Here is a 144,179-nt window from a genome sequence, read left to right on the forward strand (position 1 = left end):
GTTTGCACTAGGTATGTTCTATTAGTGGCACTACTACGGGCTTAGATGGGGCCATGCTACACTTGCTAAAATCCATCACTATTCACACTTGACAACGGCAAGGTGAATGCACTGTGTTCCTTGGGATTGACTTTGGGCTCCTCTTGCGCAGCTTAGGTGGAAGGCAAAGAAGGCTCCTTTCCAGGGGGGCCCAAGCCGTTAGATCATAGTCAACATTGCAATGTGTTTGCTTTTTGAGCTTTGCATTAGTGGGCTACACTTTGCTGACCAATGAGAGTCCAATGATCATGGTTAAGGATGTTGAAATGCATGGATCTAGAGCATGGCTATCGCAAATGAAACACAAAGACAATGTTCATGATGACATACATTAGAGAGACCAACTGTTACACAAGTGAATTAGGTTCCAAGATGGAAGCTTGGACTCATAAACATAGACTTGAGTATGACACTCACTATGACTGAAGTGACAAAGTACAATAGTATTCCATCAATGAATGATAATAAAGTACATCACTTTATATGCTCATGATGGTTCCCTTTTTCTCCACTATGCTTATGGGATATCAGGATTCATGTATTTCAGGTGTCCTCTCTAGTAAACTATTTGAGTCACCCTATTGTGCCATACAAAGAGGCTCTCACATGGGTGTGATTTCTTAACTCTCAACACCCCTCCTCAATCATAATCTTGAAAAAGGCACTAAGTGTACAGAGGCTATCATGAGTAGAACCTTGCTAAGTCTGGGTATGCCACAAACATGGTGATCATCTAGAGGAGGCTATCGCAGAAAAGGCTAAGTGTGGGTACCAAAAACATGGCTAGCATCTAGGGGTATTGAGATATCGAGCTCCACTCGTGATATGCCAGGGTGACCGTTGTGCATTTATGTCACCGACTTGTCAGTTGTAGATGCGGTTGGTACACCGCCCATGAATAATAGCTAGATGACAGCTATCCTTATCTACTCTAGTTCGTGGCTCAGTTAGTATGCCACCTTAGTTAGTTGTCTTTGGTTTGAGACCCATATATAGGGTTCTTCTATTTCTTTGTATGTGTTCTTTTTTTTTGGCTTACACAACTAAGAAGAGGAAAACTTTTTTCAGCCTCCACCCTTGTGTGTATTCCCCCATTGTGCAAGCAAGAAAGCTACAAGTGAGACTCCTTCCTTCTCTCCCACAATCTTGACATGGAATCAGAGCCTTGTTCGTGGTAAGGAGCTCAAGAAAGCAAGCCAAGCTCGCGGTGTTCTGGTAAGAGGAGCAGTGTTGCTTTCATTTTCTATTTTGGGAGCAAGTCTCTACAGGCAGCACAGCTGGAAAGTGCAGGAGTGCATTGTCTCAGGTTGAGACACCCTTCGCGGTGAAGCAAGAGGGCAGTATATGCTGCGGGAAAGGGCTTTAGCACCTTGGCGACCCTGTTTTTTTTATTTGAGGCCATTTCGGGGCTTGTTTTGGAGGCGGAAGTTTTCTGTACGCACTCAGGAAAAGGCCGAGTTTTATACTGTGCAACCACTGTTCTACAGGTCAGTGAAAAGTTACTGTAGAAATTGCATCGTATGCCTGTGCACAGAGACATTGGGAGTTACAGAATCATCCTTGTTGCCTATTGATGCAAAATTGTCACTAGGAAGTGACTGTGTGGTAAAATACCACTTTCGTCAGTTTTGCAGATTAGCCCTTGTGAGGCTGAAGCTGTGTTCTTTGCAGTGACAGAACTTTTTGCAGTATTCTGTAATGGCGTCTGATTCTCTCTCACAGATTGTCACTGAAAAGCTTGACAAGAACAACTTCCAAGCATGGAAGTTTAGAATGACGAATTTCCTTATGGGAAAAGGATATTGGGAATTTGTTGCAGGAAATGAAGAAGAACCACTTCTTCCTGATGTTTCCAATCAACAACAAATGCAGGCATTTAAAGCATGGCATGAGAGAGCCAGGAAAGTTATGTATTGGCTGTCTATCAGTATTTCAGACTCTATGATTGTGCATATTTAGGATGCAAGTACGCCAAAGGAGGCATGGGATACTTTGTCAAAAATGTATAGCACAAATACGCAAGCCAGGAAAATGCAACTCAAGCAAGAGTTGCATAATGTGCAAAGAGAAAGTATGAGCATCAATGACTACCACATGAAGGTGAAGAAGATTGCAGATGCACTTGCTTCCATTGGGTCGCCAGTGGAAGATGATGATTTAGTTTCTGTGACCTTGAATGGTCTAGGAAAGGATTATGCACAATTTCGAACATCCATTTCCGTCCGTGAAAGATTTCCTGATTTTGAGGAGTTGATTGCTCTTCTAATTTCTGAGGAGCAGAGAAATGGTGGTGCATCTTCTTCAGGAGGAACTTCAAAAGAAACTGTCTTCTACTCAAATGTTGGAAGAGGTAGAGGCAAAGGTAGAGTAGGCCGATCTGGAGGCCGTGGTAGAAATCAGAATATGCAACCAACTCAAGAAAACCAGTCCTATGGAGGAGGATGTGGTAACTCTAGAGGCAGGGGGAGCCAAAGAGGTCGTGGTGGATGGCAAAGAGGGCAAAATGCAAACAACAATGTTAAATGCTACTACTGTGGTAAAATGGGTCATATGGCTAAAGACTGCTATAAAAAGCAGAATGACATCATGAATGGAAAACTGCAACAAGGAAATTATGCATCTTCTAGTAGACAAGGTGATGACAGAAATGAGCATTTGTTTATGGTGCAGCACATGAACAATTCTGTGACAAGTGTAGAAGAAAGCAACGATGTATGGTATGTTGACTCAGGTGCATCAAACCACATGACAGGTCATGCAGAATGGATGGAGGATGCAAGGAAAATGGAAAAACCAGGATTTGTGGAGACTGGTGATGATACTGCACATCTTATTGTGCAGATTGGAAAAATTCCCTTGTGTATGCAGAATGGGAAAAAGAAATACATGTCCGATGTATTTCATGTCCCGAATATCACCAAGAATCTGGTTTCTGTTGGTCAAATGGTTGAGCAGGGCTTGCAGGTCAGATTCAATCCTCATGGATACTTTGTTGAGGATATGAAAAATAAAGGTCGCTTGATAGCAAAAGGAAAGAAGAAGGGCAGAATGTTTACGTTGGATGCAGACATGTCTGAATTGAGTGCAGTAATGTTTGCACATGGGACCGGTGTAGTTGCAGATATTGATATCTAGCATAAACACATTGGTCATGTTAATGTACAGCGACTTAAATCAATGCAGGCCCAAAATATTGTTGCAGGATTTCCTAAATTCAAGGTTGCAGAAATGCATAAGGTATGTGAAGCTTGCCAATTTGGAAAACAGGCAAGGAAACCATTTCCTAGACATGTTCAAGAGAGTGAGAAGCCATTGGAATTAATCCACTCTGATGTGTGGACTACTAAAGCTGCATCTCTTGGAGGCTGTCATTATTTTGTCACTTTTATTGATGACTATAGCAGAAAAGTTTGGGTGTATTTTATGAAAAAGAAAAGTGAAGTTTTTGGGCATTTCAAAACTCTTAAAGCTATGGTTGAAAAAGAAACAGGCCTGCAAATAAAACGCCTAAGGTCAGATGGAGGGGGAGAGTACCTCTCAAATGAGTTTGCAAGGTTCTTGCAGGAGCATGGCATAAAGCAGCAATATTCATGTAGTCATACCCCACAACAAAATGGAATTGCAGAAAGGAAAAACAGGCATATTGGAGAGGTATCTCGTGCCATGCTCAATGAAAAAGACCTACCAGATTTTTATTAGGTTGAAGCAGTTGCTACAGCAGTCTATATAATGAACAGGACTCCCACAGCAGCAATACATGGGATGACTCCAGAGGAGAGGTATACTGGTAGGAAACCAAATATTTCTCATTTGAAAATTTTTGGTTGCATTGCCTATGTACATGTGCCAAATGAGTTGAGATCCAAGTTAGATCCAAAAGCTGAGAAGTGCATCTTTATTGGTTATTCTCTGCTGCAAAAAGGGTATAGATGCTATAACCCTTCTACTCGTAAGTTTACAGTGATGAGCAGAGATGTTGTTTTTTATGAGATGAGTAGCTAGTATAAACCAATAAATGTGATTGATGATGTAGATGCACAAAATGGTAATGCTGCATAGAATTCACAGCAGCAGTCACAAAATATTAGTGGACCTGGAGTGTCCTCTAGCAGTGGTTCACATTCTTCGCCATGGACAGGAAGATTGAGATCAGGAGAATCTTCTCAAAGCAATGCAGATAGTGGTATGTGTCAAGATTGTGGGAGAGAAGGAAGGAGTCTCGCTTGAAGCTTTCTTGCTTGCACAATGGGGGAAGACACACAAGGGTGGAGGCTGAAAACAGTTTTCCTCTTCTTAGTTGTGTAAGCCAAAAGAACTCTAGTACAAAGAAATAGAAGAACCCTATATATGGGTCTCAAACCAAACTCAACTAACTAAGGTGGCATACTAACTGAGCCACGAACTAGAGTAGATAAGGATAGCTATCATGTAGCTATTATTCATGGGCGGTGTACCAACCGCGTCTGCAACTGACAAGTCGGTGACATAAATACGCAACGGTCACCCTGGCGTATCACGAGTGGAGCTCGATATCTCAACAGTATGCAGGTTTCACAAAAAGGAAAAGAGAAGGTAGATCAGCCCATGTTTGATGTGAATGTAGGTCACTCTTATGTGGATGGTGAATCCAGTGGCTCAGAACAGAGCATTGATGATGAGTTGGGTATCCCCTCTATTGTTATACCTGGAGTAAGGAAGACTAGGGATGTTTTGAGAGCACTTGGAAGTGAACCTACTTTGCACAGGTCTACCACAGCTAGGTATCCTGTGGATAGGCTGAAATATGATGAATTTACAGCCATTCACTATGCATATATGGTCAAAGTGATACAGGAACCAGAACCCACTTCTTTTGAGAAAGCCATTTGAAAAGAAAAATGGGAGAAAGCCATGGATGAAAAAATGGATGCCTTGGAAGCAAATGCTACATGGGAGTTGGTACCTTTGCCTAAAGGTAAGAATGCAATTGGATGTAAGTGGGTTTATAAGGTGAAGCACAATGCAGATAGTTATGTGAATAGATATAAGGCAAGATTAGTAGTCAAGGGGTATGCACAAACTTATGGCATTCATTATGAAGAAACATTCAGCCCGGTTGCAGGATGGCAACCGTAAGAGCAATCATTGCTATGGCTGCATCAAAGGAATGGTCTTTACATCAAATGGATGTAAAGAATGCCTTCTTGCATGGTGATTTGCAAGAAGAGGTATATATGGAGCAGCCACCAGGTTATGTGCATGCTGTTCATCCTGAGTTTGTTTGTAGGTTGAAGAAAGCATTGTATGGCTTGAAGCAAGCACCTAGAGCATGGTCTGACAAGATAGGACAGTATCTTGTCACTATTGGCTTTGAGATTTCCAAGGCAGATTTCTCACTTTATGTGAGAAAAACAGAGAAAGGTATTATGCTACTTGTCATTTATGTTGATGATTTGATTATGACAGGTGACAGTGGTGAAGATATCCTTCATGTGAAAATGCTATTGAAGCAAAAGTTTGAGATGAAGGATTTGGGAGAGCTGCGTTATTTCTTGGGCATTGAGGTGATTAAATCACCAAGTGGGGTACAGCTCTTGCAGAGGCAATATGGATTGGACATGCTGTCCAAATATGGGATGATAGGCTGTAAGCCTATTTCAGTTCCTTTGGAGCAGAATGTGAAGTTGAACACAGATGCAGGTGAGCTTCTGGAAGACCCTACTATGTACAGACGCATAGTAGGAAGTTTGATTTATATGACTATTACCAGGCCAGATTTGAGCTATGTTGTTGGATTGGTAAGTCAGTTTATGTAGGCTCCAAGGAAACCGCATTTGGATGCGGCTAGACGCGTACTCAGGTATGTGAAGTCCACATTACAATATGGACTATTTTATGAGACTGGGGTTCAGATACAGCTGCATGGATACACTGATGCTGATTGGGCTGGTAGTATTTCTGATAGACGATCTACCACTGGATATGTGTTCTCTTTTGGGAGTGTTGCAATCACTTGGAGCAGCGAGAAACAGCCTACAGTTGCCTTGTCGAGCACAGAGGCCGAGTACAGGGGTGCAGCAATGGCTGCATGTGAGGTAGCTTGGTTGCATAAGCTACTTTATGATATGCATCAGCTTACAAATGGGCTGGTTGTCATTTATTGTGACAACATGAGTAGTATACACTTGGCAAATAACCCAGTCTATCATGCTAGAACAAAGCACATTGAGGTGCATTATCACTATGTGCAGGAGAGGGTTTTACTAGGTCTTATTGATCTAGTTTATGTCAGTTTTTCGTGTCACAAGGCCACTTCTCGTGGTTCGATCCTTGAGAAACAAAATCTTTTCATGTTCCAAGAGTTGCTCTGTTTGTTCAACTTCTGGGGGATCTTCAGTAATGGGTTCCTTTGGTTCTGGTCCTATGTAAGGTTTTAGCAAACTTACATGAAAAGCATTGTGTATTTTCCAATGAGTAGGAAGCTCAAGTTGATAAGAAACTTCATTTATTTTCTCAACCACTTTGAAGGGTCCAAAGTATCTACTGGAGAGCTTTGGAAAAGATGAATTTTGACCAGAACCTTGTTTGAGCCTGCTTTTATCAAACTTTAGCAAGACATATTGACCTTTTTCAAAAGCCAAAGGTCTTCTTCATTTATCTGCTTGCTTCTTTTGTTGCTCTTGGGCAACTTTGATAGTGGCTCGAACTTGATCCATTGTTGAAATCTGAAGCAAACTCATCAACAGCAAAAATCTTATCTTTAGTGCGAATAATTGGAGGAGGAATCACTTTACCCTGTACTATTTCATTTGGAGCTTTCCATGTGGATGAGTCCACTGTATTGTTGTAAGCAAACTCCAATAATGGAAGATATTTCTCCCATTGTGACTTATGTTCACTAACATAAGCTTTCAATATATCCAAAAGAGTGAGATTCATCACCTCTGTTTGGCCGTCAATTTGAGGATGAAAAGCTGAGGAGAACTTTAAAGTGGTTCCCAAATTCTCAAATAAAGCATGCCAAAAGTTACTTGTGAATTTGGAGTCTCTATCTGAAATGATCTCAGAAGGCATACCATGTAATCTGAAGATATGTTGAATGAAAGGTCTTGCAGCTTGTGTGGATTTCAATGTTTTATGACATGGAATAAAATGTGATTGTTTGTTGAATCTATCAATTATGACCCAAATCATATCATGACCTTGAGTTTTCTTGGAATACCTGAGATGAAATCCATTGTGATAGATTCCCATGGATCTTTGGCCACTGGAAGAGTTTGCAACAATCCTGGAATCTTCTGCCTATCATATTTGGATTTTTGGCATACCAGACAAGCCTCAATGAAGTTATGTGTATCTCTTCGTAATGTTGGCCAATAAAAGTAGCGCTCAATTGCACTTAGAGTGGCTGCCCTCCCTGTATGCCCTGCATAAGGGGGTTCATGACTTTCTTTAAGCACCTTTTGTCGAACAAGAAGAGTGACACAAAGGTGATTGTTCATGAAAAGGTAACCGTCTTTGATGGAATAATCTGGATGAGAACCTCCTTGCTGTAAATTTGACCAAGTTGCTGCAAAATCAGTATCTTCATCATAAGTATTCTTCATCGTTTGAAAATCTTCATGATGAGCCACTGTAATAGTTGCAATGCAAGGCACTCTAGAAAGTGCATCAGCAACTACATTTTGTTTCCCTAGAGTGTACATAATTTGAAAATGAAACATAGACAAGAAATTTTCCCATCTTGCATGTTTCTCCTGCAAATGCTTTTGAGTCTTGAAATACTTCAAGCTTTAATGATCAGTTTTAATAAGGAATTCATTGCCTAAAAGATAATGTTTCCATATCTTTAAAGCATGAACCACCGCTAAGAGCTCCTTTTCATAAATGTCATACCTTTTCTCCACATCATTTAGACGGCGTCTTTCAAAGGCTATGGCATGGCCTTCTTGATTTAGCATTGCACCAATACAATCACCGCAAGCATCTGCTTCCACCACAAATGGTTTTACCAAATCTAGAATGATAAGAACAGCTCCAGAAGTAAGAGCTGTTTTCAGCCTTGTGAAGGTTGCCTTCTCTTTTTCCTTAAAGAGATCTTCTTCTTTGTAAGGTCATGAAGTGGAGAAGCCATATGTGCAAAATGCTTGATCAAGCGGTGGTAATAAGAGCATAAGCCAAGAAACGATCGCATCTCATGTACATCATGAAGATGAGGCCATTCTTGGATTATCCTGATCTTTTCAAGATCCATCTGAATCCCTTCAGAAGAGATGACATGCCCAAGGTAATTTATTTTATGCATGAAAAATTCTCTTGTTACCATTTACCAAGAGTTGATTTTGTTGTAGTAATTATAGAACAATTTCCAAGTGTTGATGATGCTCCTCTTCATTCTTGCTAAAGACAAGAATATCATCAAAGAAAGTACCGACATATTGTCGATGCTCTCTAAAGATGTGCTCCATCATTCGATTAAAGGTGGCTGGTGCATTGGTTAATCCGAAAGGAACCACCAAGAATTCATAAAGACCGTATGAAGTGTAGAAAGCAGTTTTGTGTACATCTTGTGGTATTACCCTAATTTGATGATAACCACTCTTTAGATCAATGCGGATGAAAACCTTTGAGCCTCCTAGACGATCCAAAATGTCGTCAATTCTGGGAATAGGAAACCGATTCTTCACATTGAGTTTGTTGAGGGCTCGATAATCAATGCACATCCTGAATGTGCCATCTTTCTTTTGAACAAGAAGAACCGGTGAACAAAATGGTGAGCTACTTGGCCTAATTAGCCCACGGTTGAGTGGATCTTTGACTTGCTTTCTGATTTCTTCTTGTTGAGGATGGCTCACACGGTATGGTGCTATATTAGGAGGAGAACTACCCGGAATAATATCAATATGATGGTCTTCTGGCCTTTCTAGGGGAAGCTGATAAGGAAGATCTTCCGAAAAACAATCTTTATACTTTTCCAAGAGCTGAAGTCACTCTTGGTTTTCAGCATTCATATTATCTTTTACATCAATGACATAAAGCAAACAACATTGAACACAATCCTTAATTGCTCTAGAGACTTGCATATGGCTTACCATAGGTATGGTGTCTCCAGAAACTCCAGCTTGGATCTCGTACTTCTTGCCTTTGTTGGTGAGTTCTACCTTCTTTTTCTGAGAGAAGATGGGTGAATCTACTCTATGATTCCAGGGCATGCCAAGAATCACATCGCAACCATCAAGGTTTCCGATACAGAAGGTATCTTCATCACTGTATCCTTGAATTTGAAACTTGAGCTTGCCAATGTAGGGTATCACAGTCTTCACTGTGTCACCTTCATCAGCATTTAAAGCTTGGCTAACTTCTGTCGGAGTGTCCATCTCTTCATTCTTTAATCCAAGCTCTTTAGCTAATTGCAAGGAAATGATATTTTTCATTCGCCCCAAGATCTATCAAGAATAGTGCTTGCTTACCTTGCAACTGTCCCCAAGCTTTTAATAATTTGCGCGTCTCTGGAGTGTGAGTTGTGTTTGCAACTACATCACTGATAGCATTGATTTTCACTGGCGACTTAGGCTTGTTGTCAGAAACCTTGCTTTGTCCCTTGTTTGGACATTGCTTCGCTATGTGGCCTGTTTGTCCACATTTAAAGCACTTCCCTTCTTTAATGAAGCGTTGCTTTTCTTCTTCGGAAAGTTATTTTGCTTGTGGGTATAGATTAGAGCAAAATTGAGGAGCATTAGGAGGTGCATAGGGCTTCATCTTCTTTTGATTTGATGGCTGCTTTTGCCGCTGTTTTTGTCCTTCATTTGGGGCTGAATACTCCTCATCATCAGCTACTCTCTTCTTATCATTCTTTTGGAATGATTTATTGCCATTGTGCTCCATTTCCCATGTCTCAGCATGGTCAATGAGTTCCCTGAGACTAGAACAATGATAATGATTAAGAGCAGTACGAAGTTTAAAATGCAAACCTCCTTGAAACTTCCTAAGCTTTTTCGAACTGCTGATCTTCTTGAAATGTTGGACCTTCAAAAGTAGCTCCCAAAATCTCTTAGTATAGTCACCAAGTGACTCATTTTTCCTTTGCCAAAGCTGATCCCATTCGATTTTTACATCTCTTTTGAAATGAATAGGAAGAAATTGGCTTTGTATCATGCGAACAAAGGACCGCCATGATTTTGGGGCAGCATGATCATATTCCAACCCCGTCCACCAAGTATGGGCTAAGTCGGTTAAATGTAAAGCTGCAAACTTAATCTTTTCTTTTTCTTTATACTTGTCACAACCATACAAAATTTGACATTGCCAAATAAACTTCAGAAGAAGATCAGGATTTCGGGAACCATCATACATACTGAACTTGATCTTCTTTTCAAGTTGAGATAGTGACTTAATCTTCTTCTTCTTCTTATGCCTTCGTCCATGCCCGGATCTTGAGGTTGAAGATGATGAAGTGCTTGATGGGGATGAAGATGGAGACGAGGGTGAAGAATGTCAATGCCTTTGACGATGATGAGGTCTTCCACGAGAAGGGTGTGACTCTTCGTTACTAGAAGAGGGTTCATCACAGTAGGTGCCAGATGACTTTGAAGAAGAGGATGAGCTTCAACACAATCTCTTTCTTTGTCTTGAAGTAGAATGGGACTGCCTCTTAGAAGTAGTTGGACTTCTTGATCGGCTCCTTTCATTGGTATGGCTTTGTCTCCTTGAAGCAGATGGGCTTCTTTCCTTGAATTCTCTGGGATTCTCAACTTTTTCTAGTTTGAGAAGTTGGTCATGAATTTGCTGATTCTCCTCTCTAAGACTTTGAATGGCTTGAAGGATAGCATTCAACTGATCCATTGAGACTCTTAAGAAAAAAAATATGCTCAAGCACTCAATGCAAGGGCTGAAAACAAACAAACTTATAATTGTAAGCACTACCAGTGTTGGGGTGAGGACCAAGCCAAAGCTCTGATACCACTGTAAACGCCCCGAACAACGTAGTATGCTTAACAATTATGATATTCGCTTGTTTTCGAGATTTAATATAAAAGAGAATGAACACTTAAAGCTAAAAATGAAAATTACTCACAAAATTACAACCATAAAAATGTAAAAGTAATGGAGACAAGATTGAGGGTTGAAGATGGGCAACCCCCCTCCCCCCCCCCCGAAGGAATGTATTTCTGCTCAACCCAAGTCCCTTAGGGAAGAGCTCAGTTACAATCAGCCTGAGAGTGAGGAGAAGTAATTCTCACTCTCACAAGATCATGCAAAGATGTACAAACACACATGCATTATCTATTATGCAATGATAAGAACTGATTTCTTTACAGTATGAGAGAAGAAAGAGGGGAAATCAGCCTTTCTCCATCGTTGATCAGCAGTACATGGATAGGGCTTGCTTCTTGTTGCTAAAATGGAAGAAAGAGCTCTAGAAGGAGGTGCTGTAATGAATTTACAGGCTTGCTGTCCTGTAAAACAGGAGTGATAGAAGAGGGAATATGGAGGAATTTGATAATGGAGAAGTGGGGGATGATGATGGGGATGGATGGAGCCAATTTCTGGCTATCTATGGGGTGTTGTACATGAGTTTACAGCAAAGAAAAATGATGTTGAATGAAGAAAAACGAGCTCTTATTTATAGGAGAGGGAAGAGCTAGTACAAAAGGGGAAAGTGGAGTAGCACAAGACAAGTGTCCAGCCACATGTCATGAGATGTGACAAGTGGTGGAACACTTGGAAACTTGTGTGACAAGTGTCTTGACACTTGTCTCTTCTCTATGGCCTTCCTTTTTGGGTTGAATACTGTCAAGAATAGAAACAACCAATTTTAGTAAGCACAGTCAGAGTACAGAACTTACTATTTTTAGAATGACATCCCTATTTTTTAGGACTAGCATTTTTAGGCTAATTCGAGGCTTCTAAAATTTAGAGACCTCCTAAAATTTAGAGATCTCCTAAAATTTAGGAACCCCCCAATATGGGTGTCATATGAAAGCTTTTTCCGTGTACATCGCAAAAACGGTATCAGAATCTTCATGTGACTTTCCTATGCAAAGAAATGTGCATTTCAAGCTTTCAGCCCACACATACACATTATACAAGCATTTCATGATCATGCCATCTTGTTGATTGTAACTGTCTGTTCTAGTGGATCTAGCCCACACTTCAAGGCATCAATCCTTTCTATGTGCGATTCTAACCCTGATATGCATGAGTTCTAGTCACAGGCGCCCAATCGGGCCATATAGGTGGAAGTGTGAACTATCTTTTCACTAACCCACCACGTGGGTCCACCATAACCTGTGACCACTCATCAGTGGCCAGCTCCAATGCACTTTTCTTTATATCTAATTAGTGCAAAGGAAATAAATTTAATAAATCATTATATAGACAAATTAATGAAAAAGGATACAAATTCTGTTTCTATAGAGTTGTGACATAGTTTGGGGTCATCGATCTTCCTTCAATGAATCCAGGTTCTTTTTCTCCTTGATTTGATATTGGGACAGTAGATCAGAGTGGCAGTGGGTTGTTCTAGGTGGCAGGAGAGAGAAAGTGATGAGATTTTTGAGCTTGATGAAGTTTAGCTATGGTTTAGCTATGGCTTCATGGATTAGGGTTTTGACCCAGTCCTGGTTTTTTCTGATTGTGGGAGCTATACTTGATCATTTTGAAAAAAATTTATATGAGGATGAAGCTTACGTCAAGGACTATCATTGCCCTATGATGACGACTGAAATTGTGATGCGTAGAGATGGATCAAAGCATTGGATCAACATGGGCGCATATTTTGACAGCGTGATGAATCTTGAGCAATGCTGAAGCATAGAATGACCAATCTCGCAACATGATGTGCCACAGAGAAGCATCTGATGTTGAGGAAGATTTTCCTAGAAGACATCATGATGAATGATAGCCTGTAGTGTGAGATCCATAAGCTCCAAGATGCCTAGGTATTGCCTGTTGAGATATTGAGCTCCACTTGTGATATGCCAAGGTGACCATTGTGCATTTATGTCACCGACTTGTCAATTGCTGATGCGGTTGGTACACCGCCCATGAATAATAGCTAGATGACATCTATCCTTATCTACTCTAGTTCGTGGCTCAGTTAGTATGCCACCTTAGTTAGTTGAGTTTGGTTTGAGACCCATATATAGGGTTCTTCTATTTCTATGTACTAGAGTTCCTTTTGGCTTACACAACTAAGAAGAGGAAAACTGTTTTCAGCCTCCACCCTTGTGTGTATTCCCCCATTGTGCAAGCAAGAAAGCTACAAGTGAGACTCCTTCCTTCTCTCCCACAATCTTGACATGGTATCAGAGCCTTGTTCGTGGTAAGGAGCTCAAGAAAGTAAGCCAAGTTTGCGGTGTTCTGGTAAGAGGACCAATGTTGCTTTCGTTTTTCTGTTCTGGGAGCAAGTCTCTGCAGGTACCACAGCCGAAAAGTGCAAGAGTGCATTGTCTCAGATTGAGACGCCCTTCGCGGTGTGGTAAGAGGGCAGTATATGCTACAGGTCAGGATTTTAGCCCTCATTGCTCTTTTTTTTTTATTTGAGGCCATTTCGGGGCCTGTTTTGGAGGCAGAAGTTTTCTACACATACTTAGGAAAAGGCCCTGTTTTATGCTGTGCGACCACTGTTCTATAGGTCGGTGAAAAGTTACCATAGAAATTACATCGTATGCTTGTGTACAGAGACATTGGGAGTTACAGAATCATCCTTGTTTCCTGTTTATGCAAAATCGTCACTAGGAAGTGATTGTGTGGTCAAATACCACTTTCGCCAGTTTTGCAGATTTGCCCTTGTGAGGGTGAAGCTGTGTTTTTTGCAGTGACAGAATTTTTTGCAGTATTCTGTAATGGCGTCTGATTCTCTTTCACAGATTGTAACTGAAAAGCTTGAAAAGAACAACTTCCAAGCATGGAAGTTTAGAATGACGAATTTCCTTATGGGAAAAGGATATTGGGAATTTGTTGCAGGAAATGAAGAAGAACCACTTCTTCCTGATGTTTCCAATCAACAACAAATGCAGGCATTTAAAGCATGGCATGAGAGAGCCAGGAAAGTTATGTATTGGCTGTCTATCAGTATTTCAGACTCTATGATTGTGCATATTTAGGATGCAAGTACGCCAAAGGAGGCATGGGATACTTTGTCAAAAATGTATAGCACAAATACGCAAGCCAGGAAAATGCAACTCAAGCAAGAGTTGCATAATGTGCAAAGAGAAAGTATGAGCATCAATGACTACCACATGAAGGTGAAGAAGATTGCAGATGCACTTGCTTCCATTGGGTCGCCAGTGGAAGATGATGATTTAGTTTCTGTGACCTTGAATGGTCTAGGAAAGGATTATGCACAGTTTCGGACATCCATTTCAGTTCGTGAAAGATTTCCTTATTTTGAGGAGTTGATTGCTCTTCTAATTTCTGAGGAGCAGAGAAATGGTGGTGCATCTTCTTCAGGAGGAACTTCAAAAGAAACTGTCTTCTACTCAAATGCTGGTAGAGGTAGAGGCAGAGGTAGAGGAGGCCGATCTAGAGGCCGTGGTAGAAATCAGAATATGCAGCAGACTCAAGAAAACCAATCCTATGGAGGAGGACGTGGTAACTCTAGAGGCAGAGGGAGCCAAAGAGGTCGTGGTGGATGGCAAAGAGGCCAAAATGCAAACAACAATGTTAAATGCTACTACTGTGGTAAAATGGGTCATATGGCTGAAGACTGCTATAAAAAAGCAGAATGACATCATGAATGGGAAATTGCAACAAGGAAATTATGCATCTTCTAGTAGACAGGGTGATGACAGAAATGAGCATTTGTTTATGGTGCAGCACATGAACAATTCTGTGACAAGTGCAGAAGAAAGCAACGAAGTGTGGTATGTTGACTCAGGTGCATCAAACCACATGACAGGTCATGCAGAATGGATGCAGGATGCAAGAAAAATGGAAAAACCAGGATTTGTGGAGACTGGTGATGATACTGCACATCCTATTGTGCAGATTGGAAAATTTCCTTTGTCTATGCAGGATGGGAAAAAGAAATACCTGTCAGATGTATTTCATGTCCCGAATATCACCAAGAATCTGGTTTCTATTGGTCAAATGGTTGATCAGGGCTTACATGTCAGATTTAATCCTTGTAGATATTTATATCTGCCATAAACGCATTGGTCATGTTAATGTACAGCGACTTAAATCAATGCAGGCCCAAAATATTGTTGAAGGATTGCGTAAATTCAAGGTTGCAGAAATGCATAAGGTATGTGAAGCCTGTCAGTTTGGAAAACAGGCAAGGAAACCATTTCGTAGATATGTTCAAGAGAGTAAGAAGCCATTGGAATTAATCCACTCTGAGTGTGGACTACTAAAGCTGCATCTCTTGGACGCTGTCATTATTTTGTCATTTTTATTGATGACTATAGCAGAAAAGTTTGGGTGTATTTTATGAAAAAGAAAAGTGAAGTTTTTGGGCATTTCAAAACTCTTAAAGCTATGGTTGAAAAAGAAACAGGCCTGCAAATAAAATGCCTAAGGTCAGATGGAGGGGGAGAGTACCTCTTAAATGAGTTTGCAAGGTTCCTGCAAGAGCATGGCATAAAGCAGCAATATTCATGCAGTCATACCCCACAACAAAATGGAAACAAAATGGAATTGCAGAAAGGAAAAATAGGCATATTGGAGAGGTATCTCGTGCCATGCTCAATGAAAAAGACCTGCCAAATTTTTATTGGGCTGAGGCACTTGCTACAGTAGTCTACATAATGAACAGGACTCCCATTGCAGCAATACATGGGATGACTCCAGAGGAGAGGTATACTGGTAGAAAACCAGATATTTCTCATTTGAAAATTTTTGGTTGCATTGCTTATGTTCATGTGCCAGATGAGTTGAGATCCAAGTTGGATCCAAAAGCTGAGAAGTGCATCTTTATCGGTTACTCTTTGCCAGAAAGGGTATAGATTCTACAACCCTTCTACTCGTAAGTTTACAGTGAGCAAAGATGTTGTTTTTGATGATATGAGTAGCTGGTATAAACCAGTAAATGTGATTGATAATGTAGATGCACAAAATAGTAATGCTACACAGAATTCATAGCAGCAGTCACAAGATATTAGTGGACCTGGAGCGTCCTCTAGCAGTGGTTCACATTCTTCGCCATGGACAGGCAGATTGAGATCAGGAGAACCTTCTTAAAGCAATGCAGATAGTGGTATGCATGTATCATGAAAAGGAAAAGAGAAGGTAGATCAGCCCATGTTTGATGTGAATGCAGGTCACTCTTATGTGGATGGTGAATCCAGTGGCTCAAAACAGAGCATTGATGATGAGTTGGGTATTCCTTCTATTGTTACACTTGGAGTAAGGAAGACCGGGGATGTTTTGAGAGCACCTAGAAGTGAGCCTACTTTGCGTAGGTCTACCAGAGCTAGGTATCCTGTGGATAGGCTAAAATATGATGGATTTACAGCCATTCACTATGCATATATAGTCAAAGTGATACAGGAACCAGAACCCACTTCTTTTGAGCAAGCCATGGGAAAAGAAAAATGGAAGAAACCCATGGATGAAGAAATGGATGCCTTGGAAGAAAATGCTACATGGGAGTCGGTACCTTTGCCTAAAGGTAAGAATGCAATTGGCTGTAAGTGGGTTTATAAGGTGAAGCACAATGCAGATGGTTCTGTGAACAGATACAAGGCAAGATTAGTAGTCAAGGGGTATGCACAAACATATGGCATTGACTATGAAGAAACATTCAGTCCGGTTGCAAGGATGGCAACCGTAAGATCAGTCATTGCTATGGCTGCATCAAAGGGATGGTCTCTACATCAGATGGATGTAAAGAATGCCTTCTTGCATGGTGATTTGCAAGAAGAGGTCTATATGGAGCAGCCACCAGGTTATGTGCATGTTGTTCATCCTGAGTTTGTTTGCAAGTTCAAGAAAGCGTTGTATGGCTTGAAGCAAGCACCTAGAGCATGGTCTGACAAGATAGGACAGTATCTTGTCATTATTGGCTTTTAGATTTCCAAGGCAGATTTCTCACTTTATGTGAGAAAAACAGAGAAAGATATTATGCTGCTTGTCATTTATGTTGATGATTTGATTATGACAGGTGATAGTGATGAAGATATCCTTCATGTGAAAATGCTATTGAAGAAAAAGTTTGAGATGAAGGATTTGGGAGAGCTGTGTTATTTCTTGGGCATTGAGGTGATTAGATCACCAAGTGGGATATGGCTCTTGCAGAGGCAGTATGGATTGGACATGCTATCCAAGTATGGGATGATAGGCTGTAAGCCTATTTCAGTTCCTTTGGAGCAAAATATGAAGTTGAGCACAGATGCAGGTGAGCTTCTCGAAAACCCTACTATGTACAGACGCATAGTAGGAAGTTTGATTTATATGACTATTACCAGGCCAGATTTGAGCTATGCTGTTGGATTGGTAAGTCAGTTTATGCAGGCTCCAAGGAAACCACATTTGGATGCGGCTAAACGCATACTCAGATATGTGAAGTCCACATTGCAGTATGGACTATTTTATGAGACTAGGGTTCAGATACAGTTGCATGGATACACTGATGCTGATTGGGCTGGTAGTATTTCTGATAGACGATCTACCAGTGGATATGTGTTCTCTTTTGGGAGTGTTGCAGTCACTTGGAGCAGCAAGAAAGAGCCTACAGATGTGAGGTAGCTTGGTTGCATAAGCTACTTTATGATATGCATCAACCTACAGATGGGCCAGTTGTCATTTATTGTGACAACATGAGTAGTATACACTTAGCAAATAACCCAGTCTATCATGCTAGAACAAAGCACATTGAGGTGCATTATCACTATGTGCGAGAGAGGGTTTTACTAGGTCTTATTGATCTAGTTTATGTTAGCACAGAGGATCAGGTAGCTGACATATTCACGAAGGCATTGGGCACAGGGAAGCTGCCCAAGTTCATAGACCTACTTGATGTGCAGGAATTGGGATTGAGCTCGAGGGGGAGTGTTGAGATATCGAGCTCCACTTGTGATATGCCAGGGTGACCGTTGTGCATTTATGTCATCAACTTGTAAGTTTGCTGATGCGGTTGGTACATCGCCCATGAATAATAGCTAGATGACAGCTATCCTTATCTACTCTAGTTCATGGCTCAGTTAGTATGCCACCTTAGTTAGTTGAGTTTGGTTTGAGACCCATATATAGGGTTCTTCTATTTCTATGTACTAGAGTTCCTCTTGGTTTACACAACTAAGAAGAGGAAAATTGTTTTCAGCCTCCACCCTTGTGTGTATTCCCCCAATGTGCAAGCAAGAAAGCTACAAGTGAGACTCCTTCCTTCTCTCCCACAATCTTGACATTGCCTGGCTATGGAGGCCATAGAACAGAACCTGAGAAAATTGGCAATGCTGAGTAGAGGATGGGGCAATGTCAAGTTTTGAGATGATATGAGAAGCTAAAAGTAGCAGGGGAACACTTCTCCAGAAGGAATCTTGGTAAGATTTGGCATGTGGAGTGAGATACAAGAGCTTCAAGCCGACAAGGTGCAACTGGCTATGGCAACCATGAAGGCAAGCTTGAAGGTGGAGATGAAAAGTGAGTTCATAGGCTGAGACTGAGCTGAGTAGAGATGGACCAGAGGTGAAGAGATACTAAAATGAGCTAAACCATGCTCAACTGCACTCTGATACCATGTTAAAATGCGTAGGATCTGGAGCATGAAAGATGCTAAAGCTATGGAGGTTGAAAGAGGAAGATGAGACTCATGAAGACATTGACCTTGACAAAGACAAATTGTCACACAACTGAATTAGGTTCCAAGATTGAGATTTGGACTCATAAACACAATCTTGTGTATTGATAGTGACAATACACTTTACTGTAAAGAAAAGAGTACTATCATTGCATTAGAAAAAGAGTGCAAGTACAATGCTTTATAGGGATTGAGTGGTGGCATTTTCTCCTACTGTACATATGGGATTCTGGTCCTGAGTCCTCATTACTCCTCACAAAGGGACTGCAGTAGGTGTGATTGCAAATATCTCAACAGGTTATACGACCAGAGACAGACACATTTTGGGTAGTGAGCTAGTACAGATGCAATGCTAGAGCATATGTTGAGCAATGCCACACTATGATATTCCAAGAAGAATAGCCTTTAGCTGAGGAAGAAATATCTTGAAGGATTTGTGATGAGATATGGCTTCTATGAAGAGAACCAAGAGCTCAAAGGAGGTAGGGTGCATGTGGCTATGGTAGACCTGAAGATAAACCGAAGATAAAAGTGGAAGATGAGATGTTGAGCAATTACTAATCTGACCAGAGATGGAGAGGGACTAGAGGAGTAGAGAGAAGAACTAAGTTGAGCTTAGCCATGCTCACCATGGCTCTGATACCATGTTGAAATGCGTGGATCTAGAGCATGGCTATGGCATATGAAACACAAAGACAATGTTCATGATGACATAGATTAGAGAGACCAATTGTTACTCTAGTGAATTAGGTTCTAGGATGGAAGCTTAGACTCATAAACACAATCTTGAGTATGACCCTTACTATGACTAAAGTGACAAAGTACTATAGTATTCCATCATTGAATGATAAGAAGGTACATCACTTTATAGGCTCATGATGGTTCCCTTTTTCTCCACTATGCTTATGGGATTCATGCATCCTGTATTTCAAGCATCCTCTCTAGTAAACTATTTGAGTCTTGCCCTATGTCTCCATACAAAGAGGCTGTCACATGGCTGTGATTACTTAACTCTCAACAAAGGATGTTGAAGTTAGTTCCCTCATCATAGGTGCATCAAAGGTGTGTGTTTTTTGAGTAATGAATGTGATTTGAAAATAAGTAGGTTCCAGTTCTTTCTCGTCCATATCCTCGATTTCTGTGATGGTGGCTACTCTCACGTTGATAGGTGGTTGTAGCATTGGTGGCTCATGCAATGGATGAGTTGGAGGGTAGAACTTCTTGAGGTGATTGCCATTAAAGAAGCCCATGCCCTCTCTCTCTAAGGTCTTGAGCTCTACATTGCTGGTTTTGACTAATGTTGTGGACTTTGAAAGGCCCTAATCCTTTGAATTTCATCTTCTACTTATGACCCTTCACTGAGTATAGAAACACTAGGTTGCCTTGCTTTTGAAGTCATGCTATTCGACATGCTTGTCAAACCAACTCTTGCATCTTGCCTTCTCACATATTAGTGCATGAGTAGCTAAAAGTCGTGTCTTGAAGAGACGTTCTAGCTCCACTAGGTGTTTCATCCATGCCTCCTTTCCATCCCATCTCTCTTGCATTGCTACTCTCAAGCTAGGAACAAAAAACTCTACTAGAAGGATAGTTTTGGTCTAATAGGTCACTTGAAGGGTGTTTGCCTAATGGTTGCTATCTTATAAGTTGTCCTATAGACCCACAGTGTTTCCATGAGCTTATTGTCCCAATTGCTACTATGCAAGGCAGAGATTTCTTTAGTTAGCACATTCACTAGGATCTTGTCATGGATTCCACTTAACATTAACTTGAGAGTGGTACAATGATAATATCCTATGGATGATCAAGAAGGTAAAAAAGTAGGTGGGTAATTGCTTCATTAATGAAGTGAGTGCCTTGGTCACTAACTAGTTCAATGGGGCAACTAAATCATGATATTACCTACTCTCAAAGGAACTTAGTCGTAGTCCTAGCATCCTTCTTCCTGGTGGCAAGCTTCAACCCATTTTGTGAGGTAATCTGTTGCTACAATGATGTACTTGGCTTGGGAGTACCATGCTACAGGGTTGATTGGCCCAATGAAGTCAATATCCCATTTTTTAAAGGGTTGTCATGCTATGATGTCACTCCATCTTATCTTTATGAATAGGGACCTTAGTCCTTTGGCACTTGTCATAATGCTTGACAAATTTCGTAGCATTGTGGAATAGGGTGGGTCACCATAGTTGAGATTGTAGCACCTTGTGGGGGTTGTAGTATCTCCACTAAAGTGTCCTCCAACAATTCCACCATGTACTTCAATCAACACATCATGCATTTCGAGCTCACATATGCATCTCTGCAATATGCCATCCTATCATGACCTATAGAGCTGGTTGGCGCTCAATTGAAAGGGTTGAATCTTAAGGATGAGGCACCTTAGCCTAGTCTTCTCAATAAGTCTTTCAGGAAATCCATGCTCTGGGATCTGCACTATGTCATATGCCTAATAAAGTGTTAAACCAACTCTAAATAAGTCCTTTTCATTGCACATGCTAAAAAGGTGTGCATTGAGTAGGTCATCTACAATGCCCTGTCCAACGGCTTCTCCTATGGATATGCGGGACGACATGTAGTCTACCATCTAATGTTGCTTGCCCTTGCATACAAACACAAATAAGTCAAACTCTAAAAGTAGAAGCAACCATCAAGCTATGTGTCTTGTAGCACAAGGTTTGTTCACAAGATAAAGCAAGGCTTGATGGTCAATAAAGAAGGTGAAGGATGTAGCCAAAAGATAATGCTAAAATTTCTTCATAGCAAACACCATGGCTAGGTCTTCTATCTCTGTCATGGAGTAATTCATCTCAGTATCCATGAGTTATCTGCTAGCAAATCTCACTGGATAGTCAAGGTTATGTTCTCTAAGGGCCGGCATAGAACAGCTCCCATAGCAAACTTTGATGCATCAATATGCACATGGAATGTTATGTTCCAATCTGGGATTTGTAAGATTAGTGCTATGGTAAGAGCCTTTTTCAATTCCTCATAAGCACATTGGCACTCCTCACTCCACTTGAATATAATCATTAACTTGTAAAGTGGTCTAGCAATCAATGAATAGTTGAGAACGAAGCGTCAATAGTACCCTATGTGTCTCAGGAAGCACTAAACTCTCCTACAATTTGTTGGGGCTAGCAAGTCGATAATGGCCCTGATCTTGTAGAACTCAATGGAAATGCCATTCTTGGACACCACATGCCCTAAGATACATCCGTGCTTCACCTGAAACTAGCACTTTAAGGGGTTCAAAGAGAGACTACATAATCTACACTTTTCAAAGACTGCGCGAAGCTTGTCTAGGTGTTCCTCCCAGCTAGAGTGTATGCATAGATCGTCAATGAATAACTCTAGATCTTGCTTGAGCATGTCCTTGAAGATGGCACACATTAGACATTGAAAGGTAGTAGGCACATTTGTCAGCCCAAATGGCATGACTATGTAAGCAAATACGCCCCATTTCAGGGTGAATAATGTCTTATGTCTATCATTAGGGTGTACCTGAACCTGGTTATAACCTAAGAATCCATCCAAGAAATTGTAGGCTTCTTTTCCTTCTACTCTCTCTAGCATGTGCTCTGTGTAGGGAAACAGGTAATTGTCTCTCTTAGTCGCTACATTGACTTTCTTGTAGTTCACACACACTTGGATCTATAATTTTTTTTCAAGTCGATCACAACCTAGTCCATGTGATCATTCTCGTAAATGAATCTGACCTTTAATAGTTTATTGATATCTTCCTTCTCGATGTGAGCATGCTTTAGATTCATTGGGTACTATCACTATTTCAATGGGATTGCATCAAGAGTCATTGGGAAATTATGTGTTATGACTCTTGGATCGACTCCCTTGAGTTTGTATAAGGACCAAGAAAATACATCTATGTACTCTCATAAGAGAGCAACGAGGTTAGCCTCCTCTTGCTCAGTCAAGTCGTTAACTATAAGAATAGATCAAGGCTTTTCCCCTTTCCCTGCTAAGTTGACCTCCTTGACCTTAGCAGGCCCTTCAGTTAGTTCACTTGCCTGTCCATGTCTCTTTGCTCCTAACAAGATCACTACCCTGTCTCATTTTTTGAATTTAGTTAAGCACTTTGGTAGGTCTTGGGTTTCTTTTGCTATTTAGCTTTTTCAGTCCCTTTGGTTGTCCTCTCTTTTCCTTCTTCAACTATCTATGCCATAGATGGTTGGTGGACCAGCAAGTCCCCTTTGGTGTGTTTTGTCTTAGGTGGTCATGGTATCTCTAGGTCACTCTTAGAGATTACTTCTAAATCGAAGTTTAACTCACAAACCTTGCTAGAGGAAATATTTTTCCTTGTTGGTCATAGCTCTGAGGTTGATTTTGTTCTAAGGAGAGGTGTGACACTTGGCTGGACCAATCCTACTTACTTATTGCCTATCTTGCCTAAGTGATCCAACCAAGTGTGATCGCATTCTATTCTGAAGGCTCCCTTCTTGATTCTAAAGGTGTTGACTTTACATGGCTTGGAGTCCACTCTTATTTGTTCAATCACTTAGCCATCTATGTCGTACTCTATCATATCGGCCTCTTCTTCACTTTCCTAGTTCGTGGAGTAGTAGTCTTCATACTCGTTGTTTGAATCACTACATTTTAGGTGGCCATCGTTGTCTAGGCTTCTATTCTCATCCGTTGACTAATGCCTATTTGTACATCAGGTTTAGGTCATGCACTTTAGTCTATCAACATTTCGGTTTGTCCATGAGGTCTTGAAGTGGCTTAAGATGGTAGATGGGTGACTAGCTAGCTCCCTTGTCAAATACTCAAGGGTCCCCTGGAGCTCAAGTCTATTAGATGGGATGTGGAAAGGAGTAGGTGTTGGTTGTTTGCTAGGGATTTCGGCCATCATACAAAGTGGCATTGATGGTAGGGTTTTTCCCTTTTGGTAAGCTGAGATGCGATGGCTTTATGGGACTCACTAGCTATCCTTGTAGCCTACTTATAATCCTCTTCATCGTCAGAGAATAGCAAGTCAATGGTGGCTAGCACATGCATCCAATCTCGCTCATTCTCAAGGCAAGGGATATACTTCATTAGTGGTCCGTAAGAGTTCCTAGCTTGTGAGTCTCCCTTCAAGATAGAGAAGATGGCATCTAAGTCAACCGGCATGGTCTTCCAAGTATCCATCTCAACTCTTCCTGCCTCCAATCTATTACATATGAATATCAGACTGTTACACCATTTTTTAATTATTTGTGTGTTCTACATCCAGGGTCAGTGACCTAGCCAAATATTGTAGTCTACTCCCTTCATAATTATGAAGTTCACTAAGAATTGGACACCTGTTATTTTTAAGGGCTAGTCCTTCAATACCCCAAATGATTTAACTCTCATTCCATTAGCCAATGTGATATTAAACCTTGTTTTCTCCATTGACGGGTTACCCCAAGCCTCCAAGACTACATGGCTAAGCACATTGACTCCCATTCCTATGTCTACAATCACCTTTCTTGTGACGTCTCCTAATGCTACCACTGGTAGGACTGCATGCATCTCTATGCCCTCCCAGAAAGCATTGACATGCAAGGACTTAGGCAGCATTGAGTTCAGTATTAGGCTAGATATTCTGAGTGGCTGTGTCTTTTTCATGCAAGTCAGCTTCTCTTGACTCATTAGATCCTTCCATCCACTGCTTTAACTCTTGCCATGATGAGGGGCTTTGCCTAAGCAGATCCCCCATTGGCAAAGTTATAGGAGCCGATATCAATGTTGTAAGTAGACTACTAGCCACTTGCCTTTTGTCATGCCCTATACTATTTTGCCACTAATCTTGGGTAATATGCCTACCTATGGCGTCTAAGCCTTGTCTTCATGGTGTTGTATGAGGTGTAGATAATCTCTTGATTCCATACGTGTCAGTGAGTAAGGCGTGCTCACACTGGAGAGTTCATTAATCTCATCTTCTAGGATGGGTTCGGTGTTACAACCCGAGAAAGGCCCTAAAAAAGTTAGAAAAATGGAAGGTAGCCCAAGGTGGCAACCCAAGGCGAGAAAAGTGGAAAATAAAGGCAAGCTAGGAAAAGTGTAGGAAAAGCCTTAATACAAAAGGAAGTGCACAATAATGAGTGCATCAAATATTCTAGAAAAGAAAGTGTTGGACGCATTGTATTTCATTTTGTAAAAGAGCTCTAGGCTCCCTCTTGTGCAATTTGTAAATATAGATGGGCACAGGTGAAGGAACCATGAATAGAGGAAAGAAAAAAAGAAGAAGACCTTGGCCAAAACGGCTGGTCATGTAAAAAGAAATTGGTTCCCAAAGAGAAGGAGGGCATGTATAAAAGGCAAAAAGGGAATGGAGAAGATCATTCTTGTGTGTGGCCAAAACTAGCTCTCCTCTTCTCTTCTTGTTCTTGTTCTTGCTTGCTTGAGCTTGTGTTTGAGAGAGGGAGTGAGTGTGTGAGGGGGAGGAACCATAGTGGAGAAGCTCTCCATGTTCTCCTCTCTTCTTCTTCTTCTTCTTCTTCTTCTCTTCTGTTCTCATATCTTGCACATGGCAATGGAGCATGGAATTTGGAGCTTGAGGATTAAGCATGCTTGAGATTGCATCTTGGATCGTGGATTTACCGGAGTGCTTGAGGGAGAAGGCAACTCAATTGAGCATGGAGGTAAGCTCACTACATGCGTAGGTGTGAGAGTGCATAAGACTATGAGAGAGGTGGCCATTACACTTGGATTGAAATGCTTGAAGCAATAAGTGGTCTATGGGTCTTGGTGGTCAAGGAAGAAGCTCACACATTTTGATTTCGTTACCAAGAACAATGGACTCAAGCTTTGAGTGCTTGTGTTCTTCAAATTGAGTGATGAAGCAGGAGTTCAACTCTGAAACAGCACTTGGTTTTAGGTAGGAAGTAAGGGAATTGGAGGCCGTTCTATCTCTTTTGCAGATTAGTTTAGGCATAGGAAGCTTTCTATGCATTGGTTAGAATAGGAGTTGTGTGTCTTGTATCAAATTTAAGACACTAAGGTTTGGAAAATAATGAAAAAATAAGAAAAAAATAACTCTTTGGAGAAATGGAAGCATATTTGTGCTATTCGGTGGGTTTCATGTGCCTCTCAGACCGTAACAACAAGCATCGGATGGCCGAGTTATGATCGATTGAGCCACTTAAGCATCCACTTGGACAACTTGGCCTCAGATGGCTGAGTTGGGTAGCCAACCTTAGACATTAGGCCTCAAACAACCAACCTCAGACACTCGGATGTGTATCCCTTGTCCAAGTTTGATCCAAACTGCTCGGACGTTTGAGTCTGGGACTCGAACCAGGCAACCAGAACCCTGTCTAATTGAGTTTTCAACCTTCCAAGGGCTAGCTAGGGCTTGCCCCCAACTAACCAGTGACTGGACTAGAGTCCAAACCTGTAAACAAACGCATAGAATTAGTTGCACCCAAAAAAGGAAGGAACCTCAGTCTAGCTATTTGAGAAGAACCAAAGGACCCGCCGTTGCTAAACTGATTAGAGACCCAACCTGACTCATTAGGCTGGATGCCCACAATAGACCACCTATCAAAACCCATTATTTTAACCTCATCAAGAGTAGGAAACAAATTGAAGTAGCTCACTCCACCATCAAAGGCCACATTCCACAGGGTAGGCACATAAGCATGTATGGAAAGTGGAAAGCTTGATTTTGTACAGCACATATCAAGATGCATTGCTAGTGTATAAGTGTTGCACAATTGTAAATGGGTGGATTAACAAGGAAAACACTAAGGGGAGTTAACCTAAAAATGAACCTACCAATAGGAGTAAAACCTCGAGAGTCAAACAAGAGAACCAGAAAACCAAGAATAAAGACACAGAGGGGACCGAACCATCACATTGCCAAGCGAAGGAAAGGCTTGCCAAGATTAGGGATACATCTCTAGCCGACTTAGTTGACCTCATTGGTGCACTAGTAGGTCAAGAGAGGCAAATACTATCTATGGCAGGCACAAGCTTGAATGAGAACAGTTTAGACCTTGACCTTGACCTTGGCATGGTTGTGAGCACCCCGATGACATTCGGTGACTTGTCATACAATACGACCAGAAAACCAAGATAACGCACCATGGAAGATTAGTGGTAGACATTTTAGTTAACCTTGAGGAAGAGAGAATACTGGCAAGGATGGCATTTCAAGGCATGGCAAGTTATAGTCAGGAGCAAAGGGCTCACAGGTTGTGTTGTGAGAGGAAGCTCAACAAGGTTCATAGGATCCTAGCCATATCAGGTAGGAATAGAACGGGTGGAAATGCCAATAGGGAAAGAGATTGCTAGATACTATTAGCACTGAGCAGAGTGGGGCAGCCTTGGTAGCATCATTGCTAGTAGAGCTGGGAGTTATCCCAAATGCCAAGAGCCAAATGAAAATACCCATAGTCACAAAGCAACTTGATAAATACCAGGTAGGGAATGACCCCTAAAGATTTGTCAAGCAGTTTGAGCAAGTGTCTGAAGCTAATAATCTCATGGATCCTGCTTAGTGTGAGCACATGCATTTGGTATGTACCTAGGAAACAAGGGATGGACTTGGTTCACCAGTCTAGACAATGTTGAACGTAATGACTTTACCTAGCTGAAGGATCTCTTCATTAAGAGATTCTTAGAGGTAGGATACTCCAATAACCTCATTATTAAGCTGATGAATGTCAATCAAAAAGACAAAGAGGACATACAGGACTACATCACCCATGTAAGAAGTCTCTATAAGATGATACTTGCAGCTGAGTGACCCTATGGAGAGCGGTCTTTACTGTGTTCATTAACAAAATAAGGAAGCATGTGTTTGAAGAGGATGATATCCATGGGATTTTCTTGAAATGTAAATGGATCCGCAATGAAGAACTCTATAAGGCCCTAGGAAGCAACTTGAACATACCGATGGACATGCTTGCAAGAGTCTTTGAGGAAGCCATACGGTTAGACAACTTTCTTAGGGAGAGAAGCTCTCGGACAATGCAAAGGGTAACAATGAAATTAGGAACACTGAGAGATTTGTAGCAACTAGTGAACGAACAATCTCTAGCAAACAGGAGAAGGGAAGAGTGTTGACGAGACCCAAGCTATAGTTGACCTAAAAGTGGATCTCACTAGACTGCAAGAGTCAATGCAAAGACTTATGCAACCCACGTATAGTAGTGTGTACATTGTGGATAAAATCACCTACAATCTAAATGATCCAATCCCAGATCAAGGCCATGTGCAAATTGTGGAAGATTCGGGCATACTGCCATGCACTATCTATTGCCAAGATGGTTGCCCTACTAGCAACCTTACACACAGCCATGCTATCTAGGGTTTAGAAAACCATATTTCAGAAGGAGAACCCTTTGGCCCTCCTTGTGCCCAATGATTCAAAGTCGATTGCACCAAGGACAGATATCAATCCTATAGGGATCCCTAGACATACATCTATCATTACCCATCCACCGAGCAAAGCTCTCAATTCACTTTGTGGAGGAACCCCTAAAGGAAGATTCTTATTTGAATCCTTATGTCTCTTAAGCGATGAGAGAGATTTTAAAGGCTATTTTTGAAGTGGAAAAGAAGCTGGGTAGCCCCGTCAAAGACCAAATCTTTTATGAAAAATGAAATGGTTGCAGATTGATGAGCTGGAGTTTTTCTAGATGGAGTTTGATGCCAGGAACCCAAGGTAAGTCATCCATCAAATTCCATTTGAACCCCCATTTAATCCCCACAAGGTTTTGGTGTTATGAAGTAGCTGTGTGATTCGGGAGTCGGCAAGTGCATGATGGTGGCTAGATTTATAGATTTTGATGTCATGAAGCCATCCATCTAGATACATCCTTCCAAAGAAACTAAAGTAGGTGTGATTGCAAACACCTCAACACCCCTCCTCAATCACAATCAGATGTGCAAAGTTTGTAGAGGCTTTAGTGAAAGAAACACCTGCAAAGTTTGGGCAAACAATAGACATGGAAAAACACCAGAGGCTGTCACAAAAAAAGGCTAAGTGTGGGTACCACAAACATGGTGGACATTAAGAGGCTGCAATAGGGGCCTCACAGAGTGTATAGAGGTTATAGTACAAGGGCTATAGTACAAGGCTACATGAGGAGTTTACAAGCTTATGATAGAAGCGTTTGGGCTAGGCAATACAAGGCTAAAAAATTCTATCAGAATAGAAGGACTGATGAGGTTTGTCCTTCTCCTGGTGGTCTTTTTCTTTTTCTTCTTCTTCTTCTCCATGGTCTTCTTCTTCTTTAACAGCAACTAGATAGGCCTTTTGGGACCTCTTTCTGGTGTGGCGAAACTTCTTGGTGTGTCCAGTCCTTTTACAAAAATCACAAAAAAGTTGGTTCTTCTTGCCTTTGTACCTATTGCCAACATATAATGCTTGTTCATCTCTAGAGATGCTTGGTTCTTCTTTAGTTTTTAGGTTCTTTTCCTCCTCTAACAATGATGCCTAGATATCAACAAGCTTAGGGTTTGGCATATTGATTAAGGTTGTTGATACATTATTATATTCAGGAGGCAAACTTTTAAGCAGAACATTTTGCACTACCAAGGGAAAACATGAATCCATTAGTAGATCTTTTGTCAGCCTAATCTACATATGTGTATTGAAACACATGTATATTATTATTTACCTCATTAAAAATTCCATAATGTAATGTGGACTTCATATACCTCAATATGCATCTGGCTGCATCCAAGTGAGGCTTTCTAGGCATCTCCACAAACTGATTGACAAGGCCAATAACATAGCTTAAGTTTGGCCTTGTGATATTCATGTAAATAAAACTTCATATTATCATCATGAATATAGTAGGGTCTTCTATCTCATCCCCAACATCAGCACTCAACTTCACATTTTATGAGGCTTATACACTATCATACCATACTTGAATAATATATCTAAGCCATATTGCCTTTGGGACAGCTATATACCATCATCACATCCGATCACCTCGATACCAAGAAAGTACCTCAGCTTACCTAAATCCTTTATCTCAAACTTGTTTTTCAAAAACTTCTTAACTTCAACAATCCCATTGTCATTATCATCTATAATAGTCAAGCCATCCACATAGATGACTATGATGACCAAACCTACATCTCTCTTCCTCACATAAAAGTGAGTGATCAACATCATTAGAAATATAAAAGCCAATGTTGACAAGATACTCTCTAATCTTGTTAGACTGTGCTCTAGGTGCTTGTTTTAGTCTTCCATAGAGAGCCTTGTTTAACCTACACACATATGTGGGATGCTCTAAATCCTCATAACCTATTGGCTACTCCATATACACCTCTTCTTGCAATTCACTATGTAAGAAGGCATTCTTGATATCCATTTATTGCAAATTCCAACATTTGGCTGCTGCCAAAGCAATCACACATCTAACAGTTGCTATCCTAGCAACTAGACTAAATGTCTCTTCATAATCTATGCCATTTGTTTGAGCATAGCCTTTTGCAACCAACCTATAGCCTTATTATACCTACTAACAAAAACCATATGAATTATGCTTGATTTTGTAAACCCGCTTACATCCAATAGCTTTCTTGCCCTTAGGCAATGGTACAAAATCCCAACTCTTATTGGCTTCTAATACAGCAATCTTCTCATCCATTGTTGCATGAGCATAACCAACAACATCCTCAAAATAAGTGGTCTCAACATTCTCATTCACCTTTACCACATAAGAATAATGGTGGGCTACATAACCTTCAAAACCAAATCTTTTAATAGGATATCTAAACTTGCTAGACGTGCATATCATTAGATCACTCAGTGGAGCTTTTACATTACCATATGTGCTATGTGTACACCTGGTGTCCTGACTAAAGGAATACCAAACTCATCATCCAAACTCTCTGAACCACCGGAATCTCCATCAAATCCCAAATGACTAGTAGATGCATCATTACCATTTGACACTTTCTTCTTCCCTTTGTCTTTACCTACAACACTTGTAGATGTACTTGAAGATGTAGGGCTATTCCTTAGTCTCCCAGACCCAAGACTAACTATAGATGTATTACCAAATGGTGTTTCTTGTCCACTAAGACTCCATAATTCTTGCTCTTCTTTCTGCACATAAGTATAATGATCATCGTCATCATCCAATGCATCACCACTAGATGCATATCAACTACTCATCTAATAAAAAATAGCATCCATGCCCACTCTAAACTCACTTGTGTGATGACATGGTTATAACAATGATGCCCTTCTTGCTTTAAAGATTATCCAATAAAAAGTACATTTTTTAGCCTTTGGATCAAACTTCTTTTGTAGCTCAACTAGCACATAAACATATGCAATACAATTAAACATTTTCAAGCGTGACACATCGGCCTTCTTGCTTGTAAAGCATTCTTTGGGGGGTCATCCCATCAACTGCAATTGTTGGAGTTCTATTCATAATATAGACAATAGTATGAATATCTTAAGACTAAAAATGTTGTGGCATATTCCTTTCAGCCATAAATGCCCGTGCAACTTCTACAATATGTATTTTTTTCTTTTTGCAACCCCATTTTGCTGTGGGATATACCTGCAAGTAAACTGTCTCTTTATCCCATGAGACCTCAAGAAGTCACTAAAATCATTAGAGAGGTACTATCCCTCTCCATCTGATCTCAAGCACTTAACTTTCAAGCATGTTTCTATTTTAACAACAGCCTTGAAAGTTTTGAAGTGCTTAAGCACATCACTCTTTGTCTTCATAAATATATCCACAACTTCCTTAAACAATCATCAATAAGCATAATGAAATATTTGCTGCCACCAAGAGATATGTTCTGTGCAAGCTTCCAAACATCTGTATGTACAATATCAAGTATATTTCTGCTCACATCTTTGTCATGTGAAAAAGGTTATCTTGCCTACTTACCAAACTGACATGCTTCACACACTCTATGAAATTTTTCAACTCTAAAAGCAAGCAACCGTATAACCAATCCTTTGGATTACATTAATATCAACCTTTGCACATTTGCATGTCTAATACATTTATGCTATATTTCAATATCTGCAACCACTCCTTTTTCTTTAGCATGCATAGAAACATTCATAGCAAGAATTCCAACATCTAAAGTGAACATGCGACCAACTCTACTTCTTTTTGCAACCAACCTGCACTTATCGTTAAAGTCTTCTAAAAAACAACATTTTGCATCAAATTGAACCTACAACCATTGCTCTACAATTTGGCCAATATAGACACTAAATTCTTTGTGATTAATGGCACATCTAATACATCTGACAGACTCTTTGTTTAGTCATCATGCAAGGACAATGGAACCTTTTCAATGTGTGAAATTGGGTGGCATGACCATCTACACATAGCCTAGATTTTGTAAATCCTACAACTTTCCAAACCAGTCAGCATGATGGTCATATGATTAGATATACCTAAATTGACATACCATACATCATCATTTGTTCCCTTTCCTCTAATAGCATTCATCATATGCTGCATAATAAACAAACACTCATTTTTGTCTTTATTCTTGTCGTGGAGATGATGCATGGTTTTCTTATTCCAATTTACCACCACAAATATTGTTCTTCTTAGCATAATAATGGATTGCAATATGACATCTTTTGCCACAATAATGATAAACAATATTAAAATTGCCAGCACCTCTGTTCTACCATCCACCTCTTCCTCTAGAGCTCACCCAACCTCTAAAGTTTCCATGGCCTCTTGAAACTTGCATTTTGATAAATTGTTAATTTAACATGTTTTAATGATTATCACCAACACGGCCTCTTGAAGAGAATCTTCCACATCTCCTTTGTGAACTTAAATAAAAAGATTGGACATGTTCACCACTTCTTTCAAATGATTCACCTTGCATGTTGATCTCTTCAATGATTAGTAGGAGAGATCAACTCATCAAAATCTAGAAATGGCTTCCATATGCAAAAGTGACAAAAGCCTTCTCATTATTAAGGCTACCCAAAGTAGATGAAACCAAATCATCATTAGTAAGTATTGTATCAATTGTTTGTTGCCAAAGCATCTGCAATGCTTCTCACCTTCAAAACATACTCATTGACAAATATTTTTTGTTTCTTCAAAGTATTCAACTCTTGCTTTGAGTTGAATCTCTCGTACCTTTGTATTTACTGAAAACATATTCTCAAAAATTGCCCAAGCTACATGTGAAGTTTTTGCATTTCTAATATGCCCTAGCATAGACTCTACGTAGCCAATACATACATTTTTGTCCTTTGCATTCCATTATTTCCACACCTTTAATTCATCTATTATGGCATTATTATTTTTTATTTTTTATTCACACAAGTCTCAAACAAATAGCAAATAACATGTCTACCAATTTTCATCCAATATGAATACCATTTGACCAATAAAATCTCAAAAAAGAGCCATTTTCCTTCATAAAAGAGAGTTACCGATTTTTTTCATTTTGTTGCGGGTCTTTTAAAATCTAATTCGAGATAGCAGATCAGTCCAACATTGATTATCAGTCCTTCTTCAATCATCCATCTTCAGCCCCACTCGATTTGGAAGCAATCCGGTAGCACACCAGCGGATGAGCATTCACCAATCAAGCTTCTTCCACATGAATTATCTCTTAGGGGAGAGAGAGGGAGGAGAGAGAAAGGCTAAAATACGATCTTTCAATCTGAGTAGCCATTGGAGGAGCAAAGGGTGGCGATGGAGAGCGAAGAGAAGCAACATCTGGTAGGTAGAATCACTTCATAGGGTTATATTGAGGTGGCATAGCCCCCTTCCCCTTCAAAAACACGTCACCTACAACAAGGTGCCCTTCATTTCTTCACGCGACTAAAAAAACACCCCCCCCCCCCCCCCCCCAATTTGTCAAGTTTTGGGGGCCAAAGGGCCCCCCAAGGGTCACACCCTTTTAGTTCTCCCTATTGGCTATCTTTTATGGCCTATCTCCCACGTATGGCGTCCAATTCGAAGTCTATAAATTTCTAGCAGTCCGTCTTGGGGTCCCACACTGCCTTGCACCTCTCGGGATCCAATCCGCAATTGGAAAATTTATGAAAAATACGCAACCGTCAATTAGTGTATCTTGAAGCACTTTCAAAACCCGTCTCTAACTTGCCGCTTAAAATCAAACTGACTACTGCAGCTGCCGCCTTCAATGGGATCCAAATTTTCTGTAAAATTCGAGTTTTTGGGCAATTTTTTGGCACTTCTTGTGCCTCAAAACTCAGCTCTCAAACCTTCAAAACCAACCTCAGTGAGTGGCACCACGTTGATACCATGTCAAGAATCATGTGGTGGGGGGACTTGCTTGAGCTACTGCGCCAAACACACACCATACACACAAAAGGAAGCTCACTCAAGAACACAAGAAGAGAGATGGAGGCCAATACGTCTTTTTGATTATTTTTTTCTTCTTCTATACACAATACAATGTACAAAAAATATAAATAAGATAGAACATAAAGGAAAGTGGTCTTCTAAGTCAAACACTACGTAATTGACTATACTAATCAATTGGCACTATAATAACTATGCCAGCTATAGGTAGGTGCAACAAAATAAATATAATAAGTGAGAAGTCAGTGGCCATGTGAGGATCATAATGACCACCGATGTGCTAAGTATAAACATGGGGACCCATCTAGCCAGGTAGTCCATCATCAATGTCCGCACGTGTTAAGCTTGCCATCTCAACAATAAAGAATTTTGGGCAAATCTACTACATCTCAAGACCAAAACCAATCTCCCAACAATGGCTTACTCTCACTCTAGAGCACACTTGGCCCTTCATAACCTAAATCCCATGGTCTTGTGGCCATGAGTGACTCATGCAATAAAGAGATACTATGAAACTATGGTTTATAGTCATATAACCAATTTTCCTATTCCAAATCCAAATCTAATGGATTGGCCACATATATTGATGCCAGGAGGCACATTCCACCGTGGATTCTGTGAGGTTTTGTGGTGGATTTTGTAAAACTATATTTATTTACCAAGGCTCGTACACAATGTGGATTTCTTGTGCGAGAAGTTGACGGGGACGCCTATCCTTTTCGGGTGTCAGATTAATTTAATGTGCACATGGTGGTTCCACAGCAGGTGATTCCGCAAAATACATATTTAAATTAATGGACGTTTATGAGTTTAGAGTGCACTCATATTAAATTAAGGTTAGGACAGAGTTTCAACCTATTTATTTATTTTGTAGCCGAAGACTGCTAGATATTCACTTTTGTCGATTTAATTTTATTATTTTCTAACAATTGTGAATGCTTTAGTTGATGTGTAGAGCAAGCAGCGCTGGCATTGGGAAGCACTAGGCGATGGCGTGTATTCATATTACCTAGAAAAAATTATCATTTTTTATGGATGCACGTCTTATCATTAAAGAATGGCACTGATAATTATTTAGACGCGCTTATTTATTGAAGTGCTTGACAAATATTTATTATTTGGTATGCGCATGGGCGCTCAGTTTAAATATTTCATTATTGGATATTGTATTTGGGCACAGCCCAAATTTTGAGACGCCCAACTGCTTTATTCTTTATTTGAACAAAAGCAAACACAAAAGCCAAAGCATGCTAATTGTAAAATTGGGCTATTTTTTAGCTTGGAGTTTAATACATTTATAAATACATGCCTTGTGGAGCACTCACACAAGGCATGGGGAGAGATTGTACCCAATTTGTCTTTTTGCTTCATGTCGTGTAAACTCTCTTCTTGATTTTATGAAGTTTATGTAGAGTTCTTTGTTCTTGGGGACCTTTCAGCGCTTACTACGCACACATCCTGCATCCAATTTGCGTACCAGTGGTATTAGAGCAAAGCTGAGATCAGGGGCTTCCAATTGCTTACCATCTCGCGTGAAGCCGAAGCTCCTGGAATGAACGGGCTCTTTAGGCAGTCTCGCGATGAACCGTCAATACTAGCATGTACCTAGAGGTGAAAAACCCCCTACTATGCTATCAGATTGCAAAGGACCACTCTTTGGCGATGGATGACCACTTCCCAAGCTCCTTTATCAACATATTTTTTCTCAGAGAAGAAAAGAAAAAAGATTAGTCAATTAGAGATTATAACGCTTAATAAGCTTTATAAAAAAGCTTAAGCTCTCAATTTCCATCATCAGTGGCGGCAGCAAGACGTATTGATCGTCACCGAATCTAACATCGACATCCTCCTGTCCTGTGTGCTGTTAAAACGATTTGATTTAAGCTTTTTCCTTAAAAGCTTAAGCTTAAGGTTTTAAGCTTAGACTAAAGCTTAATGATTTTACTCTTAAATCTCTTGCATAGTGGAAGTTCACACAAAACCAATCCCAAACCGGTTTTGCAACTCTAACAATCCCCTGTTCACACCTGCACTGTGACAAAGTTAATTTCTAGCAAGCAAATTATCATATGCAGACTATATGGAAGATGTATACGCTTGGTAGATGACCAACATCAATTATCATATCCGCAAAAGAAGCAAGATTGAAAAAAGCCATATTTAAAATAAAAAAAGTCTTGTAAACCCAAACTTGAGCTATGCTCATCCCTCTAACGAGATTTTGAGTGTGTGAGGTTGTTTGAGATTTTGCAGGATGTCCGATCAAAATATGGAAGATTTTATGGTCGAAGATGATTTCCCGAAACCAACGATAGAGCAAAAAATTGGACCTAATCATGATGCAACTTCAAGAGGAGCGAATAGCATGTCAAACTTTGCAAGCCCAACTGACTACTCTTCAACAATCCACTGCCGATCAAGATGGAGCGCAACCCAAAGATATTATACGACGTACGATTGATGCGACACTCGAAGCACAGTCTATCAGAAAAGAAGCCAAGATAAGTAAAAGAAATTTCAAATTCCATACTTTTAATTGGCAACATGACAAAAAAAAGTGTTCTCGCTTTTATCAATCAATTTATGATTATTTCCATGAAGAGCAGTATGCTGAGAAAGATAAACTCAAATGTGTCACTAACCATTTAGTGGACAGAGCATCGTTATGGTGGATTGTTGTCTGCAAGAGTATTGATTGTCCTACTACTTGGGAGCCTTTTCAAAAGAAGTTTTTGCAAAATTTTCTTCCACCTCAATTCCATGAAAAAGCAATCAAACAATGGAATCTTCTGCAACAAAGAGATCGTGAGCCTATTCCACAATACACTTAGCATTTCTAGAGTGCCTAACTGCAACTTCGAATGCTTGAAGATGTTGTTGAGGCAATCCACAAGCGCAAGTATATGTCTAGTTTACTTGGTCACTTCTATGCGGAAGTGAACATATTCAAGCCAAAGACTTTTGGAAGATGCGATTTCTTTAGCCCATGATGCTGAATATAAAATTCATGGATGAGGAAAACAACCGTAACAATTTTTAACTAACGATAACTTTGGTACAAAGCAATTCAATTCTAACTTTCGAAGATTCAATCAAAATCGCTCTGTTCCTTCTTCTTTCCATAAATCCTGGACACGACCCCCTGCTTTACCATTAAACACAGATTCAAATCATAAGCCTTCTCTCTAGCCAAATCCCAACATACCTAAACTTCCAACCATTACCAATAATGTTTCCAAAGCCAAGCCTATAGTTTGCTAAGTGTCAACAACCTGGACATTTAGCAGTGAATTGTCAATCCAAGAAGCCAACTATTCACATCAACTACTTGGGAGCGACTGAAGATGAAGACAATGAAGAAATGCCAGATTTCACGGAAAACGATGATGATAGCGGTACTACTTTAGATACTTTAACAGGTATGCCAAATCCTCATTCATTATTAACAATGAAATGTCTTGTTCATGGTCACGAAAAGATTATTTTAATGATGATGGGAGCACACATGATTTTATTTCTACAAAGTTGGTAAAAGAATTGAACTTACATAAAGTTCCAACTCATTATCGCATAAAAGTTGCATTCGTAGGCATTAGATACAATGATACACAAGAAGTTCATGATTTGAAAATTACAATTGGTGATTATGTTGAGTACATAAATTTCTTAATTGTGCCTTTGTAAGCTAATGACATTATTTTAGGAATGCCTTGGCGTCACAAATATAATCCTGATATAGATTATTCCACACATTTAATGAAAATTTATTCTAACGAAAAACAAATCACATTACATGGAGCACACACCTTTGATAATTTTCCATTGCTTAGTCACACACAGGCTAAACGTGCATTGAGAAAAGGTAGCAAATCATACTTAGTATGGGTGAATGAAATTGAAGCTAAGGAAAATCAGATGCATCCTAGGCACGCACAATTTCTTTCATAATTTAAAGATTGTTTTGCTGATGATTTACCCCTTGGTTTACCACCTACCCGTCTTGAAGAACATTAAATAGATTTAATCCCAGGTTCTCAACCACCATGTAAAGCACCTTATAGACACAATCAAATTGAACAGAAAGAAATCCAAGTCCAAGTTGTTGAAGAATTGTTAACCCGAGGACTCATTAGGCCTAGGAGTTCTCCTTTTGGTGCACCTATCCTATTAGTTAAGAAGAAAAATAATACCTATAGGATGTTCATTGACTATCGTACCCTAAACAAGATCACTGTTAAGAAAATATATCCGATCCCTAGGGTAGACGACCTCATGGATAAACTACAAGGAGCCACTATTTTTAGCAAGATAGATCTCAAATTTGAATATCATCAAGTACGATTGGATATACCTGACATTTTCAAAACTGCATTTAGAACTCAATTTGGTCATTATGAATTCCTTGTTATGCCTTTTGGTTTGAGTAATGCACCAGCCACATTCAGTCGTATAATGAATTGTATATTTTTGAAGCATCAGCATTGTATAATTGTTTTCTTTGACGACACATTGGTTTTTAGTAAAGGAGAATGAGTATTATGAACATTTATCTTTGGTTTTCAAATTATTGAAAGAGAATCAATTATATACTAACCCTGAAAAGAATGAAATTTTCCAAACTTAAATTGAATACTTAGATCATATTGTTTCTTCTGATGATATTCAAGTTGATCCTAAAAAGATAGAAGCAATTTTGAATTGGGCAATCCCTAAAAATGTGCATGAGTTACGTTCTTTCTTAGGTCTTGCTAGCTTTTACATAAAATTTGCGAGAAGTTTTTCATTGCTTGCATTACCTTTAACGAAATTATTAAAGAAAGGTGTTGCATATCATTGGTTTGATAATCAACAAAAGTCTTTTGATTTACTGAAACATGCTTTAACACATGCAATTGTTTTGCAATTACTTGATTTTAATCGACCATTCTTTCTAGTAGTCATTGATGTTAGCGGATCAGGAATAGGAGATGTCCGTATGCAAGATTCACATCCCACAGCCTATTCTAGTTGCAAACTTAAACCCTCTGAACTAAAATATTCTACCTATGATAAGGAATTGTTAGCTGTAGTATAGGCTTTATGTCAATGGAAAAACTATCTAATGGGATCTGAATTCATGATCAAAACTGATCAACAAAGTATCAAACATCTCCTTAGTCAGCCACAAATCTCTGACCGTCATATCAAATGGGCTGCTTTCATTCAAAGTTTCCATCCACTTATCCACAATATCAACCCGGTAAAGAGAATGTTGTTGCCGATACCTTAAGTAGAAGATCAAGTATCCATAATATCTCCGTTATATTTTTTGATTTCCTTATCCCTATGAAAGATGCCTATGACCAAGACCCCAGTTTTCAAGCGGATTGGAATAAATTAGTTGCTAATAATTGGATTCCAATTGATTCTTTGTCTTATTCTGATGGATTTATGTTTTATGAGAAAAGATTGTGTGTCATTGTTCCATTTAGATCATTTGCGTTGCACAAAATTCATTGTCCCCCATATCAAGGCCATACAGGTATTATTTCTACTTTACGTACATTGGTTGAAGATTTTTATTGGCCACAAATGGAATTTGATGTTTCTAACTTTGTTTCCGAATGTTTAATTTGTCAAAGATTCAAGCGACACCATGGTAAGCAATATGGTTTATTAATGTCTTTACCAATTCTTGAACGACCATGGAAATATATTTCAATGGATTTTATAACTGGTTTGCCTAACACACAAGCTAATCATGATATGATTTGGACTATCGTAGATCGATTTAGCAAACAAGCATATTTTTTTCCATGCAAGAAAACATTAACTACATCTCAAGCTCATCTCAAGTTACACAATTATTTTTGAAGACTGTTTTCACTAACCATGGTTTGCCAAAAGTTATTATTTTTATTGTGATTCTAGATTTTGCAATAATTTTTGGATAACTTTGTTTGCTAATTTAGGTACTAAGATTGATTTCTCATCTACATTTCATCCTGAAACCAATGGGCAAACAGAAGCTACTAACAGTAATTTTAGATATTTTGCGTGCATACACAATTTCAAAACCACAAACATGGGATACACACTTGCATTTACTTCAATTTACATATAATAATACACCACACACATCTACACAAAAAGCACATTTTGAAATCATTTATGGACATAGATTGCCTACACCTGCTACATCATTGTCAAACAAAGTTAAAGCTGCTGATGATATTGCCAATACGCATGTTATTATCTTTCTTGAAGTTAAAGATATGATTGCGAAAGCCTAGCAATCATACACTAAACAAGCTAATAATAAAAGAAAAGCAACGAGTTTCAAAATTGATGATTATGTTTGGTTATGCATTGAAAATAGAAGATTACAAAGTGTTGAGAAACACCCTGTTGTTAAATTAGCACCTAGATTTTATGGACCTTTCAAAATCATTCACAAAATCAATGACAATGCATTTAAATTAGAACTACCCCAACACTGGAAAATTCATAATACTTTTCATATTAATTTATTACGACCTTTTAGAGACCAATTACCTGTTCACCCTGTCTATGAAAATCCTCTTTCGTTAGAAGAAGAAATTGAAATCCTTAAACTTAAAACTATTCTAAACACTGACTTTATGATCACTAGAATTGGCCGTATATATTCTAGATATTTGGTTAAGTTTAAAAATCATCCTGTCGAAGAGGCCCAATGGATGCATACCCGCGACCTAAGTGCTTACCCCTCACTGCTCGCTCCACATTGAGCTAATAGCAATTGAGGACAATTGCTATCCCACCTCGAGGGTATGATTCCAGGAAGCATATTCCATGGTGAATTTCGTGAGACCACGGTGGATTCCGTAAAACTATATTTATTTGCTAGGGCTCGTACACAAGGTGGATTCCTTGTGTGAGAAGTTGATGGGGACGCTTGTCCTTTTCGAGCGTTAGATTAATTTAATGTGTACGTGGATGGTTCCATAGTGGGTGATTCCGCAAAATAGATATTTAAATTAATGGATGTTTATGAGTTTAGAGTGCACTCATATTAAATTAAGGTTAGGACAGAGTTCCAACCTATTTATTTATTTTGTAGCTGAAGACTGCTAGGTATTCACTTTTGTCGGTTTAATTTTATTATTTTTTAACAATTGTGAATGCTTTAGTTGATGTGTGGAGCAGGCAGTAGTGGCGTTGGGAAGCACTGGCGGGCGATGGCATGTATTCAGATTACCTAGAAGAAATTATCATTTTTGATGAGTGTGTGTCTTATAATTAAGGCATGATGCTAATATTTATTTAGGCGTAATTATTTATTGAAGCGCTTGACAAATATTTATTATTTTGTATACGCATGGGCGTTCGGTTTAAATATTTCATTATTGGACATTGTATTTGGGCATAGCCCGACTTTTGGGGCACCAACCGCTTTATTCTTTATTTGGACAAAAGCAAACACTAAAGCCAAAGCATGCTAATTGTAAAATTGGGCTATTTTTTAGCTTGGAGTTTAATAAATTTATAAATACATGCCTTGTGGAGCGCTCACACAAGGCACGGGGGGAGATTGTACCCAATTTGTCTTTTTGCTTCATGTCATGCAAACTCTCTTCTTGATTTTATGAAGTTTATGTAGAGTTCTTTGTTCTTGGGGACCTTCCGACACTCATTATGTGCGCGTCCTGCATCCGATTTGCGCACCATATATTGGTGATGAGTAAGTCATCTCATCACAAGAGAAGGCCCCTCTTGATAGGTTAGCTCCTTAGTGACTATTATGAGTATTAAATCATAGCTTTAGTGATTAGATATCTAGTTGTCCTGGTCAAAATATACATTTCATCACAAAAATATTTCATTCAACCTAAATGACTAAAAAATCTATTTTTCTTAATCCATGTGATATCACAAACGAAGATGCTATGGATTCTTCTCTCCCTACTCAGTCCTATCATTCTCCTCTTGCTTCTCTACAAAACCAAAATGTTGGGCTTTTTCCTCAATGGTGAGACATTGGTGGAACTTTTATTGATTCAAGAGTCTCAATTGTGACCGCTACTCTATCTCTTACCCAATAGCAGCACTCTTTCTCTATCTAATCTAGTACTCATCAATCCATGAAGATGTTAAATACAAGATTAGATGCAATTTTTAGAGAGAGAGAGAGAGAGAGAGAGAGAGCTACACAAAATAACAATCAAGAGACATACTAGCACAATGATACTCAAGGGAGGTTTCAAAATATTAAAAAAAAACTATAATGGTCATTAAAGGATGGAAAATCATGAAGCAAACATGACAAATAAAGCACGCTTGAATTTTTGAAAGAATAGAAAGTTGTAGGTTTTGGTATTCAAACACAAGTTAATTAGACCGTCCCGCCATTGCAAGCATATATATGCTTGCACGTGGCGCGGCTCTACCAAGCATGGGAGGGATTCTTTGAAGGAAGGTCATGAATATTTGAGGGCTCCCACACAAGCAAACAATGCACGTTTTGGCAATGGAGGCGATGTGGGGGGCGGGGAGAGAGAGAACGGAATCTCTTTTCTTCTTCTTCCTCTTCTCTTCTGCTGCTGCTGCTTCTTCTTCTTCTTCCCATAAGATGTTGGTTCGCATTCCAGAGAGAAAATCCACCTGTTCCTCTGTTGATTTAGTGCTTGTGTCTGCCTATATACACAGGGTTCTTTGCCCCTTCCGGTAATCCCTGCGTTCTGTGTTTGCCTGTTCGCGCATGATGGCTGCCCGGCGCATTCTGAAGGAGCTCAAGGACATGCGGGAAGACCCTCCCCCATCCTGCAGCGCAGGTATGGCAATAATCTTTCCAGCAATTTTTGTCAAAATGTTGAAAATAGTTCCACTAGAACAGTCTCCGAAATGTCTGGATACTCTCTATACGCCAGGCAAATCCCATGATATTTGATGGTCAATAGCAAGCTATATATGCCATTTCTTTGTTTGGGCTTCTGACTCACTAGGAGAGGGATAGCATGAATCTCCTTGCTGTAAAAGAATCAGACAAAGTGTAAGGAGATTCATGCTTTTGTCTGTGCGCAACTCAGTTCAAGAGCGAAATCAGGTAAAGGGTGTCAGGAGGCGTATCATGATACTCTGAGTGAAGGAGGACATGTCTGAATCTAGTGTGCAACAGCATGCTGGGGATTGGGGCTGGCACATGCTTTCTGAGACAGGTCGAGTGTGGGATGATGTGCAGGTCCGGTGGGGGAGGATATGTTCAAATGGGAGGCTACTATCCTGGGCCCCCCAGATAGCCCATATGCTGGAGGGGCGTTTTGGGTTAGCATACGGTTTCCCTCAGAGTATCCTTTCCGACCTCCCGAGGTAATCTTCAGCGCCATGTCCGAGATGTTCAGTTTTAAACTCCCGAGTCACATACAGACTCCATTGTCGTTCCTCCTGTACAACATTCAGGTGCACTTCCGCTCAAAAGTATTTCATCCCAATGTAAATAGCAACGGGCACATCTGTTTAGACATTCTTCGGGACCAGTGGAGTCCTGCTCTCACGATCTCAAAGGTAATTCCGTCTCAGTCTCAAGCTTCCCGTAATTGCATTGCCTGTTTCTCGCTCCTTACACTGGGCTGGTGTTAGCATCACCATTGCATTGTTATCGTCTCTTACAGGTCTTGCTTTCAATTTGCTCCCTTCTCACAGACCCAAACCCAGATGATCCCCTTGATTATGAGATAGCCCGCATATACAAGCAAGACAGGGCAACCTATGAGGAAACCGCCAGACAATGGACGCGGAGATATGCAACAGGCCAACAAGCCATCAGCGGCTTCAGGATGTAACATGCAGTTGCAGGATAAAAGGACTGGGCTGGATGTGGTTCATGCTTTATCTCTAGCTGAGTCTCATCTGACTCGCCTCATAACACACCTTAAAGATCTTCAATACCATCACTCTGCAAAATCAATCCTTGATTTAGCTGCACATGATGAAGAGAGTGTATGCTCATTTCCATGCACACAGGCCAGGAAAAATTTCTGTTATCCTTGTGTTTGGCCTAGTTACCTGCTAAATTAAGCTTCTTTGTCCTTGGAATATGCAAAGTTTTGCATGTCTATTTCACTTATCTGCACACTTAACATCAAGCATTGTTATAAGGTAACGAATTCAAACAAAATTAAAAACCATGCAAATTGAATAGAAACCCCATTGATATTAGCTATGATTTGCCATTACAATGTGCACATGCATGCACACATGCACGCCCACACACACACCCTCACAAGATTATCATTTACTATGGATATACATTCAAAAGGTCTCACAACAAAGAGGAATAGCCCAAGAAGTTTGGTATTTGGCCATCCTTTATAAACTTCAAGATCTTGACTTGTATGTTAGCTAGTTTATATTTTGTAATTCTAGATTCTTTTCATAAGAGTTGCAACTTGGAAACATCATAACTTTGAAATTAATTTTCAAATAGGTCTATTTATGTAGTCAAATGAATGAAAGTAATGATCTTCAAATCATTGCAACCAAATTTATGAACTTTATATGTATTTGTGCAAATCTATTACATTTAAAAGTTCCTATTTGAATTTTAATAGTTGCCCCTTGATCTTATAGTTTTCTAATTTTCATATCCACCATTATGTTGGACTAAGATAATTGAAGTACAATGAGAGAGAGAGAGAGAGAGAGAGAGAGAGAGAGAGAGAGAGAGAGAGAGAGAGAGAGAGAGAGAGAGAGAGAGAGAGAGAGAGAGAGAGAGAGATGGCATTCATGTCCTTTTAAATGCTTCAAGGGCATATAGGATAAAGACGCACACATCAAGATTTTAGTTACAATCTACTTTAAGGTGCCATTGGCACAAAAAGAAAAAACTCACTTGGGGGAGTCATTGGTATAAAAAGGAAGCAAAGCTATAAAAGTTAATATATAGTGAGCAATAGTAACTCAATGCTTAGGTTTTTGCCACCTTGATAAACTGCCCATTTTCCTTCTTCCTAGCCTTCATCTTGGTGATTTCACTTAGTTTATTTGTGATCCATATTATGCTTCCCTTGAAACATTTTGATTCATCTAATACTTTGACTTTAACTTGTATGCTTCAAAACTCCAAGAGTGCTTTGAGCTATGCCAATGTAAGTTTATTTGTGATCCATATTATGCTTCTCTTGAAACATTTTGATTCCTCTTAATACTTTGACTTTAACTTGCATGCTTCAAAACTCCAAAAGTGCTTAATTCTTTCCTTGCTTGATTTTCCATAGTACTATCCAATTGAGGCCTTTTTCCTCCAAAGTTTTGTCTCTAGCCAATATGACTTTGAGCATCTATTAAGGAGGCCTCCTAAATATGCACATAATGTAAATCTTCTCTTGCAATGTAGCTTCATTAGCAATTGAAAAGATAGCACTCATGATATTTTTTTCTTGTTTTCCTTCTTCCTTGTTTCTATTTCCTTGAGCCTTTTCTTGCACCTTCATTGTCCTATTCTTGACATCATCTTCAATCTTCTTATTAGTTGAAGCTATTTATGTAGCTAGCTTTTCCTCTAGCTATGTCAAGCATGTAAGCATTTTAGCGAATGACTCTTTCAAAACCACATTCTCTACTTCTATGTTGCAAACTTGTTAATGGAGGTCTTTCTCCTATGGTCGTGGATCTCAATTTGGTTTGGTGGTGAGGCCAAGACTATTGTAAAAGTCTTTGGGTACGTCTCACTATTAGGCAATAGCTCAAGTTTAATCCTCTTCCATTTGTGATCCATATTATGCTTCTCTTGAAACACTTTGATTGCTTTATTATGACTTCAAGTTGCATGCTCCAAAATTCCAAAAGTGCTTAATTCTTTCCTTGCTTGATGATTTTTCATAGTACCATTAAATTTAACTCTTTTTCTTCCAACCAAAGTTTGGTCTCTAGCTACTATGTCTTTGAGTGTCTTTAATACTCTTCATTATCTAGGCCAATAGAAGAAGAAGAGTACTAATAGCCCGTAGCAATCTACTAATTAGAAGATTGTCACCAAGAAGTTGACTACCTGCTAGGAGGATAGATGGAAGAGTAATATCCCATTATCGCCATGGAATAGGAGACTTGTACCTTGAATAACACCCCATTAGTAGCTATCTAGAAGGAGAATAGTTCCACCTAGAAGACTATCCCTATGACTTCCAACTTGAAGGAAACTATAACAAAGGGGAGGAAGTTTATGGTACTAGAAAATGAGAAGCATGAAAGATAAGAGAAGTAAACGAGAGGTTAGAAGACCTCGTGACAAACTTAGACTACAAGAAGAATAATGGAGATCATGAATGTACATAAGAGAAGGATGAATCCTAAAACCCACAACTTGCAATCCAACTTGAAGAAGGATTAGTTTTGGAAGAAGTGAAGATGGGAATGGAGAAGGAAGAGTAGAAGCTTGATAGGCATATTCAAGAGTATCTTATCCAAGGAGATTGAGGGTGAGGCCATGACAGAACCCTCCTCTAAGGCACATGATGCCTTTGATATAGATGATATAGTAGACGAAAAAACTAGAGTTAAAATATGAGAATGGAGAGTTAGCACCTTTTGTAGGAAATCCTCTTCATTGAACAAACAACTCATTGTATGAGGGTTAGACCCCAAAGACAAAAGATGAAGAAGAGATGAAGGGAAAGGATGCACTTGATCAAATGCAAGAAAAGCCACATCCTCCTCAACAACCCTAAGTTTTGTAACCACTAGCAAATCCAAGCATAAATATATTGGTCTACAAGAAAAGGAAGGTGAGAGAAGAAAAGAAGAGAAAAGTGATTGAGGAAAATATGGCAAAAGGCAAGAATATAGGTAAGAGATGAGAAGAGTGAGAAAGAGACCAGGTCAACAAAAGAGAATACAAGTAAGGTTAGAAAGAATAAATGCCAAGTAGACGAAGGGAAAGGTGCCAATCTAAAAGATAGAGTGTGGCAATATAGAAAACCAAATGAGAAAGAAGATGAAAAGAAAGAGAAGGTCAATTCAAAAGAAGAGCACACAAATATAGAACTAGATCAAAAGATCACGAAAGAAAAAACAGAGAAGAGATAGATTTAGAGAACGAAGTGAAGGAATAACAAGAGAAAAAGCTAGACTTGTGCAAGGAAGGTTTGGAGAAAAAAATCCAAGGAGAGAGCAAGAAAGAGAGAGAGATAAAAGGAAAAGGGTAAGGTGAAATCAAAACCTAAGAAATGGAGACAAGTAAGAGCCAAGTTGAAGGAAGAAAAGGAGGACACCTCCACAACCCTAGCCTTGTACTAGTGGAGCTAAGAATGAAGAAAACGAAGAGCTAAATCCAAACCCACACCTTGCAAAGTCAAATGAAGGGAACAAACACAAGCACTTTAATAATGAAATTGCAAGTGACACCCTTGCATTGAACTCAATAAGGTGCAAAACTATGAGCTCAAGTTCATGGAATTAGATGAATGAGCATTTGTGAAAAATGAGCATTAATAAGGAATGGCCTAACCAAGGTAAATTGGCCTTATGGAATGGAACCTGTTAAGAGTGAATCTTAAAGAGCAATATTTAGAAAATTTGTGGGTTTTTAAGGAACTTTTGAAGGTTTTGCAATTCATTTGAAGTGTAAAATGAAGTGATAAGACTCAAAGAAAACCCTTTTCACAAGTTAAGAAATGTGCTTCCATTAGAAAAAAGATGAACTAAAAAATGGGCCTTTTAGCCCTTCCCTCTCCACCCCCTTAAAAGTGGAGAGAACAATAGTAAAATAATCCTCCTCTTCCTTCACTTTTGCAATATTGTTTTGCCTTTTTTATGTTATCCACAAATGAATTGCTTAGATTCTTTCTCTCTTAATTGAGTAATAATTTTTAAACTAAATTTTTATATTTAGAAAGAAGTTAGTTATAGGAGTGTGATGCTTGGTTTTCAATGGAAAATGATTAGTGGATTTGGAGTATTTCAATTTTTAATCCAAAATAAGAAAATAAAATTGAGAGTTTTATATTTAAAAAATTATTCTATTTTGGCTTTTGGAAAAAACAAGTGTGTTGGTCAACTTTCCTTTTACTTGGAAATGGTTTTTGAGGTAAAATTGAATTTTCTAAAATTCTTAGATATCTCTTCTCTATAAGCTATTTTTCTCCATTTCACTACTTAGTCCCTCTCATAGCTCTACTATGATCTCTTCTTTGTGAAAAATGAGCATTAATAATGAAGAATCAACTTGTTGAAATATGTGTGTAAGGGTGAAAATGGAATGTTTGGTTACATTAGAAGGCTCAATGAACATGCATTAAAAGTATTACAACCTACCAAGCAACTATAAAAAAATGTCATAATATCATATTGCACATTAATTTCAAATATAATAGCTAATAGGAAAAATCAAGCAAGTAAATGAAATACTTTATAAGTCAAATAATAATTAGATTATCACAATGCATGACACATGATATCTGTATCTTATACGAGGAGACAAAGCTACAATTGGACGACCTAAAGAAGATCAATAAATAACAAGTTGACAAGAGTAAAAATGAAAGAAAGGGTGAAGTTATGAGTCAATTGTGAACAAAGACTAGAGGAAGTAACATATCAAGGCATGTGAGGTCGCTTAGAATGAAAACCTAGATGAGGGTGAGCTTGGATAATCCATTTGAAGATTGCTGAATGCAAGTACATTGGAAGTCACTTTGAACAACCCAAAGTTTAAGGATGTAAAGGAGATTAGATGCACAATCTATTTGTGATAGGGTTAGTATGTATTAGCATAGGAGCTTACTTAAAAATATTCAAGTGTGTGAAAAATAGGTTTGGTTGTATACTAAAGAGAAATAGAATCATGCCTCTTCCTAGACCTTCAAAGTTAATAGAGGCTCAAACGCTACTTGATACAAAGATTTTGGAGTTAATAGGAGATAGCGTGCATATTACTGGGGTGAAACACTAAAGGTAGGGACAAAAAATTCATATGAGATTCATTTTGTAAATCTCAAAAATTACTACCTAAATCTATGCAAGGTGTAGTTGGCATAATGTATTATAATATATATGTTGAAAAAGATATGAAGCATGATCCTATCCCTAGGGCCGCCTCAGTTACTCTAAATATTTGTACATCGCCTAATGTGGTTGACCACCTCTAGGTATGTTTTGGTCTTCCATATAGGAAGGTTCACCCTTATGGGGGGCAAGAATCAGTGAGCTTCTACTTTGTCCTGTAATCTCTATCCCAAATCTAAGATAGGGTTGGAAACCTATACGAGACCAATGTGGTTTAGCATTGGAAGGCATGGGGGGATGAACAGGGTAAGGATGGTAACTGAGTTTTGTGTTGGTTTGCTTTGGAAGCAATTGTATTGTATATATGAGAATAAAAATAAAAAATAGTTGTTTTCAAATGAATTGCTTAATGCCCATACCTTAAGGGCATGTCAATGAACCAAGTACAAATGCCAATAAAGAAAGCTATTTTTATATGTTATGCGATATTTAAAACACTAAAGTATGCCTTGATACCATGAGAAGTGGGTGGATGATTTCTAGATGGAATTTCCCTATGGTTGGGTGGACTCGATTAGTCGAGTAGCTTTTCCCAAGTAGAATAAGGTTCGACAAGCATTATCTTCTCAGTTCTAGAATTGCGTAAGCATTGTTTTAGGGGGTTGATGTGAGACTATGCCTTATGGACAAATGATATGGCAAAACTTGGTACAGGTAAGAGAGAATATCCTTTTATGGGGGCAAGTTGGTGATAGAAAAGGTTGTGCCAACAACTATGGTATCTAGCTTAGAGGATTGAGAGGTCATATTGATTAAGGAAGTAGTAGGTGGAGGAGTGGTCAATAGGCTAGAAGGTGTTGAGATAAACTCTGGGGAAACTTGGTATAGAGTAGAGAGGATATCCTCTTGTGGGGGCAAGTTGGTGATAGACAAGGTTGTGCCAACAACAGTGGTGTCTAGCTTAGAGGATTGCAAGGTCATATTGACTAGGGAAGCAGTAGGTGGAGGAGTGGTCAACATGCAAGAAGGTGTTGAGATGAACCTTTTTGTTGAGCACAAGTGTTGCATGAAGGATCAATAGGGGCATGCTTAGTAGACATAATGTTAGCAGTGTTGGGGGTAAATGCACATGTGCCTAGCCACCCATGTATTAGTACACATAGTACATGCACACCTACATACTATAGGTGGTGGGCGTCCATCACTGTCACTTTATTATTTATTCTTTCAGTGACATTTGCATAAGGGACGGCCGATCACATATTGTGACTGTTGGAGTTTTCACATCTTGTGTCTCTTGGTCTTGATCTCTTACTCCTTCTATCATAGCTCTTGCTTCCACTTGTAGGTTTCCACTTTGGCCTCACTCCCTTCAATTGGTATGAAAGCTGAGATTGAGAAGCTTCCATCTTGCATTCAAATACCTACAACAGTTCACTGTCATTAGTAGCCATAACTTCAACCTTTAAGATATGAGTTCATCTCCCATTGCTCCACACTTAGTAGGGCCTATTGAGGCTTCTTCAAGGCATCATTAGACCTGAATTGAGCCAACTTCCATGAGCATTTAGCTTAGCAATAGCAATTTCTATTGCTATCAGATTGTTACTCAATCTCTCGGCTTGTTGCTTGAGGCCTTTCTAGAGGTTATATTGGCCAATGCAAAGAGCTTTGTAAGCTTATTCATCCTCAGCTTGGAGAATAGTAAGTGGGGATATAGGAAGCGTGTTTGTGCATGTTGTTTGTGATCTTCTTCTTGGCCTACTCAACCTCCTTCTCAGCTCCCAGACATTCATTTGAAGGCTTACAATCATTGTTGACAACCCTTGGCACTAATGATTGGCATTTGGCATTGGATTTGAGTTCCTCCTCAATCCTATTTGTTATTAATAGTAGACCTATTGTTATAGGTCAATCACAGGGTCTTTTTTACAATTTTGAGCTCATATATGTATTCATTGATGTCCCTATGCAATCATATTGATGCTAGGATATTATAGTAATGTCTCATAATGCTATTGACTTGGTTTGAGCTTGCATTTAGCTTAGTTTATTAGAGATTTTCATTGTTGGAATATTTCAAGGTAGCAAGCATTAGATGTATCAATATCTATGATGGATGCTACATGCTTCATTTTGCTCATAATATGTTATTGAGTTGATTTTGGAGCTAGGATACATTGACATTGGCTATCATTCACTGTTATGGATGCTACTTGGATGCTTCATTGAGTGTTACTACTCAGAGCTTTGTAGACTACTTGGGTTAGTAGATACTTTTGGATGTATACTATATGGAACTTGGATGTATGGATGCCATTGTTAAGACCTAAAACAGGCTCTCGACACTGGCTTTAGGGCTCTAGTCGGAGCCTCCTATGCTAACCAAACCACCCTCACGTCTCGCGATCATGAGCACCTGGAGACTATACACTACTATAAATAAATCATGTGTTTGTATCGATTTGTAGTCCAACAAATTTTCCCATATCCCAACTCCAATAGAGGGAGTATCCAGACATACAAGTGATCAATACCTCATTGCACACACATATAGAGCATCCCCGAGTAGAGTGCTATGGTTCCTACGGCTCTCCTACACCCCAGAGGGATTGGACCGAGGATACGCCACCTCCAACATAAAACACAAGCATAACAAAGTCCTTTCATAATATAAACGTAATGATCAGGGAGGCTATATATATTTCTCACTTAGTCAGTTTTCCAAGATATCGCATTGTCCTACAACAAAAAAGGGAATCTTACACTCTCAATGTTGGTCATCACCTAGACCTACAATCACAATGCATCTATAAAGTTATCTTCTAATATCATATTTAGATTGCATATGAAAAGTGTATCATACTCTGTGCTCAAATAACTTAACTAAAAACTAGCCAACGTGAAGTGCACAAATAATCTTTTCATGATTTCTTTCTACTAACGTCATGCTATGTTGTGCCAATGAACAACATCGGACTAACTCGTGCTAATGAACCCCTTAAAACTTATATAAACCACGACTTATATGATAAGCTATACAAAGAAATCAGCAACTTAATAAAATATCTTTTCATTTTAGTCGCACACCCCCTACCGTTTATGTTTTGCTTACTTACATAGATGTAGGGAAATTTCGTGACAATTTTCCATAGAAACAAGCTCTAAACATGCACTTTAACATATAAATGGGGAGGTAAACCCTCTTGCTTTACCTTCATTACACAATCACAAACATTCTTCTAATTTTTTGTAATTCTTAATGTACAAAAACTCATTTTTCTTGAAAATTTCCCTTCATTTTACTATTTTTCATGAAATTTTCTATCTATTTCAACATAAATTATTGATTTTTATGCATTTTTTGATTTGCATGACTTATGTGGACCATCAACATACTTATTTTCTTGCCATATGAACATCATTTTATTCCCAAAACCCAAGAAACAATATCATTTTCTATTAAATCTTGTGTTTCAAAAAAATGAATGAGTTTTTGAAATTATAGACATCAAAAAACATATTTCAACCATTTACAATATTTTTTCCATAACGTGCATGAAAGATCCATCATAAAAATTAAATAAAAGTCGATTGCTTCAAAATCTGCATACATATGCCTCGTATTTCGGAAAAGTGGAGTCGCTAACGTTGTTTTCCGACTATTGATGCATCTAAATCACTCGATCTATATGCCACTACGCTTTTGAACCATCATCCTTCCCCCCTTCATCGAATTAGTCCCCCCCCTCTCTCTCATGCACAACCATACGAACAAGAAATAAAGAGGAGAGAGAAATAGGAGAGAGGAAGACTGAAATTGGATCTTTTCATTTACTGTGTCATTTCTCATGTGTTTTGAAGCATCGAAGAACAAAGAATTGCAAGAACTCATGCCTTGGAGATCGAGGAGGATGGCAATAGACACAAAATATGAAATGGGAAACAAGAGCCGTCGAAAAAAAATGTGCCTCCCCCCTTCCCATTCATGTGAGATTTGAAGCTTCTTGCTCTCTTAATCATGGTTTAAACACTAAATATTAAAAAAACTAGTTCAAACTTGCATGTTCACACTTGACTGCAAGAGGTTCCGACCTGAACAAAGGGGAAAACGGCCTTGGAATCGTGATCTGAGTGGATGGGTGGCTTTCTGGCATCAAAATCTATCACCCTGGTCTCCGTCATGTGCTTTTTGATTTTCAGAACTTGTAGTTGCTTCATAACACTAAACCTTGTGGTCATTCAATGGGGCATCAAATGGACTCCAAACGAACACTTGTGTTGGATTCCTGGCATCAAAATGCATCTAGAAAAACTCTAGCTCCTTGATATGTGGTCGTTCCATTTTTTGCTAAAACCACCTCTTTTACGACTCTCGGTTGGCGACCACGGGATAGGGTGACTTAGTCCCTCGAACTGATCTACACAACTATAAATCATAAAGAGCATCAAGTTGCTATAAATAAGAATATATAACAAAGCACAAACATAGCTTTTACCCTACCTCTTGACTATATCAAGGCATGAAGTCCATGAGAGGTAGGCCAAGCATAGTCTAACAAAGATTTGGAGCTAGTCGCTAACCAATTGCTTCAATATAGACCGGCTAAAAGAACTATCAAAGGATTCAACCTAAGTGGTGGTTTGCTGACCCGCCTACTTGACCTAGGATAACTAGACTAGGAACTCCTATACTAGGCAAGGACTCCTATAGCCTGCTGGTCTATTGAAAATCATATATTTTTCCTTTTACCACATTTGTTTTGCAATGTTTTATACTTAGGCATGTAAAAAGAAGGGAGTTGAGCGTATTGTGACCCAAGGAGAACAGAGCATTGGTCTTAGTTCCTATTTCGGTACCCAAGAACCTACAAAGCTCTCGTGAGGTGACACTAAATCCTTTTTCTTCTGCTCACTTTTGTTTTTGCCCCAACCATCCTTTTGTTTTTTTGGCTAAATGCCACCCCTAGGAAGACAAGGCATTGGCCTCGAGTCTTGACTCGCGTCCCCAGGAACCTACAAGCCTTTGCAAGGCAATGAATATATGCTCTTAGAATTTTTATTTCTTTATTTTCTTATTTCAGGGATTAAAACCCCTTTTTACACATCTCCGTATATGTATTTTAAATATATTCATAGTTTCTTCTCTTTTATTTGATAGGCTTCCCTAGTGGCCTCATAATTAATAAGGATTGCTAGAAACAGTTGCCTAGTAGGCTAGCAGAATAGGGTCACTAGGACTACCCTAAACAATAGCTCTTTGAGTGCCCGACAATGTCTTTACACGAAGCAAACAACTACTCAAACCTCCCCAGACACACTAACCAAACCCTAGGACTTCATGCCTTGAATGGTGGTCCCCAACAAAAGAAAAATACCCCACATACATATACACATAAAGCATAGAGGGAAATAACTTGTAAAGGAAGGGCATTACCTAGACTTGGCCACAAGAAGCTTCTGCACAACAAAGAGGCTCCCTCCAAGTGCGCCATCAAATTTGTTTAGTGCATCACTAAAACAAAAAATCCATTAACTACACCACACCAAACAAACAACAAATGGCCCTCTTGGCCTAATGAAATAAACCATAAAGCACAACATTCAACAACCTATTGCTAAAAGAAAACCCTTGGTTCCCACATAAACCATACTAAAGCACAACACTAGACCAAGGGGATGGCTATTTAGGCACTACACTAAATGCATCAAATTATTAGCTAACTCCCCTATATAAATGGAAAGGGGTGTCTAACAAATATGCCATTGAACGATCCGATGCGTCTATGTCAGAATATGAAGATGGTCAATCGTTACTTGGCTCATAACCCATACTAACCATCGGCAACAAAGACAAGACATGTTAGCAAGTAGTCCCCACAGTAGCCCTTGACTAACATCAGGAGGAAATTGTCAAAACCCCTCAAGACCACAGTTAAGAAAGAAATCCTTGATAAAGGTATAATTAGCTAGGGAGTTTACAAAGTAATTCTACTATTGAGGAATCAACTGGTGAGTGACTACCTCAAAGATCTCAAGGGTATCCAAAGTTGCATAATGGTACATCCTTAGAATGGGATCTCTTATACTATAGGTCCCATTCAATTGGTTGATCACTAACTGTAAGTCGCCTTTCACCAATAATTGGCAAATACCACGATGTTTGGCTAGATTCAACCCCATAAGCACGGCCTTGTATTTTGCCATATTATTTGTAAAAGCAGTTCCTAAATACACCCATTCTTAAAACCACTCAATGATGGGGGTCTTTAATGACAATCCCAACACTCGCATGGTTGGCACGTCCTCGAGAAGCTCCATCAAAATATAATGTGTAAACCAAGGCTTCATTGATGTAACCTGTCATGGCAATCAACCTATTCATACTTATGATAATCAAAGTCCAATTGAGAGAGGGGATGTAAGACATGAACAATACCTCCTTCCTCATTGAACTCAATAGGGATGCTAGTAAGAACTCGATGACAGTGGTGGAAATAGACCTTAATATCCCATGTAAAAGATCCATCTTGCCACTTAGTAATGTCAAAACCTTTACTCAACCAAATCACTTTTCCTTGGTGGCAACAGTGCTCTAAATATGGATGCTCAAGATAAGGAATGACTTTCCCCATCCAATAGTCTTGGTATCCACTGCAAGTTTAAGTTGGATCGTGAAGGACCTACAAAGGCACCAAGTTTAACATCAACCCCTATACATGATATGACTTCATTTTATTAAAGTTTACTTTGGTTTTGAACTCTACCCCTTGCAAATCTACTAAAAGGGTTATAGAGCCGTTCTTTGCTATACAGAAAATCTTATAAGGACCAACCCATTTGGGTTATGGCTTGCTTGGGAATAGTTGCTTGGGAATAGCTCATAATAGGCATCATAATATAGGACCAATTGACCCTTAGCACATTTATAATTCTTAGTACGAATATCATAAAGTATTCTCATTTGCTTCTTCCCTACTTTCTAATGTAACAAAGCTTGCACCCAAATCTCGTCAAGATGTGCAAGGGAAGTGAACCCTTCTTGCAATGCTTCCTCTTCACCCAAAGAATGGTTTAGAGCAAACCTTACTGTAGGTAGCTCAATCTCCAAAGGTAAAACACATTCTTTCCCATATACTAATTTAAAAGGGGTGTGTCCTGTAGCTCTCTTGTAGTTCATATTATAAGCCGAAACAACCACATACAAGTTCTTATCCCAATTACGCTTACCTTCAAATATAGTCTCTTGGATAAAACCCCCACAAGCTGCTTATTAGTACTATCTACTTTCCCATTAGCTTGGGGATTGTAAGGTGTGGTCTTATTATGTTTAAGATTTAGAGATTCTGTCAAAGGCTCAATCAATTTATGCAAAAAATGTGTCCCATGATCAGACACAAGCTCCTTAGGTGGACCAAAACAACAAACAATCCATTCCAGAATAAAACTAGCAATTTCCTTGTCATTATCCTTCATTGTAGCACGAGCTTCAAACCACCTCATGAAATAGTCTATCGCCATAATGATATAACGCTTTCGTGTAGTTGACGAAGGATGTATAGGTTCAATAAAATCAATGCTCCACTTCTCAAATGGTGGTATATCCATGATAGGAGTCAGTGGGTGCTTTCTATTCTTCCTATTATCATGTATTCAACATGTACCACATCTCTTGACATACACAAATGTATCCTGGGAAATGGATGGCCACCAATATTCGGCTCTCAAAGCTTTCTCTGCAATCAACCATCCATCAAAGTTCCCTCCACAAGCGGAGTCATGACACTTTTCCAAGATAAAAGAAACCTCATCAAGCATGACATATCGGCGATAAACATCATCAACCCCTTGCTGATATAGTGTTCTTACGATCAAGGTGAATTTCAAGCCTTGCTATAGCCTAATTTTCCTCTTTTTAGCCTTTGACAAAGCAGTTGTAGCCTCTCTTGTGGATAAATAGTGCCTTATGGTAGTATACTAGGATGGAATGGAGACCATATTGATTTTGAATAGACCCTCGAGGTCACTACCTTCAGCCAAGACTTTCGTTGGCTCCTTGAAATCCACATGACATTCAATGATGCCTTGCAACTTCAGTAGCTTACTCCTAAATTCGTAATTAAAATCATACAAAGTGATCAACCACTTTGATAGGTGGTTAGGTGGCTACAACTTATTTAGCAATAGCCTTGGTCCCTCTTCCTGTTGAGAGATCGAGCTCCACTCGCGATATGCCAGGGTGACCGTTGTGCATTTATGTCACCGACTTGTCAGTTGCAGATGCGGTTGGTACACCGCCCATGAATAATAGCTAGACGACAGCTATCCTTATCTACTCTAGTTCGTGGCTCAGTTAGTATGCCACCTTAGTTAGTTGTCTTTGGTTTGAGACCCATATATAGGGTTCTTCTATTTCTTTGTATTAGAGTTCTTTTGGCTTACACAACTAAGAAGAGAAAAACTGTTTTCAGCCTCCACCTCTGTGTGTATTCCCCCATTGTGCAAGCAAGAAAGCTACAAGTGAGACTCCTTCCTTCTCTCCCACAATCTTGACATGGTATCAGAGCCTTGTTCGTGGTAAGGAGCTCAAGAAAGCAAGCCAAGCTCGCGGTGTTCTGGTAAGAGGAGCAGTGTTGCTTTCATTTTCTGTTTTGGGAGCAGATCTCTGCAGGTAGCACAGCCGAAAATTGCAAGAGTGCATTGTCTCAGGTTGAGACGCCCTTCGCGGTGAACCAAGAGGGCAGTATATGCTGCGGGATTGGGCTTTAGCCCTTGGCGACCCTGTTTTTTTTATTTGAGGCCATTTCGGGGCCTATTTTGGAGGCGAAAGTTTTCTGGACGCACTCAGGAAAAGGTCCAGTTTTATGCTGTGCAGCCACTGTTCTACAGGTCGGTGAAGCAGATTTGCCTTTGTGAGGCTGAAGTTGTGTTCTTTGCAGTGACAGAACTTTTTGCAGTGTTCTGTAATGGCGTCTAATTCTCTCTCACAGATTGTCACTGAAAAGCTTGACAAGAACAACTTCCAAGCATGGAAGTTTAGAATGACGAATTTCCTTATGGGAAAAGGATATTGGGAATTTGTTGCAGGAAATGAAGAAGAACCAGTTCTTCCTGATGTTCCCAATCAACAGCAAATGCAGGCATTTAAAGCATGGCATGAGAGAGCCAGGAAAGTTATGTACTGGCTGTCTATCAGCATTTCAGACTCTATGATTGTGCATATTCAAGATGCAAGTACGCCAAAGGAGGCATGGGATACTTTGTCAAAAATGTATAGCACAAATACGCAAGCCAGGAAAATGCAGCTCAAGCAAGAGTTGCACAATGTGCAAAGAGAAAGTATGAGCATCAATGACTACCACATGAAGGTGAAGAAGATTGCAGATGCACTTGCTTCCATTGGGTCGCCAGTGGAAGATGATGATTTAGTCTTAGTAACCTTGAATGGTCTAGGAAAGGATTATGCACAGTTCCGAACATCCATTTCCGTCTGTGAAAGATTTCCTGATTTTGAGGAGCTGATTGCTCTTCTAATTTCTGAGGAGCAGAGAAATGGTGGTGCATCTTCTTCAGGAGGAACTTCAAAAGAAGATGTCTTCTACTCAAATGCTGGAAGAGGTAGAGGCAGAGGTAGAGGAGGCCGATATGGAGGCCGTGGTAGAAATCAGAATATGCAGCAGACTCAAGAAAATCAGTCCTATGGAGGAGGACGTGGTAACTCTAGAGGCAGGGGGAGCCAAAGAGGTCGTGGTGGATGGCAAAGAGGCCAAAATGCAAACAACAATGTTGAATGCTACTACTGTGGTAAAATGGGTCATATGGCTAAAGACTGCTATAAAAAGCAGAATGACATCATGAATGGAAAATTGCAACAAGGGAATTATGCATCTTCTAGTAGATAGGGTGATGACAGAAATGAGCATTTGTTTATGGTACAGCACATGAATAATTCTGTGACAAGTGTAGAAGAAAGCAACGATGTATGGTATGTGGACTCAGGTGCGTCAAACCGCATGACAGGTCATGTAGAATGGATGGAGGATGCAAGGAAAATGGAAAAACCAGGATTTGTGGAGACTGCTGATGATACTGCACATCCTATTGTGCAGATTGGAAAAATTCCTTTGTCTATGCAGGATGGGAAAAAGAAATACCTGTCCAATGTATTTCATGTCCCGAATATCACCAAGAATCTGGTTTTTGTTGGTCAAATGGTTGAGCAGGGCTTGCAGGTCAGATTTAATCCTCATGGATGCTTTGTTGAGGATATGAAAAATAAAGGTCGCTTGATAGCAAAAGGAAAGAAGAAGGGCAGAATGTTTACATTGGATGCAGACATGCCTGAATTGAGTGCAGCAATGTTTGCACATGGGACTGGTGTAGTTGCAGATATTGATATCTGGCATAAACGCATTGGTCATGTTAATGTACAGCGACTTAAATCAATGCAGGCCCAAAATATTGTTGCAGGATTGCCCAAATTCAAGGTTGCAGAAATGCATAAGGTATGTGAAGCCTGTCAGTTTGGAAAACAGGCAAGGAAACCATTTCTTAGACATGTTCAAGAGAGTGAGAAGCCATTGAAATTAATCCACTCTGATGTGTGGACTACTAAAGCTGCATCTCTTGGAGGCTGTCATTATTTTGTCACTTTTATTGATGACTATAGCAGAAAAGTTTGGGTGTATTTTATGAAAAAGAAAAGTGAAGTTTTTGGGCATTTCAAAACTCTTAAAGCTATGGTTGAAAAAGAAACAGGCCTGCAGATAAAATGCCTAAGGTCAGATGGAGGGGGAGAGTACCTCTCAAATGAGTTTGCAAAGTTCTTGCAGGAGCATGGCATAAAGCAGCAATATTCATGTAGTCATACCCCACAACAAAATGGAATTGCAGAAAGGAAAAACAGGCATATTGGAGAGGTATCTCGTGCCATGCTCAATGAAAAAGACCTGCCATATTTTTATTGGGCTGAAGCAGTTGCTACAGCAGTCTATATAATGAACAGGACTCCCACTGCAGCAATACATGGGATGACTCCAGAGGAGAGGTATACTGGTAGGAAACCAGATATTTCTCATTTGAAAATTTTTGGTTGCATTGCCTATGTACGTGTGCCAGATGAGCTGAGATCCAAGTTGGATCCAAAAGCTGAGAAGTGCATCTTTATTGGTTACTCTCTGCAGGCAAAAAGGGTATAGACGCTATAACCCTTCTACTCGTAAGTTTACAGTGAGCAGAGATGTTGTTTTTGATGAGATGAGTAGCTGGTATAAACCAGTAAATGTGATTGATGATGTAGATGCACAAAATGGTAATGCTGCACAGAATTCACAGCAGCAGTCACAAAATATTAGTGGACCTGGAGCGTCCTCTAGCAGTGGTTCACATTCTTCGCCATGGACAGGCAGATTGAGATCAGGAGAATCTTCTCAAAGCAATGCAGATAGTGGTATGCAGGTATCACGAAAAGGAAAAGAGAAGGTTGATCAGCCCATGTTTGATGTGAATGCAGGTCCCTTTTATGTAGATGGTGAATCCAGTGGCTTAGAACAGAGTATTGATGATGAGTTGGGTATTCCTTCTATTGTTACACCTGGAGTAAGGAAGACCAGGGATGTTTTGAGAGCACCTGGGAGTGAACCTACTTTGCGCAGGTCTACCAGAGCTAGGTATCCTGTGGATAGACTGAAATATGATGGATTTACAGCCATTCACTATGCATATATGGTCAAAGTGATACAGGAACTAGAACCCACTTCTTTTGAGCAAGCCATGGGAAAAGAAAAATGGGAGAAAGCCATGGATGAAGAAATAGATACCTTGGAAGCAAATGCTACATGGGAATTGGTACCTTTGCCTAAAGGTAAAAATGCAATTGGCTCTAAGTGGGTTTATAAGGTGAAGCACAATGCAGATGGTTCTGTGAACAGATACAAGGCAAGATTAGTAGTCAAGGGGTATGCACAAACATATGGCATTGACTATGAAGAAACATTCAGTCCGGTTGCAAGGATGGCAATCGTAAGAGCAGTCATTGCTATGGCTGCATCAAAGGGATGGTCTTTACATCAGATGGATGTAAAGAATGCCTTCTTGCATGGTGATTTGCAAGAAGAGGTCTATATGGAGCAGCCACCAGGTTATGTGCATGCTGTTCATCCTGAGTTTGTTTGCAGGTTGAAGAAAGCCTTGTACGGCTTGAAGCAAGCACCTAGAGCATGGTCTGACAAGATAGGGCAGTATCTTGTCACTATTGGCTTTCAGATTTCCAAGGCAGATTTCTCACTTTATGTGAGAAAAACAGAGAAAGATATTATGCTACTTGTCATTTATGTTGATGATTTGATTATGACAGGTGACAGTGATGAAGATATCCTTCATGTGAAAATGCTATTGAAGCAGAAGTTTGAGATGAAGGATTTGGGAGAGCTGCGTTATTTCTTGGGCATTGAGGTGATCAGATCACCAAGTGGGATACAGCTCTTGCAGAGGAAGTATGGATTGGACATGCTGTCCAAATATGGGATGACAGGCTGTAAGCCTATTTCAGTTCCTTTGGAGCAGAATCTGAAGCTGAGCACAGATGCAGGTGAGCTTCTAGAAGACCCTACTATGTACAGAAGTATAGTAGGAAGTTTGATTTATATGACTATTACCAGGCCAGATTTGAGCTATGCTGTTGGATTGGTAAGTCAACTTATGCAGGCTCCAAGGAAACCGCATTTGGATGCGGCTAGACGCATACTCAGGTATGTGAAGTCCACATTGCAGTATGGACTATTTTATGAGACTGGGGTTCAGATACAGTTGCATGGATACACTGATGCTGATTGGGCTGGTAGTATTTCTGATAGATGATCTACCAGTGGATATGTGTTCTCTTTTGGGAGTGCTGCAGTCACTTGGAGCAGCAAGAAACAGCCTACAGTTGCCTTGTCGAGCACAGAGGCTGAGTACAGGGGTGCAACAATGGCTGCATGTGAGGTAGCTTGGTTGCATAAGCTACTTTATGATATGCATCAGCCTACAGATGGGCCAGTTGTCATTTATTGTGACAACATGAGTAGTATACACTTGGCAAATAACCCAGTCTATCATGGTAGAACAAAGCACATTGAGGTGCATTATCACTATGTGCGAGAGAGGGTTTTACTAGGTCTTATTGATCTAGTTTATGTCAGCACAGAGGATCAGATAGCTGACATATTTACGAAGGCATTGGGCGCAGAGAAGCTCGCAAGTTCAGAGACCTGCTTGGTGTGCAGGAATTGGGATTGAGCTCGAGGGGGAGTGTTGAGAGATCGAGCTCCACTCGCGATATGCCAGGGTGACCATTGTGCATTTATGTCACCGACTTGTCAGTTGCAGATGCGGTTGGTACAGCGCCCATGAATAATAGCTAGACGACAGCTATCCTTATCTACTCTAGTTCGTGGCTCAGTTAGTATGCCACCTTAGTTAGTTGTCTTTGGTTTGAGACCCATATATAGGGTTCTTCTATTTCTTTGTATTAGAGTTCTTTTGGCTTACACAACTAAGAAGAGAAAAACTGTTTTCAGCCTCCACCTCTGTGTGTATTCCCCCATTGTGCAAGCAAGAAAGCTACAAGTGAGACTCCTTCCTTCTCTCCCACAATCTTGACACTTCCTTCGTATAAAATACTACCTTTTAATACATGATGTAGTGCCTAAATTTCTTCCTTGCAAATACCATCCCAAAGGCACAATTTCTCCATGTAGGTATAATTAATCTCAGATAGACCCAATTTGTGACTAGCAAATGCAATCAGATGGTACTACTTCTCCTTCCAAATCTAGGCTAAATAGCAACTGATACTATACATCATAGCTGTTGAAATATATAAAATATCTCACCCCTTTTAGGTGCTCTCAGGAGGACTGACACTTTTGCCAATTCCTACTTCACATCCTTGAAGTATACTTGACACGGATCACTCTAAATAAACATGCAGTTAAAGGAAAATAGATTCATCAATGGCAATGTCCTCTCAGTCAGTGCATTAATAAATCATTGATAATACCAGATTGATGATATGAGTACATGGCGGACTCATAGTGACGATAACCTTTAACTTTTTAGGATCGGTTGCAATACTAGCGGAGCTAACCACATGGCCCAATAGCAATCCGTAGGGCACTCCAAAGACACATTTATTTGGAATGAGAGCAATGCAGAACTGTCTGCACTACTTGAAACATTTTCTCAAAATAATCAACTATATGTCCCTTATGGTGGCTGTCCCAAGGTCATCAATAAAGAGTTTCATCTCCTGTGGGGAAATATCACTGAAAGTTTTATCAGTCGTATGTTGCCAAGACCCTGGCGCTTTGCATAATCCAAAATACATGACATGATATGCAAAGGTGCCAAATACAGTGATAAATATCATTTTCAACTTATCTTCCTCTACGATAGCCATTTGATTATAACCAGCTAAGTAGTTCATAAACGATTAGATATTCCTACTCACTAAAACAGATCTAGAATATGATTAATAAATGGAAATGGATAATGATATTTGATCGTCTATTTATTGAGCTTCCTAAAATCTACACAAAGCTGAGATCTAGCTCAATCACACTCGCATCTCTAATTCTATCTCGAGCTTCTATCGGCTCATTCAGAGTCACCTAGTAGACATTTTCTGTGGTGGACCATTTCTTAATTCATCACTTGACGAAGTTTCACTGCGAGAAGGACCCTCTATTGCAGCTACTTCTATCAAAGATAAAGGCACTCTCTCGCTTTGAGGAGATTCAAGACATGTATCCACTATTACACATCTAGAACCTCTACCAAAAATCATATAGCCAGCGGGTATATCAACTTGACAGTCGAATTTCAAGATCCATGGCCTTCCTAGTAATACTTAATAGCTTGAATGCTCTACAAACCTAATAATCCTAAAGTCCAAAATGCATTCCACATTAGCAACAGTCACGTGGACTTTGGTAATGCAACCTTTCGATTACCTTAAATTGTCATCAACCATTTGAAGAATTGTGGAGGCATCCTTTTGGATTTCCAATCCCAACCTTTCCATCAATTCTAAACTCATAATGTTGATGAAGGATTCCATATCCACAATGACATGATCCACTAGTATGCCATCGCAACATATGCTACCACCCTTAGACAATGCTTTTCAGCATGTTTAAACCAGTCATCTCCCATTCCTAGGGGTTCGATGATATACCCAATGCAAAGAATCTTCTTAAACTCTTTATGAACTCCTGGAGATATCTTGATCAGCTGCAAGAGATTCACAGCAGCCTTTACGTTGTAAAGAGGATTGACTAAGTCGAATTCATGATAATTAGTGAGAGTGGAGTTTTGAGCCCGGGATGTGCCTAAAATTTGGCAAAAAATTTGGAATTTAGGGGAAAAATATTCAACATCGAAGTGTTAGATATGATCAATGCCCCACCCTCATTAGGTGCTACCAAAGATCCATGGTGCTCAAAGTTGTAAGGCCCCCATTATGAGGAGAAGCCAAATGTGAGCCCGGACATTGGTTGAGTCCTGACTTGTATATCAGATGAGGTCTATGTGACCGGATGGCAAAAAGGTGACTGTTGTGGGTCTAATCTTTGGGTTAGACAGAGTGGTTAAGCTGGTAGCAACTCGAGGCGCATTGCATCGAGTTGCGGTGTAAGGGAGTTAAAAGGGGCCCCTATTGTGGGGTCCGGGGGCTCATATGGTAGGTCGGTCAGCACGCCGACTAGTGGAGGCTCATATGGTAGGTCGGTCAGCACGCGACCTAACGACCTTCGCGGGCTATAAAAGCTAAACCCCTTCGCAGCCATCACTCACTCATCTTTCACCCAGTCAGAGTTGTTGTTCCAGCTAGCCTTAAACTCTTCACCTATCTTCTGTCTAGATCACCATCTAAGCTTCACACAGTGGAAGCGCACGAGTGGACAGAGCCATCTTTGTATCGGTTGTTTGGAGTTAAAGAATTTACTGATTCTCCTCTTATCTGTTGTGTACTCTCTATCTCTTTCTCAGATTCTGTTCGCTGCGCCGTGTAATATTTTACATGGTATCAGAGCCCAGGGGCTCTAGAGATCGGAGAGCGTGCAAGAGGCAAAGGCTTCAATAGCAAAGAGAAATGATGTCGACTCCGGGAAGCAGTTCTGGTGCATCAGGAAGCGGTGCAGGAGGTGGTGCTGCTGTACTGGCTATTCAAACACTGAGGATTCGTCCACCAACCTTCAGTGAAGGCAAGTTAGATGGTACAAACTACACCTTGTGGAAGTTCAAAATTACAACTATCCTTGATTCTTATGAGCTTCTGGAGACTGTGCTGGGGACTGACGCAGAACCACAGCCTACCCCCGACCCATCAAATCCTAGTGTGATGATTCCTCCGAATGCAGATCTTCTACGAGCTTGGAAACGAAGGAATGCAGATGCATTGTGTGCCTTAGTTACAAGCTGTTCTGATAGTGTTTTGACTCTGATTCAGCATACAACCAAAGCGTCAGAGGCTTGGAATGTACTAAGGAGTCAGTATGAAACACGAAACCAAACAAGGATTCAAAACTTGGAGAATCAACTAGCAGCGGAGAAGTTTGCTGAAGGAGAGACGGTTGAAGCATTCATCACTCGGATTAAGAATCTGCGCGACCAGATGGCTCGCGCTGGGATACAAAAGACTAGCGAAGAGCTAGCTCGGAGGTGTCTTCGGATTTGTCCACAAAAGTTTGATGGACTAGTAACTGCCCTTAATACTCAGGTGAGACCTCAAGCTTTGACTTTTGAGGAGTTTTGTGCATTATTAATGGAGGAGGAGTTGAGGCTGAAAGCCCGAGAAGGAAGCAACAATGGAGATGCTGCATTCTCTGCCAATGCAAAAGGCAAAGGTGTTTCCTCCACAAAAAATGATGGTGACAAAAAGAAGAAGGGCAGCAAGAAGAAGTTTCAAGGAGAGTGCTTCTACTATAAGAAGAAAGGACATGCAATTGCAGATTGTCGTGTCAAGAAGGCAGATGAAAAGAATGGTACCCTTAAAAGTAAAGGGAAAGAGACAGCCAATACGGCTGAAGCAGAGTTGGAATTATTCATGGCGACCATTGAGGAAGTGTGCTCCTCGACGCAAGAAGAATCTACCACTGACTCTTGGGTGTTGGATAGTGGGGCCTCCCGTCACATGACCAACAAGAAAGGTCTATACAGTTCTATGCAGCCTCTACAAGAATCCATCACTGTGACGGTTGGAAATGATGCTAAATGCCCTGCTGCGGGCAGAGGTACTATTTCTTTTGTTGCTGCAAATGGTGAAGTCAAAAAGCTTTCAAATGTGTTGTATGTTCCCGAAATCAGGAGAAATCTCTTATCAGTTGCTGCCATAACTGATCTTGGTCATGAAGTGAGGTTCAAGAAGACAGGTGCAGAAATTATTGATAGTGCTGGCACAATTGTTGGCAAAGGAGAAAGAAGGAACAACTTGTATGAGCTAAGTGCTCTTACAGCCACCGCTGGAGTGGGCACAAGTAAGATTTGGCATGAAAGGTTTGGACACATCGGATTTGCAGTATTGAAGGAGATGCAAAAGCAAGGTATGGTTGCTCACCTACCTACAATAACTGAATTGAAGGAACCATGTGAAGCTTGTATGATGGGCAAGCAACAAAGAAAGGCATTTCCACAAGAAAGCAAGAATAGAGCACAGGCTTCTCTAGAGTTGGTGCATGCTGACTTGTGTGGTAAGATGCCTACACAGGCCTTGGGGGGATCTTCTTATTTTATGTTGATTGTCGACGACTACAGTAGGAAGATGTGGGTGTACTTCCTTCGTGATAAGGCTCAAGCTTTTGGTAAGTTTAAAGAATGGCTAATACTTGTTGAGAATGAAACAGGGAAAAGTGTGAAGAAATTTAGAACAGATGGTGGTGGTGAGTTCAACTCAAAGGAGTTTGAAGGCTTTTGCAAGAGCAAAGGGATCAAGCGTCAATTGACGATGCCTCACACACCTCAGCAGAACGGTGTTGTGGAACGCAGGAATCGCACCATTGTGGAGATGGCAAGATGCATGCTAAAGGGCAAGGGATTGCCTAACCATTTTTGGGCTGAAGCTGTTAATACTACAGTCTACATTCTAAATCGGAGCTATACAAAGGCTCTCAAGGGAAAAACACCTCATGAGGCTTACACTGGTAAGAAACCATCTGTTTCACATTTCAAAATTTTTGGATGTGAATGTTATGCACATGTTCCAGATGAGAAGAGAAACAAGTTACAACTAAAAAGCAGAAAATGTATCTTCTTGGGTTATAGTGATGAGCAGAAGGCTTACAAGTTATATGACCAAGAGGCAAAGAAGATCATCGCGAGTCGTGATGTGGTGTTCAAGGAGGAGCCGCATACAGTGGAGGAGGAGAAGGCAAGTTCTTCCACTTTATCATCAAGCGAAGAAGTAGTCCATTATGAACCTGTCTCGAGAGCTATCCCTATCCTTAAGGAGGAGGAAGCATCATCTTCAGATGATGAGGAAAAAGTTCACCAACCTAACATCACCCCACCGGAAAAGCCATTGCCACGCTGGGTGAAGCAGCTCTATGACCACAATAATCCTATGCCTGCATCTGTTGAGGAGAAGGCAGACGGACCAAGGAGGTCTCAGAGAATAGAGGAGCAAAGGAGGGCTTCTGCTCACATAGTCAATATGGCCTTGATGGTTGAGATTATGAGAGAAGTAAAGGAGCCAATTGACTTAGAAGAAGCACTTGCAGATCCATCATGGAAGGATGCTATGCAGGCAGAGTATGACAGCATAATGAAGAATGACACTTGGGAGCTAGTGGATCGACCAGCAAAGCGGAAGGTTATTGGCACCAAGTGGATCTGGAAGGTAAAGTACAAGGCTGATGGTACCTTAGAAAAGTACAAAGCTAGACTGGTTGCCCAAGGATTTTCACAAGTTGAAGGGTTTGATTTTCAAGAGTCATTTGCCCCAACTGCTAGAATGACCACTATTCACACAGTACTTGTAGTGGCTGCCCACAAGAAGTGGCCAGTGTACCAAATGGATGTTAAGTCAGCATTCTTAAATGGTGACCTCAAGGAGGAGGTGTACGTGGCTCAGCCACCAGGGTTTGAGGCCCCCCATTCTGAGAACAAAGTGTGTAAACTGAAGAAGGCATTGTATGGGCTGAAACAAGCCCCCAGAGCATGGTACCAGCGGATAGATAGGTTCTTTTTAAACCTAAACTTCAAAAGATGTGCCTCAGATGCTAACTTGTATGTTTACAGGGATGGTAAAAAGTCTGTAGTGATTGTCCTATATGTGGACGACCTTCTTATTACAGGTGACTATGAAGATATGATCAACCAAACTCGAAAGGCTTTGAGTTCTGAGTTTGAAATGACAGACTTGGGCTTGCTGCACTATTGTTTGGGGATTGAAGTCTGGCAAGAGCCAGGAAAGATCTTCATCTCTCAGAAGAAGTATGCATGGGAGATCTTGAAGGCATTTGGCATGACCGAGTGCAAGGAGATAGCTACACCTATGGAGGTGAATGCAAAGTTATCCGTCGAGGATACATCAGCATTAGCAGACATTGGGAGGTATAGGAGGTTGGTCGGCAGTCTGATCTACTTGTGTAACACCAGACCAGATATCAGTTTTGCTGTTGGTGTTTTGAGCAGGTTCTCAAACAAACCTCATGAGAGTCATTGGAAGGCTGGGATGCGGGTGCTCAGATACTTGAAGAAAACTCTTGACTATGGTATCACATACAGTTTCGGAACTTCTCTTGTGGGGAACTGTGACTCAGATTGGGCAGGAGACATTGATTCCAGGAAGTCAATTTCTGGTTATTGTTTCTCTTTGGGTTCAGGAATTTTCTCTTGGATTAGTAAGAAGCAACCAACAGTGGCATTGTCCTCTACCGAAGCAGAGTACAAGGCAGCTTGTTTTGCTGCATGTGAGGCCGTATGGTTGAGAAGGATTCTATGGCATATGGGAGTGCAGGATGAAGAACCAACTGTGCTGAGATGTGACAATCAGAGTTGCATCGCCATTGCCAAAAATCCAGTGTTTCATGCACGCACCAAACATATAGAGATCCAGTATCACTATGTGCGTGATTTGATGGAGGATGGGATAGTGGAATTGGTCTACTGTCCAACAGAGGAGAATGGAGCAGATATCTTCACCAAAGCACTTACGAAGGATCTGCTTCAAGTTCATCTTCAGAGACTCGACATTGGGCCGAGGAGATAATTCACCTATGGGTGGACATTGAGGGGGGGTGTTAGATATGATCAATGCCCCACCCTCATTAGGTGCTACCAAAGATCCATGGTGCTCAAAGTTGTAAGGCCCCCATTATGAGGAGAAGCCAAATGTGAGCCCGGACATTGGTTGAGTCCTGACTTGTATATCAGATGAGGTCTATGTGACCGGATGGCAAAAAGGTGACTGTTGTGGGTCTAATCTTTGGGTTAGACAGAGTGGTTAAGCTGGTAGCAACTCGAGGCGCATTGCATCGAGTTGCGGTGTAAGGGAGGCTCTTGATCTCAGCTTCACTCTGATACCACTGATGCGCAGATCGGATGGTGTACGCTTGCGTAGTGAATGCCGGAAGGTCCCGAAGAACAAAAGAACTCTACTTTTTGCACAAAACTCAAGGTAAAAAGCATGCACGACATGAATAAGAGACCAATTGGGTGCAATTTCCCCCCATGCCTTGTGTGAGCGCTCCACAAAACATGTATTTTATGTATTAATCATCTTCAAGCTCAAATAATAGCCAAAATTACAAAATAGCAAGCTTTTAGCTTTTGAGTTTGCTTTAGCATAAAATAGAAATAAAGCTAGTGGGCGGTGCCCAAAGAGTCTGGCATACCCAATACAATGTCCAAGTACAAATAGCATAATCGTGCGCCCATGCGCATACAAAATAATAAATAAATATCCAACGCCTCAATAATAGGCGCGACAAAATATAGGCGCCATGCCTAAGGTATGCGCCCATCAAAATATAAATGATAAATCGAATACTCGCTATCCTCCAATGCTTTCCTCCGCCATTGCTGCTATCTCTACACATCAACTGAAGCATTCACAATCGTTAGTAAAATAATATAATTAAACCGACAAAAGTGAATACCTAGCAGTCTTCAGCTACATAAATAAATCAACTGGTTAGAAATCAATCTTAACCTTAATTTATTACGAGTGCGCACTCTAAACTCATAAACGTTTATTAATTTAATATGCATTTTGCGGAATCATCTGCTATGGAATCACCCATGTACACACTAAATTAATGAAACGCCCGAAAAGGATAAGCGTCCCCATCAACTTCTCGCACTAAGAATCCACTTTGTGTATGAGCCCCGGTCGTCAAAGTTGACGGAATCCACCGTAAAACCTCATGGAATCCACCGTGAAATATTCCTCCTGGCATCAAGTATTTCTCTCTCCTCCCTCTCTCTCCCCTCAGGGATTGTTCTTGTGTGCAAGAGGAAAATGAAGAATGGTGAAGGAAGCTTGTCCGGTTGGGACCGGATTGCTTCCGGATCAATGTAGACATGAAGATTGCTGATTGTGAAGATGCTGGACATTGAATGTGGGCTGACCCACAAACCCGCACCAAAATCGAGATCTCGAAACATGAAGCCTCAGCGGTAATTCAATTTTTATGAAGAAAAAATGAGTTTTTATGCTATTTGATTGATGAAACATTGTTCCCATGGGCTGATTATGCATTATGATGTTGTTCGCTATGAGTTTCAACAGTTTATAATCTGAAAACCAGAAAATCATAAGTGATATGGCTGAAATTAATGTTACAAAATCCGTAAAACATGTGTTTAAGGGGTAAAATGGGAGTTTTTGCAAGATAAATGGGGAATATGAGACATAATACCTACAAAACCTAAAATTTAGCTGTCAAGGAACCTAAGGGCCATAGCCCATAATCAATCTTAATTTCTAGTCATTTTTTATTGAAGAAAATAGAGAAAAAATACAAAAAAATGGTGAAAAATAGATATTAAATGGGAGAAAATTAGGAAATGGTAAAAGGAAAATTCCAAAAAATTATATGTGTGTTTGTGCAGTGTATAATGAAGTTAAGGAACAAGCTTAGCCTTGGTTTACCCTCGTTTCTATGTTTCCATTCGTGTTTATCGCTTTCTTTGTAAGGAAAAACACATAAAATGACTCTTTCACCTATACAACGAATGTAAAACATTAAACGGTAGGGTAAGAGGGAAGGTTGAGTGTCAAAATATAAACTAAAATCCGTTTTATGTTTGCATCATGCCTATAGAATGTTGTTTTAAAATAAAGGGAAAGGCAGCATGAGCGTAAGAGAGCATGAAACAAACATGTTGGAAACTATGGTAGTCATGGCACCAACAAGTTATCATGCTAAAGCCATAATGCCATGGGAAAGTGCTGATATACGATGGAATATGCTTGTGGTTGAAACTTCTCGTGTAATGGGCCACCATGATGACATAGTAGGCATCACAAGGATGTTAGAAGCCCTAGCTGTCAAGGGAAAACCGTTGCTTAAAAGGCACGGTTCCCAAGTTTTAAGAAGTGGTAATGATAAATCTGCGTTAGATAAGGACCAAAAGCTCTTATATAAACCCGTTATAGACTTTCCTTTCAAAGGGAAAGGTATGGAAGACCCTCAAAAAGGGGATCAAAATGACATGTTGAAATTTATAGGACTCCCTAGACCACTCAGTGAGTTGGCAGAAAGGGATGTCAATGAGGATATTAACCCCCCTACACCAAAAAGGGTGGGGATGGAAGAGGTTAAAGATCCTAAGAGGCTGGACCCAGATGATGATGAATATGAAGATTTTAATGACCCAGTGTTGATCCCAAAAGGGAGGACTAAATGTCCTCCTCTTTATAGGGATCTCCCAATGTTTTATGGGTTGCCAAATGAGGATCTGATGATTCATTTAAGAGAATATGACCTAACTTGCATTGCAAGTGGGTTCGACGATATCCATCGGATGCTCATATTCCCAAGTACCCTAAAGGGAGAGGCAAGGAAATGGTACTGGAGCCTCCCAAGAGGGTCGATCAAATCATTTGAGGAGTCTTGTGATAGATTTCTAGATGAGTATGAAAAGAAGCTCCCTATGATTCAGGTCTTAGGGCAGCTTATGCAATTTAGATAGGAGTCTTATCTTTCTGTTAAAGAGTATGCTAGAGCCTTTGATAGTACTCTTAGGCTTTGGCCAAGAAGAGCCAGTGCACTACCAGTTGATGTGCTATGTGACCTCTTTCTGAATCGCTTAGAGATTAATACACAAATCCAAGTGGGACTGCGAAATCCTAAGTCATTAAGGGAAGCAAAAATGCATGCCATTGATTATGAGGGTCACATTCAGAGATGTTGAGAAAACTTTTGGAGTTTTCCCTGCTCAGTACAAGTGCATCCTAGCTTCCGACCATTTCTGCAAGAAGATAGCTCACTTGTTGATACCAAGGCAGACTATGAGGGGAACCTTGGTGGCCAAAATCTCAAAGCAGAAAATGGCCATCCTATGAGTAGTAATGACGTACATCTCCATGAAAAGGTTCCAAGCCATGTAAGTCCCATTCGGGCTTGCAACACTTCCACGAGAGGTAGTTGTGATGGCAATATGGATAGAACCAATGGGCCTATGAGTGCTGATAAGCATTCTGTGTGTGGTTCTAATTTTGTTGCTAGTAAGGCTCTTGAGAGACCTTTGGTGTCGGAATCATGCTTTTGGGTGGATGTTGTTCCCTTCAGTGAAAGCATGGTTCTTATGGGAAAAAATTTGCAGTATGGACGTAAACAAGTAAAGACATCTTTTGTAAAGAGGATGGAAAATGCTAAAAGTCCACCTATGCTTCACAAAGGTCATAAGGATGTGAGGCCATTTAGCCATAGGGATAAGTTTGCATTGAGTTCGTTAGACCAGTGCAGCAAATTGAGGGAATGCAAGAATATTAAGGGAAATGTGAGATGTGTTTGGAGACCCAAAATCTCCAAAAGTATGGCAGGAGTGTCAGATGCAAGGCCAAGGATCCCACCTGGATATAATTTGTCGAACCACCAAGAGGATAAGACTGGATATACATCTGACAATATACAATGCCTTGGGATACACCCATGTGATGTGCCTAGGCTTGAAGCTCTACCTAGTTTGGGTTGCAGCACTGATTTATGTGAAAACCCAAAAAGGGGAGGTGCGAATGAGTACAAAGCTATGATTATTTCTGCCAAAGGAGGCACTCAGCTGCTTGAACGACCGGTTTATTTGGATAACAATAAATGTGGGACGTGCGAGCCCACTGAGGCCGTTCATTTAGCTCATAGTGTTCAAGAAGGGATCGGCCTTATTGATGAGTTATTTGTGAAAAGACTTGGATTTGTAGCTCTACAAAAAACCTAAGATAAAAAAATACAAGATCAAGATTTTAGCTAACTTGCATGAGTAGCATGGGGTTAGTAGACCTATGATATGCTATCCTTTGCACCTTGGGTAGTTTGATAGGGTGTTATGTATATGCCAAGGACATTAGTATTACGTGGACTAAAATGACCTATCTAGTTTTAAGCTAGGAAGGCTAGCTGCTTTGTATATTACATCCAGATTTCGTTAGGCCAAGAGGGCCGATCAGTTTTGTAGTGGAGTGTTTTATTTCATTAGGCCAAGAGGGCCAGTTGTTTGTTTAGTACAAGTGCGGTTAATGCTTTCTTGTTTTAGTCTTGTGCTAGACAGGTTCAAAGAAGAGCTTGGAAGGAGCCTTTGTCGCGATGGAAGCTTCTCATGGACCTATCCAGGTGATATCTCTCCTTTATGAGTACCGTGTTCTTATGCTATATGTGTATGTGTACTTGTAAGGGATTTTCTTTCCTTGTTGGGGATCGGAGTCCAAGGCATGAAGTCCCAGGATTAGGTTAGGTATGTCTGAGGGAGGTCTGAGTAGTCATTGCCTCCTGTAAAGACATTGTCAGGCATCGAAAGACATGTTTTAAAAGGTGTCCTAGTGACCCTGTTTTGTTAGCTTGCTAGGCAGCTGTTCTAGGAGTTCTGGTTAGTTGTGAGCCAGTTAGAGAAGCCTGCCACCCAAAAGAAAAATGATAATGATAAAGAGGAAAACAAACCTTGAATACCTTAAAGACAATAGATTTATACAAAGGTGTGTAAAAAGGGGTTCTAACCCCCTATAAAAATAGAAAAGAAAAGAAAGGAAAATTTAGAAGCAGTTGATCATCGCCTTGTGAAAGCCTGGTAGGTTCCTGGGGACAAGTCAGCAGACCCAGGGCCGATGCCTTGTCTTCCTAGGGGTGGCATCTCGCTGGAAAAGAAGAAAGTAAGGAAGGTTGGAGCGAAAATAAAAGTGAGCATCAGAAAAGGATTAAGTGTTGCCTTGCGAGGGCTTGGTAGGTTCTTGGGTAATGAGATAGGACCTGAGGCCGATGCCCTGTTCTCCTTGGGTCACTACGCTCAGCTCCCTCCTTTTTACATGCCCGAGTATGGAAAAATAAAAACCCTAAAAGAAAAAATGTGCTACAAAGAAAATACTTCTTGATCAGGCTATAGGAGTCCTTGCCTAGTAGTAGCTCTTGGTTGTGTTGTCCTTAGTTAGGTAGGTAGTTCAGACCACCACTTAGGGCGACCTCTTTGATAGTTCTTTTCAGTTTGGCCATGTTGGAGCAGTCGGTTAGTGACTAACTTCGGACCTTTTATCAAATTATGCTAAGCCTACTCCTTGTGGATGTCATGCCTTGGTTTTGTCAAGGGGTAGGGCGAGCATTGTGCTATGTTTTAATATGTATCTATTTTGTATCAGCTTGATGCTTCCTTTGGTTGTTTTGTGCAGATCTGTTGTGGGATTCGACGAGCTGAGTCGCCCTATCCCATGGTTGCCAATGAGAGCAGAGTTTTAAGCCCAGGATGTGCCTAAAATTTGCTAAAAAATCCAAAATTTAGGGGAAAAATATTCAACATCGAAGGCGACGGCTCCAGCTAGGACGATTTTAAGCACCAAGTGAAAGACGGCTTTTAAATTGCGCCCGAGCGACACTTGTTGATTTTTGATAATTTTTCAGACTGCCGTGCGGGTTGTCAGGAGTTGCTAGTCAATGCGAGATGTCGAGCCGGATGCGCAGAAATTTACAGCACTCGAATCGGAGCCAGGACGGGGAAATGGCCACAAATGAGGCAAGATATGAAAAGGTGGACATTGGAGAAGACCAAAAGGGGTGCCCTTTGGAGCCTTTGGCCCCCCCTCAAAAATTTTATGCATCCCTTATCAAAAAACGTGGAGAGAGAAGATGGGAGGATGAAAATGTGAAGAAGGCGCCATCATCTTCACGCCGAAATTTGCATCTCCATGGATGGATACAAACACCCTATATAACTGACATTACCCTCGATCTTCTCCCTCTTTGCTGGTCTTATCGCCTGTCTTCGCTCATGAAATGGCTGTGGGAATGAAGAGATGGAAATCTAGTCTTTCTCTCTCCTCCCTCTCTCTCCCCTAAGGGGTTGTTCTTGTGTGCAAGAGAAAAATGAAGAATGGTGAAGGAAAGCTTGTCCGGTTGGGACCGGATTGTTTCCGGATCAATGTAGACATGAAGATTGCTGATTGTGAAGATGCTAGACATTGAATGTGGGCTGACCCACAGTCCCGCACCAAAACCGAGATCCCAAAACATGAAGCCTAAGCGGTAATTCAATTTTTATGAAGAAAAAATAAGTTTTTATACTATTTGATTGATGAAACATTGTTCCCATGGGCTGATTATGCATTATGATGTTGTTTTCTATGAGTTTCAATAGTTTATAATTTGAAAACTAGAAAATCATAAGTGATATGGCTGAAATTAATGTTATAAAACCCGTAAAACATGTGTTTAAGGAGTAAAATGGGATTTTTGCAAGATAAATGGAGAATATGAGACATAATACCTACAAAACCTAAAATTTTGCTGTCAAGGAACCTAAGGGCCATAGCCCATAATCAATCTTAATTTCTAGTCATTTTTATTGAAGAAAATAGAGAAAAAATACCAAAAATGGTGAAAATTGGGTTTTAAATGGGAGAAATTTAGGAAACGGTAAAAGAAAAATTCCAAAAATTCATATGTGTGTTTGTGTAGCATATAATGAAGGTAAGGCACGAGGTTGGCCTCGGTTTACCCTCGTTTCTATGTTTTCGTTCGTGTTTATCGCTTTCTTTGTAAGGAAAAACACATAAAATGACTCTTTCACCTATCAACGAATGCAAAACATTAAATGGTAGGGTAAGAGGGGAGGTTGAGCATCAAAATATAAACTAAAATCTGTTTTATGTGTTGCATCATGCCTATAGGACGTTGTTTTAAAATAAAGGGAAAGGCAGCATGAGCATAAGGCTCGGTGTCTTTCCTCATTACATAAACGCTAGCATGGAAATCATAAAAAGATTGGTTTCGCACGATGCACAATGTTGATTTTCTTCTGTTCGTGCACTAAACCGTTCACATTATGCACTATGCATAGTTCATGGTATCAACGGAAAAGCTCTTGGACTGCATAGCAATTGTTTTCTTAGGAATTTGGCCCATGATTGAGAGTGTAAGGTTATCCCTTGCCGTAGGATAGAGGGTCCGTTTCCTAAGGGACTGTTAAGTGAGGGCACATGGTATATCTCTTGGAAATACAAGAAATATAAAAGAGAGGAGTTTGTGTTCGTTTGTTTTATATGTTGAGCAGCACATCAAGGGGCTAATCCCTGCGATGTAGGAGCTGCAATGGGGCTGCGGCATTTCTACCGAGAGGTTGCCTCCATGTGTGTGATCGTGGCATTGCCGATGTGTATGGGTTCTCCCTCTGAGGAGTTTATAGAAAGGGAAACGTTGGGCTACAAAACGATGAAACTATAAACGCATGAATTAGTCTTTAGGGCAGTTTGTCCTTTAGCATTAGATTGACGCTCTTGGTCCACGAGGCCGTGAGGGTGTGTTTGTCTGTCATGAGCATGAGGTCCGGCTAGTGCCGGCCCATTTTAGGTCCCATCAATTAGCTATGGTTCTCTTCTTCCACCAGACCATTCTTTCTCTTGGTCCATTGAATAGGCTTAGGTGTCGCTTTCTTGGCTTTTACCTTCTTCTTTGGCAACTCCTTATTGGAGTCAGCTTTGCCATTAATGACTTTTAGAGGAATGGCTTTCACATTAGGGTTAAGGACTTGCATCCCCTTATCATCCTATTTAGGGCTTGCCTTAATAGGTTTTGCATTATCTCTAATACCTTCTTTAACCTTCTATCCTCTTGTAATGGCTCATAAATTGGAAGTCTCAGTGGTTTTGACATGCATAGCTTCGATAAGGTTGACACCACTAACCACTAGGCAGCTCTTCTATGATAGCTTTTCCTCTTTGCAATATTTGCTTTGGTCCCTTATCCTATTGAATGTTATTCCCTTATACTCAATGATTAATTAGACCTAGCTACTTACCACCTTGTTGAAGAGCGTTGATCTTAATCTAGCAAGTACTAGCTAGATGGTCGGACTTTCGACATATGTTGCATTTGACATTAGGGAAATTTCTCGGAAATGGACGACCACCACATCACTTATAGCCAAATCTTGATGGACCACCCTTTTCAAAATGTCGACTTTTTATCAAGTTTTGCTACTTCCTTAGAAAATCAACATCTACGGCTATTTGTCTATATTGTTCTGTTATCATATTGATATAATGTTGACTTCACCAAGAACATTTAACATACTAGACTCATAACCATGATCATCTGCTTGCCGTTCAGCTGGCCTAACCACACATTCAGAGCACACAGTCAATACTAGCCATCTCTCTTAGGCAAAAACTCTCTTCGAAAGGCTACAAAGAATAAATCGATCGTGGTTATGGTCTCGGCTTCCAAGCCATGATACCACATTACAACTCTTCCTTTCAAAGTCATGTTGAAAAACATGATGAGATTTTCTTCATCCGAAATTCGGCAATTGAAAATTAATTTCTGGAACTCACTAATGTGGAGCTCTGCATCCTTCTTTGCTAACCTATTAAAGATAGGTAGAGGGAAACTTAGGGCTGGCAAATCCAGCATTCTTGCAGAATTGCAATCGGTTGCACTATAACGATGATCGGGTTTGCTTTAGGGATTTTGGAGCCCTGAGAGGAACACCAAGAAAACAGGGAATCTACTGCAAGAAAACCTATCTTGTATCATCAACAAGCATGTTCTTCATAATTTAATCAACCACAACAAGAAAAGTAACACCAATCTTCTCAAATATTCACACAACACCATATAACAATTCTCCCATGGATTTATCACAACAAACCTTCAACACATTCTTCATCAAAAGAACAAGAGAACACAAAGGAATGCTCCCCTTTGAATGGAATTCATCACATAGTATTCATCTTCAATATATTCATAGTCTTCATAGTCTCTCTCATGATCTCTCACTCATAGATATATTGTTTTTCCTGAAAAATTGGCTATCTCTCACTCACTCACACACTCTCTCTCACATATGCTCTCTCTCAATAGTACATTGGAATAATCAAGAATAATCATCCATAACCCCTCTTTGGTCGTGGATACCCCTCCCAAGAGGTATATTAACTATGAAAGGTCATGAGAGGCACTTCAGTGTTCTTTCGCAACTCAACAATGTCACTGTCACTTCAATCTTTACTTGAGTCTTTGGCAGCTACTTCCTCCTCTTCTTTGAGCTATTTTGAACTTATATTCATATCTTCCCAAGGTTAGAGAACTTCTCCAAGCTACATATTCATCCAATAGAATACCTACAGAGGCGTACAGAACAAAGATAGAACAAAGAGAGAGGCTCTACTAGACGGTCAACAAAGGGTCTACAAAAAGTCATCAGAAAGAATTTAGCTCAACTAAAATCAATCAAAACCATCAAGAATAAATCAATAATATTTCAAAAACTCTTAAAATCCATTAATCATCATTCCATCCTCTCATACAGAAAGAAAAGAGAACAAAACAGGCTAAATCAGAACTAATTAGACACTATCAGGATATCAACAAAACATCATATCTCCACTGAAAAACATCATGAGCTTCTCAAACCTATTTAACCTTGTCAAAAACACTCTCAAACACTTCCAAATAAACTAATCAACATATAAAATCAATCATAAACCAACCATTCAGTCCAAAAAAAGGTTGGGGGGGTTAGGGTTGGTGGGTGCTGTTGGGATGGGGGGAAGGGAGTGGTGGACGGGTGGATTGCTGGGATGGGGGTGAAGGGAGTGGTGGACGGACGACAGTGCAGGAGGTGATTACGCAAGAGGCAGGATGGTTGTGGGAGGTGCCATCGGGTAAAGACAATGTTCTTTGGTGCGATGGCAGTTGACATTCGCAGCGACGATGAAGATGAGAACTACAGTGAGGGAAGGGAAAGAAGGAGGGAGGGAGGAAGGGGGAAGAAGGAGGGGGAGGGGGGGAGGAGGAGGAGGAGATGGGGGAGAAGGGAAGAAGGGGAAGAGGGGGGAGAGAGGGTAGGAGAAGGAGAAGGGGAAGGGAAAGAGGAGATGGAGGGCAGGGGAGAAAATGGAGGGAGGAGATGAAGAAGAAGGGGAGGAGGAGATGGTGTAAGAGGAGGAGAAGAAGGTACGAGAGAGAGAGAGAGAGAGAGAGAGAGAGAGAGAGAGAGAGAGAGAGAGAGAGAGAGAGAGAGAGAGAGAGAGAGAGAGAGAGAGAGAGAGAGAGAGAGAGAGAGGAGGGGCGGGTTGTGATTGGGGAGGGGGATTTTTGAATTTAAAAAAAAAAGTTGTCTATATTCATCCAAGAGGGAATAGAACTCATGGCCTACCACATTGTCCAACAATTGGTCTATGAAAGGGATAGAGAAATTATCCTTCTTTGTCTTGGAGTTCAATTTTTGGAAGTCCACACATATTCATAGCTTTCCATTCTTCTTGGGTACTACTACGATGGGCAAAACCCAATCACTATACTGGCCATTGGTGGATAGATAAACTCAGCTTCCAAGAGCTTCAACAATTTGGCTTTCACAAGGGTGGAGTAATTTGGATTCATGCATCTTTTTCTTTGCCTCACACAAGCTTGGCATCAGGCTCTAAGTCAATGTGATGTTGACACAATGTGGGGTCAATCCCCTTTAGATCTATGCATGATCATGCGAACATATCCAAGTTCTCTTTCATAAGGTCATGTAGGACTGACAGCTCCTCTTTTGAAAGATTGATACCCACCTTCAGGTGACATTTAGTACCATCATTATCTACGAACGTTAATTTCTTTTCACCTTCCACTTCATGGATGAAGGTCCTATGGAGTGCTTCTAGGCACTCCTTCAAGGGAGCAGTCTCCTCTTCTGATGCTCTGCTGGAACCAACTTTCTCTTTCCATGGGGACTGAACTTGCTCTTTGGGATGTTGAAAGGGTATTAGGGCTTTTTTGGGTTTGGTTTGGGACTTAGTTATGTCTTGGCTCGAGGACTCGTCTTTTGAGGATGCCTTTAGGAATGTCACACAACAGGATTCTTTAGAGTTCTGTTTGGGCTAGAGGACTGGTGGTTGTTGGCAAGGTGCATCATCATCATCCTCTCTTGAGAAGGGTAACTACGAGCAACAATAGCCACTACTCAAGGATAGCTTATTTTGCTTAATCCATTTCTTGTGAAGGTTTTACATATGAGGAGATCCATTAACCAATCTAAAGGGTACCAGAGTCATTCTGTCTAACAGCATGGGATCTTTGGCTTCTGTAGCCTCCTCTCTAGAACTTCTTCCTCATTTGTGGCTTCTACAAGTTGGATGGATTCTTCTAGCTCCCTTTCATAATCTTCTTCTTCACTGTTAACTTTGTACTCTTTGGACTTTATCTCTGCCTTTGTAGGGATTCTATAAGAGAAGAACAAATTCTCTATTGTATCCTCTGCCTCAGCTTTTGCATATAGGTCCAAACAAATTGCGATAGGAGTGGAATCACTCTCTATGGTCACATGAAAGGAAGCTCCTGAATCTATCAACCAACATTGAGTAAAACATGACGAGGCATCTGTTAGTTGTGACTCATCCACAAAAGATGCTGCAAGTATATAACTATCATCATCAAAATCAGGCTGTTGCACTACATTGATCTCTTCTATCTTAATGCTAGACTTAGCATGTACTATGCTGCAATCATCATTTTTCTCTTTCATTTTTCCCTTTCCCTTTTCCTTGAACTTGTCATCACGCATTTTGTGGCACTGCAACCTAATATGTCTTGCTTTTCCACAATAATGGTATGTCAGATCAAACTTACATCCATGGGACTTGCAATGGGACTTAGAATGAGACCTATGAGAGTCTCTCCCATGGCATTGCCATGCTTACCATCATTTTTTCCACTAACTCCAAAGCATGTGAACTACAAGAAGCATCAATATTCTTTCTATTGATTTTCTCATTCAATAGTACACCCTCTACAACTTGTTACCTTAGCCCATCTTCAGGTATATTTGCATACATGGCAGTGCGGAATGTGTCCCATGACTCAAGTAAGGTGACCAATAAGAATAATGGTAGGAGATTCTCTTTGAAGTCTATCCCCTGCAAGGTCAATTGACTAAAAATAGAGTGAAACTCATTCAAGTTGGTAGACAAAGAGGTTCCCTCCTTCACACAAAGGTCCATGAGTTGCTTCAACCAATACATTTGAGAGGCAAGGCTTTGCTTATAATAGAGATTCTCAATTTTCTCCCATAATTGCCATGCATTGTTCGTGTCACTGACAACATTATAATACACCTATTTAGAGAGTAGAGTTACATAACTCATCCAGATCGGCCTAAGTCTCCTAATTAACATTTGAGGTTTGACACTTAGTTTTTAGTGGCTTGATCTTTGATTTTTGCATTAAAACTTGCCAAATCTTCCTTTTCCAATACCTATAATTCGTGCCATCCAACTCGTCAATGTTGAAGATTGCACTATCATTTGAGTGACCAAACATACTATAGTAAAAATAGCCACAATGTAGCGTAAATAGGCTACTTTAAATGCCTATAGATTAGTCCCACAACTGCTACCAAATCAAGCAGGAGACAAGAGATACTGCCAAAGTAATGAGCTATCCACAAACTATAAGCAAAAGACTATCAAGAGGAGGTGATTGCTCTCATAAAAAATGCAATCAACTTCAATAACAACATGTTGAAAATAGAGTACAGTAGTAAGAAATCAAAGCCAAGTATGAGCTATCATTGATAAATTGCAAACTACAATTGCCAGGGAAGAACTGCAACTAGCAATGAGTGAATATGCAACCAACACTGAGAACTATCAATGTGTTAGACTAAGATATATCCCATAGGCATAACCATCCCATAGGTCTTACGGATAATGGAAGAGACCTACAAAGGCACAATTGACTGAGAAATGACAACAAAAGCTCAATACATAGCCATGTAAGATGAATATATCACTGACAACAGCATGATAGAGATAGGTGATGACGCAAAATAAAAGTCAGATTCTAGTATCATTTCCAAAGGGCAAGAAAGCTATTGGATGTAAGTGGGTTTATAAGATTAAGCACAATGCAGATGGTTCTATTAGTAGGTACAAAGCTAGGCTGGTTGCAAAAGGCTATGCCCAGACATATGGCATAGACTATGAAGAAACCTTCAGTCGAGTTGCTAGGATGGCAACTGTCAGATGTGTGATTGCTTTGGTAGCAGCCAAAGGTTGGAGGTTGCAGCAAATGGATGTGAAGAATGCCTTCTTGCATGGTGATTTGTAGGAAGAAGTGTATATGGATCAGCCAGCAAGTTATGAAGATTTAGAGCATCCCACATATGTGTGCAGGTTGAAGAAGGCGCTCTATGGGCTCAAGCAAGCACCTAGAGCATGGTCTGAAAAGATCAGAGAGTATCTTGTCAATATTGGCTTTTATGTTTCTGATGCTGATCACTCACTTTATGTGAGAAAGGGAGATGCAGGTTTGGTCATCATAGTCATCTATGTGGATGACTTGATTATTACAGGTGATAGTGATAGTGGGATTGTTGAAGTCAAGGATTTTTTGAAGAAGAAGTTTGAGATGAAGGATTTAGGTGAGCTAAGGTACTTCCTTGGCATTGAGGTGATCAGATGATGTGATGATGATATATGGCTATTCCAAAGACAGTATGGCTTGGATATGTTGTCCAAGTATGGTATGACAGCATGCAAACCACTTTCAGTCCCATTGGAGCAGAATGTAAAGTTGATGATCACACTGAGTCCATCTTGCCATAATAACAAGTGCAAGTTCAACTGCATAAACCAAATTCTTTGTAGTATATCCAAGTGTTAAATGTCGCTCAATACATAAAGCTAAGTAGCTCCCACTGAAACAAAAGTTGAATGCCAAATGAGTAAGCAAAGCTCAAAACATCATGGGGATGGTTGAGAGCTTATTTTAAAACCAAATTTCAAGAGAAAAAGTGGCACAAGAGCCGTAAAAGAGGAAATTTTAGTGAAAAATGGAACAATCACTGATTAAAGAGTTGGAGTTTTCCTAGAAGCGTTTCGATGCCAAAATCCAACGGAAGTGTCTGTTCGTGAATTGGAGTTCGTTGTACCCCCCCATTTAATGGCCACAAGTTTTGGCATTATGAAAAATCTCTACTAGATCTAAAAGCTAAAAATCACGTGACAACAGAGGCTAGGTGATAGATTTCAATGCCAAAAAGTCATATGTTCAGTCGGATCGTGATTCCGAGGCTGTTTGCCCCTCCGTTCAAGCCAAAACCTCTTGCGGTCAAGTATGAACATGCAAGTTTCAATTGGTTTTTTTAATGATTAGTGTTTAAACCATGATTGAGTGAGAGATGGATTTTAGGAGCTGATTGTGAGCAGCGCTTGAAGCATTTGAGGCCGTTTTGGAGCAAGAAGTGCATGGGAAGCACTAAAGACCAAATTTTCATGAAAAATCAAACGGTGGCAGATGGCTGAGCTGAGTTTTCATAGATGCATTTCAATGTCAGGAATCCAACACAACTCTCGGTTTGTCGATCAGAGGTCATTTGACCCTCCATTTAATCACTACAAGGTTTGGCGTTATAAAGCAGTTACTAGATGCGAGAGTTGGAAACCTTTGTCGATTAGGACGTATCCTCTAGTGTATGCCAAAGATTAGTGAGCTAGACTCACAAGACCATCAAGTGGAGCTCCAAAAGCAAGAAAGGGCTGAATGAGCTAGATGGCAGCGGGGCTGAGATAAACAGAAGTTACTCTCCGCAAAGATTAGTGAGCTAGACTGGCCCAATATCTTTGCAAGGGCGGGGTCTTAATAACCCTAGCTCGGTACATTGTCCATTAGGGGGAGGAAGCTCTAGTCCCTCCCTCCCTCCAATCAGTTCCTCCACTTTGAGTGGAGCTATAGTCTCGGTGGTTTGAACCCCTATGGCGAATCCGCTTGTTACCATGGCGGGACAACCTACGGCTATATCTGCTAGAACGATGGATTTTCCAGCTTTAGGTTTCCCCCTACCCATCTTCAATGGATTAGTGGAGGAAGATGCGGAACTCCACATTAGGGAGTTTCAAAAGTTGATGTTCAACTGCCATATCCAAGATGAAGGACATTTAATGATGTTCTTTAATATGCCTCTCAAAGGAAGAGCTGCCATATGGCATCATGGCCTAGAGGTTGCAACCATAACCACTATTGATTTATTTTTTGAAGTCTTTCGAAGGGAGTTTGCCCCTGAAAGGGGTAGTCAATATTGGCTACGTGTACTAAATGTGACACGTCAAGAGCCACATGAGGATATTTGAGCATATACCAAGAAGTTAAAAGAGGTCTTTTGCAAATTGCAAGCCTCTATACCTATCCCAATAGCTACCCAATGGCAATATTTTTTGCATGGTCTGGATTTCAACATTCAAGTACAGTTGAGTAGTATCACTTTACCAAATGTAGACACTGCCATTAGATGAGCATAAGAAGTAGAATCCCAATTACAAGCAGCCTACGCCTCTCGAACCAATCTTAATATGGGTGTGGTTTCAGGAAATAATTTGGCATTAACCAATGGAAATGGAAGTCAAGGGATAGCTATGACTAAGCCAAATGTGAGAGGAAGCGTGGTCCAAGATGTGCCTTTATTGCTAGCTCCTCTTAGTGTGACTATGCCTATGGCTAGTCAAATGGCTCCGCCAAATGTTGGAGGCCAAGCATCGAACCCTAATGTTGTTCTTGTGAGTTAGCAACCAATGCCCAATCAAATTGTTAGGCCAATGGAATGACCAATAGATGATCATGGCTATGAGTCGAGTGTATCGAATGTTCTTAGTGAAGTTAAGGATATGATGAAGCACTACACTGACATGATCTTCGAACAATATTGAACAATAGCTGTTGACATCAATTTTCTTAAAAAACAACAGAATCAAATAGGAAGTCGATGCTCTAAAGAGGGTGCACCCTCAAGATTTAGTTGTAAATGATGTGGCAGCTAGCACTACCCTAAAAATTGCCCAAATGTTAAATGAGATATTTGTGGGAAGTCTGGCCATTTAGTTGCCACCTGTGTTGGAGTAAGATTAGCTCTCTCCGAAAAGGCAGTAGACATCCAGGAACATGATTAGGATCTTGATGCTACAACCAATTCCAACTCTAAGGAAGAAGATGATAGGGATCCTAACCCTGAAATAGCTCCACTAATCCAATCCAAAAGTGCCAAAACTAAACTTCCAATCCATCTACAAAGGAGACACTTAAAGAGAGATGTGTAGAAGGATACGTTAGACACATGAAGTCAAAAGAAACAATAGGATCTTCCACCTTGCTTCACTAAGTTTAAGAGAACTAATAGAGTAGTGGTCTTGCTTGGAATCTGAAAGGGAAGTGGAACCCAGGAGGAAGAAGCTTGGTAGTGAGAGCTATGGTGGATGGAGAGCAAGAGCCAAGAGAGAGAGACTCAAAAGTGGGAACTCCAACAACCACAATGTGTGACCGGGCCTTCCTTTATTCAAACTATCACTAAAAGAATAAAGAATAAGTGACTGTGACAAGCACCCACTACCTACAGTGTGTAGTGGCAGGTACTGTTAGTGTAGTAATACACGGGTGGCTAGGCAGAGGCGCCTTTACCCCCAACAACCTCCCATTTAAAGGTGAATATGCCCCAGTGAGAGAGAATAAAAGAAAAGACAGTACAACATGTACACATGTACAACAAGATAAGGAAAAAGACGTCATCTCATCCAATGCCCATCAATCTCTCGAGGAAGGCAAAGCGCTCAGTAGTTAGGCTTTTCGCGAGCAATTCTGCAGGATTTTGCTTAGTCAGAATCTTGACAAAGTCAATAGACCTGTCCTCAATGACCTTGCGAATGAAGTGATACCTCACCTCAAAATGTTTCGTCTTCGCATGGAAGATCAGATTCTTGGCCAACTGAATGGCACTCATAGAATCCAATGCAGTGTGTAGGCATAGCATCTGTCATACCAAGGTCTACAATCAAGCGGCCTAACCAGATAGCCTCTTTGCAAGCTTCTATGGCTGCAATATACTCGGCCTTTGTAGTAGAAAGGGACGTACACTTCTGTGCCATGGATATCCAAGAGATAGCCCCTCCAACATAAGTGAACACATAGCCAGAAGTGGACTTTCTACTATCTACATGTCCTGCATAATCAGAGTTAGTGTACCCCATGACTCCTATATCCTGGCTACCATAATAAAGACATATATCTGTTGTGCCTTTCAGGTACCTCATGATACCCTTCACAACATCCCAATGTTTCTTGCCAGGTGTAGCCATATAATGTGCCACAACCCCAATTGCAAAAGCAATATCTGGATGGGTGGCTATCATGGCATACATGAGACTACCCACAACTGATGGATAGGGAATCTTGGTCATATCGGCCCTTTGCTCATCTGTCTATAGCAATCGGCATGTGAAACCTTCACATGAGAAGGTAATGGAAAGACAATAAGATTAACACCCTGCATGCGGAAGCGCTCAAGGACTTTATGAATGTACTCTCTTTGTGACAGATAGAGTAGTCCCTGAGATCGATTGCACATAATGTGCATAGCAAGTATATGAGAGGCCTGTCCCAGATCTTTCATCTCAAAGCTCTTCTTGAGCTGAGCCTTAAGAGCATCTAGCTCCTCATGAGTTGTCCCTACTAAAAGCATGTCATCCACATAGAGCACCAAAATCAATAAAAAATTGTAACGGGTTTCTTCGTGTACAAGCACGGATCCATAGCACTACGGCTATAGCCCTGTGACTACATAAATGCATCAAACTTATGGTACCGTTTCCTAGGTACCTGCTTCTAGCCATATAGACTCTTCTTTAGCTTGCATACTAGGTGTTCCCTACCAGGGTCTACAAAGCCCTTAGGCTGCTCCATGTAAATCTCATCATGCAAGTCCCCATGTAAAAAAATCGTCTTGACATCCATCTGGTACGAATCCAGGTTGTCAAGCTGTGCAACCAAGGCCAAGACTAAGCATAGGGTGGTCATTTTGACCATAGGAGAAAAGATTTCGTCAAATTCAACACCATGCTCTTCCTTAAAACCTTTAGCAACCAATCAAGCCTTGTATGCCAACTTGGGGTGTCCAGGGGTACTTTTCAGCTTGTACATCCACTTGCATGGCAAAGCCTTCTTACCCTGAGCCAAGGAAACCAAATCCCAAGTCTGATTCTTATGCAATGATTCAAGCTCAGACTGCATAGCCCTCTCCCAGGAGTGACAATCACCCTTGCGCATAGCCTCATCATAAGTGAGAGGCTCTCCTCCATTTGTAACCAGTACATAATCCAGGTGATGCTGCACGTTGTCTAGCTGGCCGTGGAGCGGGCTGAATGGGAGCAGATGGCTCCTCCTGAAAGATAACTCTGCGTACCTCAACCACTTTCTTAGCCTACATATACATTTTTTCCTCATGAAAGATGACATCATGGCTGTGGATCACTTTCCGTGCCTGCGGATCCCATAGACGATAACCCATCTCTCCTGCATCTCCATAGCCAATGAAAATTCATTTGACACTTTGAGGATCCAGCTTATTGCATTTGTCCTTGGGCACATGGCAGAATGCTTCACATCCAAAGACACGCAAATGATCATAAGAGGGGGGGCTTGCCTGCCCATACCTCCTCTGCAACATGGAAGTCAATGCCACTACTAGGCGACTTGTTAATGAGATGCACTACAGTAGTAATTGCCTCAGCCCAAAAGTGTTGTGGTAAGCCAGCCTAGCTAAGCATGCTATGGACCCCTTCCTGAATGGTCCTATTCATGCATTTAGTCATACCATTCTAGGGTGGGGTGTAAGGGGTGGTCAACTGACACTTAATACCCCGCTCATCACAAAACTAATCAAAAGCACGTGATACATACTCACCCCCATTATTTGACCTTAGGCATTTGATCCTTTCCCAGACTGGTTCTCTACCAATGCAAGCCAATGCTGAAATGTGTCTAAGACATTGGATTTTCTCTTTATGGAATAAGCCCAAACCTTATGTGAGTAATCATCTATGAAAGAAACAAAGTACTTTGCCCCACCAAGTGACTAACAGGACATGGGTCCACATACATCTGAGTGTACAAGAGCCAAGGGCTCACCCATGCATTTCTTACCAGACTTTTTATGTGAAGAGTCAAAAGGCAAAAGATACTGCAAAGCACGAAGCATTTTCATTCCTTTAAGAGACATATGCCCCAAACGAGCATGCCAAAGGGATACATTGGAAATAGAATCCACAAAAAAAACATGATCCAATGTAGCTCCAAATACAAGTAAGGGATAGAGGCTTCCAGACTTGGCACCTCTTGCAAGTACAAGCCTGCCACCACGAGTAATTTTCCATGCAGAGTCTCCAAAGGACACAAAATACCCTACATCATCAAGCTTTCCAACTGACATAAGGCTACGAGTCAACGCAGGTACATGGCGTACATCATGCAAAACAAAAGAACTGCTAGAAGAAAATTGCAACCTAACATCTCCAATGCCCACAATGTCAAGAGACCTGTCATCACCAAGACTTACAAAACCACAAGGTACAATAGGTATGAAACCAATTTCTACAGGGTGTCACATGAAAGGACGCACCCGAATCCAAGAGCCAGCACTGTGCATACATAGAATGTATCTCAGAAGTCTGTAAGGCATCACATGCAAAAGTTGCAAGTATGTGATCATCATCTGAATCAATGGCATGCATGACATTAATCTCTTCTATCTTCACACTAGACTTTGCAGGTACAATACTAGGCTCAGAAGACTTTTCCTGCACTTTTTCTTTTCCCTTTTCCTTGTGCTTATCATCACGCATTTTATGGCACTGCGGCCTAATATGTCCTGCTTTCCCACAATAATGATAGGTAAGATCAGACTTCTGTTCACGGGACTTACTGCGACCACGTGACTTGGACCTAGACTTCTGAGAGTCCCTGCCCTTATGATCATTATCATGCCTGCCATTTCTGCCACCTCTAACAGTCAATGCATGTGAAGAGCAGGAAGCATCATTGTTTCTCACGCTGATTTCCTTAGTCAATGAAGGACTCTCAACATCTTTGATTTTTAGCCCATCAAGCTTGTTCGTGCATATGGCAATATGGAATACATCCCATGATTCAGGCAAGGTGCCAAGCAGAAACAATGGGTGCAAGTTGTCTTTGAACTCAATACCTTGTGACAACAGACTCTTCATGATAGCATGAAACTGACTGAAATGAGATGAAAGGGAGGTCCCCTCCTTCATGCGAAGGTCCATTAAGTACTTCAGCCAATACATTTGTGACGCAGGACTTTGCTGCGCATAGAGCTCTTGAATCTTCTCCCATAAATCCCATGCACTTTGATTTTCATCTTCAACAACATTATGATGGACCTCTTATGAGAGTGACAAAATAATAGTAGACTTACATAGCTCATCAACTTCCATCCAAACATCATCATCCATATCCTCAAGTTTGACACCCTTGAAACACAAGGGTTTAATCTGCAACTTCTGCACCAAAACCTGCCATATTTGGGACTTCCAATACCCATAGTTGGTACCATCCAACTTGGCAATGTTAAAGAGAGTTGTATCTTTCAGATGACCAGCCATACTATCCCAAATCAAAGAAAAAAAGCAAAATTGCAGGTTGCTGTAATTAGCAGAAAATGCACTAAAACCATTGCTAAAACTGGCTTAAAGGGTGGATTTCACCAAGAGAAGCACCTATCCACCAAATATGACCAAGATAACATCAAATAGTAAGCATTAGCCTCATAGAAGTGCACAAAATTTGCAGATTTCAGCTTGCTGTAATAAATAATAGCAGTATGTAAAACTGTCCCAAAATGAAGCAATCACTGATACATGTGTCACTACAACTTTCAGGTAGCAAGATACATCCAACAGTGAGTTTCTAGGGGCAAGAAGGTACTAAGAATTGTCAAACCAATAACCTGTCAGGCAAGAGACATCTCATAGGTCCAGAAGGCATGCATGTAATGGGTCTCGGGGTAAGAGAAGAGACTAAGCATAAGCATAACTGATAGAGAAAGAAGCTCAATACATAACTATCCAAGATGCATACAAAATTGGCAAGCGTGTGATGACAAAGATAGGTGCCTGCCCCAATAGGCGTATCAAATCAGCCCACTTTAGACAAACTACAAACATAAAGCTCTCAAGAGAGCAAATGCATGTAGCTGTCCCACAAGCTCAAGCTCATCTGTAAATAAGACTTTGTGTACATCCAAATATACCAAGAGGCTCCCACATGAAGTGAAGTCAGATGCAAAGAGAGCAAGCAATGCTCTAATACATCAAATACATAGCATCAGACATGCCAAATCCCAGTAGGGTACATCCAGAGCATAAATCCCAAGCTATCTCAGACCCGTAAAGCATAAGCCGAAAAGCATTCAAAGAGCATGTAACTGACAACTAAATGTAATGCCCAGTAGATCCAAAATGCTCAAATACATCTGAAGATAAAGCTCCAAGTAATTGTCCAGCATGGGCAAACCAAGTGGCATCCATATCTGACAAAGGCATAAATTCAAGAAGCCTAAATGTCTAGTGACAATAGGCATAGACCGGTCCAAAGCATGCCAACTAAAGCCAAATGCCAATTAAGAAGAACCAAGTTGGAGCTTAATACAAGCACAAAAGCATTCCGGAACCAAGAAGAAGCATTTGACAACCTCCAGATACATCGGTATGATCATTCAAACCTCTAGGAAGCACCCCATATCCATGAACTAATGCATACACCAAGTAAATGAGCTTCAGCCCATTGTATTACAGCAAGAAATTTACTGTTATATGAAGTGGTGCTCAAATCTACTCCAAATCAGTCCCAAAGCATAGACATAGCATCCCATAACATCTGGGCAATCACCGGGCATCAATAGGCATCAAACGGGCAATGCCAAGAAGCATTAAACAGTAAATGTCAAGTGATGCCCTGTTTTGACAGTCCTGGGACTGTGTATACAACAAAGGGCTGAAGGGGGAAGCACTCCAATCAATCACCACGAGTGAAGCACCAATGTCGAGGAGTCAAGCAGGAAGGTTGACAAGAGTGCCGAGAAGCCAAGGAGGAGCAGGGAAATGCCGGGGAGCAGATCAACCCAACCCCCTAAAAATGCATAAAAAATTGCGTTGGCTATTCCTGGGGGCTGGGGGATCTACAATCGCCCTCGAGGGCACTTGGCAAGGTGAAAAACCTAAGCTTGTGTTTATTGCTGAGGGCCTCAAAAAGGAGGATGAGGCACAACTTATAGAGTTTCTTAGGGAATATCGAGATGTGTTTGAATGAAATTATGTTGACCTCAAAGGAGTTTCACCAGGAGTCCATGTTCATACCATTCCACTCAAACTTGATGCCAAACCAGTGAAGCAGAGGCCTTATCCTATGAATCCTCACTATGCACATCACATGAAGGAGGAAATCAAGAAACTCTAGAAAGCAAGTTTCATTTACAAAATTGAACATATTGATTGGGTATCCCCAATTGTTGTTGTACTCAAGAAAAATAGTAAGATTCAAGTATGTATTAACTATAAAAATCTAAATGTAGCAACAATATGAGATCACTATCCCCTACCATACACTCATCACATGATTGAGAGGGTAGTAGAGGGCAAGAAGCTTATAGCTTCCTAGATGGGTTTTCAGGGTACAATTAGGTCTAGATTCATCCTAATCTTAGACCTAAAACCACTTTTGCAAAAGAATGGGGAGTCTTTGCCTACATAGTCATGCCATTCGGCGGGGGTTGACTAACACACCAAGTACATTCCAAAGACTCATGTGTACCATCCAAAGACTCATGTGTACCATCTTCAAGGACATGCTTTGGAAGTGTCTTGAGGTGTTTGTTGACAAGTTATGCATTCATTCTAGTTGGAAATCACACCTCGAGAAACTTTGACTTGTCTTTGAAAGATGTCGACATTATGAGTTGTCCCTAAATCCACTAAAATGCCAATTTTGGCGTTTAAGAATGGCATCATTTAGGGCCACGTTGTATCCAAAAATGGTGTTGCAACAGACAATGCTAAGATAAAGGTTATTGTAAACTTGCCACCACCTGCAAACACCAAGTACAGTGTTTCCTTGGACACATTGGCTACTAATGTCACTTTGTGCTTAACTATGCCACTATTGCTTAACCCTTGTACAAGCTATTAGTAGTCTAGTGCCAAGCTTCCTATTAGGCCTAAAACAGGCTCTGATCTCACTGCACCTATCCTACAAGCCCCAAACTGGTCAATCACTTTCCATGTGCACATAAATGCCTCTAATCTTGCGATTGGAGTAGGTTAATGCTAGCCTGGCATTGTGAACATACTAGAGAAAGGTCTACCAGAGTGGCTAATTGAGAAAGCTCGACTTACCCACCTCTTGATTAAGACCAGGCCATACCACTTGATCACTAGTCAATTATATCAATTAGGATAGGATGGTCTTGTTAGGAGGTGTGTGTGAACATGAAGTTGAAGAAGTCCTGTAAGAAGCACATGGTGGTATTGCCGGAGGACACTTTGATGCTCCTACCAGCACTAGGAAAGTTCTTCAAGCCCAACTCTGGTGGCCAACACTATTCAAGGATGTTGCTTGCTTTGTCAAACACTGTAATGAGTGCCAACACACTAAACTTCCTATCTGTAAAGACATAATGGAGCTTACATCGTGATTGCTCAAAAATCCTTTGAGAAATGGGGGATAGACTCTATGGGACCCATCAACCTTGCTGCACAATACTCACAGGCTTGATATATTATCATGGCCATAGACTATATGAACAAATGGGTAGAGGCCAGAGCAACTAGTAAGAATGATGCAAGGACTAGTGCATGATTTCTTTGGGAGCAAGTGATTTCACAATTTGGATACCCCATCGAGATTGTTAGTGATCAAGGAACTCACTTTGTCAATGAAGTGATACAACATTTGCTATCCACCTTCCTAGGAGCCCCTATTATCCTCACACAAATGGCTAGGCAGAAACCACCCACAAAGTCCTCATTAATGTTTTGACCAAGACCATTTCAACATCCCAATCTGATTGGGACCACAAGCTTATGGTAACACTTTGGGCCTATCAAACGACCTACAAAACTGCTACAGGCCAAACCTCATTCCGTCTCATATATGGCACTGACGTTGTAGTGCTAGTAGAATTTTTAATCCCTAGCCTATGTAGTATTGCTATCCAAGAATTCTAGGAAGGCACTAAGGCATGGCAACCCTGACTAGTGGAGCTAGAATGATTGATTGAAACATGCCTACTTGCCTCTTATGCCTTGCTTGTTAGCTAAGAAGGACAGATTTGACAAGCATGTCAAACAACGGTCCTTCGACAAAGGGGATTCACTCCTCCTGTATTCAATTAAAGGACACAAATAGAAACTCAAATTATGTGGCCTCAATCCTTTCTGTGTCCACATAATCATTAGCAAAGGATGGGGAATGTTGAGTTCGAATCACTGGAGGGCCAACCTATCAGTCATTTCAATGACAATAGAATAAAAAAATACTATCCACCTAGCCATGCCTTGTATGAACCACCTATGATGATTGCAAATAGTCCCATGCTACAAATCAAACAATTTTCTATGAATAGTTTGAACAAAACCACATGTAGCCCCACCTATGAATGTCTGTGTTGTCACCATTAGTAGCATAGAACTAGAACCTTTGATCCCATCTGTGTATCTTCACATTTGTCTCACAATAGCTAGCTTAATATCAACCATTGCTTTCATTGATGAAGGGTCTGACTGTAACATTTTTCTATACTACTATTGGATGCAGTTAGGGCAGCCTAAATTACAACCAACCACTGCCAAACTCAACCCTTATGGAGGGAAACCCTATACATTGCTAGGTCGATGCAAGCTAATAGTCACAATTGAGATCAAAAGCATACCACTCATCTTGTATGTTCTTCCAAACATGGAAGGGCTAGGAAAGGATATCCTACTAGATCACACGTTCAAATGCCTCACCCAATGCAATGTCAACTACATTGACAAAAGGATTCAATTACAACTCCTGAGACACACATCATCACAACTTTTGTGTCCAAACAAGAATAGCTTGAATCCACCATCATTGATTGTAAGGCCCCATCCAAGAAAATAACAAAGGCCACAACATTGTTGGTTTGACTCCTATGCGATCGAGCACAAAAGGCCTCCTATTAGCTCCACATTGGAATGGTAGTGGCAACCTAAACACTCCTTACCTATCCTAGTCCTTCTGAAGTAAAAACACTCTAAGTGATAACCCTTCCGCTCCCACAAAAAAACTCACCATAACCCACACTCTTCAAAGATTTGGGTCCCCAAGTAATTATAAGAAGCACATGGCTACTATCAAGGAGTCCACAAGCTGTGGGTACCCAAGATATCCAACACATCGAACCATGCACTAGCCACCCCCAATCCCCTTGTCAATTCTTCCATCCTCGTCACACCTGAGCCCCTATGATTGACACTCTAGTGACCCATCCAAACTCTCCCATGATCAAGAAGCCCCCATCCCTTGAATCCATTTAGTTAGAGCTACCTATAGCCCTACACATGAGCCCCTATGATTGACACTCCAATGACCCATCCAAACTCTCCCATGATCAAGAAGCCCCCATCCCTCGAATCCATTTAGTTAGAGCTACCTATAGCCCTACACAATAACCCACTTCTGCCTGAGGAGATAGTCTCCTCACAGACACCTATACCTTGGCTCCTTATAGAATTAGTCCCTATTAACCTGCTATCTTGGTCCACATCACGAAGTCACCACCATGCTGTTCAATCTATTGGATGGTAGATGACCTAGCAAAGCAAACCCGCAAATTGGTTACGGAATGCTTTATACTCCTAGACACCACTTTTGGCACATTTACCAAATTATTCGCCATGATGAATGGTTGATGCTGATATGGCAATATTAGCATCTCAATGAAATCCTACTTGGGAAGAGCATGAACATATCTTCTGGAAAAGTATCCATATTATAAATCAGCTTATCAAAGAGATTCCAATGGATCAATTTTTAAAGCATCAGATACTTCCATGTCATCTAAATGCCACACTTCTTGCAGATCCATGTGCTTTTAACAATCTTCAACAGTTACGCAGCTCTTCCAATTGCTTCCTATAGAATGGTTTGCAATGTGCCATGAAGAAGCTACAATTGGTAGCAAAGTGGTCATAACCATGGCGCATTGCGACTTCTTGAAGCATGACCCGACATATTGTGAGTCCACTTCTCTCTAAGCAATCATTGATGTGCAAGCATTGACCCCACATAAAGAGTTGCTACCTCATCAACAAATTGCTGATGACTGAGAAGGAGCTCCATGTCTCTAATTGTTTCAATGGCCCAACACTCCTGGATGTCCTTACATCTTATCGCTATGAGCTGCTTGTTCAACCAAATGACCTGGATGCTCTTGCAGACCTCAAATACAACCTAGATTTCTATGAGACTGGTGGCTTCTAAACCCTTCTCCCCTTGTACAAACTAAATAAAACTAGATTTTCCATTGTACATATGATCAATAATCATAAAAATCCTAGCACATACTTGACTCCCTCTCCCAAGCTGGGATGCTTGCTTCAATTTTGCAAGAGGGAGGGAAAGCCAATGCTGAGGATTATGACCACATCATGAACAAAGGCTAATGCAAGCCAATGAATATGACCAGTTCCAATGGATGACCAACAAACAACCTGCCAACCATGAACTACGAAACAAGTAATCCCTTTTGTAATAGGATGGTAAGAAATGGGTAAGTTGTGGGTTTGATCATGTAACAAATGCACATGTATAAGGTATAAATTAAGACATCTGGATATTGTAAGAGAATTATGTTGCAAAGTATATAAGGAAGAATTAACTCATGTATATCATCTTGATCTTTTCAAGAAATGGAAGCCTACAGACCAATCTTCATAAAAGACGCATTTAATGAGGATAAAATAATCATCGCCACTCAACAATGAGCTGACTTCGACATCAAAGTGGAGATGTATAAGGTGGGCCATCTGCATCATTGCATAACAAGTTGTATGGAGGGATTAATAGCCTACTACCCCAGGCTCTGGTCATCTCCCAATAACTAAATGCATACTAAGGGAATATGTCAAACCCATTGCAACCCTAGTACATTTCATATCATGTGCATTAGCTATATGCAATTATCAGTCAAAGAGGAAAGCTTTCACACTAAAGTATCATTGGCAAGATAGCAAATAGTGGAAGGAGGAAGAGAGTAATTCAAATCACTCCTGAGGTAGTCGAGAAGGTGCTAAGAATCAAAGCAAAATTAGGGAAGTATGTCAAAAGTGCAAGATTAGTGGAGGTACCCAAATGTTGGGATGATCCAGTGTTGTCTCAAAAGGGAATATAGTTTAATGGCATTAAGGAGGCAGAAATGAATATCATCACTCAAGTATTCCATCACCTCTTCTCAAACTATAAACCTTCCATGCTATAGAACAGAATACCCAAATGGCTTATGGAGGACATCCTAACCAACAACTTGGTGAAACAAGACTTAAAGACCTTATGGATTGAGTGCATCATAGAGTCACTCACTAGGGCTCAAAATGTCTACTCCATGAAGGCCCATCATGTGGAGGTCAAAAATACCATCATAGTTTGGGGCAGTGCATTATCATGGCTTATTGGTCATCATATCGGAATCCATGATGGAAGGGTGGTTAGGCCTATTCCACCTTCTATGACACTGCAGCTTGAAAGAGAAGAGTAGGAAAAAAGAGAGAAAACAAGATAGAGGAAATGACAAAGACTAGAAGGTAGTGATGAAGACAATGCATGGGTGGAAAATGTTCTTATGATCATGCAAGAAGAATATGATAGGAAAGAGCAGGAGAGGCAATTTAATGAGCATGCACTTTAATGAGCTAATAGTGAAAGGTACTGTAAAGAAAGGGAAGGAGAAGCTTGATGAAGTCACCTCAACTGAGTCAACTCTCCTCCTCAACCTACACAACCAAATGGAGCAGCGAGGGAAGCAACTACAAAACTTGTGAGCTCATATAGTTAGGCTAGAAGAACAGAAACCCACATCACAGTAGCAAGAACACCAATCCAATTAGCAAGAAACCCACATCACAGTAGCAAGAACAGAAACCCAAGGATGTATAAGCAGTCTCCAAACAACTAGGTTCTATGGGTGGAATAGAGACCATGGAAAGGATGTGCTCTGAACTCAAGAGAAACAAAAACACTACACTAGAAGAAAATCAAAAGGCACAAGTTAACCTCAAAGAGATTAGTGAGAGCTATAGGAACTTCATTCTCTAGGCTAAGAAACAAAAGTTGGAACTCCAAGAATGCCTCCGAGAGAAGGAGCAAGCTCTCAAGGAGAGGGAGGAGGAGTTCAAAAATAAATTGAAAAAGAAGGAAGAATCACTTTAGGGAATGAGAAAAAAGGTCATACCATTGCGAGAGGAATTGCAGAAGCAGATACAAGAGAAGGATGCAACCTTGCAAACCCAAGTGAAAGAGATTGAAGCCCACAAGAAATCCCACCAAAGATGTGGAGACAATCAAAAGCCTAGGGCAACAACTGGCTGACATGAATAGTGAAAAGCTAGCACCTAAGGTGGAACTCTCCCAAGAAAATTGAAAGGTACATCTAGGAGAAAGAGAGAGTGATGAACTTCTGCAAGAATAGAATAGATGGAGGACTGCCTATGAGGAATCGCAACAGACTATGGCCATTAGGATGAACCAAGTTGTTGCCTCGGTACAAGAAGATGCCTAGAGAGTGCAACCATCCAGCTTAATGAATATATCCACTAACCTGGCTACTACTATGTATGAGAAGCTAGATTCTTGACTCAAGCTGGATAACCAAAAGAATGCTTTTAGCAAGCAATAGGATTTGTACAATGACATAGCACTCCGAATCTAGGTGCTACAAATAGATGACCTGGTGAGCTCAAGACTCAACTTAGGGTAGCCTTGAGCATCATAGAGGGCATGGATCAGGCTAATAAGTCAACATGATAAGCAGTGATCCCACTAGGAAAGATCTCATTTGCTAGCTCTAGCGAAAGGGCTAGGAAGAGTGCAACTTGTGTGCCATAGGTGTAATACAAGAAGACCTCCCCACTCCTTCTCCAGTGAACATGGAACCACCATCAGCCATGACTCCACCTCCAAACCTACCTGATTTAGAAGATTTTGACTTTAATGAACCTCCCCAAGAAGCTGTAGAGGGGACCCTTAAGCAAAGAAAATCCTATGAAGGCATGATGGAGTAGTTGAAATCACTATTCGTCGAGAGAGTGGAAGATCAGTCCCCTCCACTAGAACTGCTAGAAGGAGAGAAAAGAGAAAATCCAAAGATAGTAGTGCAAAGATACCAATATAATCTATAGTATTTGACTTCAAAATAGATGTGCAAGCCAAGTTTAGGAAGCCACTTGTCAAGAATCGCGTGGTGGGGGGACTTACTTGAGCTGCTGCGCCAAACACACACTGTATACACAAGAGGAAGCTCACTCAAGAACACAAGAAGAGAGATGGAGGCCAAAACGTTTTCTTGCTGGTTTTTTTCTTCTTCTTTCACACACTATACAATGTACACAAAGTATAGATAAGATATAACATAAAGAAAAGTGGCCTACTAAGTCAAACAGTGCATAATCAACTACACTAATCAACTAACGCTATGTCTTTGCCAGCTATAGGTAGGTGTAAAAAACTAAATATAATAAGTGATAAGTCAGTGGCCATGTGAGTATCATAATGACCACCAACGTGCTAAGTGTAGACGTGCAGACCCATCTAGCCAGGCGGTCCATCATCAATGTCCGCACGTGTTGAGCTTCCATCTCAACACTCCCCCTCAAGCTCAACTCTATCTCTGCAACTCCAAGTAAGCTTCGAAACTTTCGAAGCTTCTCTGCACCCAATGCCTTTGTGAAAATGTTAGCTATCTGATCCTGTGTGTTGACATATACCAAGTCAATCTCTCCTGCAAGTACCTTCTCTCTCACCAAGTGGTATTGCACCTCAATGTGTTTTTTCCTAGAATGGAACACTGGATTCCTAGCTATCTGTATGCTGCTCATGTTGTCACAATGAATGACAATTGGACCATCTCCCTGCACATCCAAATCACCCAATAACTTTTGCAGCCATACCACCTCACATTCTGCCATAGCAGCACCTCTATACTTAGCCTTTGTACTCGATAAAGCAATTGTAGGTTGCTTTTTGCTGCTCCATGTAACTATTGCACTGCCAAGGGAAAACATGAATCCACTTGTAGAACTTCTGTTTGACATGCTACCAGTCCAATCTGCATCTGTGTATCCAAAGACCTATACGTCCTTACCTGCCTTATAAAATAGTCCATAATGTAAAGTGGACTTCACGTACCTCAATATACGTCTAACTGCATCCAAATGAGGCTTTCTAGGCATCTGTATAAACTGACTAACAAGGCCAATAGCATAGTTTAATTCTGGCCTTGTGATAGTCATGTAAATCAAACTCTCTACTATCCTCTTGAACATAGTAGGGTCTTCTATCTCATCCCCAACGTCACCAGTCAACTTCACATTTTGCTCCAATGGTACTAAAAGAGACTTACATGCTGTCATACCATACTTGGATAACATATCCAAGCCATACTGCCCTTGGGATAGCCATATACTATCATCACATCTGATCACCTCAATACCAAGAAATTATCTCAGCTCACCCAAATCTTTCATCCCAAACTTCTTTTTCAAGAAGTCCTTAACTTCAGCAATCCCATTGTCACTGTCACCTGTAATAATCAAGTCATCCACATACATGACTATGATGACCAAACTTGCATCTCCCTTTCTCACATAAAGTGAGTGATCACCATCAGAAATACAAAATCCAATATTGACAAGATACTCTCCAATTTTGTCAGACCATACTCTAGGTGCTTACTTCAGCCCATAGAGCGCCTTCTTTAACCTGCACACATATATGGGATGCTCTAAATCTTCATAACCTGTTGGCTGCTCCGTAAACACTTCTTCTTGCAATTCACCATGCAAGAATGCATTCTTAACATCCATTTGCTGCAAACTCCATCCTTTGGCTGCTGCCAAGGCAATCACACACCTAACAGTTGCCATCCTAGCAATTGGACTGAATGTCTCTTTATAATCCTGCTAACTAAACCGTCTGCATTATTCTTGACTTTGTAAACGCACTTACATGCAATAGATTTCTTACCCTTAGGTAAGGGTACCAAACCCCAAGTATGATTGGCTGCTAATGCAGCCATCTCATCATCCATTGCTGAATCCCAATGAGCATGACCAACAACATCCTCAAAACAAGCGGGCTCAACATCCTCAACTAGTTTCACCATATAAGCATAATGGTGAGCTGCATAACCTTCAAAACCAAATCTTTTAACAGGGTATCTGACCCTACTAGATCTGCGTACCACTGGATTACTCAATGGAGCCTTTACATTACTATGAGCTCTCTGTACACCTGGCGTCTTGACTGAAAGAATGCCAAGCTCATCATCCAAACTCTCCAAACCACTAGAATCTCCATCAAATCCCAAATGACTGTTAGATGCATCATTACCATCCAGCACTTTCTTCTTTTCTTTGTCCTTCCCTGCAACTCTTATAGATCCACTTAAAGATGTGGGGCTAATCCTTAGTCTTCCAAACTAAGGGCTCACTGTAGGTGTAGTACCAGATGATGTTTCAAGTCCACTAAGATTTCGTGATTCTTATTTATCTTTTTGCACATAGATGTCCTGATCATTATCATCATCCAAAACATCACCAGCAGGTGTATACCAACTTCCCATCTCATCAAAGATAACACCCTTGCTCACTCTAAACTCACTTGTGACAGGGTTAAAATAGCGATACCCTTTCTGCTCTAAAGAGTATCCAATAAAAACACATTTTTCTACCTTTGGATCGAGCTTCTTCCATAGCTCATTTGGCACATGAATGTATGCAACACATCCAAATACCTTCAAGTGCAATACATTGGGCTTCTTGCCAGTAAAGCACTCTTCAGGAGTCATCCCATAAACTGCAGTTGTGGGAGTTCTGTTCATAATGTAGACAACAGTATGGACAACCTCAGACCAAAAATGTTTGGGCATATTCTTTTCAACCATTAATGCTTGTGCAACTTCTGCAATATGCCTGTTTTTTCTTTCTGCAACACCATTTTGCTGTGGGCTATACTTGCAAGTAAATTGCCTCTTTATCCCATGAGTCCTCAAGAAACCAATGAACTCATTAGAGAGGTACTCTCCCCTTCCATATGCTCAAACACATCACTCTTTTCCTTCATGAAGTATACCAATAGCTTTCTTGAACAATCATCAATAAATGTGACAAAGTATTTGCTGCCACCAAGAGATACATTATGTATATCAAGTATATTTTTGCTCACTTCTCTGTCATGCATGAAGGGTTGTCTTGCCTGCTTACCAAATTGGCATGCTTCACAGACTTGATGCAATTCTGCAACTCTAAATGAAGGCAGCCCTGTAACCAATCCTCTGGACTTCATTAATTTCAGCTTTTGCACATTTGCATGTCCAATACGTTTATGCCATATTTCAATATCTGCAACTACTCCTTTTCCTTTAGCATACATAGCAGCATCCATTGTAGGAATTCCAGCATCTAAAGTGAACATTCGGCCAACTCTACTTCCTTTTGTGACCAACCTACACTTATCATTAAAGTCTTCTACAAAACAACCTTTTGCATTGAATCGGACCTACAACCCCTGCTCTACCATTTGGCCAATAGTAGATACTAGATTCTTTGTAATTGATTGCACATGTAATACATCTGTCAGACTCTTTGTCTAGCCATCATACAAGGACAAGGGAACCTTTCCAATGTGTGAAATTGGGTGACATGAATCATCATCCGTCTGCACATAACCTGGGTTTTGTAAGTCCTGCATCTCTCCAAACCATTTAACATGACTGGTTATATGATTAGATGCACCTAAATTGGCATACCATACATCATCATGTGTCCCCTTTCCTGTAATTGCATTCATTATATGCTGCATAACAAACATACACTCATTTTTATCTTCATTCTGTTGTGAAGAGGATGCATAGTTTCCTTATTGCAATTTACCACTACGAATATCATCCTTCTTTGCATAGCACTGGGCTGCAATATGGCTTGTTTTGCCACAATAATAACAAACAATAGCAGAATTTCCAGAACCTCTATTATGCCATCCACCTCTTCCTCTAGAGTTCCCCCTGCCTCTAAAGTTTCCTTTATCTCCAAAAACCTGCATTTCACCAAACTGTTGATTGAACCTATTTTGCTGGTTATCCCCAGCACATCCCATACCACGACCTCTCAAAGAGGATCTACCACATCGCCTTCCTGAACTCGAGTAAGATTCTTAGACCTGTTCACCATTTCTTTCAGACAAATTGCCCTGCATATTGATCTCTTCAATAATCATGAGAGAGATCAGCTCATCAAAATCTGGAAATGGCTTCCGTACATATACTGAAGTAACAAATGATTTTCATGCCTTCTCATTGTTAAGGCCACTCAGAGTGGATGAAATCAAATCATCATCATCCGGCATTGCATCAATCGCTACTAAATCATTTGCAATGCTCCTCACCTTCAACACATACTCATTGACATACATTTTCCCTTTCTTCAAGGCATTCAACTCTTGCTTTTGAGTTGAATCTTCTATCTTTGTATTTATTAAAAACATGCTCTCAAAAATTGTCCAAGCTGCATGTGAAGTTTATGCATTCCTGATATGTCCCAGCATAGTATCATCAATGACTGCAGATAACCAGTACATCACCTTTTTGTCTTTCGCATTCCATTCTTTCCATGATTTTGACTCATCTGCAACAATCGGAGGGATACCCAGCTCTGGCTCCTTTTCTTCACCTGAGACATACTCATAAAGGCCCTTTCCAATGAGGAAGTTCGTCACACGAAACTTCCATGAAGGGTAGTTGTTCTCGTCGAGCTTCTCAATAATGGGATTTCCATTGTTCTCTGCCATTATCACAAACAAGGATACAACACAGCAAGCTAGCCTTCTGCAATCTTTCACAACACGTGCACAGCAATACACCAAGCAACCTTTTTCACTGATTGCTCAATAGTACATGTAATCTACAACCTATTTGTAGATAAACCTTATGTTTGCTTCTTGCAAACACCTCAAAAATTACAAATTCAAAATCTGTAACTTGTGCACCCACTTTCGATCAAAACAGTCGAAATCACAGTGTATCCTGAAACTGTTGTCCGCAACCTTGTGGCTCTAAAACAAGGCCTGAAACAGTCTCAGATGCCCAAAATAACTGCGGGAAAGCCTTGAATATATAGTGATCTACTCGCACACCAAATCTCACAGCAATCTGAGATTTTTACTCGACCCTACTTCCGGTGCCTCAACAAGCACTATTCAAGAGAGAGAGTGGAAGAATGGGAGAGCTTCTTACATGTTGCTTGCTTGCTTGAACCTTGCTTCTTCTCCTTCACTTCAGCCTTCAAAATCAGCCTTTCTCAGTGGTAGGATCTGATACCATGTCAAAAAAATGTGTGGTGGGGGGACTTGCTTGAGCTGTTGCGCCAAACACACACTATATACACAAGAGGAAGCTCACTCAAGAACACAAGAAGAGAGATGGAGGCCAAAACGTTTTCTTACTGGTTTTTTTCTTCTTCTTCCACACACTATACAATGTACACAAAGTATAGATAAGATACAACATAAAGGAAAGTGGCCTACTAAGTCAAATAGTGTATAACCAACTACACTAATTGACTAGTGCTATGTCTTTGCCAGCTGTAGGTAGGTGTAACAAACTAAATATAATAAGTGATAAGTTAGTGGCCATGTGAGTATCATAATGACCACCAACGTGCTAAGTGTAGACGTGCAGACCCATTTAGCCAGGCGGTCCATCATCAATGTCCGCACGTGTTGAGCTTGCCATCTCAACACCGCTATCACCTCGGACTGTAAAAATTCTCATTTGAGCAACCAGTAACATAGCAAAAAACTAGGCAACACTGCTAGATATGGATGCATTCAAAGAATCCTATCACCCCACTCAAATCAAAAGTAGCTACCTTGACATGAAGCCACAAGAAGCTTGGCTCGGACAACGAGAATGGAGGTACCTCATTCTCAAGAATGATCAAATGACTTGGGAATCTTTCATTTATGCTACTAATAACCATGCCCGCACCAACCCACTCAGAATATCCACGTCAGCATGGCAAAAACTACAACAAGGAAGAACATGGGAGGTAGAACTTCCCCAAGATCCCCAACATTAGGGCCACACACACCAAAAGGACCTACTTGTTCTAGACAAATGATCTCATTCCCTCCTTTGGCTACTTCATCAAGAAGTTCACCGATTTCCTGAACCCCTCTTTCATCACTACATATAATTATCTCCACCTCCTCGTTGTATTACTGCAACAACCCATCAAACCTTTTGAGGAAAGGCTCCCTCCACTATTCTTTAACATTAATGCAGGTACTGACTGAGTGGCAATGATATGACTACACATGAGGGCCCTACTACTATTGCCCTATTTCATTGAGCTACCACAAGATATGGTAGATAGTAGATTCGCTCTCTACACGTGACCCTTCTACCCAGAATTTGATCCAAAACTTTGTGCAGCATGAAAGGAGTACTTGGTCACTAGAGGAATTCACTTAATTCAATATTTGTATAAGGATGTACCAAAAAAAATGCACAAAAAACCATAGCATTGCACCTAGAGGTCTCCCTCTAGCCCCTTCCCCGCATCACAACTTTAGGGTACCTCAAGGGTAGGACAACTCGAGCTTGCTCAATAGACCTATCTCTCTAAAGTTAGCATAGCACCCTAATATTTCACAAATTGGGTCCTCAATTGTGGGACAATGTTTCAAGTTTACTTGGAACTTGACACATCTCCCAATTCCATTACACAAGCACCTTGCACTACACGAACAAGTAGTCACCCCCTTTGGGAGAGCACAATAATAGATACATACATGTTCAAAGAACCCAACAACATTGGTGGCCCACACTTAGCTCCACACTCTTCCCTTCGTCACCAATAATCCTCAACACAACCTCCTTCACCTCATTGCAAATAGAGTGAGCTTCCATATATATTCTCCTCCACTAATCCAGTACTTCTCACTAGCAACATCAAGGCAAGAGTGCCATGGGACTGGCACTTCTTTAGGAGGGGGGAAAATGTTAACTAGATTACTTGAAATCCCTAGAAAGATATTCACATATCCTTGAAGACTCCTAACTCTTGAAAGATTTCCCTTCATGAAGACACTTCGATTTTGGATATATGGATTTATGATAAATGATTTATCTTGGATTTGTAACACTACTTGAGGGCAGGTTCCCTCCCGTGCAAGTTGTAACATTGAATATGGATTATGGATATAGATTAATGTATGCAAGGATGAGAATGACAACCCTTTGGCCAAAGGATGGGTAGGGCGCCCAAGGGAAAAGGGGAAACCCTAACCCTAAAAACTTGTATAAAAGGGATGAAAAAGAATAGAAGAGGCTATTCTTATCTATGCCAACTTCTTGTCTACCTTCTTGCCTTTTGTGAGCTACAGAGGGAGTGAGAGAGAGATGGTGTGTGTGTGTATGTGGAGAGGGAGTGAGGGACCAAGGGTGAAACATCCTTCTCCTTCTCATGTATGCTCTCTCATGCCTCACCTCATGCACTCTCCTTGCATATGAAGGGCCGCAGAGGGTCAGGCATGGAGTGGGTGCTTGCTTGAGTTGTGGAACCACTTAGTGCCACCTTTATGCTTGAGGGAATGCCTAGGAGAGCTCACTACATTGGTAGGTTTGTGTGCGACATGCGGGAGGCTAGGTGAGAGCTAGCCTATTGCATCATGGTCTCAACCTCTTGAAACAATAAGAGGGTGTCCAAGGTTCCCATTGTTGGGTTACAAGCCCAACAAAATAGTGACAAGCTACTCTCAGATCTTGTCATACCATGCTCTAGGTGCTTGCTTTAGCCCATAGAGCACCTTCTTTAACCTACACTTATATGTGTGATGCTCCAAGTTCTCATAACCTACTGGCTGCTCCATATACACCCCTTCTTACAATTCGCCATGCAAGAAGGCATTCTTGATATCCATTTTTTGCAAACTCTAAGCTTTGGCTACTGCAAAAGCAATCACACATATATCTAAGAGTTGCCATTCTAGCAACTGGATTGAATGTCTCTTTGTAATCTATGCCATATGTTTGAGCATAGCATTTTGCAACTAGCCTCCTAGCCTTATACCTACTAACAAAACCATATGCATTAAATTGATTTTTAAAACCCACTTACAGCTAATAGTTTTCTTACCCTTAGGCAATGGTACTAGATTCCAAGTCTTATTGGCTTCTAATGCAACCATCTCCTCATCCATTGTTGCATCCCAATGACCATTACTAATAGCATCCTCAAAACGAGTGGGCTCAACATCCTTAACCACCTTTACCATATAAGCATAATGGTGAGCTGCATAACCTTCAAAACCAAATATTTTAATAGGGTATCTAATCTTGCTACACCTATGTACCATTATATCACTTAGTGGAGCCTTTATATTACCATATGCTCTCTATACACCTCATCTCTTGAGTGAAAGAATACCAAGCTCATCATCCAAACTCTCTGAATCATTGGAATCTCCATGAAATCCCAAATGAATAGTAGATGCATCATTAATATTTGATACTTTCTTCTTCCCTTTGTCTTCACCTGTAACACTAGTACATACACTTGAAGATGTGGGACTACTCCTTAGTCTCCCTAACCAAGGGCTAACAATAGATGTTTCTAGTCCACTAAGGCTCTACGATTCTTGTTTTTCTTTCTGCACATAACTATCATGATCATCATTATCATCTAACGCATCACCACTAGATGCATATAACTATCATGATCATCATTATCATCTAGCGCATCACCACTAGATGCATACCAACTACTCATCTCATAAAAAATAACATTTTTACTCACATGTGACATGGTTATAACAACAATATCCTTTCTACTATAAAGAATATCTAATAAAAATACATTTTTCGACCTTTGGATCAAGCTTCTTTTGCAATTCATCTGCCACTTGATAAACATATATAATACAACCAAACACTTTTAAGTGTGACACATCAAACTTCTTGTCTCTAAATCATTCTTTGAGGGTCATTCCATAAACAACAAATGTGGGAGTTCTATTCATATTAATATAGACACTAGTATGAACAACTTCAAACCAAAAATATTTTGGTGTATTCTTTTTAGCCATCAATACTCATGTAACTTTTGCAATATGCCTATTTTTTCTTTTTGCAACCCCATTTTGCTATGGGATACACTTGCAAGTAAACTTCTCTTCAAAAAGTCACTAAACTCATTTGAGAGGTACTCTCCCCCTCCATTTGACCTCAACACCAAGCACTTAAATTTCAAGCCTTTTTTTGTTTTTAGCACTAGCCTTGAAAGTTTTGAAGTACTCAACAAATACATCACTCTTTTCCTTCATGAAAAATACCCACAGCTTTCTTGAGCAATAATGAATAAATGTGACAAAGTATTTGCTACCACCACGAGATATGTTCTATATAGGTCTCCAAACATCTATATACACAATATCAAGTATATTTCTGCTTACATCTCTATCATGCAAAAAAGTTTGTCTTGCATGCTTACCACAACTGACATGCTTCACACACTTTGCGAAGTTCTATGACTCTAAAAGTAGGCAACTCTATAGCCAACCCTTTTTGGACTGTATTAATTTTAGCCTTTGTATAGTTTGTGCCATATTTCAATATCTGCAGCCACTCCTTTCCTTTAGCATACATAGTAGGATTCATAATAGAAATTCCAACATCTAAAGTGAACATGAAGCTAACTCTACTTTCTTTTGTGACCAACCTACACTTATCATTAGAATCTTCCACAAAGTAACCTTTTGTATTAAATAAAATCTACAACCCTTGCTCTACCATTTGACCAATAGATACTAAATTAAATTGTGATGGATGGCACATGTAATACATTTGATAGATTCTTTTTCTAACCATCATGCAAGGACAAGGGTACCTTTTCAGTGTATGAAATTGGGTAGCATGAATCATCACCCGTTTGCACATAACCTAGATTTTGTAAATCATGCATCTCTCCAAACCATTCAGCATGGTTGGTCATATGATTAGATGCACATAAATCAACATACCATACATCATCATATGTCCCCTTTCCTGTAACAACATTCATCATATGCAACATAACAAATAAATGCTCATTTTTGTCCTCATTATATCATGAAGATGGTGCATAGTTTCCTTGTTGCAATTTATCACTACGGATATCATCCTTCTTAGCATAATAATGGGCTGCAATATGACATGTTTTTCCACATTAATGACAAAAAATATTAGAATTGCCATAATATCTATTCTGCCATCCACCTCTTCCTCTAGAGCTCCCTCTATCTCTAAAGTTTCCATGGCCTCCTAAAACTTGCATTTGATCAAACTATTGATTTAACATGTTTTACTAGTTATCACCAGCATGTCCCATAGTATAGCCTCTTAAAGAGAATCTGCCACATCCTCTTCTTGAACTTGAGTAAAATGCTTGAACTTGTTCATCTCTTCTTTCAGATGATTCACCCTACATGTTGATCTCTTTATTGATCATGAGAGAGACCAACTTATCAAAACTGGAAACAATTTCTATACACACATAGAAGTGACAAATGATTTTCAAGCCTTCTCATTATTAAGGCCACTTAAGGTAGATAAGACCAAATCATCATCATTACGCATTACATCAATATCTGCTAAGGCATACGCAATGCTTCTCACCTTCAAAACAAACTCATTTACAGGCAACTTTCGTTTATTCAAGATATTCAACTCTTGCTTGAGTTGAATCTTCGATGCCTTTGTGTTTATTAACCCCAACATAGTATTATCAATGACAATAGATAGCCAACACATCACCTTTTTGTCTTTCGTATTCCATTCTTTCCACGTCTTTAATTCATCTACAATCTCGTAGGGTCACTCAGCTCTCTGGCCCCTTTTTTTCACTTGAAACAAACTCAAAGATGTATTTTTCAATAAGGAAGTTCATCACATGAAACTTCCATGATGGATAGTTGTTCTTATCTAGCTTCTTAATGATGGGGTTTCTATTATTCTCTGCCATTATGACCGATACAAAACAGGTAAGTCTTTTGCAACCTTTCCCAACAAGTACATATCAATACATCAAGCTGTCTATTTCACTAATTACTCAATAATACATGTGACCTACAATCTATTTGCAGATAAAACTTATATTTTCTTCTTGGAAAACACCTCAAAACTTACAAATTTGAAATCTATACCCTATGTACCTACTTTTAGTTGACACAACCAAAATTGCAGTATACTCTGAAATTACTATATGTAACATTGCAAGTGTAAAATGGAACTCAAAATAGCTGTAGATGGTCAAAAAATTAGCAAACAAGTCTTAAAGGGATTTTTAAAAGAATATATATAGTGCTCAGCTTGCACTCCAAACCTCACAACAATCTGAGATTTTTGCTCTCACTACTTATCGTGCATCCACATGCACTATCCAAGAGAAAGAGTGGAAAATTGGGAGAGCTTCTTACCTATTATTGACTTACTCAAATCCTTCTTCTTCTCCTTCGCTTCAATCTTTAAATCAACCTCTCTCAATGGCACTACTCTAATACTATGTCATGAATCGCATGGTGAAAGGACTTACTTGAGTTACTATATCAAACACATACCATACACACAAGAGAAAGCTCACTCAAGCACATAAGAAGAGAGATGGATGCCAAAATATTTTTTTGTTTGTTTCTTCTTCTTCCTTTTCATACAATACAATATACACAAAGTATAGATAAGATACAACATAAAAGAAAGTGGCCTACTAAGTCAAACAGTACATAGATGGTCCAAGATACATGAATTAAACTTCAAGTACAATGGGGCCTTAATCCTTGAATAACAAGAAGAGGATTGTCAGAACCAAAAGAATGAGGAGTAATCGGACAAAGACAACTCTGACAACAAATATGAGGACTATTGTTCCTCCAGTGATGAGAGCGAAAGGGAAATCAATACTCTAGAGTACGACACTGGGAGAGGTGTACAATCGAACAAATATGCGTAGACCCTAGAGCACGCAAGCAGAGGGCACTTAGAATAGAGAAAGGAGTCAAGAACTTGGTTGGAGCACACTGGTCCAATCGACTACAAGCAGGCAGCCCAATCGACGATGCACCACTACTGCGAACAGACTCACCTTCTGAGCTATAACCACCACGAGAAAGCCCCTCTTCTAGCAAAGACGGAGAGTTCGATTCCAAATCGAAAGGTAGCTTAGATAGTGACCCTGAAATACCTTAGCCTCCAAAGACTAGACACTAAGGGGGACCTACCCATCCACCTATGATGCCGATGATTAAGGGAGGAAGGACGGATGCAGAGAAAAGTAATGCGAACAGAAGAACAATGAAACCTACAAGACCTTTCAAAACGATTCATGAAGTTCAAAAAGGCAGATAGGGTGATTATCTTGCTAGGATCCAAATGACAGGGGCAAGCAAGTGAACCAATTGAGGGACCCACCAAGGTCAAGGAGGTCAATTTAATCAGAGAGGGGGAGACCCCATGGCCTGTCTTTATAGCTGAGGACTTGGCTGAGCAAGATGAAGTCTCATTACTCTCTTGCAGGAGTATGTAGACATCTTTGCTTGGTCCCTCTAGAAGAGCTCAAAGGGGTAGACCCGAGTGTGGTGACTCACAACATACCCATGACACCTAATGTAACACCAGTCAAGCAGCGACCATATCCCATGAATCCAAAGATCCCATAAGGCCACATGATCCAATGATGATCCAAAAGTGGGATCCTCCATGGGATAAGAAATAGGATGGGTAATAAACTCCCAAAGATTGAAGGTATCAAGGATACACTCCACCTTACATGACCGAATTGAGTAGTTTGAACCATCAAGCCAGTCCTCTTTGGGTAAAGAAGGGAGTACGAGCACTTGAATAGAGGGTGCCATGGATGGCATATGGAAGCCATCAAAACAAGCCTTCTATGAGACACTTCTATGAGACATGGAGAGAATGGGGAGGAGAGAGTTCCCAAACAAATGGGCAAGATGATCTCCGTTCTTCATGATCCGTGCAATCAATGGTGTGGTTTGATTTGCCAGATGCTCATGAATTTGAGATGTGTGAATATGGACTATTCTTTCATTTTAGTTTGCATTACCACCTGAATGAAACATAGTGGAGGGGAAGATTAAAACAAGCATGCCAAGTTGGCATGATCAATCAAGAATATGGTTCATTACTATGTAGACATTGTGGAAAAGGACCACAATGTGTTTTCACATGCTCTCCTATTATTTACTATTGCATTCTCAAAGATCATGGGAGGAAACAACTAGATGTGTTATCCATCTTGGGATTTTTCCATTTTTGACACAAGTTTTTATTATCTTCCTCCAAGCAAGGTTTGATACTTCTCTTGGTATGTGTAACCATGCTTTGCTCCCAAAATGAAACACACAACTCTCTTTCTCAGGCACTATATTCTTTGCGCCTCCATAGTAAACAATATGAATAACATTCCAATTCACCTACACCTCATCGACCACCATGAGCCCTTAAAACTTAGGCTTAGGCTTCTTGAAACATCTCTTTTCCACCACATTATTGATCATCCTCCAAAATGTAATTTGAGAAAAGTTATCCTCCACTTGGAACTCACATGTTGATACTGTGATAAGCTCTTGAATGTAAGGATCATAAACATGAGCAAACATTGTTGGCCATCCTCAAACCCTATGCACATGATTGAAATGAATCCACATGTACTACAAGTTCCCACCAAGACTTATTCTATTTCCTAAGTCTAGTCTACTTCTTGGATCCTTTGTTGACATTTTGAAAACATAGGGCTCATCTATAATGTCCAATTGACTCGGGAATAATACACAATGGATGAAAGGATATTTACATAAAATTTTAAGGTCTAATTCAACCTTCATACCTTTTGATGTAACTTTTCGTGCTTACTTAGCATAGTCTAGCAAGCAAACACTTCTCCAATCTCTTACATTTTGACACTGGTCTGGCATATCTCAAAAACTCTATGATCTCTGCTTCATCAGTCTCAATACCAGTTGCATCACTCTCCCTCTACTCTCATTTGAGAATGCAACTACCATATACAAGTAGGAGCTTAAAAAGTTATGGGACATAGAGCATGCACTTGAAGCTAAGATCCCTACTCTTGAGACATGGTTAGCATTGTGGGACACAAGAGAATTTCATTGGGGTTAAAGATTTGTTGCCCAAGATGAGTTTCGTATTCTTGTGCCACATACAAATCTTATTGAGATAAAGAATGCTAGTGTGAGGGATTTTTTTGGATATAAGGAGCAACTAACTTTGTTGCATTATTGCAAAGTGTAGGGTATAATGCATACTTGAAAGAAAATGGGTTTTCCAAGAGTACAAGTCATGGCAAATAGATTTCATACTAATGTGCTCTTTATACTCTAACAAGCTACTAGTGGATTTGGCACATGCTTCAATGGAGGAAATGGTTGTGGGCTCCCTTGAGATGCAACAGACAAGTGTGAGTTTGCATAGCATTTGCAAAAATCATTTAACACAAGTGCATCCCTTCGTAGAGTTGGATGAGGACAAACATCATCAACCTAATTTTGTTACTGCAACAATGGGTAAACATATTGTTGTGCATTGTGTTTCATTGCAAATAGGAAATGAGGTCGCTATTAAAGAGAAAAAGGTATCAAAAATAATGTGTGAAATTTGTAGAACTAAACCATATAGAAAAATGACATGTTTTGGCAAATTGTCTAGTTAGGTTGGATGATGTGGATAGTATATATGCAATAATTATGTGAATGGTGGTTGTGGCATGCCTACATCTTGCTTATGGGGTTGATGGAAGTCCCTTGGTGGTGTCACTAAGGGGTTCATTTGGTTTTGCAATACCTCAAATACACACTTATGGGTGGTTGATGAACATCACATGATGGGACTACCAAGTCCTATGCCAAGGGTTTGTGTTGGCCAATGGTGGTCGAAGGCACATGTATTCTTCCATCAAAGGAGGTAATGAAGCTTCAAAACAATGGGTTTGTCTTGCAAAATGCTAGTCTTACTACTTGTCAAACTCCATCTAAATCTATTTCTACAAGTGTCCCTAGTGGATGTCGCCCTAGATATCGAGATGGTAAGGTGGAGATCCAAGTTGACAAAGTAATTTCAAGAAAATATTCATTTTCTTGATACATGTATTATTCATGAGTCAATTATTTTGTGTGACAAGTTACATGTGTTCTATGTTAGCATAGAAGTAAGTAGACCTTTTTATGCTAATTATTATGTATCAATTGCAAACTTTCCTCATTGCACATGAGATGATTATTAGAAGAGAGAAAGTAAACATTAAGTTTATGTTCCCTATAACTATATGTATTATATTTTTGTACATGTATTAGGCTTGGACCCCTTCATGAGTTCATTCATCAGGCTGCTTTGAACTATTTCAAGCCCCAAGAGGAGGAAGGTTCAATGTGCTTGCTTAGAGAGACATCTAATGCAATGGTGACACTTATACTCCGAGTGTATTTTTGAGTGTATGAGGCTTTTACTAATTTTGACTAGTTATAGAGAGATGTAATACTGAACCCTAACCTATTCAAATAGATGTACAATGCTATGAAATTGTATAGCTATCATTTTCCTCATTCATGTCTAGTGCAATTTTTTATGCACAGACATTTTGAACATCACATCTAGAGGCATGCTTATCGTTCATGATGTGTCATCCTTGTATAAATTTTCACAATCCACTCTTTAAGTATAGTTCTTATTCATCAAATTGTAATTCTAACATTCTTAAACATAGCACTATTTCAATGATCTAACCTTCTTAGCCATCAACATGTTGTTTATGTGACACTCTAACTTTGGGAGTCAATATGATGTGCTGATGGAGAGACCATGAAGTTCTACTACAACTCATGCTTTGTCATATATTTCTCAGTTATTAGTTTGTGCTCAAAATACTTACTCAAAAACTCTACTAGAGACCATAATTGTATCTCTGGCCATCCGCGTGGGTCAAGACCAAAATGTTTTGCATGCAAGATAGACCTAGGGGATGCCTAGCCATATAAGTCCACACATTTGAGATAGAGCATGAATGTTGATGGTTAGGATTAGATCCCTAAATGACTATCTAACTACTTGCCCTTCAAACCAAGGTGAAGTATATTTCACTTAAATTCTTGAGATGGAGCTAGAATTCGATAAATAGTCGAGACTAAGGTGTAGCCATCACTATAAGGACTAATATTACACTATTGTCACGTGGTAGAGTTAATCCACCAATAGATTGTGGGCTAAGGGGATTTTATGATAAGTATGCATGAAAGAGGTATATTGCTACTCTTTTGACCACTAAGACTCTTCTTGACTCGAGGTGCTAATAAACCCCTAACTTTTGGTATTAAAGGATCAATTCTCTCTAAGGAGTGCTTACAAAATAATTTTTCTTGTAGGCTTAGTCTTTCCTCACACTCCTCTCACTAGATACAAGAGATCTCTTATCTTTGCTTATGCTCTAACTTTTCTAACTTTGTTTTAACTTTAAGTGAAGTGACATGTAAGAAATACTCAAACCTTGTGATATAAATGTTAAGAATCATGTGCTAGGGGGATTTGCTTGAGCTGCTGTGTCAAACACACACCATACACATAAGAGGAAGCTCACTCAAGAACATTAGAAGAGAGATGGAGGCCATAATGTTTTCTTGCTGATTTTTTCTTCTTATTCCATAAACAATACAATGTACACAAAGCATAGATAAGATACAATGTAAAGGAAAGTGGCCTTCTAAGTTAAACAATGCCTAACTAACTATACTAATCAATTTGCACATCACTGGATCCATCTAGCTAGGCGGTCCATCATCAATATCCACACGTATTGAGCTTACCATCTCAATACTCCTCCCTCAAGCTCAACTGTATCTCTACAACTCCAAGTAAGCTTCAAAAGTTTTGAAGCTTCTTTGCACACACCCAATGCCTTTGTGAAAATATTAGCTATCTATCCTATGTGCTAACATAGACCAAGTTGATCTCTCCTACAAGTATCTTCCCTCTCACAACATGGTAATGCACCTTAATGTGTTTTGTCCTAGCATGGAACAATGGGTTCCTAGTTAGTTCTATGCTACTCATGTTATCATAGTTAATGACAATTGGACCATCTCCTTGCACATCCAAATCACCAAATAACTTTTGCAGTCATACCACCTCACATGCTACCATAGCAAAACCTCTATACTCAGCCTCTACACTCGATAAAGCAACTATATATTGCTTTCTGTTGCTCCCCAATGCAAACTCTTCTTCCATTTTAATGTTGATTCATGTAAGTTGGGTTAGAAGTCCTTCCATGTAATTTATATGTGTGGCAAGTGATGTGTTGGACTTCATGTCAAGCCTGAAAAATTCAATCAAGAGACCATACTTTGATGACTTAGATTGTGCACCAAACAAAGTGTCAAGTCTCTTCCATGTATCATGTGAAGTATCACAGTTATCCACATGGTGGATATAGCTGTCGTCTAGCTCCAATTTGATAATGGCCTGAGTCTCATCTTTATTATTTTTCCAAGTGAGTGCCAAGTCCACATCATGATGCTTCTTTTCTTTGCCACTTGTGATGGCTCAAAGACCCTTCTTCATTGGGATAAGCTTAATGCAGGTCTGCCAAGTGTGAAACCAGACCCCCTTAAAGTGAACTGTTGGAGAGTCCTTGCCCATGTTGGAGTTGCAGGAACAGTAGCAAATCAGCTCCAAAATTCTCAAATTTTAGCAACAAAAGAAATGATCTTGAGTGTGCTAACAAGCATAAGTGCCTAAAGGCACTAAGTGACTAGTATCAAGGGATACTTGTGGAGCCAAATGCTTGGAAAATTTTCAATACGTCTTCAAGAACTTAAATTATCTTCAATGTTGTATTCCCCTCCTTGATTTGATGCTGGATTAGCCCAAAAAAATCTCAGATCTAATGTAAGCCAAAGCTGACATGAGTGACAAGAGTCACTGGATAAGTGTCAAGCAACACTATGCTTGACTCTTCTTGAAATGCTTGCAAATCTACCAATAACTCCCCTCCTTAATGATTTGATGTGAGAGTATGTTCTAGAACTTCAGTATTCAATTATATCAGAGTGGCAATGGACTGATTCAAGTGTCATGAGAGAGAAAATGAAGTAAAGGATGAGCTTGGAGTTGAGAATGGCTATGGAGTCTTTTAGGGTTTAACAGACCCGACTATATTTTCAGCTATTGTAGCACGTTCAGAAAGTATTACAAGGATATTCCTTGTGAGGAGTAAGCTTACTCCATGGGCTCCAAATGCCATATGCAAGTCCTCATGATTGTGCTGCACATAGGAGCTGCCCAATGTAACGCACACAGATATGGACAGCAAGTGACGAATTACAGAATGTTGGACTCATTTTCCACTGCTTCAGCATATGTACGTGGTTCTTTGATCTCCATCACTTGTGTCATGTAAGCATAATGCTTTGTAGTGTAGTCACTATATGTCAACCTGTCAACAGGGTATCTAACCCTCTGTGAACGTCTAAGCTGTGGTGCACTGCTGGATTCCCCTCTCTCATGAGGCAGAATGTACCTGCTCTGCCTTGCACCAGGCGTATAGACAGTCGGAATACCAAGTTCACTATTTAAAGTGTCAGTAGACTCATATCCAGAAGTCATCCTACCAGGTATCATCATCCCAGATACATTCTCAGTAACTTTCTCTTTTCCTTTGTTCGCGACATCATATCTTCCCCTCACTGACATATTGGATCATCAATGTCTATGATTGAGGTATCAAGAGGGAGAGCCCTGAGGTCAAGAATATATACCTAGAAGAAAGCTCAGAGACATGTGCCTTGGTTGAAGAGATCTTAGCCCTCTAAGTCAGGTAGGTCCTGCAGGCTATGGCAACCATTGAAGCTTCACTGAAGATAGAGTGAGAATGGAGCTGGAAGTGAAGTCATGAGCTAACTAGAAGTGAAGATGAGCTGAGTTAAGCTAGGCCATGCCCAACTAGGCTTTGATACCATGTCAAAACATGGATCTAGAACATGGCAATGTGGAACCTATGGAGGTTTAAAGATGAAGACGAAACTCATGAAGACATAAACACATACAAGACTAACTGTCACACAAGTGAATTAGGTTCCAAGATTGAGACTTGGACTCATAAACACAATCTTGTGTGTGGATAATGGCATAGACACTTTACTAAAGAGTACTATCGTATCATTAAAGAAGGTAGAGGCCTAGGAGGAACTTAGAACCAAGAACTCATAGCATGTTGGATATGTGGTCATCTAGGGCATATCTCATCTTGCTACCCTAAAAAGGAGCAATCAAATCAGCCTTCTCTTTATTTGCTTGCTCCTTTTTAGGGCAGCAAGATAAGATATACTATTTGTGCCCTAGGTGGAAGCCCTCTACTAGCTCAGCAATTGTACCATTTGTGCCACTCGAGCTCTTTTGTGTCAAGTCACGTTACAATGATGCTGCACTTATTCCCCTAAAAGTCATGACACGAGCTCAAACGAAGCAGGCCGATATCTCACTACTCGAGCCTAGCAATATGGATACATCCTCCATAGGGAAAAAGAATCAATGATAGAGGAAAAAGAGAAATGAGGTGAAAATAATGCTCAAAATTATGAGTAAGACCACATTAACCAAAGGAGAGCAAGTTATGGATGCCGAAGCAGAAACATCCACTCCTAAGATGAGAGAGAAGGGAAGCACTAAAGATGGGGAGTACCCTAACCCCAACCAACAATAGTTAAAGGTTGTAGATAAGGTCAAGGAGTGGATAAAAGAAGCACCGGCTCATCTTTAAGATGCTGAACCTATAGTTGAGGAAGATATTGAGGAGCTCTCAACCATGAGCCCACCAGTCTCACCCACATATTTGAGGGTAGGAGAGGCAATATGTCACCACATGAACAACTGCATGGGCAAAGTGAGAAGACTAGGAATACAAAAATAGTTCAAGAACATTGGAAAGGAACCCACGAAACTAAGGAGGAAAAGAGGGATGGTGGCTTGCTAGCCACACTCATAGCAACTCCTGTGATAGTGTCATTGGGAGAACTACTTAGACGAAACCCCGCGCTTTGGCAAGAATTGAAGCAATGGGTAGAACATAATAATGATCATAAGCTGAAGAGTTTTTAGACCACAATTCCATGACACACATACCAAGCCTAACACATTGAATCCCGTGTCTAGGTCCCCAAAAATAAATGCCTTTTGGGAGGGCAAGGAGATGCACACAATCTTACCTATCAGTGCCCTAGGAGATACTACAAGAAAGGGGATAGTGCACATGGAAGCAAAGGTTAGTGTACTTAGTCATGCAATCCTACAAACTTGGGAAAACCCACTAGTGGAAACTGTAAGGTTCAATGTCACCCTAGCAAATGGGATGAAGGTTAGACCCTTTGGAGTTCTAAAGTATTGGCCACTAAAGATAGCGGGAATCCAATTCTCAGTGAACTTGATAGTCATGAAGGGAGTGGATTATGATATAATGCTAAGGGAGGCCATGGATGAGAAATGATAGAGTAATAGAGGATTGGGGTAATGGCATAATATTCTTGGGCAATAGATCCAAAGCAGTCCGTAGAAATGGACGCTTGGAAGACCTCACCCGTGGACCTAAATGCCATCTCTAACCTGCTGAAGGGGATACTCAAAAGCGAGAAGTGATCATGGGCTTGTAACAAAGTACATTCCTTGCCCTGAGGATGAGTAGGATTGGATGCATGGTGCTGGTGACCATTGATCTCCCATTCTCATAGGAAGATGATAAATACAGGCAAGTTGTGGACTCCTCTACCAACCCTAAGAATGTTATCACTTCTAAGCTCCCCATAGTACTTGTATGCATGATGGCCAAAAGCCCCATGGGCCAACCTACATCAATTACATGTCATGTCCCAACAAATAAACTTGAACTTCATGAAATCCTCAAGTACTTGTCAAGGAGGGTTGTGGGTAACCCTATTGCCAACTTAAAGCCCCTCAAGGATCTTATATGGGAATCAGGGAGTGGCAATGAACCAAGGTGCACAACCTAAATTTGTCATGTAACTAGGCTCTCATGAGAAGTGAGACCATAGTCGAAAATGGGAACCCTACAAGAAATCTACAAATCTAGTCTGAAATTTTTGATGATGAGTATGAGGACTATTGCTCCACCAATGAGGAGATCAAGGAGAAAGTACAGACCATAAAATATGATTCGGAAGGAAGGATAATTGAGTAGATCAGAGCAGACTATAAACCCCAAGAGATAAACATGTTTTGAGTGAGTAAAGGAGTTTCCAAGGTAGACTACAATCAAGCTTGGGTAGAATGTCTTGAGGTGGTAAATCACAAGCAAGTAGGACTATCTTATCCTTATACCACTATTTGGAGTTGAAAAAGCTTTAGAGTTGCAAGCACCAGGGGAGACAACTTCTTCTAGTAAGGAGGGCAAATAGAATTCCGAGTTTGAGGCAAGCTCTGATAGTCCCTGAGATACCTCAACCACTTGGGACCTGGTGCACCAAGGGGGACCTTCCAGTCCACCTAAGGTGCAGAAAGTTAAAGAAAGAAAAAAGGAAACAGTCACAGCCAATAGAAGCTGAATAATGGAAGAAACCCTAGGACCTACCCAAGCACTTCACAAGGTATAAAAAGGGTGATAGAATAGTGGTGTTGGTAGGAGCCAAGTAGAAAGGGTAAGCAAGTGAACCCATTGAAGGACCAACAAAGGTTAAGGAAATCAACCTAGCAGACAACCTAACCAAGGAGGAGGAGCTTGATCTCATAAATCTCCTAAGGGAGTTCACTGATGTGTTTTCATAATCTTTACATGAACTGAAGGGAATAGATCCAAGTATCATGACTCATAACCTTCCCATGATTCCCGATGTAGCACCAATCAAGCAACGACCATATGCAATGAATCCTAAGCATGCACATGCCATAAAGGAGGACATTGATAAGCTATTGAAGGCATGATTCATTTACAAAATAGAGCATACAGACTTGGTATCACCCATAGTCATAGTCATAAAAAAGAATGGGAAGATTCAAGCATGCGTAAACTATAAGAAGGTCAACACAGCCACCAAGTGAGACAATTACCTACTACCATACACAGAACACATGCTAGAGAGAGTGGCAGGAAAGGAAGCCTATAGCTTTTCGGATGGCTTCTTAGGCTATAACCAAGTGCAAGTCCATCTGGACAATAGATACAAGATGGCATTCGCCAAAGAATTAGCCTAGTGTTTGCCTACATAGTCATGCCATTTGGACTAACTAATGCTCCTACTACCTTCCAATGCCTCATGTGCATCGTTTTCAAGGATATGCTTAAAAAATTATTGGAAGTATTTTTTGATGACCTATGCATCCATATCAATTGGGAAAAGCACTTGGAAAAGCTACAAATAGTCTTTGAATAGTGTAGGCAATACGGTCTCACATTGAACCCCTTAACGTGCCAGTTTTGGGTAAACCATGGTTGCATCTTAAGGCACATCATGTCAAAGAATGGGATAGCCACAGACTTTTCTAAAGTCAAGGTGATTATAGACCTTCCCCCTCCAACCAAATTCAAGGGAGTTCAATGTTTCTTAGGCCACATAGGATACTACTGACAGTTTGTACTAAACTATGTATTGATTGCTAGACCTTTGTACAAGCTACTAATAGTATTCAAGTGGACCCAAGAATATCAGCATGCCTATGAAAGGATTAAAGAGGCTCTAGCTTCAGCTCCTATCTTAAAAGCCCTAGATTGGTCCATCACATTTCACATGCACATTGATGCATCAAGATTTGCCATGGAAATAGTATTGTATCAACCTAGCAAACATAACCTAGACTATCTAGTGAGTTTTGTTAGCAGATAGCTCACGAAGATAGAAATAAACTACTCCACGATGGAGAGATAAGGGTTAACCATGGTGTTCACCATAAAGAAGTTTAGAAATTATCTTCTATAGCAACACCCTTCACCTTCTTTGTGGACCATCAAGCATTGCTTTATCTTGTGAATAAACCTTGCACAAGAGGATGCATTGCTCAATGCTTACTTTTGATATTGGAATTTGACTTCTCTATGGTCATAGGAAAGGGCAAACAATATTATATGGTAGATCATGCGTCCCATATCCCCATAGGAGAGGCCATTGGACAAGGAATAAGTGATGACCTACAAGTAATAGAGAAAGTTAGATTGAAAAGACTCACCTTGAAGATCCAACCTTATCAATTGATTGCAGGTCAACTGTATCGAGTAGGACAAGATGGACTTTTGAGGAGCAAACACAAAATGTATGATGTACTCAAGGAAGCACATGGTGGAATAGCTGGAGGACATTTCAGTGTTTGGGGACACTACCACACACAAGGTACTCTAGTCCCAATTTTGGTCGCGAATGTTATTTCGCGATGCAACTAAGTTTGTAAAGCATTGCGATGAGTGCCAACAACCTAAAGTCCCTACTCATAAGGACAAAATGAAGTTGACTCTAGTGATTGCATGCCAAGCATTCAAGAAGTGGGGAATCAATTTCATTGGCCTAGTTAGTCCTGCATCTCAATATTCCCAAGACAAATACATCATGGATAGAAGCTCGAGCAACTCACAAAAATGACGCAAGGACCATAACCAAGTTTCTTTGGGGGCAAGTAACCTCGTGACTGTCCCCCCATAGAGTTGGTTAGTGACTAAGGCACACATTTTATCAATGAAGTGATCGCTCACTTGTTATCCACCTTCCTAATAATCCATAGGAAGTCCTCACCATACTATCCTTGTAGGCCAACGGTCAAGCCAAATCCACAAACAAGGTCTTGGTGGGTATTCTAACGAAAGTCATCTCTGCCTCATGCAATGACTAGGACAACAAGCTTATGGCAGCTTTATGGGCATACTGAATAGCCTACAAAATGGCCACAGGACAAACTCCATTTAGGTTGACCTACGAAACTGAAGCTATTTTTCTAGTGGAATTCTTTGTTCCCAGCTTGACAATAGCTGCCCAAGCACAATAGGAGGGCCAAGGAGCATGGACAAATTGCCTAGTGGAGCTAGAATGCCTCTGTGAGACCTATCTCATTGCAACCCACACTCTAATCTACAAAAAGGCATGCCACAAGAGTTGGTTTAACAAATATATCAAGCAATGAGACTTTCGACAAGGAGATTTAGTCTTGTTATACTCTGTCAAAGGACACAGGCAAAAAATGAATTTTAAGACATTGGAACCCTTCAAAGTTAGTATTGTCTCAGTAGAACAAGGAATGTAAAATTAGAAACCTTAGAAGGATAGGGTATAGGGTTTTTTTAATGGAAGCCGCATCAAAAAGTACTACCCCCCATCACATCCACTTCATTAAGCTCCGATGATGGACCCACTGTCAAATATGAGGGTTGCAACCATCACAGAGAGCTCGAGGATGCGAATGGGAAAGTAGTAGCACTAGCCTACATGTGGATCACCGTGACCTCCCAAACATTGTGCACCCTTGATGTGCTAATTGATGAGGGGAGCCGATGCCAATATCTTAATGCATGAACAATGGATCACATTGGGTCAACCCCAATTGCAGCCAACCAATGCAAAAATTAATCCATTTGGGGGCCAATCCTACCCACTCTTAGGGAAATGCAAATCGATGGTTTCTATAGAGAATGCCATTTTCTATGTGCTATTTGACAAGCAAAGTGTTGGCAAGGAGACCTTGCTGAGATGAGCGTTCAAAAAACAAGTTCATTGTAATGTAGACTACGACTCGTAGCGCATCCACCTTGCCATCGGGTAGGTTAGAATTGTAATGGCTTTCAGCAAGAGCACTGTAGTTATCCCAAAACCTGTAGTGATACTAATAGTTAAACCTAGTATCTGTCAAGAATCGCGTGGTGGGGGAACTTGCTCAAGATGTTGTACCAAACACACATAGAATGCATAAGGAGAAGCTCACTCAAGAGACAAGAAGAGAGATAGAGGCCAAAACGTTTTCTTGCTGGTTTCTTCTTCTTCTTCCACACACTTTACAATGTACACAAAGTATAGATAAGATACAACATAAAGGAAAGTGACCTACTAAGTCAAACAATGCATAACCGACTACACTAGTCGACTGGCGCTATAACTATGCTAGCTGTAAATAGGTGCAACAACCTGAATATAATAAGTAATGAGTCAGTGGCCATGTGAGAGTCATAATGACCACTGACGTGCTAAGTGTAGATGTGTGGATCCATCTAACCAGGCGGTCCATCATTAATGTCCGCATGTGTTGAGCTTGTCATCTCAATAGTATCCATCCTTAGGAGGGGAGTGGTACATTTCCACATGCTTCCACGGTATGTACCCTATTGCATCAAAGAACCATGGTCCAAACAATCAAGTGGGTTTCTAAGCATAAATCACAATTTCACGAACATTAGTTGCCACGTTGGGTTCAAAAGCCTTGATGTGAGCCCAAGGATCCTATGAGGGTAACACCTCACTATTGTTAGAATATCAAGCTCACATTACTTGTGAGTCAGTTTATCTTTATGTGTGTGATCGATATTAGCTAGATACAGTTGTACACATGTGTGACATTCAATAAGCCGGTGTAGTCAGTGACTTAACCATAGTTAGTCTTGGTTAGTCATACCTATGTGTGTAAGTCTCTTTCAGTTAGTATGATGGAAGAATAATGGAAGAACAAAAACAATGAGTTGAGGCTCATCTTCTACTCCACTTTGTCTCTCTCCCTCTCTTCCAATATGCTATCAAATCTTGAATGCCTGAAGCTTGAAGGCTTGGTAGTGGCCATTCGACATCAAGACATTAGATCTGAAGAAAATATAATCAAAGGAGACTATCCTTGCAACTCGTCTTCTTTTCAGAAGCTATATCTTGCTATAAAAATGGTTTTTGGAGAAATAACCTGTGGTTCCTGACCCTTTCAACATGGTTTACAACTTTGTAGAAGAAACTTTTTTCAAATTCCTCACAGATTTTGAGATATTCAACACAGATCTGTGCTGCAGACTGGCTGTTTACTGTAATAAACAGTAGGTGATAGCATCATTGCTTGACTGAGAGCTCATCTAGGAGCTTGAAGAATTGATTACAGATCTGAAATAACAGTGGTTTGTTGTATACAGACAACCTACAGCATGTATGCACCTCTGACATGAGCTTGGAACTCTCAAACTTGTTCAAGAGTACCTTTTAAGCATAGGTATATGCTGGGAAGTCATATGGACTTGATGTCATGCATTGGAGCTTAGAGTTTATGCTGAAAAATATTCAGACATGGAAATTTTTAATGGCTGAAACTATCACTTAAATTAGACAACAAGCATTGTCTCTTACTAAAGCATTACATGTCATTTTGGAGCTCCTGTCATTTGTATGACTTGACATATGTATGTTGAATTCTTGGAAGACTAAAGAGAGCATTGGATGCAACTAAGGATTGAAATCTAGAGATGAAACAAATGCCTTGACATTTACTTGGCTGGTCATTTATAGTAAATGTAGAGTATGACATTGCCCCTCTACACTCCTGAAGAAAATAGCATCATTTATTACTCAGGATCTCAAAGGAGTTGATTTCTTGAATGTCACGAAGATGCTTGAATGTCAGGTTGCAAGTTTTAGATTGCATATTCTCTTCCTGGAGTAAGAATACATGAGACAGAGATACAGTACTTAGAGAGTCTATGTATTGAGACTAAAATACCTACGGGTTATCCCACATGCTTGTGGATGTTTCTGAGGTTGTAAAGGGATGAAATACCCTATTTCTTTGGTGCAAAAAATAATTGCAAGAAAACTACTCCTGAACTGTAGAAAAACTAATCTTGAACTACAGGAAAAGTGTATTGAATTGTAGGAAATTGTCTTGAACTATAGGAAACTGTCCCGAATTGTAGGAAACTAGTCCTGAACTGTAGGAAAAGGAGTCAGATACTTATAGGTTGTGTACATCACTGAATACATAAGCTGGAACTATGGAAAATGCTCAAGGCATTGACAATATCACTCAAATTATGGGAGAAAACCTAGACAACAAAATTTTTGCTTTATGGAAGTTCCGTATGAAGAATTTTTTGGTTGGCAAAGGTTATTGGGACTTATGTACAGGTGATGAGACTGAACCTGAAATGCCTGAAAGTAATCCGATAAATGATAAAAAAAGGGCTCATAAGCTATGGACTGAGAGAGCATGCAAGGTGTTACATTGGTTTTCCTTATGTATATCAGATGCTATGGTTATACAAATTACTGGATGCAGTTCCCCAAAGGATGCATGGGACATATGAAGAATTATGGAAATTTAACACATGCAAGAAAGATTTAGCTGAAGCAACAATTCAATAACATGTCTAGAAATAACAGAAGTATTTAGGCCTACACTCAAGAACATAGCAGATCAGCTTGCCACCATTAGATCTTCAGTGTCTGAGGATGATATGATTATAGTGACATTGAATGGACTTGGCAAAGAGTATAAAGCATTTGATACGTCTATTTTTGTGAGAGATGAATCCCCTGATTGGGATGAGCTAATTGCTTTGCTGCTGCATGAGAAAGTTAAGCTTGGGCTGAAGATAAGTTCTAGTATGTATCAAAGCAGAGACATGATTCTTTACTCTAGCCAGCGTGCCAGAGGTTGCAGAGGCCGTGGCTCTTTTCGAGATTGAGGAGACACTTGAAACACTTATGGAAAACAACAGCAAAATGCATGGCATGACATGAATACACAGGGCCAGCATGCTGGTGTCTTTAGAGGTAGGGGGAGATCACCCCATGGTAGAGATGGTGGATCTGGTTCATGGTAGTCGAATGATCAGTCAAAAAAAGATAAGGACTATCATTATTGTGGCAGATATGGATACATTGCAAAGTATTGTCACAAGAAGCAAGGAGTTATGAAGACAAAGGGCAAACAACATGGGCACTATGCATCTTCTAGGAGTGCTCATGATGAGCAGATTGACAGATTGTTTGCCATGTAGTATGTGTTTAAGAATGCATCTAGGCAGAACAGAGATGAGAGACGGTACATTGAATCCGGGGCTTCAAATCATATGACACCCCATGGAGAATGGTTTGATGAGATGGTTGCAGGTTTGCATGGACATGTTTGTACTGTGGATGACACCTAGCATACTATTCAGCATAAAGGAGTTGTACCTTTGATGATGCCTGATGGCAAGAAAAAGAGCCTGCATGATGTACTACATGTATCTACAATAACCAAGAATATTTTGTCAGTTGGACAAATGGCAGAACAAAATCTACAGGTGAGATTTAGTAGAGATGGATGCTTTGTTGAAGAATATGGTAATGGCTGCAAATTGATTGCTAGAGGCCGGAGAGATGGCAGAATATTTACTCTTGATGTGTCAATTCCAGAATTGAAAGCAGTCATATTTGCACATGATGATGGTGCTATACAGGATGTTGAGATATGGCATAAGCGGATTGGCCATGTGAATGTACAAAAGTTGAAATCTATGCAGCAGAAGGAGATTGTGCTTGGACTACCTAAGTTCAAGTATCATGACTTTGGACATGTATGTGATACATGTCAGTTTGGAAAGCAAGCATGGTTTTCATTTATGAGACATGTACGGAATAGCTCATGGCCCTTGCAGTTGGTACATTCAGATGTATGGGGTCCATCTCATAATGCTTCGTTTGGTGATGCTCGTTACTATGTATCCTTCATTGATGATTTCAGCAAGTATACTTGGATTTACATACTGAAACATAAGGATGATGTGTTTGATGCATTCAAGGACTTCAAGAAGCATGCTGAAAATAAGTTGAGCTATACAATTTCATGTCTTAGATCAGATGGAGGTGGAGAATATGTCTCTAATTACTTTGACAGGTACCTTGCTAAACATGGGATGAGAAGACAGTTAACTTGCAGCTATACACCACATCAAAATGGTGTAGCAGAAACAAAAAATAGGATATTGATGGAATCAGCAAGAGCTATGTTGAATGAGAAGATTTTGCCAAATGGTTATTGGGCTAAAGCAATAGTGACTGCTGTCTATGTGCTGAATAGAACCCCTATAGCAGGGATTCATGATGTAACTCCATATGAGAGGTTGTATGGACATAAGTGTGATATTTCACACTTGAAGGTATTTGGAAACATTGCATATGTGCATGTCCCTGATGAAAAGAGGAAGAAATTGGATCCTAAAGCTGTCAAGAGCATGTTCCTTGGTTATGCACAAGACCGGAAAGCTTACAAGTGTTATGTACCATCTACACATGAGACATTGATTAGCAAAGATGTTGTTTTTTATGAGCTGGCATCATGGTATGGTAATCCTATTGTAGTGGCCACCACTGATGGATCAGCCAGCACTAGTAATGCTAAAAATACACCTACATTGAGTACATCTATGAGTGGTCCTATAGGTGATGGGTCACCTATAGTAAGTCCTTGGTTAGGATGCTTGCGGAGTCATACTCCTATGTCCACTGACACGGCTATGTCAGTGGAGGAGATTGAATAAGGGAAAATCAAAGATGCTTGAGGATGTGACAGATCCACTTACAACAGGATATGAGTCATCCAATAGTGACAATGTGGATAGTGGGTTGGGCATTCCATCTATTATGACACTTGTGGAGCAAGGCAGAGTCGTTATGTACCGCCTCATGACAGGAAAGCTCAGAGTGAGCCATAGTTATGGATATCTCAGAGAGTCAGAAAACCAGTTGACATGTTTACATACACTAGTTATTCAGCCCACCATTATGCATATATGGCTAGTGTGATAGGTTACAAAGAACCTACAAAGTTTGATGATGCAGTTAACAGATGATAACTGGTGTGCTGCCATGGATGAGGAGTATGGAGGCTTGGTTGAAAGGAGACATGGAAATTGGTTGATTTGCCTGAAGGCAAAGTTCCAATTGGCTAGAAATGGGTGTACAAGGTTAAGTGCAAGTCAGATGGTTCGTTAGAATGCTATAAGGCCAGGCTGGTTGCAAAAGGGTACGCCCAGCAGTATGGCCTTAACTATGAGGAAACTTTCAGTCTGGTGGGTAAAATGGCAATAGTCAAAACTGTCATTGCTTTGACAGTATGCAAAGGCTAGAAATTATGGCAAATGGACGCCAAGAATGCTTTCCTGAATGGTGATTTGGTTGAGGAAGTATATATGGAGTAGCCTAAAGGCTATGTTCACCCGGACTTTCCTACACATGTATATAAGCTAAAAAAGGCCTTATATGGACTGAAACATGCACTAGAGCATGGAATGCTCGGATCAGTAGTTATTTATAGCAACATGGATTTAGATTGGGTGATGCAGATCACAGTCTATTCATGAAGAAGACAGATCATGGATATGTGTTTCTAGTGGTTTATGTATATGATCTTATCATCACTGGAGATGATGAAGAGGGCACTACTGAAATTAAATCATATTTATAGATTGAATTCAGAGTCAAAGACCTTGGTGAGCTAAAGTATTTTCCTGGGATTGAGGTAGTCTCTACGCCTCAAGGTATATGGCTTCTACAAAAGCAGTATGCTCATGACATGTTACAGAAGTATGGCATGGCTAAATGCAAACCTATGGAGACACCTCTTGGTTAGAATATCAAGTTGCAGATTGATGTTGGGAATGACATAGAGAATGTGACCATGTATTGATAGATGGTGGGCAACTTGATATACTTGGTCTTGACTTATGTTATGTAGTGGGGCTGATTAGTCAGTTCATGTAGAAGCCTTGCAAACCACATTTAGATGCAGTCAAGAGGATCATGAGATATGTAAAGGGTACTACAAATTATGGGTTGTTTTATGCGTATGGAAAATCCCTTGACTTGACAGGGTTTACTGATGCTGATTGGGTTGGTTGTGCCTATGAGAGGAGGTCAACCAGTGGTTATGCATTTGGATTGGGCAGTAGTATGATCAGTTGGCAGAGTAAGAAACAGCCTACTATTGCATTGTCTAGTACAGAAGTTGAGTACAAAGGAGCTGCCTTAGCAACTTGCGAAGTAGTTTGGTTGATGAAATTGTTGAAAGACTTGGGAATACAGTTGGAAAGCAAAGTGAGATTGCATTGTGATAACCTCCATAGTGTTATGTTGGCTAGCAATCCTGTCTACCATGCTAGGTTCAAACATATTGAGGTTCACTACCATTTCATCAAAGAAATGGTCCTTACAGGGCAGATTAACTTGATTCATGTGAAGAATGAAGACCAAGTATAGCATATATATTTACCAAGTCTCTTGGTCAAGAAAATTTCATACACTTCAGACAACTACTTGAAGTTTATCAGATGGTTTGAGCTTGAGGGGAGTGTTAGAATATCAAGTTCCCGTTACTCGTCAGTCACTCTATCTTTATGTGTGTGACCGACATTAGGTGGATACAATTGTACATGTGTGTGACATTCAATAAGTCGGTGTAGTCAGTGACTTAACCACAGTTAGTATTGGTTAGTCATACCTACATGTGTAAGTCTCTTTCAGTTAGTATGATGGAAGAATAATGAAAGAAGAACAACAATGAGGCTCATCTTTTGCTCCACTCTATTTCTCTCCCTCTCTTCCAATAACTATGGTTTCCCAAACTCGAGAATGCTAAGTCAGATTCTCAATCTCAGGCCCCACAAACTAATCTTATGCATCATCAATCAAAATAGGGGAGGAGAAGAAGTAAGACAGAAGGTGCTAAATCCTTGAGTGCTCAAATGGTCTATTGACCCAATCAAGATTCCATGAGAACCGAGCAAGGCCCTGCATATAGACTCTAAGATAATCACCAAGAATCCCAATGCCAATGCATCGATTGAGTTGCAAACCTCACAATCTAAGCCTACCACACCATTAAGAATCTTCCAATGGAAGTGTCTCGAGTCAACTTGCAAGCCACCAAACACCTTAAGCCACTGCCACCATGACGATCCATTCTTAAAGTGGCATCCAATATGGCCATGGCCACAGGGGATGACTTGACTACATGCATTCGATGACTGGATTCAACTTTCACACTATTTGCTAGAAGTTATGAATGTTTAGACCTAGGCCTACTTGATGAGCCTATATCAAACATGGTACGTTCCTTACCATGTTCTTGGGAAGAATACGAATTCATCTTTATTAAAAATTCTACTATTTCAAATGAGATGATTGGTGATGAAATCTCATGAGAAAAGACTGAAAGCCAATGTTTGATAACATCTTATCAAAAAAGAAAAATTTACATGTCACTCTAGGAACTCTCTGAACTCCAACAACTTATTGAATCTAAGTCCAATTTCATATGCAAGTGGTTTAATTTGTGTCTTTCATGGGCCCAGGAGGGATACCAAATTATGACCAATGCATATCAACAATGTGCCATCAAGACTACTGAGTACAACTAGACCTATGTGGCCCCCACCTCATTTAGAGTGTTGGCCATAACCAGGAATCAGCCACCATTAGAAGATTATGTCATGCTCCACCTAGCCTGGATAAGATTCTCACAAAGGAGGAACTCCATATTGCAAGTTGGCTCATCAACTCATGCGACCTCTTGACTATGTATTGGCTTACATCACACAAGTAGGTATTTGTCCATGGGATTTGGATTGTTATGTGACTCTTGAATATAACCCTAAGTTTTACGACTAGTTCTTGAGAAAGTAAGGCACACCACAGATGCGATCAATGCTCATACACTTTGATTTCCACAATCCTAAGAGGATTTTCATCATTTCAAGGGGAAAGGGAATGGATGAAAACTCAAAATAAGAATTGAATTCTAAAAGAAAAGATTGAAGGTGTGGATTGACTGGTATGCAGATTCTTAACTTTTGGGATTTTGTGGGTGATATTCCTCATTGTATGAGAGTTCTTATTTTCAAATTGATTTTCCTAGTCATCTTGCTTTTCATGCAAGAGACACCCCTTAAAAAGAACTAGTTGTGGGATGTTGTGTGGCCACAGGAACCTAAATGTTAGGACAATAGGATAAAGCCAATAGGCTTCCATTCTTGGAGGAAGAGCATAGAAGATATGGACTAGCCATGGAAATCCAGGCATTCAATGAGAAGTGGATTTTAGGATCCGATTTGGACCCATTCTTGAAGCGTTGGAGCCCATTTTTGGAGTTAAAAAGTGCCCAAGAGGCGTTAAAGAGCCAATTTTCATGAAAAATCAAACGGTGGAAAATGGTCGAGCTAGAGTTTTTCGAGATACATTTTGACGTCATGAATCCAACGCAAGTCTCGGCTCGTCGATCGGAGCTTGTTTGACACCCCATTTAATCCCCGCAAGGTTTGGTTTTGTAAAGCAGCCACTAGATTCGGGAGCCGAAAAGTGTGCGATGGGACCCAAATTTATATATTTCAATGTCATGAAGCCAGTTGTTCAGTCGGATTGTGAATCGGAGTTTGTTTGCACCCCCAAACAAGCCAAAAATCCTTACGCAGGAGTGTGAAATTGGTTTTTTTGAAGTGGAAATTTTATAAATGAAATGAAATGAAACTCTAAATGAAGAAAACATGAAAAACATGTTGAGATTTAAGGAGGGGCGTTTTTTGATTGATGCCCTATTTTTTGGGGGTTTTTGTGGCTCTTGGATGCTCAATCATGTAGAGAGAGTGGGGGAGATCCCTGACCTATGTAGAGAGGGAAAGATTTTGATGGTAAGCATGTGTAATATGATGAAGGGAATAAAATTCTGATTTTTAGTATTTCTCTCTTCTCTCCTCTCTCTCCCCTAAGAGGCAATTCATGTGAAAGAAGCCTAATTGATGAATGCTCGTTCGACGTGGTACCGGATTGCTTCCAAATCAAGTGGGGCTGAAGATGGATGGTTGGAGAAGGGCTGAGCATCAATGGTGGACTGTTTTGTTGTCCTAAATCAGACTTTTAAAAACCCGCAACAAGGAAAAAAATCGGTAACTCTCTTTTATGAAGAAAAATGGCTCTTTTTTTATATTTTATTGGTCAAATGGTGTTTATATTGGATGAAAATTGGTAGACATGTTGTTTGCTATTTCTTTAAGGGTTGTGTGGAAAAAAAATTAGAATACATAATGTGATAATGCTGAAAATAATTTTCTAAAACCCGAAAAAGACGCATATTACAAAGAAAATGGGGGGTTTTGTCATTTCGCGTTTGATAAAAATGATGCATGAGAGATGAAATGTGGAAAATGAGTGATTCTCAATTGTCATAATCAGAAAAACCAGTAAATGTTCTATTTTCTTGATAAATAAATAGGAAAACATAGAGAAAAAGGGGAAAAAATAGGTTTTTGTACTCCCAAAATAGGGAAAAATATGGATAATGTCCGTGCATGTTTGGCAAGTTTGAGGCATGAGGTGTAGCCTTAGCTCACCCTTGTTTGTATGTTTTAGTGTAGGGGGAAAAGAAGGGTTGTCAAAGTTTTTAAGTGCAAAAAAATGAAGTAAAGTTTGATCTTTTGGTTATGCACGTCATATAGGATAATAATAATTTAAGTTTTAAGAGGCTAGTAGCACGAGAATTCAGTGCTAGTCTCCATACATCAAAGTATACGTTTAGTGAAGATCATGAAATGACTGGTTTTGCACATCACAAAATGCTAATTTGATAAATATTATTTGTACACTAGGATCATATGCACTATGCATGATGCATGACATGGTATAATCTCTTGGATGCATAGCACTTGTATGTTGAACATTGACCAACACTGAGAGTGTGAGGAGATCCTAAGCTGTAGGTTAGTTGTACGGTTTCCTTGGGATAATTTCAGTGAGAAAACATCAACTCCTGGATCGTTCTATAAATTTTCTCATTATTAGGGCCACCCATAATAGATAAAACCAAATCATCATCATTAAGGATTATATCAGTTGTTGTTAAAGCATCTACAATGTTGCTCACCTTCAAAATATACTCATTGACAGACATTTTTCCTTTCTTCAAAATATTCAACTCTTGCTTGAATTGAATCTTTCGTGCCTTTGTATTTACTGAAAATATACTCTCAAAAATTGTACAAGCTACATGTGAAGTTTTTGTATTTCTAATATGCCCCAGCATACTATTATCAATGATTGCAAATAGCCAATACATCACCTTTTTTTCCTTTTCATTCCATTCTTTCTATGCCTTTAATTCATCCACAGTCATCACAGGATTACTTGGCTTTGTCTCATTTTCTTCATCTAAATTGAACTCATAAAGGCCTTTTTTAATGAGAAAGTTTGTCACACGAAACTTTCATAATGGGTGGTTATTCTTGTCTAGCTTCTCAATGATGGGGTTTCCACATTTCTCTATCATTATCACAAGAATGATACAAAATAACAAGCAAGTCTTCTGCAACCTTTCACAACAAGGGCGTAGCAATACATTAAGTAGCCTTTTTCACTGATTGCTCAACAGAAAATGTAATCTGTAATCTATTTGCAAATAAAACATATGTTTGCTTCTTGGAAAATACTTCAAAATTTACAGATTTGAAATTTGTAACATGTGCATCCACTTTTAGCCAACATAATCGAAATTATAGTATGCTTTGAAACTACTGTACGCGACCTTGTGTAACTAAAACAAGACCCGAAATTGCCTCAGATGACCAAAAAACCTTGTGGGGAAGACCTAAAGGGTCTATATGTAGAATTTACAATGCTCTACTCGCATACCAAATCTCACAAGAATCTGAGATTTTTACTCAGCCCTGTTTCTAATCCCTCCACAGGCACTATCCAAGAGAAATAGTGTTATCTAGGAGCGAAACATCATTCCCGTGGTTGGCCTTTTCACCACTCGACCTTCGGCCCATGAATCGAGCAGTGCCCTCTTTGGGTTAATCCGCGGTGTAATCATGGAGGTGATCCACTCGTGCAAAATATCCTTCCTTAATTAAATCCTTTAAGAATCAAGCACAAACAAGGCAATCAACTCTAATATCATCTTCTAAGAAAACATTTCTTTATCCTCATGGCATTTTGTCGTCACAGACCCTTCCCATGTATTTACCATAAATTACAAGCACTTGAAATAATCATCCAAACAACAAACCAAGAACCAGCTGAATGTAAAAGCATTTAGGATGTTGTTCGATCAACCAACAAAACCAATTGCATTCTTCCCAAACAATGCAAGAATAGTCACAATAACATTTCCATCGCATAGTGAATTAGACAAGAGGGCTTGTGGGAGCTGAGAAGTGGAGCTCTTTGTGGAGGGGGATCTTGGAAAAATCAGTGATCTGATGCTCAAATCATAAATCTGATGGTTCCATTGGCTCCGAAAGGGGGGTAAAACACCAAGACACTTGGTTAGAAAGCTCTCAGTTCACTCCTTCTTTTCTATGTTTAAAATGTTATTTTCTATTTATGGACTGCTATCGCGGCACACACGATTTTGCTAGTCCCTTTTTTTATTTTTATTTTTATAATATCTCCAAAACTAACTAAAACATCACTTGTCTTTTCTTTTAAATGACATCTAGTTCTAGAAATCTCCATATCTTTTTAAGATAATATTTAAAATATACTAGTTTTGCCCAAAATCTAATATTTTTGGACCATCCAAACTATACACATTAATAGTAGTGATTAATATAGCTCATAAGTCTGGTTCACATTGTAACTTCCGTGAAGGGTGGCTACGGTCCTTACTAATCCGAGAAAAATATCAAATTTACAACTCTCGATTTTTTTACATATATTTTAAATTAAATAAAAATTATTAGTTATTAATGCTAGTTAGTTTTTACCTTAGTTAGTAATCTTACTAACTTATTATTTGACTAACTAACTTTCAAACTAACCAACTAACTTTTAATTGCATGGAAATATTACATCGTCCTCTCCTTAGAGAAATCGAGATGTCCTCATCTCGAAAGAAACCAAGGGTATCATTTTGGAACCTATGGGTTGTGGGCCCACCATGCTTTCGCTGTGCTACTATGATCACTCACATGCATGCGGTCTTTTGAAACAACAACCTATTATATTTGATATATCAGAGAGTCTTGATTATAAGAGAAAATTTATTGTAGTTACATCTCATGGATATCTTCTAGGTTTTTCCTAAGCACCTAGTATATTCTGGATCACTGGAGCTTGTAAAACTTCATTTCTTGTAAGCTCAAGTTCTCTTCGAGTTTTGCTGGGACAATTAATTTAGTTATGTCCAATGTTGTGGCACTCGGAGCATTGGTGTTTAGGATGCTTTGGACATTCCCTTTTGAAATGATCTAACTCCTTGCAATAGAAACATCAAAGATCTTTATCACTTGTGGTCACAAGATTCTTGGTTTTCCTTGCTAGGATTTTATTCTTTAGATAGATTGTCCTAGGATCCTTTTAGCATATTGGAGTGGTCCTTTATCTCAGAAACTATGTTACCAGATTTTCCTCTTCTTAGTTTAGGACTGAGCTCCATGGACAATTGGCTTTGCTTGTAAAACTAAAGAATACTTCCAAGCTTCGATATTCTGGTAAGACCCAATCTATATTAGTTGAGAAGGAACGACTAAATAAAATTCATTGCAATTTATAATTGTCATTCCTTTCCAGTATATCTCTAATCATTTACAAGTTCTAGGCTCAAAATAGATGCAACTCATATTACTCAGGTTAACTGTAGTTACAAGAGTAAAGTTTATTCCAATACAAGTTGTATTTCATATCGACAAAATTTTTAGGATTTCTAGTCATCATGAAGAGGTATTGTCTGTTCTAGGTCTTCGTCTTCATCTGATTTCTCTATATATCCATAGACTGCACTTGTGTAGCTTCGTTTTCTTAGAGGTTTAATGCCTTCCGGACTTAAGTCACAGTAGTCTGCTTGGACATGTCCTAGCTCATTGCAATGGAAACATTGACGGTAGGGACATCTCCTACGGATGCCTATCTCACCGCACAAGTGGCATCTCTTGTCCTAATATCGAAAGTTATCTTTGTTACAATTGCCTGATTTAGGTTCTTGGATGATTGGTTTCGCTCAAAGTAATGCACCTTGCAAGTCCGTTGGATGCATTGCTTCAAGACGGTGGTTTAGAGGAGTGTTCACGCCATGGCAAAACTTGGATACTTGCTGTGCAATATCCTAGATAGTGCATATTTTAGTAGGGTTACAAACTTTGAGTAGTAAGCTTCTAGGGTTAATTCTAGCTGCTTGAGCTTGAAGAATTCATTCATCTTCAAAGTCTGGTAGGTTGGCGGAAGGTATCATCTGCGTACAACATCTTTCAGCTGAGCCCAAGTGAGAGCAGCTTCAAAAATACCTTAATCTTTGCACCATTGCTTCCACCATAACCGAGCTTGGTCAACTAGCTTTAGTTTGCCAATCATTGCTTGATTCATGGAGGCAGTTCCTAAAGCAGAGAAATAATCATCCATCAACTCAATCCATATCTCTGCCTCTGTTGCGACGTCTATTCCTTCTCCATCAAACTCAGGTGCCTTAATTTGCTTAAGAAGAAATTTCTTCTCTTACATATTAGCATTTGTGGCTGCAGGAGGTGCCTAACAATCAAGCCATACCATTTAGATTATTCTATTTAGGATATGTCTATGAACCATAGATTAATCAATCACACATCATTACAAAGTTTCGCTCTAATACCAACTGTAGGTGCCCGCCCATTGGTTGTCCAGGCACACTTTTAGCAATCTGTCAAGAAATGAATCTAAGCGTCGTTGCCTGGCACTCCCATGGAATGTTCCGAGTTTTTTTGCTTAGGGTTTCCCAAATCCGCCTCACAATAGAACGTTCACAGTCGAACCCACTAGGATCGACCTAAAATTTGGGCTCCTAGTGGCCAAGGTCTCCTAATAGCATTCTAGCGTCAGATCCTGGACATCCTACTTTACGCAGAGATACCCAAACTGAAGTAGACCCATGCCGCACTTGGTTCAAAGAGAATGGGAAACGAGAGGGATGCGCCGCTCAACCTCTCTACCCGTAGGGCATATTCCCATTCCAGTCCCCTAAAATGGCATGAATCGAGGTTCTATCCTAACAATTTCTAAGGTCGAAGACGGTAAACCTTATGAGAAGCCTCCCAATTCTCTAGGACCACCCTGCCGTAGGATGGACCCATCGGGGGTTCCGCCCACCCGCTTTCCTTAAAAGCTTTAGTTTTCTAATTAGGTCCTACCACATTTGTGTGACACTTAAAGTCAACTCCATTAATTAAGCCTTTTAGGAAACATGGTACGTTCGCATAAATTATAGCACAGACATAAAATAGAGGAAAGCAATCTATTGACAAACAAGTTCAAACAAGTTTCTTAACTTATCTTCAAGTTAATCTTTGTCTCCTGCCCATACAAGAGAAATTATGTATCCCTTCTGTCCAACAGAAGTATCCCTTCTGCCCTGCAGAAGTAACTGGTCCAAATCACATGGCACCACAAACTCAATCCTTTATCTAGAATAGGATCACCCAACATCTGGGTGAATAAATTAATGACTCACTTTTCTTTAAGTGTTGATGATGATCTAGCATGGCCATGAGACCATTTAGAGACAAGTATTCCTAGTACATCACTTAATGGAGTGATTAGAGAACTATGACGACGATATCTGGTGTAGGCATTACAAGTTATGAAAGGGAAAAGAAGTGTCTGCCAAGTATAAGAGTGTACACAAGAACCAAGGAGTTACACATAAATGAAGATGGCTTGAGTTCTAAGAAGAGGAAGTGCATTAGCATTGTCTATATGTATTTATGTGTGTATCCAAGGATGCTTGGGAATGTTTACTTGTGTGCAATGAGCATTGCATTCATTTGGGATCATCCTTGTCAAGATTGTGGGAGAGAAGGAAGGAGTCTCACTTGTAGCTTTCTTGCTTGCACAATAGGGGAATACACACACAGGGTGGAGGCTGAAAATAGTTTTCCTCTTCTTAGTTGTGTAAGCCAAAAAGAACTCTAGTACATAGAAATAGAAGAACCCTATATATGGGTCTCGAACCAAACTCAACTAAGGTGGCATACTAACTGAGCCATGAACTAGAGTAGATAAGGCTAGCTATCATCTAGCTATTATTCATGGGCGGTATATCAACTGCATCTATAGCTAACAAGTTGGTGACATAAATGCACAACGATCACCCTGGCATATCACGAGTGAAGCTCAATATCTCAACACTCCCCCTTGAGCTCAATTCCAATTCCTACACACCAAGCAGGTCTCTGAACTTGCGTAGCTTCTCTGCGCCCAATGCCTTAATATGTCAGCTACCTGATCCTCTGTGCTGACAGAAACTAGATCAATAAGACCTAGTAAAACCCTCTCCCGCACATAGTGATAATGCACCTCAATGTGCTTTGTTCTAGCATGATAGACAGGGTTATTTTCCAAGTGTATACTGCTCATGTTGTCACAATAAATGACAACTGGCCCATCTGTAGGCTAATGCATATCATAAAGTAGCTTATGCAATCAAGCTACCTCACATGCAGCCATTACTGCACCCCTATACTCAGCCTCTGTGCTCGACAAGGTAATTGTAGGCTGTTTCTTGCTGCTCCAACTGATTGCAACACTCCCAAAAGAGAACACATATCCACTGGTAGATCGTCTATTAGAAATACTACCAGCCCAACCAACATCAGTGTATCCATGCAACTGTATCTGAACCCCAGTCTCATAAAATAGTCCATACTGCAATGTGGACTTCACATACCTGAGTATGTGTCTGGCCACATCCAAATGCGGTTTCCTTGGAGCCTGCATAAACTGACTTACCAATCCAACAGCATAGCTCAAATTTGGCCTGGTAATAGTCATATAGATCAAACTTCCTATTATGCGTCTGTACACAGTAGGATCTTCCAGAAGCTCACCTGCATCTGTGCTCAGCTTCACATTCTGCTCCAAAGGAACTAAAATAGGCTTACAGCTTGTCATCCCATATTTGGACAGCATGTCCAATCCATACTGCCTTTGCAAGAGCCATATCCCACTTGGTGATCTAATCATCTCAATGCCCAAGAAATAACGCAGCTCTCCCAAATCCTTCATCTCAAACTTTTGCTTCAATAGCATTTTCACATGAAGGATATCTTCATCACTGTTACCTGTCATAATCAAATCATCAACATAAATGACAAGTAGCATAATACCTTTCTCTGTTTTTCTCACATAAAGTGAGAAATCTGCCTTGGAAATCTGAAAGCCAATAGTGACAAGATACTGTCCTATCTTGTCAGACCATGCTCTAGGTGCTTGCTTCAAGCCATACAAGGCTTTCTTCAACCTACAAACAAACTCAGGATGAACAGCATGCACATAACCTGGTGGCTGCTCCATATAGACCTCTTCTTGCAAATCACCATGCAAGAAGGCATTCTTTACATCCATCTGATGTAAAGACCATCCATTTGATGCAGCCATAGCAATGACTGCTCTTACGGTTGCCATCCTTGCAACCGGATTGAATGTTTCTTCATAATCAATGCCATATGTCTGCTAAAATCAAGTGTTGCGAAAGCTTTGCTGAAATCAAGTTCCAAGAGGAGAAGAGAAGCTGCAAGTGCTGCAAAAGCTTTATTGAAATCAAGTTTTAAGAGGAGAAGAGAAGGTGCAAGTGCTGCGGAAGCTTTGCCGAAATCAAGTTCTAAGAGGAGAAGAGAAGGTGCAAGTGCTGCGGAAGCTCTAGTGAAATCAAGCGCAAAGAAGAGAGCCCTACACATATTGTGTAGGAGACCCAAGAAGAATCAAAAGGTGCCAACTTCCAAGTTGTGCAAGTGTTAGCCGGTTATATACCGTGCAAGGAACTGTGATCTTGTTTCCAAGATCTACAAGTAAGAATTGGCTTATATGTAATGGAGGAGCTTGGTCCTTGTCAATAATATACCTCCATAAGGGGGGAGACTCTGGCCCATCTTTCAGTCCCTAGTGTGTTGCCAATTTCTCTACCTCTCTCTCTACATCTGTCTTTTCTCTCATCTATTCTCCCTTTGTGCCAACATAATATTCACCATATATATTTTAAGTATATAAGAAAGTCGAGCGTGTATCTCGGATTCTATAGCAGTGGTATTAGAGCAGGTCTCTTTACTTTTCTCAAAGTAAAGGCGATCCTTACAAGAAGAAGGTAAAGATGGCAACTGATGAAGCCCCTACAAGTGAGCAATTACAGGCTCAATCGACAGAGTATCGTAGCTTGTTGGAGATTCCCAAATTACGTCAATTGATTGATAGTTTAAGAGCAAGAAAGAAGCTACTTATGAAGGACTAAATCCTCCAAAAGATGGTGATAGTGGAGGAAACACGATTGCACCAATTGATGGTGAAGATGCAAAGCATCCAATTGCTAAGAAGCTTCCTAGAAGGAAGAAGGATTCTCGGGTCAAGAAGAGTAAAAAGTCCTCACCTCATGTGAGGCAGATAAGGAGGGAGCCATCTCCCTCAGCAACTACATACTCCCCTGATTACTCAAGTTTCTCCTCCTCCTCCTCATCTTCTAGTTTCTACTCTCTTGGTTCTAAGTCTTGTGCAATCCGCAAACGGACAAAGAGGGACCATAAGAGGAGAAAGCTTAAGAAGACTAAGACATTCAAGTATAGGGATAAAGACATAAAGTTGGACTCTTACTCCCATAAGAGAGATCCTGCTAAGGCATTAGCCTTTGTCATACAATTTGAAGTTACTTTTTCTGATGGTAATTTCTCAGAAAAGTCCAAGCTAAGGCATGTAGGCATGCACCTGCTAGCAATTGGTGGTTGACTCTCATTTTGGAGGGAAGGAAACCTATGACTTGGGAAAAGTTCAAGAAGAAGTTTTATGCTCAGTTCTTGCCTCCTGATTTTGACAATGATGTTAAGAAGGAGTGGGATTGGCTAGGCCAGACAGAGCATGAAAAGGTCACTAGTTATGTGGATAAGTTTTGGTCTACTCTTCTCAAGGTTACTCCTTTCATGGAGATCAGCGATGAAGAAAAGAAAAGGAAGTTTGAAGCTGGCCTACTCCCTCATTTACACAGAACCATGAAGGTGTATCCACATGAAACCTTATCTTGCATGATGGAGTTTGCCATCATAGCTGAAAGTTTGCATACACCTGGTATATCTCGAAAGTTGGAGATGAGTTCTTATAGAGCTAGACAAGAGCAACTCGATGATCAACCAAGAGACAAGACTAATCAAAGAAGACCTACCTTTACCCATGACCAATATTCAAAGCCAGAGGGTAACAAGAAGAAGTGCAAGTATCTCTCACCCTTTCAGATAAAAAAGTACAAAGAGGAAGAAAGGTGCTTTCTTTGTCGTGAGTTAGGGTATATGAAGCTTGATTGTCCTCATAAAAGGAAGTAAGAAAACGTGGTTAAAGATCCTCCTCCGCCATCCTCAAATTCTATTTTGGATGTGCAAGCTAACACTCATTCAAATGAGAAGAAAAGATAACTCTTAAAGGGTTGGGGGACACTCAACAATCAACGAGTTTTGATACTATTTGATCCAGGGTCCACAGATAATTTTGTGTCAGCAGATACTATTGAAAGGATACAAATTCCACTGGATTGATTGGGAGCACCAATTGGTTCAGGTTCGGCATTTGAAGGACTTACAACCCATTCTACTCCTATTCAAGGGAAGTTGAATCTTAGAATTGGGGATTACCGCAACCAAGAATCTTTTCTACTTGCACCCATAGGTAGCTGTGATGTTATCTTAGGCATGCCTTGGCATTACAAGATTAGACCTCTTTCCGATTTTGTTAAGAAGACTCTTGCATTTCAATTCAAGGATCGGAACATAGTATGCATTGCTGATGCTGGAGATTGGCCTGTGCCAATGATAACCAGGAAATATGTGCAAATAAAGGCACAAAAATGTGCTCAACATGGAAATATCCTTTGCAAATTGACACTTTGCTTTTGTACTCTTTTGTAAAATTTCAAATATGAAGCAATGTAAAATGTGTAGTCCAAAAGAGACACACTATAAAATATTCCAAGGAAAAGGAAAGGTCAAACCCTTTTGTCTCATGCTAAAAAATGAAAGGTCCTTAGACCTTAGCCAATGTATGCAAATTTGAATTTCATAATTCAAGAAAGGAAAAGGAGGTGGTTGCAGTCGTGGGATTTGGGGAGGTGGGAGGTTGAGGTGGTTACACCCTCTCTCTTCCTTTATCTTCTCCTCTCACGGTTCATTCCTTCCTCTCTCTCATTTTGGCACAACTCTCATCTTTCTTGTTCTTGCTTCCCTCTCTTGTGCTTCATGCTTATTTCTAATGAAGAGTGAGGAAGAGGAAGAGGGTGAGGATGGAAGAATTGTCTAATTTCTTGTGTGCCTTCCTCTTGTGTGTTTGGAGAGCATGGTTCTTGGTGAGAAGAAGGAGAGTTTTCTTGCAGGTTTTGTGTCCAGCAAATGTATTTGCAGCCTCTCTTGGCCGGTTCGTGGTTCTATTTGTGCCGTGGCAGGGTGCTCTTCAGCCAATGGTTAGTCATGTTAGCATTTCTAAAGAAATGAAGAAAGCTACTTTTGCGTACATGATTTTTGTGAGAGAGTCAAAAGAAACTAATGATTCAAGGGCACTTTGTGCCTCTAATGAACACACAATACCAACTAATGCTTCTAAGTCTTAGACTTTAAAAGAACCCCTCTCTTTAATTGATCAAGCTAGACATGATTTTGTTAAACAATATGAAGATTGTTTTAGTGATTCATTCCCAGGAGAGTTACCTCCTAAGCACCCAAAAGATCACACAATTGATCTTATCCCAGGCAGTTCACCACCTAACCAACCGTCTTACCAAGTAAGTGCAAGTCAGCAAGAGGAGATCCTAACACAAGTAAACAAATTGTTGGAAAAAGGGTTAGTTCGACCTAGCTCTTCTCCATACTGCTTTCCAATCTTACTTGTTCAAAAGAAAGACGGTTCTTTTCGTATGTGCATACACTACAAATCTTTGAACAAGATCACAATCAAGAATCGTTTTTCTATCCCAAGGATAGATGATATCTTGGATAAGTTGCAAGGGGCTAGTATCTTTAGTCACATTGATCTCAAGAGCGGATATCACCAGATATGGATAGCACCTGAAAATGTTCATAAGACAGCTTTTCGTACGACATTTGGACTATACGAGTTCTTAGTCATGCCATTTGGTTTGACTAATGCACCCACCGCATTCAATCGAATGATGGAGAGAATTTTCAGACCTCACTCAAAGTTCACATGTGTCTTCTTTGATGACATTCTAATATTTTCATAGTCTGAAGAAGAGCATAGAAAACATATATCTATTGTTTTTCAAGAGCTTTGCAAGCATAGACTACAGGTCAATGCTAAGACGAGTGAAAATTTCCTTTCGAAAATTTATTACTTAGGCCATATTGTTTCTCACAATTTGGTGAGAATGGATCCTGAGAAGAT

General features: G+C 40.1%; 1 protein-coding gene across 3 annotated transcripts; it reads left to right on the top strand.

Moving 5' to 3' along the window:
* Positions 1-42,478: 42,478 nt before the first annotated feature.
* LOC148039445 (ubiquitin-conjugating enzyme E2-17 kDa-like) lies at positions 42,479-44,486 on the top strand. 3 transcript variants are annotated; one of them, XM_087690796.1, is made up of 4 exons: positions 42,479-42,845; positions 43,253-43,380; positions 43,471-43,575; positions 43,683-44,484. In XM_087690796.1, exons 1-4 carry the CDS (start codon positions 42,773-42,775, stop codon positions 43,851-43,853), a joined length of 477 nt encoding a protein of 158 aa, XP_087546922.1. In that variant the 5' UTR covers positions 42,479-42,772; the 3' UTR covers positions 43,854-44,484. The 3 variants fall into 3 exon arrangements, with proteins under 3 accessions (XP_087546922.1, XP_087546929.1, XP_087546913.1); XM_087690803.1 differs by having other exon boundaries at positions 43,253-43,575; positions 43,714-44,486; XM_087690787.1 differs by having other exon boundaries at positions 43,253-43,575; positions 43,683-44,482.
* The last annotated feature ends 99,693 nt before the right edge of the window (positions 44,487-144,179 follow it).

Source organism: Lygodium microphyllum, chromosome 2 (assembly GCF_053477565.2).
Source record: "Lygodium microphyllum isolate KBCC chromosome 2, Lygodium_microphyllum_v1.1.10, whole genome shotgun sequence".
Taxonomy (NCBI): domain Eukaryota; kingdom Viridiplantae; phylum Streptophyta; class Polypodiopsida; order Schizaeales; family Lygodiaceae; genus Lygodium; species Lygodium microphyllum.

Excerpts from the sequence above, each read along its gene's own strand:
- LOC148039445 (XM_087690787.1), top strand. The coding sequence starts at position 42,773 with ATGATGGCTGCCCGGCGCATTCTGAAGGAGCTCAAGGACATGCGGGAA. Across the intron at positions 42,846-43,252 it reads TCCCCCATCCTGCAGCGCAG|GTCCGGTGGGGGAGGATATG; the intron begins GTATGGCAATAA and ends GATGATGTGCAG. Across the intron at positions 43,576-43,682 it reads CTGCTCTCACGATCTCAAAG|GTCTTGCTTTCAATTTGCTC; the intron begins GTAATTCCGTCT and ends CGTCTCTTACAG.